We start from the raw sequence: 144,179 nt of genomic DNA on the forward strand, positions 1-144,179 counted from the left end.
GAATGGCTTGTTCACTGGGCATGTTCTTTCTCATGGTATATCTGGTTTTTTCCAACAATATTTTTAATGATTATTTGGGAATTTCACATAATGCAGCCTGATCATAATCACTTCTGAGTTTTCCTACATCTACACGCCTTCGTCCTTATGAACTCCTCACAAAAAGAGAAGAAGAAAAGAAAAAAAATGCCAAGTCCAGTTTGTGTTGCCCATATACTCACTGGAGTGTGATCAAACTCTCAGTGTCCAGCCCCTTAAAGAAACAGTCCTTCCCCATCCCACCCCTGCCAGAAGCCATCAACTGTGAAAAGCTACATATTAGCATCCTTATCCCAATTTAAGGGTTCTCTTCAATGGCTTCCTGTCTATATTGTTTCTTTGTGGGGGGGGGGCATGTGGGAGGAGAGGTTGTCACAGAGCCTTCTATGTCTCTCATTCTCAACTGTGAGTCTGCACTCATCAACACCACTGCAAAAGAAGCTACCTTGCCCTTTACAATTACAGGCAGCACAGATCATGGATTTCCACATGGTTTCTGGTGACATCATGGACCGTGGACATCCATAAGGCCTCCAGCAGCAGAACAGACTACAGACCTTAGCATGGTCTCCAGTGACATCACAGACCACAAACATCAACACAGCCCTCAGCTGAAGCACAGACCACCAACATTATCCTGGCCCCTGGCAACAACACAAGCCATGGAAACCAGCATGCCCTCCAGTGGCAGCATGGCTCATGGGCATCAACAAGACTTCAGGCCTCAGCACAGACCGTGGACATCAACATGGCCTTTGGTGGTACCGGGGACCATCAACATGGCCTCTAGCAGGAGCACAGACCACGGACATCCACCTGGCCTCTGGCTGCAATATGGATCACAGAACTCAACATGGCTTCCAGCACCATCAAAGACCATGGACATCAGCAGCCCTTGGCTGCAGCATGGACCACAGACACCATCATGGCCCTTGGTGGTAGTACATCTGATTTTAATCAAATGCAATCCCAATTTTACATAGGTGTAGGAGAGTAAATAGAGATTTCCCCTAAAATTTTACACAGAGAATACAGTTTACCTTACTGTGAACATTCTCAGAAATAGTCCAGGCTACAAATTGTCCCTTGCCCCCAGTTCCTGGATATGTTCCAGGATATATTTAACCACAAAGAGGAGTGACTAGGGTTCTAAGGAGTTTCAGGTTAGAGTGACCATAAGCCTTTAGTGATAGGAGAGGTGCTTTCACAGAGAGAGAAAGAGAGACAGAGAGAGAGAGAGAGAGAGAGAGAGAGAGAGAGAGAGAGAGAGAGAGAGAGAAAATGAAAATAAGGAAAGGAAGATGGTTCAATGGTTACAAGCCTTGCTGATCTTGCAGAGGACCTCACTTCAGTTTCCAGCACTCACTTGGCAGGTCACAACCATCCAAAACTTCAGTGCCAGGGGAACTGATGCCCTCTTCTGACTTGCAAATCATTGAGCACACACAGTACACATACATACATGCAGACAAAACAGTCAACACACACAAAAATAATTTAAGTCCTTAAAAAAAAAAACACCAAAACCCAGGGAAACATGGTTGAACAAGTTAGGTAGGTTCTCTGAAGCCTCACATAAAGCATGGAGCAATCAGGGCTCAGGCCTGTTTTGCAGTTTTTTGTTGGAGTTTTGTGCAAGTTTATTGGTTCTTCACTTCCCCCTCCAGTGGCCTCTTACACCTTGTTCATTTCTGTAGATAAGTCCATGCCTTTACAACAGAGCCTGAGGCTCAGGTCATGCCCCACAGTGTTAGGAGCTGTACGGAATCACCCTTTTCACAGAGAACAATTTCATTGTGGTGCTTGCTTTCTGTACTTAACACAATAACAAATGTTTGTTCACATCTTTGGAGATTTAAGCAGTCTTTCTTTCATGAGTATTACAAATAAATTGTGACTGCCATTTTTAAGATCAAATCAACATCTGCCTTGTTTTTTTTTCCAGCAGCTTTCCCCCCAACCCCCAAGGGAGATTGGGAATGGGTTTTCCTGTTTGTGTTCTCCACAGGACATCATTCGGCTGCGTGGTCTTCATCACATGAAGACTTGAATGAGTGATGGTTCTGAAGTGCCTTGAAGATTAGCATATGCATATTTTGCCTCATCAACATACCATGCATCACTGAGGAGTGCCAAACATCATGGGTAATGTGACGTGATGGACGTGGGATGTGATGGACACAGAAGCTGGGAGGAAGTCAACCAGTCAACACTGGTTCTTGAGGAGCCAATGTTAGTTCTTCAAGGATTTGATGCAGCCAAGTACTGTTCTCATGTAAAGAAAACACTGAGCCTTCCTTCAGCACACTGGTCAGTCTAAGTTCACCGAACCTACATCTTGCTCTACTTGCCCAAATCTTTGAGCTGCTGATGCAACTGTTTTATTGTAGACAACCTCTCTCCAGATTGTCACTGGACCATGCTTGGTCTAGCTACTGTTCATCACCAGAACCAGAGTGCTCATGGTATCCTTCAAAATATCATGTTTCCTAGTTCTCTCAGGGATCTGGTACCATCCGGATCTTCATAGCATTCTCACCAGAAATAACTTGACAAAGATTAGTGGCCAGAAAAAGATGTGCTTTTTACACCAAGAAAAACATAGGTTATCATTAAATAGTATACATTTTTATTCTCTTGATAGTGGCCACACAACCAGCATTGACCAGTTCACTTTGTTGTCAACCAATACTTGAATCTAGAAATGTTAATTTCTCTACCTTGAACTTGAATTCTTTCTGTGATTTAATAGCTTTCAAGATCTCAAAATTCATTATTTTAATCTCATCTATCAAATCAATAGCTGGAGCAAGCACATCATTTCAACCCAAGGCATCCTCCTAGAGACAAGGTTGTAAAGATACTCCATGACAATGATAAGCAGGCAGGAATGCAATCATATCTGAATTTCTGTGTATGTAGTAGAATATATCAAAATTTGGTGGGTAGGAAAAGAAAGAAGTGGGGTTTAAATTAAAGCAATGTTTTATATTTTTAAGCCTATCTTGAAAATAAGAGAAATTTGGAAGGAACTGTGGTGTTTAAGAATATGATTCCTGCTGTATTTATGCCCAATTTTTATTTTTAAATGTTTGGTTTTACAATATGTTCAATTATATATAGTTTTTTTTAAGCTTTGGAAGTATATGAAAAACTAAAATGCAAAATTCCAGCAAGGTCTAGAGACTTAAACAAGTGTGTATATTTATCACTGATTGAGATGAACCAGAGCAAACCTGATATCCTTACCTAAGTACTGTTCCCATGGAAACAGGGGACAGACCCTTCAACCCCAAGTAAGGACAAGTGACAAGTTATTCTGTATAGGTTTTGTTTCTTCTGTTCTCCATCTGAAGACAAAGTTGATGAAGGAGATTGATTTTTGGTTGTTTTGAGACAGGGTTTCTCTGTGTAGCCCTAACTGTTCTGAAACTCACTTTGTAGACCAGTCTGGCTTTGAACTCAATTCACCTGCCTGTGCCTCCTGAGTGCTGGGATTAAAGATGTGTACCAGCATGCCTGGATTAGAAACTTCTTTTAATAATGTGAAATAATGTTTATTTAGAATAATTGAAGTTGTTAAACCCATATTAAAAATGAATATGCATTAAATTTTTTACTATGGGATTTTTTACTGAGGAAAAAATAGATGGATTTTCCAATTTTGAAAAAAAAAAAAAGCTAAGTAAATTAGCCAAATTGAGAATCTGATCGCCAATCTCATTAATTCAAATTTATGCTTTTACTTAAGATTTTAATTTAGAACTTTTATAGATATTAATCTTCAAAGCACCCTGGAGATGTGAATGCAGGTTACTAATATTCGTCTTTAGACTCTCAGTCACAAATGTTCACTAAGGGTCTAGGGTGCAGAAGAAGGGAGAAAAATTTCCATTTCCTTAAAATGCTTTTAGAGTGCAAAGACCCAGAGATTCCACTAGTATGATGTTCTAAAATATGTGTTACAATGTGTGCTTAAAAATGTGTGTTAAAATATATACATGTATATGTGTGTATAAGGATCATTACAAACACATAAACTGTTTCAACTTATGGTACCACAATACTGCTCTCCTCTCAGCAGATGTCCTCAGAACACATGAATAAGTCACTTTAAAGGGCAAAAGGAATTTTGAAAATATAATCAAAGTTAGAAAAGGAGACATGGAGCTTCGGAGAAAGCTTAGTTGGTAAAATGAGTTTGAGCCTTGGAACACATAGAACAAAAGTTGGGCTTGGTGGTGCATGCTTGAAATCCCAGCACTGGGGACACGGAGACAGGTAGATGCCCAAAAGCAATGGCCAACCAACAGAGCCTTCTTGTGAATTCCAAGCAAGTGAGAGACCCTGCTGCATCAAACAAATAAACAAAGAAAGAAAAAAGGTAGGTGGCATCTGGCATCTGAGGAGCAACATCTGAAGTTATCTGGCCTACACACACACACACACACACACACACACACACACACACACACACACACACACATGTTCTTAGGTATACTGGGATGGTTCAATCTCAGTCTAGCAACATGAATCTTAGAAAGTAGAACAGTTTCTCTGGCCAAAGGCAGAGAATTGTGTGATAAGCAAGGAAAGCCAATGGAGCTGGAGATGCGATGTGGCTCAGCAGTGAACACACGTACTGCTGGTGAAGAGGGTCCCCATTCGGATCCCAGCACCCAAGTCAGGCAGCTCACTTCAGCCTCTAACTCCAACTTTAGAGATCTGAGGCCTGGCCTCCCTGGTCACTGCACTAATACACACACACACTGCATTAATAATTTTTAAAATTAAACAGTTAAGTAAATAATCTTTTTTAAAAGGAGAAAAGCAAAGACATATGTGGGAAAGGAACCTGGCTAGAGGAGGCAGAAGTGGGAGCTATCATCAGAGAGACTCAAGGTGTGAGAAGAATTCAGCTCACCAGTGTTAGTGCTGAAGATGGAGGAGAGGATCAGAGCAAAAACACAGAAACCCTCTAGAAACTGAGACTAATGCCTGGCCAATAGCCAACATGATAATGGAGAGTTAAGTGCAAACACACATAACTGAATGTGGCCACAACCTGAGTGAGTATGAATGCAGACTACACACAACCTCAGAAAAGCACCCAAGCCAGCCAACACCCTGATTCCTGCCTATAATAAGATTTGGAGCAAAGAACAAACACTACCATGCTTTGAAAAACAATCAGTTAAAGTAACAAATGACAGAACCCAGGGCCTTGCGCTTGCTAGGCAAATGCTCTACCACTGAGCTAAATCCCCAACCCAGCATTCTCTTTATAGTGAGAAGAACAGTGTTCCTACAAAATTCTTACTCATTTAAAACCTCAAAAAGAGACCTTATTAGGAAAGAGTCTCTCCCCCCCCCCTCACCCTCTGTGTGTATGTTTTTGTGTATATTTAACATGGGAACCCGATGAGGACATCAGGTGTCTTGCTCTCTTTTCTGCCTTATTCCTGTTGTATAATATTATTTTAAGGTGTGTTACTTTTGTTTATGTTGCATTTGTTTAATTCTGTGAACCTGTGTTACTGTGCCTGTCTAAAACATGGGATGGTCTAATAAAGAACTGAGTGGCCAACAGCAAGGCAGGAGAAAGGATAGATAGGGCTGGCAGGCAGAGAGAATAAGTAGAAGGAGAATTCTGGGAAGAGAGGAGGAAAAGAGATAGAGGAGTGAAAAGAGGAAGATCTAGGAGCCAGAAAAGGAGGAGGACTCCAGGGGCCAGCCACCCAGCTGCACAGCAAGCCATGGAGTAAGAAACAAAGAAAGGTATACTGGAATAGAAAAGGAAAAGCCCGGTAGCCAAAGATACACAGGATAATTTAAGATAAGAAAAGCTGTCAAGAAACTAAGCCAAGATAAGGCCGGGTATTCATAATTAAGAATAAGCCTCTGTGTGTGATTTATTTGGGAGCTGGGTGGTGGGTCCCCCAAAAGAGCAAAAACAACAACAATATTTTGGCATACCAACTTGGGGCTCATATATCAATCTAGAACCTGAGAAAGCTGAACAAAAGAAAGAGGAATATGGTTATGGTTCCTTTAAGAGTTTCTGCCAGACAGTTTCTGCCAGTGGGCAAGCTCCTGAGAAGCAAGTACATTAAGTAGGAACAAAAAGCTAATTAAAAAAAAAAAAAACACCTGCCACAGTGCAAGCATCAGCATTCTAGAGCTTTAGGAAGATTGAATGCAGTTCCTGGTCAGACAAACCTCTGACCAGCCATGAGTTTCAATGCTTGGCTTTCATGACCAGAGAAGCGGGCAGAGCCAGCCAAGAGCCATGCATGAAGGATCCAGGTGTACCTTATCAGTCTAAAGTTTGCTCATGCAGTTAAAAAAAGCTCTCAGGAGGCAGAGCCAGGGAGATCTCTATGAGTTCAAGGCCAGCTTGATCTACAGAGTGAGATTCAGGACAGGAACCAAAACTACACAGAGAAACCCTGTCTGAAAAAATAAAATAAAGACTAGATATATGCAGTAAAAGTAGAAGATATCCAGATTGGAAAAAAAAAAAAAAAAAAAAAAAAAACCTCTCAACAGGTTACAGTGTGTTTAGCAATGTGCATAGGCTTAAGAAATGAAAAAAGGTATAGTCATGGAAAAATGAAAATTGTTTATAAAATAAAGTCTTTAAAGAGAGGGTAAAAAGAATAAGCCATGTAGAAATGGGAAATTCACAGGGAGTCTAGATCCTGTATGTTATTGTATTGATTTTGAATTTTTTGAGTGTTGAAAAGCAAAGGACAGCTACAAAGAGACCTGGAATTGAAACAAGGACTGTTGAAATAAATCAGACTATATACTTTAGGAATGCCTTAACTTTTAAAAAGTCAAAAAATGTATTTGTCAAATGGAAATCAAAAATGCTTTAGAGTTTTGCTCCACAGGAGATGAGAGGCTATAGATTCCTTCAGTGTTAATATGGATCAGGTTTGATCAGGAGAGACCTCCTGAAACGTGACAGGTGATATCTATCAGCAAAGGTTACTCCTGGTCTTCCTAGTACTTGGTCATTATCTCAAACTTTTCTCCCTGGGACTCTAAAGATACTTCATCCACAGATAGCAGGAAGCAGTTTGGAGAACACAACATCCATATCCCAAGAGGGGTGTGGGAGGCTTTTGGTAATTTGGTGGGTTATGGATGCTTGTCATCATTAGTTGGAGTTGTTTATTAATTGTTTGGTATTGACAAGGGAGGAAATTATGCAAATGATATTATATTCAGGGATCTCTTTGAAAAAAAGGGGGGATATAGGAATGATAGGATAAAAGAGTGTATTGTTGAACCTACTATAAGGGACAATTATTGATCTCAAGTATTTTGTATTTGTAAGAACTTTTGTATATTGATATAAATTTAAGGTAATTTTTGTTACAACACACACTATATATATATATGTGTGTGTGTATATATATGTATATTTCCAATTTGTTACAGCACACTATATATATATATATGTATATCTATATATGTGTGTGTGTATATATAGTGTGTGTATATATGTATATTTCTAATTTTGTTTAAAGGATTTTTTGTATATTGATATAAATTTAAAGTTATTTTTGTTATGTTGTATATACTCTTGTCTAAAGGGTTTTGTATACTGAGGCAAATTTAAAGTTGTTTTGTTACCACATACTGTATATGTGTTTCTACTCTTGTTTAAGGTATTGTGTCTGTGCAATCTATGAAGTTCATTTTAAAATGTAAGGCAAAGTTCTAGTTTTTGAAAGTTATTATTATAAATTATATAGGACAATCAAGAAACATAGGTCAGTAGTTAGTCATTTATAACAATAAAATTTGTAGATATGTTAGATATGTTTTCTAGGTTAAATAGATATATTTTAGATAGATGGACTTCAAATACTTCCAAGTTCTATAGACTATGTCATTTAAAATGTTTTGTTAATTAAAGTTTTTCATGGCAATGAGACATATCTGCTCCTGGCAGCACCAATTTACTTCAGAGAAGATGATGGTCTAATGTAAGACAAATTGCTAAATAATGGTCTTATTAATTAAAAAAAAAAAAAAAAACCTGGAGCCACATATTGGGGTGAAAGCTGAAAGATCAGGGAAATAGAATGAGCCACAGCCAACCCACCTCGCCAACTCCTCAGTCAATCCTGTTTCCTCAGACTGGAAGCCTCTGAGTCCTTACCCCGAGGGTCTCAGTTGAACTGCTGCTAAAAGCCTTCTAGGAAATCCTTAGCCCAAGAGCCTCTGAGTCCTCACCTGAAAGGGCCTTAGTTGAACTGCTTTAAAGGCTCTAGTTCCTGGTTCTCATGCCTTATATACCTTTCTGCTTCCTGCCATCACTTCCTGGGATTAAAGGCATGTGTGCTTTCCAGTACTAGTATTAAAGGTGTATGCCAGTACTGCCTGGCTCTGTTTCCAATGTGGCCTTGAACTCACAGAAATCTGGATGGATCTCTGCCTCTGGAATGCTAGGATTAAAGGTATGTGCCACCACCGTTTGGCCTCTATGTCTAATCTAGTGGCTGCCTCTGTCCTCTGACCCCCAGGTAAGTTTATTAGGGTGCACAATATATTGGGGGACATGATATATTACCACAGTCTAATAAAGAACTGAACAGGCAATAGCAAGGCAGGAGAAAGGATAGGCAGGCTGGCAGGCAGAGAGAATATATAGGAGAAATCTGGGAGGAGGAAGAAGAAATGGAGGAGTGAAAAGAAGATCTAGGAGATAGAGAAGGAGGAGGACTCCAGGGGCCAGCCACCCAGCTACAAAGCAAGCCACAAAGTAAGAGTAAGATTTACAGAAGTGCCGGGCGGTGGTGGCACACGCCTTTAATCCCAGCACTCGGGAGGCAGAGCCAGGCGGATCTCTGTGAGTTCGAGGCCAGCCTGGGCTATCAAGTGAGTTCCAGGAAAGGCGCAAAGCTACACAGAGAAACCCTGTCTCAAAAAACCAAAAAAAAAAAAAAAAGATTTACAGAAGTAAGAGAACAGGAAATGCTAGATGGGATGATTTAAGTTAAGGAAAGCTGGATAGAAATAAACCAAGTTAAGGCTGGCATTCATAATTAAGAATAAGCCTTAGTGTGTGATTTACTTGGGAGCTGGTTGGCATCCCCCCCCCAAAAAAAAAACAGAAACAACACCATTCCCCCCTCTATCTCCCATCTACCCTCCTCCTGATCCACTTCTCCTCCATCTCCATTCAGAAAGGGGAAGGCCTCCCATGGGCTTGAACAAAGCATGGCACATCAAGTTGAGGTAGGACCAAGCTCCTCCCCATGCATCAAGATGTTTGAGGTAATTGAGCATGGGGAACAGGTTCCCAAAAGCCAACTAAGCACCAGGAACAGGTCCCAATCTCAGTGCTAGGAGCCTTACAAATAGACCAAGCTACACAACTGTCACACACATGCAAAGGGCCGGGTTGGCCCTATGCAGGCTCCCTAACTATTGGTCCAGAGTCCATGAGCTCCCATGAGCTCAGGTCAGCTGTCTCTGTGGGTATTCCAGTCATGACCTTGAGCCCCCTGACTCATACAATCTCCCCTCCCTTTTCTCAACAGGACTTCAAGAGCTCAGCCCAGTAATTAACTGTGGATCTCTGCATCTGCTTCCATTAGTTACTAGATGAAGGCTCTATGATGACAGTAGTCACCAATCTGATTACAATAGATGGCCAGTTGAGGCACCCTCTCCACTATTGCTAGGAATCTTAGCTGGGGTCATCCTTATAGATTCCTGGGGGCTTCCCTGGCACCAGGTTTCTCCCTAACCCCAAAATGGTCCCCTGTCAAAATGTCTCTTTACTCTTCCCCTCTGTCCTGCCCCCAACCCACCTCCTGCACCCAGCCTGCCCAACCTGCTCGCTCAAGTTCCCATCCTCCATCCCTCTCACCCCTACCCCCCAGTTTACCCAGGAGATCTCTTCTGTTTCCCCTTCCCAGGGAAATCCATGTGTCCTCCTTGTTATCTAGCCCCTCTGGGGCTGTGAAATGTAGGTCAGCTATAGTTTACTCCTAAAATCCACTTATGAGTAAATACATACCATGTTTGTCTTTCTGGGTCTGGGTTACCTCACTCAGGATGATATTTTCTAGTTCCATCCATTTGCCTGCAAATTTCATGAGGGCATTGTTCTTTACAGCTGAGTAGTACTCCATTGTGTAAATGCACCATGTTTTCCTTATCCATTCTTTAGCTGAGGGACATTTGTGTTATTTCCAAGTCCTAGTTATTATGAATAATGCTGCTATGAACATATTTCATAGTAAGTGTTCTTATAGTATGATTGAGCCTCCTTTGGGTATATGCCCAAGATTGGTATAGCTGGGTCTTGAGGTAGATTGATTCCCAATTTTCTGAGAAACTGCCATATTGATTTCCTAAGTAGTTGTACAAGTTTGCACTCCCATGAGCAGTGGAGGAGTGTTCCCCTTGCTCCACATCCTCTCCAACACAGGCTGTTACTTGAATTATTGATCTTAGCCATTCTGACAGGTGTAAGATGGTATCTCAGAGTCATCTTAATTTGCATTTCCCTGCAGGCTAAGGATGTTGATCAACTCTTTAAGTGTTATATAAGACTTTTAAGGAGGTTCCAGTGACCCAAACAGGCCCTCACGCTTGTATATCAAGTGTTCTTATTCACTGAGCCACCTCCCTTGTCCTAGGAAAGAGATCCTTACAGATCTAAAACCTCATACTGACTGCATGGTACATTAGCATGAGCCCTCAATTCAGAAAAGCTGTTTTTCCATGACACAGAAATGGCTTGCAGAGGCAAGCAAAAGAAAACAGAGACTGGAATTACACTTCAACAGGCCACATAAAACATAAAGTCAATAGAAGCTAGAAGAGTATAGATGTAATTCTAAATGGTCTTATTAAATAAGAAACACAGAGCCAAATAAAGAGCCAAAAGCCCAGAGATCAGAGCAGTAACCAAGAGCTAAGACCACCTTATCTTACCACTCACTGCCGTCCTTCCCCTGAGAAAGAGACCTTCTTCCTTTGTCCTGTCTTTTAATTGCCTTTCTGTTCTGCCTTCTCATTGGCTCTAAACCCAACCACATGACTTCCTCATCACTGCCTGTCTATACAGACCTCCAGGTCTTTATGGTTGGTACTGGAATTAAAGTTGTGTGTCACCATGCTGACTGTGTCCTTGAACACACAGAGACTCTGCCTGCCATATGATCAGATTAAGGGCATGTGCTACCACTGCCAGATTTCTGCTTAATGGCTATGACCTCTGATCTCCAGGCAACTTTATTTATTAACATACAAATAAAATCACATTTCAGCACAAATAAAATATCACCATAGAAGAGGCAGTAAGGGTTCTTTCTAAGAACTTTCAGAATGAATATGGACCCACAAGCAACCATCTTTATTATAAATTTCTGACCTCCAGAACAGTGAGAATAGACTTGTCCTGCTTAGTGCCACCAAGTAAAGCAGTCCTTTGATATAGAAACCTCAGAAAACAGCTACAGGAGGTCTTTGTGTTTGCCCATAGCTCTACCAGCTCTGGAGGATGTAAACATCCAATAAAATATCGAGAATTTTCTTGCTGTCACCTGGACTTCTGGAAGTACCATGGAGTTTTCTGTTTTGGTTTGGTTTGGGCTTTGAGTTTTCCTTTAATCTGTACCAAGCTATCATATATAATATGTCTTATAATATAATGTCTTATAATAACTAGGTCATTCTCCCCTGGCACGCCGCCCTTTCCTTCCCAATCAGGGAAAAACATGAGGAGCCCTTGTGCTTCTCTTTTTCTAAGTCACTATTGGAGGAAGAGGTCTCTAACCTAGTATTCTAATTATTCTCCCCCATAGATCTGCATGGAGCTCAGTTCTTATTATCCACCAAAGCAGGGATGTCAGGAAAAGGGAGTTAGACAGTTGAGTTAATACCTAAACCTGTCTTGGCATGCTCCTGCTGTGGTTGGTTGGTTGGTTGGTTGGTTTTTAAATATATATTATTTTTATAATATTTTATATATTATATAAAAATATAAGCTATGTGGTTGAGCTCCTATTTCAGTACTGGAAGCATATATATGGGTTTCATTATTTTTCTTTTCCTTTTATTATGTTCTTAGGGGTAGTGAAGTTTTGTGAGTATCTGGGCATGAATCTTTAACCTTGAGCCTTTCTTTACTCCCAGCTCCCATGGTGGCTTACTTCCCCCTGCAGATCCCATCACACATGATTGCAGTGTTCTAACAGACCCTGACTTCAGAAAAACTCCGAGAATGAACTTTCCAACTATTTTATCTATGTAATCATTGTCTGTCACTGTGGTAAAATACTGTCACCTTAAGGCTTAATGTCGTCAAAGTTGTAAGATATAGGTGACCACTGAATGTGACTCTGAGTTTCCTGGACCTGCCCAATGGCAAATGGTCAACCCTGGATTATGTCAGCATTCATCAAAGACAGACAACACAATTTCTTAGAACTAAGGTTTGATTTCTTTAGAATGTAAAATGGCCCATGGGTGAATAAAGAGCAGGAGGCATAGTCTGATAGCTGCTATGTATTAAACATGTGTTCTCCTTCTCCTTCTCCTTCTTCCGCTTCTCCTTCTTCTGTTTTTGTTATTTAGTTTTTTCTTTCTTGTTGTTTTTCGAGACAGGGTTTCTCTGTGTAGTAGTCCTGGGTTTCCTAAAACTTGCTTTGTAGCCAAGGCTGACCTTGAACTCACAGAGGTCCACCTGCCTCTGCCTCCTGAATATCAGGATTAAAGGAATGTGCCACCACCACTCAGTTAGCACTTCTTGATATGTGAAAAGTTGAAGAAAAAAAAAAAACCTGAATGAGGGAAGAGTTCTAAGATGGCTCTACAGAGCAAATCAATGAGATGAATACAGAACTACAAGCCCAAGAAAATGAATTAAGAATCCAAATACCCCTGTATAAATAAAGTATATACATCAAAACAAATCTAACTGAAACCAAAAAATCACATAGAAGAAAGGATTGAGTCAATGGCTTTGAAAAAATATAGAGAAAATTTAAAGAAATTAGAAGATCATTGTACTAGAATTTCATTAATATCTACATTACAAATATACATTTGTTGTGTGAGTCTCTATACAGAACGGAAATGCTACACTGTCTGGGTATGGGTGTCACAAAGTCAGTAGTCAAGGTGTCAGCTCTACTTGAACTCTTATCAAGAGACCAGGAAGAAGCCACTTGCATGCTTACTTAGGCTATTGACAAAATGCTTTCCATCAGTGCTTTAAGAATGAGGCCTCCATGCCTTGACCCACCTTCTGCTTGGAGTCACTGACCTCTGCTGCAGCAATTCTTACTCCAGTGAATGAAGTGATGAAGTGCTCTGCTTTTGAGTGCAAATGTGATTAGCATGGCTCATTTGGATAATTTGCTATTCTCCTGGTTTTAAGTTCTAAATATATCTAGGAATTCCCTTTTACCATTTTCTATTATATCATATAGTATACTATAGTAAAGAATTTTAAGGTCTAAGACTCACAAAACAAGCCAGGCGGTGGTGGCACACATCTTTAATCCCAGCACTCAGGAGGCACAGGCAGACAGTTCTCTGTGAGTTCAAGGCCAACCTTGGCTACAGAGTAAGTTCCAGGAAAAGCTCCAAAGCTACACAGAGAAACCCTGTCTTGAAAAACCAAAAAGAAAAAAAAGAAAAAAACTCACAAAGCCTGCCCCTAGGTCACATAAACAGTAAGTAACTGGTGGATGAGCAAAGACTTTACAATGAAATTGACCATAAAGTCATGAAATGGGCAGGGAGCTCTAGGGATGCTGCTCTTTGTGAGTTTCATGCATGCTAAGATGGACTTTTTTTGTAATATAGCAGTCTCTGAGTTATCCTTGCCCCTGCAAGTAAAACCCTTGGTTCATCAAGCTAGACTAGACTGTTCTTTGGTCTGTCACTGGGATTGACATTGTTTAATTCCCAGTTCTGGAGAACAGAACAGTGCCACCAGTTCAGCTCAGGGGAGGCTTCATGGCAGGTGCCAGCACAATGATTGGACTACATCTGGAAAGGAACTCAGGAAATGCCTAAGGGCTTAGAACACCCCATTCTAGTGTGACCTAAATTCACTCTTACAAAACTCAACCCACTCATGTAAGCAGCATTAATCTAACCATGAGAGTGAAGCCCCCATAAGCCTTCATTCTCAAACTCTTAAAGGCCCTATCATCTCCAAACTGCCACACTGGAGGTCAGGCTTCCAACACATAAACCTCTAGACAAGTGGTTCTAAACCTTCCTAATGCTACGACACTTTATAATACAGTTCCTCACGTTGTGGGGACCTCCAACCACAAAATTATTTTGTTGCTACTTCATAACTATAATTTTCCTGCTGTTATTAATTGTAATGCAAATATCTGATGTGTGAACCTAGAGGTCATGACCCACAGGTTGAGAACCACTGCTTTAGAAGGAAGATTGTATTTAAGCCAAAGCAGCAGCTAAGCTAAAAACCTTAATTCACACTGACACTATTAAAAGGTAGAAACCATCTTTTGTATGTTTGCCCATAAAACACACATAACATTTACTAAGCAGAAAATTACTTTCTATAAGTAGAATGAGAACAGAAGACATGCCCCTGTGACAATGCAGTAAACCAGGAATCACAAGAATGAACTTACAAAGAGCAAATAGGGGGACTGAATCTATTTGTTAAGCTCTTGGGTCAAGAAGAAAATCAAAGGCGCAAAGCTACACAAAGAAACCCTGTCTCGAAAAAAACCAAAAAAAAAAAAAAAAAAAAAAAAAAAAAAGAAGAAGAAAATCAAAATACAAATTAAACACACACGTGTTGTTGCTGGTTTTTATTCTTTTTACTCTTTTGGGGAGGCCTGCCACCCATCTCCCAAATAAACCACACACAGAGGCTTATTCTTAATTATAAATGCCAGCACTTAGCTTGGCTTGTTTCTTGCCAGCTTTCCTTAACTTAAATTATTCCATCTACCTTTTGCCTCTTGGCTTTTACCTTTCTCTTATTTCTACAAATCTTACTCTTACTCCATGTCTTGCTGTGTAGCTGGGTGGCTGGGTGGCTGGGTGGCTGGGTGGCTGGGTGGCTGGGTGGTTGGATAGCTGGGTGGCTAGCCTCTGGAGTCCTCCTCCTTTCTCTCTAGTTCATTGATCGTTCTTCCTCTCTTCCCAGATTTCTCCTTTTTCTCTCTGCCTGCCATCCCCACCTATCCTTTCTCCTGCCTCGCAATTGGCCATTCAGCTCTTTATTAGACCATCAGGTATTTTAGACAGGCACAGTAACACAGCTTCACAGTGTTGAACAAATGCAACTTAAACAAAAGTAATACACCTTGAAATAATATTCTAACACACACACACACATACACACACAATGACTATTACCTTTTTTTTCTTTAAGTAGACCTTCACACATTCCAGTCAAATAGGAGCTACCAATCAGCCATGAATAAAAGTGTGTCAAGTTAAGGGGATCACTTATCCTAAAGAAACTAAAAAGAATTCTCTTCCAAAAAGCCAGACATTTCAAGCCACAGGCCAATCAGACCTACACTGTGTTCAGTACTGAGGTCCTCTTGAGACCATGCCCAGGGTCTAGGACCCAGGCAGAAGACTCTTCCCTATGGTGATAATCACTCAGGCAAGAATACAAAGCCCCTGAGGAAAAGGCAGCACAATGAAAAACAATAGAATGAAATGCCAGGACACCAGCAAAAATCAAATAAGACTGTAAGAATTTTATCATTAGTGAGCGATGCCACCAAGAAAAAGAGGGGACCGTGAGTTCATGGCAAAGAACAGGCGATAATGAAAGAAGACCGGATGGCTGGCTATCATAAGCGACCAATTAAAAATTTTAGCAATGGCTGACATGACAGAAGCTTAAAGACCAATACAAGGATCTTGATTTGATATTACGCTAATGGCAAATTCATGAACTGATGGACCACATTGAAACACTTAACACCTAATATTATACAAAAAAAATAGGGATTCATTTTTTAATACAGCAATTAGTAACCAACAAGACAAAAGAAAAACAGAGGAAATGATCACATGTGACAAGAAGACATTCAGGAGAGAGCTAAGAATGGCAGCAATTAAAGAATAAGCTTGATAGCATCTCATAATTCAGACGTAAGTCCCTGCCTGCTCCCCCACGTGGGCATGGCTCCCTCCAAGGGGCCCTGCTCCTCCCTGTTTCCCTTTTCCTCCCCCTCCATATGCAAAGCCTGCCTCCAGCACCACCTTGCCTTTTGTTTTCTTTCTATAATTTTTTTATTTAAAAATGTTTTCATACTATGTATTTTAATCATTTCCCCTCCCCAATTCCTCCCAGATCCTCTCCATCTTCCTACCCACCATATTTCATGTTTTCTCTCTCTTTAAAAAAAAAAAATGGACTGGGCGGTGGAGGCACATACCTTTAATCCCAGCACTCGGGAGGCAGAGGCAGGCAGATCTCTGTGAGTCTGAGGCCAGCCTGGTCTACAGAGTGAGTTCCAGGAAAGGCACCAAAACTACATGGAGAAACCCTGTCTCGGAAAACCAAAAAAGAAAAAAAAAGATGGAAAAAGAAAATTAAAACAAACAAGCGAAAAAACAATATGATTTAAAAAAATGCCAAAACAAAATGAAGCAAAAAGCCTAGAAACAAACAAGCAAAACAAAAACAAAAAACGTGGAGTTCATTATGGGTTGACCAACTACTCCTATGCTTGGGCCTCCCCTGAACTCTAATTGATACAGTTGGTGACACTCCATTAGAGAAAACTGACTTTCCCTTTGCCAGCAGGTATCAGTTGCAAATAGCTTTTCTTAATGATAACCGTTTTTATTAGGGTGAGATAGAATCTCAAAGTACTTTTAATTTGCATTTTTCTAATGGCTAAGCATTTTGAATACTTTAAAAAATATTTATTGGTCTTTGTTGTGCTGCTTCTTTTGAGAACTGCCTGTTCAGTGCATTGGCCCATTTATTGATTAGTAGAGGTTTTGCAGGGTTTTTGTTTTGTTTTGTTTTGGTTTGGTTTGGTTTTTGTGTGTGTGTGTGTGTGTGTGTGTGTGTGTTTAACTTTTTTACTTACTTTTTATCTATTCTGCACATTAAACCACAGGCTGAATAGTTCGCAAACATTTTCTTCCATCCTGTAGAGTGTCACTCTGTGGATAGTTTCCTTTGCTATGAGGAAGGTTTTTTTTTTTTTTTTTTTTTTTTTTTTTTTTTTTTAGCTTCATTATAATCTTATTTATCAACTCTTAGGGTCATATCTAGTTTTAAATCAAGATCCTTAATCACTTTGAATTTGTTTTTGCAAGGTGAGAAATATGGTTCTAAAAGTCATTCTTGTGCTTGTACATACTCAGCTTTTTCAGGACTATTTGTTAAATAGTCTGTCTTTTCTCCAGTATATTTTTTTATATTTTTGTCAATAATTAGGCAACTATACCTAGATGGGTATATTTCTGGGTCCTCTATTGTGTCCCATTGGTATATGGGTCTGTTTTGGGGCCAGTACCCACTCTGTCTCTGTCGCTATGGCTGTGTAGTATAATTTAAGGTCAGGTATTGTAATACCTCCAGGAGTGTTCTTTTGCTTAGGATTGTTTTGGCTAGCTATTTTTGGTCTTTTGTGTTTCCATATGAATTTCATGGGTTTTTTTTTTTTTGGTCCTATGAAAAATGGCATTGAAAATTGAAATACCTTTATAATAAAAACTTAAAGACACTCAAAAGTAGAAATTGAAGAAAGGACAAGACTTTGAAAACACCATCCACAGGCCTGTACTAGCAGAATTAATATTGTGAAAGTGCGTATAAAACATAAAATAGTCTATGGATTCAACATAACCCCCATCAAAAGTATATTTTCTAAATACAGAAAATTAAATTACAAACAATGGGGGAGAGGGAGATTTTGGGAAATATTTGAAAACTAAACAGCATACTGATAAAGGATACCTGGGTAAAATGATTAGGGTACTTGAACAGATTTGAACTGAATTCACATGAATAGTTTGTAGAATAAACACAAACAAAGTTGGGGACATAGCACTTCACTGGCACGTGCAGTGCCTCCATGCAATTTCCAATACCAAAAAAACAAAAAAAAAAAAACAGTATGACAAAGGTAAGCTTATCTGTATGCCTGTATTAGAAAAGAGTGATCTCAAATCAATAACATACATTTTCACTTGGATGAATTCATTTTTCTGGTATTTTGTTTTGTTTTTGAGAGGTTCTCATATAGCCCAGTCTGGCTTTAAACTTGCTATAGGGCTGTAGATAGCCTTGAGTTTCTGATTCCCCTGACTCTAGAGAGCTGAGGTTATAGACATCTGTCACCATGACAATCTTACCAACATTACGGAGGATTGAATCCAAGGCTTTATGCGTGAGCCAAATGCCAAGGCCCTGCCTTAAAAAAATTGTCGAAGAACAACTAAACTCAAAGCAAGCAAAAGAAAATTAAAGAAAACAAACAAAAATTAGAATTAAATTAATTAGAGACCAAGAAAGCAATAGAGGGGAAAATAGAGAATTTTACTGCAAACAAAAATGATCTCTGAAAAAGCAAATTTTAATGAAAATCATTAACAAAAATGGGCAGGAGAAGAGGAAGACTCATTTTAAAAGTCAAAATTAGTATTGAAAGAGGGATGTTGCCCCCAAACCGCTTTCTAGATAAAGCATCCGTAGAAATGTCAGGAGATACTGTGCCAACCAGTCAGGCAGCTTAGCGAAGTAGATCCATAGCTTCAAATCAATGCCTATTAGGACTGCAACAGATTGCTTTCTTCACCCTGTTAATATAAGGAGTTGATTACATTGACTTCCAGATGCTGAAGCATCCTTGCAGTATGTTGATGCATTACGTTTGCTACATCTTATTAAGGATTTGATATCAGTGTTCATAAAGGACATTTATCTCTAGATTTCCCCTGATTTGACATCAGTGTTCAGAAAGGACATTTATCTCTAGATTTCCCCTGATTTGACATCAGTGTTCAGAAAGGACATTTATCTCTAGATTTCCCCTGATTTGACATCAGTGTTCATAAAGGACATTTATCTCTAGATTTCCCCTCTTTTAGTGCCTTTGACTTAGGTGTCATGTCAAAGCTGACCAAAAAAAAAAAAAAATGAGTTTCAAAGTGTTCTTTCCTGTTGAGTTTTTTGTTTGTTGGTTTTGTTGTTTTTGAAAGAATTGGGGAATTAAATATAGGGCACAGTCCCTCAGTTGAGCCATCTGGCTCTGGACTTTTCTATATTAGGAGGGCCTTTATCACTTTAATATTTTTAATATTAAATATTTATATATATTTATATATAATATAAAAATCTTTAATATTTATAAATCTGTCCAGATTTTCTATTAAAGATTCAGATTCAGCCTTGATGGATTATATTTCAAGAAGTTTTTCTAAAGTATCAAATCTGTTGGGAACAAATTGTTCATAGCATTGCCTTATAATCCTCTCAATTTTTACAAAATTGGTTCTGATCTGATGTAATGTTTCTCTTTTTAATCGGTTGAGTCATCTCATTTTAAAATATTGTGTAGTTAAATGCATGTCAGTTTTGCTGATCTTTTCTAAAAAGCTACTTTTGACTTTTCTGTTTTCTCTATTACTTTGTTAGGACACATCTCTACTATAATCCATTTCTTCTTTCCTTTCTCCACTTTTATGCTCAATTTATTCTTTTTTAAAGTGCCTTAGAATACAATTTACTATCAGATCTTTATTCTTTTAAATGTAAGCATTTACAACTACAATACTAAAGATACAAAAGATACAAAAGAATGTTCAGGGTGGTACTGAGAGAGAAAGCAATTGTTAAGGAGAACAGCATGACTCAAGAGAAAAATGCTTGTGCTTCATGGTACAACAGGAAAAAGTGTCCTGCGAGCAAAGAGCCTAAGCCTGGAAGATTCCATCTTGTGAAAATCTAAATTCATTTAAAGGAAGAAAGCCTAAGCTAAAGGAGTTGAAAGCAGCTGTCTAGGAGTATGTTTTCCCAGGGTCAGCACACACGAGCTGATCCAGGATCTGATCCAGGTCCAAGGGGTCCAGGCTCCATCTTGAACTGGAAGAACTTGGCAGTATCACTATGTAGTACTAGCTGCAGAGATACGAAAAGTACAAGATTGGAGGGGTCACTGAATCTTCTGCATGGTTCCAGAGGGCATCTGAAGGCAGGCACTATGTGGAAGGGTCAGAGAACTGAGCAACAGCATACATTCCTGACTACAGATGCAGGTGGCTGGCTGCTTCAAGCTCCTGTGGCCTTGACTTCCCTGCCATGATAGACTGCACCCTGGATGTGAGCCAGAATTAGCTCTGGCTTCCATTAGCTGCTAATGATTAATCTATCACAGCAACAGAAAAAATATTTAAACCATTGTTTATTCAAAAGTACCTATACACTACCTTTCCTAAAGAATTGTTTTTGTGGTCTGGAGAGATGGCTCAGAGGTTAACAGCACCGACTGTTCTTTCAGAGGTCCTGAGTTCAATATCCAGTAGCCACATGGTGGCTCACAACCATCTATAATGAGATCTGGTGTCTTCTATTGGTGTGCAGATATACATGCAGGCAGAACACTGTGTACATAATAAATAAATCTTTTTTAAAATAAGAATTGTTTTTTGCTGAACATAAATTCATGATTGACTTTTTTCTTTCATCACATTCAATAATACACTCTTCCCTCAGTATCCAAAAAGTATTGATCACAGAATACCCTGTGAATACTAAAAGTCCAGGGGTGCTCTTTCCTTAGCTAGCATGACAGTATGCAATACTCCTATATACTTTACTTATCTCTAGATTACTTACAAGGCTTTACTTATTTACTTATATAAATAGTTGTTATACAATATTCTTAGTGAATAATGATAATAGTAAAACTTTAATATCAGTACAAATACAGCATTAAGATACTTTTGAAAGTTTATGCTAATTATATATAATGTAGTGGTTTGAATGAAAATGGCCCCCATAGGCTCATAGGGAATGGCACTGTTGGAAAGTGTGGTCTTGTTGGAGTAGGTATAGCTTTGTTGGAGGAAATTTGTCACTGGGGATGACTTTGTGGTTTCAGATGCTCAAGACAGGCCCAGTGTCACTCTCTCTTCCTGTTGCCTGCTGATCGGGATGTAGAACTCTCAGCTATTCTCCAGCATCATGTCTGTCTGTACGCTGCCATGCTTCCCACTGTGATGACAGTGCACTAAACCATTGAACTGTAAGCCAGCTCCAATTAAAAGTTTTCCTCTATAAGAGTCGCCATGGTCAAGTTGCTGTAGTCAGGGTGTCTCTTCACAGAAATAGAAAGCCCAAGACAGGTAGTAATGGTTTCATTGTTGCATTTCATACCTGGGCAAGATGTATTTTAGTTGTATCCACTCCCAGTCACCCTCTCCTGTCCCCTCCTCCTGTTGCTGATCCCCTTCCTCTTCCCAACCCTCCCACTTTCTACTTTCAAGTTACTTCCTTTTTCTTTTTGTGACCCAGTGAGTTTCATTAGGATTGTTGACAAGAGCCTGGTTTGGGACTGTGTCCACCTTATCTTTGTCACACCACTGAAGAAAGTGCCTCTCCCCCTCTCCCATCACCCATTAACTAATGGGTAAACCAGGGAAAACAAAGATGGTAGAGGCTGTCTGTACCCTCTGCGAAGCTCCAAGGAGTGTGAGAGACCCATGAAGGCCCTGAGGGGTGGGGTGGTGGCAGAAAAAGAGTCTGCAGAGTCCGCAGTAGCCCCAGAACAACTGAAGTTGGGGGGAACAAGTGTTATGGGAAGATGCTTTTAAAAAGTGAACTCAGGAAATTGGAAAGAAATATGGCAGAACAGAGCTTTGAAGCCGAGAATGATGAATCTATACCCTTCACTACCGCATCTCAGCCCGCAGGCCTCAAGCACAAAGGTCCTGCCCAATGAGCCATGGGGCTGGCGGCACTGACCGCAGGGAAATGTGCGGAGGCTGGAGCTCCTGGAGAAAAAGATCATTACTGAATAGGACTGGCTCTAGGCCCACCAGCAGGTCAGCCCGCAGCATGGAGCCGCCTCAGCTGTAGCCTGTGCTGTTTGCCCTGCTGGAAGACAGACTACAAGCTCAACACTCATGCCTGGTAAACCTCAAGGAGGCCAGCACTAAGGACAGGGGGATGTGCAGCAGCCTGTAGCTCCCCCAGAAACATCCTTACTGAATAGTGCCAGTCCTAGGCCCACAAGCTGGCTTGCCCCCAACACAGAGCTTCGGCTGGAGCCCATGCTACTTGTTCTGCTTGGGGGAGAGCGCACGGGGGGGGGGGGGTATGCAGGCTACAAGCACAAAGGTTGAGCTTGGGAGCCTTGGGTGTCAGTCACTGAGGGCAGGGAGGTGTGTGGCAGCTAGGAGCTCACACAGAATCTCTCACCTAATGCTCTGTCTAGCCTCAGTATCACCCTGACTCTGGGCAACAGTAGGATGTCTGATAAGGCAGGTCTCAGCAATGGTCCAGTATTTATGGTGCTTCAGAAACCAGAAACCTTGAACCAGATCAGTGACCTGCTATAATGAATGCTTGCATGTAAAGCTATTTGAGCAATATATATATATATATATATATATATATATATATATATATATATATACTGTGTGACACACTGTAGTTTCCAGTGCCACTATGACAAAGGAATACGCAATGATGGAGAGGTGAGAAAGATGGAGGAATGGAGCGGTAGTGCGTGGTGGAGACACGTGGGACTAGAGATGCAAAGGTTGGCAGGGCCAACAGGGTGGTGTGCAGCAGCCCAGAGCTTGTGCTCGCCCTGGTTCTTAGCAATGACGGAATGTTCACCAAGATGAACAGTTTGTTTTCTGGGTTGGACCTCCTCAAAAAGACCTCTATTGTCCTTGCTGCCCCTGGAGGCCGTGTTGATGTCCTTAGCCTGTGCTGCTACCTAGGGCTGTGAAGGTCCATGGTGCACGCTGTGGCCGAAGGCTGTGTTGATGTCTGTGGTCTGTACTGCCACCCGAGACTGCCACCATGCTGAGGTCTGTGGTCCATGCTTGCACCAGAAACCATGTGGAAGAAAGCTACTTTGGCAGTGCTATCGATGACTGCAGATGCATAGTTGAGAAAGAGGGACATAGCAGGCTTCCATGACAACCCCTTCCCCTACCCCACCCCACCCAGTAACAGCCTAGAGAGAAAGCCATCGAGAAAACTCTTAAAAATAGTGATAAGGATGCTGATGTGTAACTCTCCACAACTGATGGCTTCTGGCAGGGGTGTGGGTAGAAAAGGACTCAAATTCCTTTAAGGGGCTGGTCACTGGGACTTTGACCATGCTCCAGTAAGTATATGGGCAGCACAAACTAGACTTGCTTTTTCATTCTCTTTTTTTTTGATTGGGGGGGCACAGGGGTGGGGAGGCATGGGAGGTAGGTTTGATCAGGTGCATGATATAAAATTCCTGAATGATTCATAAAAATATTACACTAACAGAAAAAGAATACAGTAACCATGCCATGCCTGGAAGTCAGTGTTCCATACCATTCCCCACTTGGCCTCTGCCTCTTGCATTCTGTCTGCCCCTTCTTCCATGATGTACCATGGACCTTGAATAGAGTGATGGACGTTCACAGTCATTTATTCTCAGCATGCTGACCAGTCATGCAGTCACTCCTGACCACTGCAGAGAGAGGCTCCTCTGACCAGAACTGACAGTGGCACTAATCTATAGGCATGGACATATATTTAGAAGGTGATTGATAGGCACATCATGTTTATTTAGCAAAACAACACACACCTCCGGGGGCTATGACCTCCCCAGGAATAGCTTTTGACCAGTTTACAGTACAGACATGAATTACTTCTTGTGGAACATGAATCAAATCCAGTCAGAAAGCAAAGGTTACTCAATGACAATCTTGCCACTATGACATCAGTGTTTGGTCAGTTAGTATTGTTGCATGCTGAGTTCTTAACTGAGTAAGACTATGGTGACAATTCTCCTTCAACAGACTGCCACAGATCTGCTAGCATTCTAAGAGCTCAACATTATCACATTGGGACTCAAGTGTCAACATGTTGACCTTGAGAGGAAATCAGCACTCAGAACACAGCAGCAAGTTAGTAAGGGTTTGGCTAGTTGGGCAGGCCAGTAGGGGGGTGGGGAGGAGCTGGGGGAAAGTGGGGGTGCGGAGGAGCTGGGGGAAAGTGGGGGTGCGGAGGAACTGGGGGAAAGTGGGGGATGGGGAGGAGCTGGGGGAAGTGGGGGATGGGGAGGAAGTGGAGGGAAGGGGGGATGGGGAAGAGCTGGGGGAAAGTGGGGGATGGGGAGGAACTGGGGGAAGTGGGGAATGGGGAGGAAGTGGAGGGAAAGTGGGGGGATGAGGAAGAACTGGAGGGAAAGTGGGGGATGAAGAGGAAGTGGAGGGAAAGTGGGGGGATGGAGAGGAACTGGAGGAAAGTGGGGGATGGGGAGGAACTGGAGCAAAGTGGGGGGTGGGGAGGAACTGGGGGAAAAGCAAGTGTGATTCTGTTCCTCTAGAGAATCTGATTAAAACAGACTTCTATCTGAAAGCATAGGCTTAAACAAACATTTTGCACCTCCCACACCCCAAACAGCCTGACTTGGCATGTCCTGAGACCCTGAAATTGAGACAAGAACATATGAAAAGATCTTGATACATCTGGGGACATTGAAACCCTAAGATGTTCTGAGTCAGCGGCTCCTTCATCCATTCCAGCCACACTGACCCCACGATTGGCCCCCTGAGGCGGCTTGTCTTGCAAGGCAGGGCTGGCTCTCCTCAGAGCCTGCACCTACTTCCTCTTTTTCCTGCTAAACCTCTATGCACATTCAAGGCCCATCAGTCCCTAAAGTGTGAGATAACGACCAAGCAGAAGATGAGTTACAAAAACTATGCTATTATATAAGAAGAAACTTGGGGCAAGCGTATGGAGAGGGAAATTAAGCGTGTGGGGGACTAGAAGAAGGAGCATACTGTTGAATCAGGTTAGGTTTATTCACACTAGTCCACTAAGCAGAAGTTCTAAACAGAGCTCTGCAGCTTGAAAGCAAAAAGGCACCATTTGTGTGTTCTGTGCATGCTTCCGAGTGTTTACTTCTTGTACTTGGATTCTTGAAGAGGTGTTTCCAATGCAGTGGTATACTAGTTCTGTGTCTAGTCTATGAGGTGCAAATACTTTCTACCAGTTTATAATCCTTACTTTTTGATAGAGGACCTTGGTTACAAAATAGTATTCCTGGAAGGTTGCCGATGACCAGCTCAGTCAGCCCAGAAGGGAATGCTTGCAGAGATAACCCATTTTCCAAGATAATCTGTCTTGATTGATGCAGACAATCCCAGGAAAGAGAAACTTTCTGCATGTAGCACACAGGGCTGCAACAATTTCCCCATTCTCAAGCCTCTCACCTCCCCCAAAAAGGGTCAACGCCAGCTTTTCCCCCTGGCAGACCCCTCAGTTTCTCACAGGAGAGAGGCTACCCTCTCTATGTAATAACATAATAAACACAGTCCTATCTGTTGAAGGAAGGTCAGACTCTAGTTTCTTTTCGCTGTCTCAGAAATCAAACATGTTTTGCCATGCATATGGTGTTTTGATATATAAAATTGTTCCTAGATTCTTTGTAAGTAAAAGTTGAAGGGTTTACAACATGCCCCCCACGGTCCCATTCACCAGGTGGACACTTCCGCCTAGCCAATTCCAGCCAGGAATAGCCATTTCCGGGTCAAAGCGTCTCTCGTAGCCAGGATACCCGGCGGACCCAGACACCTCCGCCTAGCAAGTTCCGGCCAAGGCATCTCGCGTGACCAGAATCCGTGATGTTACATGGCTACGTAAGCACGCAACGTGACCATGTGATCTACGCACACGCGTGGAGTAGTGACGTGACCTGGTCACGCCCCCAGCCGGTTTTAAAGTGGAGCGCCATGCTTCCCAGTCCCTCCTCTCTCCACGCACGTGTCTCTCCCACAGGCCTGCACACTCTATCCCTATCTCTAATAAACTCTTATAAGCGGATTCTGTCGTGTTTCATGACGTTTCCTTGCAGGGTAAGAACACAACGCAGCTAAATAACTAACAAAAGTGTGAGACCAAAATGAGCCATCTTAGAAATAAGACCAAAATGCTTTCACCCTAAAATTAAGGCCTAAGATTTCTCCTTTTGGGAATAGGCCATTAGTTACTGAAACCAGTCAGTTCAGATTCCAGAAACCAGGAAATGTAAAAGTACAGAGTCACAAGATAGTCACGAGGTAATGCCTGCTGGACTATGGAATGTCCTCTTCCTGGTTTCCAGGGTAACTGACCACAGAAATGCCCCACCTGAGGGCAGCCAATGAGAATGGTGGCGGGCAACCACTCCCTTAGAAGTAATTTCTAGAAGTCCCTAGAAGCGAGCCAATCAGAATTGTATCCATACTAGCACCCCTAAATGATGTAACCTTGTGACTTTTCCCTTTAAAAACTGAGCTTGCAGACAGGTGGGCACTTCCTCCAGCCTCCACTGCGTTGGATGTATTGGATGAAGTCCCTGCCTAGGCTTGTATTGCTTTTGGATATCCAGAATTAAACCTTGCTTTTGCATTCCGGCATGCTCGTCTTTGGTGGTCTCTCTGGGGGTCACGATCTGGGCACAACAAAAGTATTGTTTCTAAATGGTATCAGGATTTGAATCCTAATAAATTTTTTCTCACACTAATTTTGTGCGGATGAGCATTATGTTTAAAAGTTTAAAATCACTGTGTTTATTTAACTATTTAAAAAATGCCTCAAACCTGTAAGCCTCACTGCCCAAGGACAGATAATTTCCTTGAATGCTGGGGGCTGCTGTTCTTGTAATTGCATGGTTTTGTACAAACCACATGCTTTCACTTCTGTGAACAAGCTTGCTTGCCCCTGACTACATGTAGGCAGGATGTGTGCCTGATTACATGTAGGCAGGAAATATGTGAGGATGTATGCTTGCCCCTGATTTTACAAAGGCAGGAAGTATGCAGCCTTGTGAGTTTTGCCTTTATAAACCCCTAACTAGGAAATTAGGCACCGTGTCTTGAGAGTGCTCTTGAATGAGGTCCAGGCACTAGTATCTGAATAAAGCCTCTTCTTTGATAAAATTTATTCATGGTCAGACAGTGAACTTCTGAATAACCCCAGACCCATGACAGATTTATATAGGAATTTACCTGTGATTTGTTCTAAACATATATAGATACAGTTTGGCTCTTTAGTCCTTCAGCAGTTAAGAACATCAGTTAATCCTGTCCATCAGTTTCTACTTTTCTCAATAATGACACATTAAAGATCAACCCCATGACTGGGGATGTGCCTAGAATACTTGCCTAACAATACCAAAATCCTGGATTTAACCCCCAGAACTGCATAAACTGGGTGTAGTGGTGTATGCCTATAATCTCAGCACTCAAAAGGCAGAGGCAAGAAGATCAGAAGTTCAAGGTCATCCTCAGCCTGGGATACCAGAGATTCTATCTCAAAAAAATTAATGTGTCAATGGAATAGAGTAGTATTTATTGCTATAAACGCTTAGGACCATGAACACTTGGTAAAAAAAAAAAATCCTGCCTTCATCATAATGTCAGTCTTGGTCTTGAATAGTATCACCTTCACCTCTGGGCACCAGCTGACCTACCCTGGATTCCTACACAGTTCTAATTTGAGCTGTTACAGCTGTGTAGTTCTGCTCCACGTGTTAGTAATCTCCCAACAGGCTTCCATGGCACGTTCTCACAGCAGTGGCAGACCAGTAGAGCCACCTCTAAAGCAGGGCTCATTTCAAGCCTTTACCTGTGTAATATCTACTGACAATGAGAGAAGAAAGAAGAAAAAAGGGAAACGCCAGCTGCCACTGCAGAAGGAGCAACAAGATGCCAGGAGACTGGTAATGCCACGGCCACATGGCAACTTATAGATTAATAGAAATGGATTAAGTTATAAGAACTAGCTAGCAAGAAGCCTGCCATAGGCCATGCAATTGGTAATTAATATTAAGCCTCTGAATGATTATTTTATAAGTGACTGAGGGGGTCACAGGGCTGGGCAGGACAAAGAAACTTTCAACTACATTTGACTACCCAAAGTGTTGACTCAAGTTTCCACTTAAAATCTGAGAGAACTTAATAAGAGATTCCAAAACAGAGCCCCAGACAGCTTCCTACTTTATGTTTCATGCAGGCCATGAGATGCTGCAGCATTTGGGCTTGAGTGCAGCATGGCAGACTCTTGCTTCAGTACACAGAGGTGTCTCCAAGCTACAGAGCACACTGCATGGTGGATTTGGTCTTTACTCATACAGACAAAAAGGATTTATATGCCAGTTGCATGCTACCTGATGGCCAAATGGACCCCAGAGTTGGTGGGATAAGCGTGACTCTCCTGGGTACCTCCACCATGTTGTTTTTATGCGGCTCTCTTACCCTGCAAGGAAAAGTCACTATCAAGAGTTTTATTAAGAGGAAGAAAGGACAGGATGTGATCAGGCCTGCTGGAAAGACACGTGAGGAGGAAGGAGAGGTTATATGGGATCTGCCTTTTAAGGAATACCCCTCGAATGCACATGGATCACATGGTCATGCTGTGCACAATTTACAGGACTATGCAGACATGGATTACTTAGGATGTATGACCCGGAAATTATTAAGTGTCTCACCGGGCATATGTGACCATGGGAGCTTGACTGGAATTCCTATCACACCATGTTGAAAAGCTGAAGTGGGTGGAGTCAGCAGCCAGGGCTGCCATTTCAGTCTTAGCCATGCTGCACTGTGCAATGATCAGAAAAGGATTATAGATACACAAAATACAGATTCAGATGGAATAAACCTCTAAATGGTTTACATTATGTATAAAAAAATACATGGGCTTGGAAGAGAGAGGAAAAGGATAGACAGTTATATAAAGAAATAAATAATTTTTAAAAATAAAGTCTTTAAAGAGACAGTAAAAATAACATAAAAAATAAGCCATGTTGTAGTTGGAATTTTCTCCAGTCCTGCCCAGCACCATGGACCCCCCACATCCACTTATAAAATAATCACTCAGAAACTTATATTAATTAAACTGCTTGGCCATTAGCTCAGGCTTACCACTTACTAGCTCTTACATTTAACTCAGCCCATTTCTGTTAATCTATATGTCGCAACATGTTCTGTGGCTTTACCTATTGCCTTTACATGTTGCTCCCTGGATGGCAGGCCGGCGTCTCCTCCAGCTTCCACCTCCCAGCCCCTCTTCTCTGTTTGTCGCACCTATCCTATACTTCCTGCCTGGCTACTGTCCAATCAGTGTTTTATTTATCAATCAATCATAGCAACATATATTCATAACATACAGGACACTCCACAGCATCACATAAAAATGGAAATCACATAGAGAGTCTGGATTATATTGTCTTTGGGACTTTTTACTGCAGAAAGACATTTGACTGTAAAGGCTACTGAGTTAAACCAATATATATAAATTTTTAAGGTATCTTGACTTCAAAATTTATGTCTAAGGATACATTGCTTTGGGAAAGAGGTTCTGCTTTTGTTTCCACAGAAGATGAGAACCTGTGGATTGCTTTCAGGCTAATATAGTTTGATCAGCCAAGACCCCCTGAAAGGTCTCTGATGACACCATGGCCCAAATGATCCAACATCCAAAATCAGCTTCAAAGCAACTGGCTGAGATGATCCATCCTCACAGACTATTACAGTCAAAATTTAATTATAATTCTTAATTTTCTCAGGATCCCCATAAGATCATCAGCACCCTCAATCAGCAGGAAGTAATAGAAGAACCTATGCCCAAATTCCCAAAATATTGTTTATAAATGTTTATTTTTATTTAAAGGGGGTTTATTATAAATGTGATCTCTTTCTAGAGAAGAAAAGGGGATATTGTAGATATAATAGGATGAAAAAGTAGATTATTGAGTCTTTTAAAAAGCATCTTGTTCAAAATGTTTTACATTGCTATGGATTTTAGTTTATTGATACAAATTTAAAATTAATTTTGTTATACTACATGTATATTTCTACTCTTATTTAAGATATTATGTTTGTACAGCTCATTTGAAATTGTAATGTATAATTAAGAAATATAGATTAATAATCAGTCATCTATGATAATCACACTTATAGTCATGTTTGTTTTCTAGGTATACATAAATATATTTCAGTTAGGTAGGTAATCTTCAAACACTTCAAAGAGCTACAGAATATGGCATTTGAAACATTTTAAAAATTTAGACTTTCTGGACAATGAGACACATTTGTTCCTAGCAGCACTGATTTACTTCAAAGAAGATGATGGGCATTGAAGAAACTCCCTATGGAGTTTGCTTTCCTTATGGCAAAAGTTAGCCATTTGAGCAAGAAACTGTTCTTGCCTGGACTACTTGACAAAATGTTGTATCAACTGAACATGCAGGACCCATGGAAAAATGACCACTAACTTTTACCAAAACAAGACAAGATGATCCTTCAGGTTCCTGCTTCACAGAGGAGACTGCCAGACATTCTGCAGGACACAGGGAGAAGCAACTGAAAAACTCTAGGTCTGTAGGCTGAAGATGGATACTCCAACATTGCTGAAGAACTTTGGATGACTGTCCAGGCAGCCAGCTGTCTCTGACATTTCCAGAATTTTAGAAGTTGCTTACAAAGCACCTCCTGTTTGCTTAGGTAATATTATATCCTTCTGGGGTCTTGGATGTAATCGAAGACTAAATAGATATAATTTTTCTTGGTTATTATAAAAGATAAATTAGATATGAAACTTTAGACTCACAAATATAGAATAGATGATAAAATATTTTCTTTAATTTTGCCAAATACAAATAGACTAGATATTGTAACTGTAATTCTTGCTTGATAACTGTTTGTTATGTATAATTTTACTATATTAAAGCTAAAACCTTCCTTTTTGATTAGATAGAAAAGGGGAAGTGCTGAGGGATGTCTTTCTGTATGTTGTGAATATATGTTGTTCCCATTGGTTAATAAATAAGCTGCTTTGGCCTATGGCAAGGCAGCTTAGAGGCAGAAGGGAAAATCCAAGAGATAATGAAAGAAAAAAGGAGAGGAGAGAGAGATGCCAGCTGCCGCTGCAGAAGGAACAATAGGATGCCAGCAGACTGATGATGCCACAGCTACGAGGCAACTTACAGATTAATAAATATGGATTAAGTTTTAAGAGCTAGCTAGCAAGAAGCCTTCCATGGACCATGCAACTGGTAATTAATATTAAGCCTCTGGGTGATTATTTTATAAGTGGCTGAAAGACTGCAGGGCCAGGCAGGACTGGAGAAACCTTCTGGCTACACTCGTCCACCCTAGCAAAGCAGGAAGGCTCTAGGAAGCTATATAAGGGTTTGACTACACGAAAGAGTAAAGAATGGAAAGCACCTTTGTAATACCTCACAGCCTTCAACCTCCTATTATCCTTCTTTTATCTTAGACTTCTTTGAGAGTTTCATGACTATCTCTATTTCTTCATCTGCCCTCTTGCCCGGTTCTCAATAATTTGGCTTCCTTTCCTGGTTTTTCTACCCAGATCAATTTTCAACAAGGTTGTCATTGGTTCTAAACAAACACCCAACATACAGTATGCCACTTAAATCTTATGTCACTAGTATGTTAATGGAGAATAAAGCTAAGACAGATGTTCTGTTAAAAGGTCATGTTTATGCGGGCTACCTTCTTGTTGCCTCCCAAGACCAACTTCCCATTGTTTTCTCCCTGTTTTCTTCCACTACATGGGACACATCGCTGGAATCCTGAGCCTTGTGGCTTTTAGCAGGCTTCCACCTGCGGAAACCCTGGGCTCGAGGTTGGAAGGGGAAAGGGCAGTGAGATCAAAGTGTTTGTTCCATGTCTAAGAGGTCAACTGGGGCTCTCATGCATGTTATGCCTCCTTTAACTTCAACGTGCCCTGCAATATGGGACTTTTCTTTTCCGATTATGGTAGGTTCTTCTTCCCTTTTAACCTTCAAGCCTATGACAGTGCAATGTTATTATTGGTTATCAACCTGACTGAAGTTTTTCCCCTCTTATAATAGGGCCAGCTATTTTTTTGTTTGTTTGTTTGTTTGTTTTTTCCATGGGTCAGTTTGCTAAGACTTCAGCCCTATATTACCCCACCATCCTATGCTGACTCATGTCTGGCTTCAATCAGGAAGTATGTCCACTCTGGCAGCCAGTCAGGGTCCTATCTAGCCACAAGCAGGAACTGTTCTTGCTATTTTCAGTCAAACAGACCCCTGCCACAGCAAACAGACCCTGGCACTGCAACCACATAACCAGATCTTATGAGCCCATCATAAAATGATTCCTTTACCAATAAGGGTCTATACTCATCACTTCAAAGTACACATAACCATAGCTGAAATTCCCCTAGCTGTGCTTAAAAGGAGCCTGCAATCTTCTCTTGGGGTCTCCATTTTGCCACTTTGCCAGATAGTTTGACCTCTGCATGCTGGAATTTTTGCTCTTGAGAATTAATCACTCTTGTTGATTACATATGTATCTGGTGGTCTTTTATGGGACTTCTTGTGGACCCTAACAGTGACAGAATTAGAATCACTTGGGAAATGAGGTTCTGGGGATGCCTTTGAGGAATTATCTTGTTAGGTTAACTGGTTAAGAAAGCTCATCTTAACTGTGGGTGGGACCATTTCCTGGAAAAGGGATCCTGGGATGTATACAGAGGAGAAAGTAAACTGAACATCAAATTTGCATTTGTTGCTGATTCTTGACTTTCAATGCAATCCAACTGGCTGTCTTCAGCCTCTGCCACTGTTGATTTCTCTACAATGGTAGGCTGTAACCCTGAACAATAAGCTATAATAAATTCTTTCTCAATTAAGTTGCTTTTGTCAGGGTATTCTCTCACAGCAACAGGAAAAGATATTGAGAACAATGACAACGTCTAGGCACTAATTACCCTGGGTTTTTGCTCTAACAATACAGTCTTCCTACACCCTGCCACATCTATGAAAACAGCCTCTTTACAAATAACTCTTCTTGTGATTGTTTGTTTCCTATTAAAACCCCAAGTTACACAGTGTGATGTCATTCACTGACACCCCTCTAGTATATCCATTTGTATTCAAACTTGAATGTTATTCCTTTCAGACATCTAATCAAATCCAATAAGGTGCATGGAAGCAAAAATGCGGAAAATGGAGAGAGTCCCTAATCATGACTCTTAGAGGGACTAGAAATTGAATGTCCTGACAGTAAACAAACATAACCCCATCAAACAGCAAGTAGGACTCTGTGTAAGCAGTATATGGTTCTCTGAGGCCTGAGAATAACAGTGCTAGGATTTGCATCCATCCACATTTGGCTGCACTGATCGCTACTTCACTGGCAACAGCGTGAGCAAGAGGGATCCTGACATACACTATAGCCTTTGAGCTGGATAGGGCTCTTGAGCTTGCCTTCTCACCACCAGCCTCTCCAGGATTGCTTCTGTCCCTCAGGGAAACACTCCAATGACTCTGAGAAGTACAAGAATGAGGGACCTGAGAAAAACTGCCCCTTATACTTGGCAAACGAGACACAAGGACATTGAAACGTGAAAGTTCAATGGAATTTTTTTTCAAGGCAGGGTTTTCTCTTTGTAGCTTTGACTGTCCTGGTACTCACTCTGTAGACCAGGCTGGCCACAGACTCACAGAAATCCACCTGCCTCTGCCTCCCAAGTGCTGAGGTTAAAGGCATGTACCACCACCTCCCTACATGTTCAATGAAAATTTAATCAGTACCATCCCAGCTAAAGACACACAGATAGCATTTATGGGATTCTCATCAGATTTGACCCTGCTAATAACTCCCAGGTCTCCCTGATTCTCTCTCATCTTTCTGATTTGTCTTTCTCCTATACCATTTTTTTTTCTGCCTGTCCCTTAGACACCAGCATCTCCCAATATTCTAATCTTGGCCGTCATCCATCTCTTTCTCCACATTTTCATAAACAAATACCTCTTGGTTCATGGCTGAGCCTGAGGCTCCATCTGCTCTTTCTCTGTAGCATACTGAATTAGTAAAAAGAATTTGGAAAACCCCGGAGCCAAACAAGGAACACAGTGAATCCAGGATAAATTCTGGTGTGTAGAGATACTGAACCCCTGGAAAGACTATTACAGTCCACAGTGCTATGCCTGCTTTCTTTCTCATTACCCCAAGGAGCAGAGGAGAGCTGAGTGAGGGAGCTGGGTCTTCTTTCCCCTGGTGACAGGAGAGATGACCAAAAACCTGCTGCTACAACTAAAGTCCATGTCTCAGAAAATAACTGGATAGGGCACTGTACTCTCAAAAAATAAATCAAAATCACAGATTTTTAAGATGGATGAGAATGGAAAAGCAAACCATGAGTAATGAATACGTGGAGACTCATATATGTGTATTTGTACTCATAAAGACCATTTTACATACATTTAGCTACTATTGAGAATATGCATCTAAGAATGTGTAATATAAGAGTTAAGAATACCTGTGGGTGGAGAGATGATGCGGGAATTAAGAGTATTTGCTGAAGGAGAGCTGGTCCCACCCCCATGGGAGAGCTGGCCCCCACACTCCGGAGAGATGACCCCACCCCACACCATAGGTTGATTCCTATGGCCTGAGCCCGGGAGACCTGGCTCCACACCTTGCCTGAGGGGGGCAGTCCCAGTGGCCCTGACCAACCAACTCAGGTACCACCCAGAGTCACATCCTGGGCCTTGGGTTGGCCCACCCTAACATCTACCCCATCTATAACCTGCAGAAGTGCATGAAGGAACTAGTCTTGCAGAACGATAACTTCAGGATCTCTGTGACTCAGGGCAACAGCAGAATGTCCAAAAGGAATTTCGCTGAGGGTCCAGGGATGATGGTGTGCCAGAGGCTTTGAACCAGACCAAAGACTCATTGCAATGAACATTTTGTGGGTGGGGCTTATTGGACAAAAGGGTCCAATACTGTGTGGCACATTGCAGCTCCCAATGCCACTAGGATGAATGAAGAGGAGTTGGAAAGACAGGGGAGCAGGGTGGGTTTTTGTTGTTGCTGTTGTGTGTGTGTGTGTGTGTGTGTGTGTGTTTGTTTTGTTTTGTTTTGTTTTTAATTGTTTTTTTTGCAGTGTTTCTTTGGGAGCAGATGCTGCAGGAGTGAAGAAGGAATATAGAGGGATTGTGAGGTGAGCAGTATTGGGGTGCATGGTATGAAATTCCCAAAGAATCAATAAAGAATTATGTTTAAAAGAAAAAAGAGAGAGAGTACTTGCTACTCTTGCAGAGGAGGACCCAGGTTCAGTTCCCAGCACCCTATGGCAGCTCACAACCTCCTGTAACTCTAGTTCTAGGAGATCTGAAGCCTTCTCACCTCCACAGACATGAGGCACACACATGGTGTACTTACATACATACAGCCAAAACACTCAAGAACAGAAAATAAGAAATAAATAAATGGTTAAAAGAAAATAATTTTGAAATAAGAAATGCCCTCATACACAGGTTTCATTCTAATAATTGCTTAAAACAAATACACTACACTGTCACCAAAGCTGGGGTTGAGATGGAGAAGTAAAAACATGTCCAAAGGTATAATTCAGGTTAAGAAAGAGAAAAGAGCATCCTATCAAATTTTAGATAGAGGGAGCAGTCAGCCAGTAGGGTCCTGGTAGAGGAAGAGCTGGCGTCTATTGTCATCTAATAGTGGCAAAGGACATATGGTACTGACTGAGTGTTGGGAAATGAAACATAATCATTATTGGAATGAAAATAATAGTTAAGCTCCCAAATGTAATAAGGAAGTAAATAAGTGATAAATATCAGTTGAAAATAAACAGCACAAACCAGAAAAAATATACAAAGAGAAAAATCAAGAAACTTTAAAATAAAGGGAAATAAAAACACAAAGCAATATTAAGCACCATGTAAGGGATGATAATTTACCCAGGGTGAGCTAACTGAATCCCCCTCTGCAAAACAGACACTACCACACTGAGTTTCTTCATGTTAAGAAGGCAGGCAATGCTGGGCTTATAACCAACACCTGTATCTCAGTAGTAGAAACACTGTAGCATGGGAATCATGAGTTCCAAGACAGGCTGTACTACATAGCAAGATCCTATCTTTTAAAAACACAAAACAGGGCTAGAGAAATAGCTCTGCACTTAGGAACACTTGTTACTCTTGCAGAACACCCAGGTTCAGTTCCCAGTACCCACATGGCAGCTTACAACCATCTGTAACTGAAGATCCAGGAGATCTGATGCATTCCACAGGCTCCTGAGTACACATGGTGCATATATATACACTCAGGAACACACATGCATTAGATAGATGATAGATAGATAGATAGATAGATAAAATAGAGGAGAGATAGAGATCCATGATAGATATAAATAGATAGCCAGAGAGAGATCAAGAGATAGATAGATAGATAGATAGATAGATAGATAGATAGATAGATAGATAGATAGATAGATAGATGATAGATAGCCAGCAACATTATTTAAAAGCCTCCTGACTCTGAAGGCTAGGTGAGCTATGACAAACTTCTAAATGCAGAGCTAAGTTTATTAATTGCTGTTAACCAAAAATAAGGAGGGAGCTGATGCTGTTGAGATGAGCAGAGGGAGACAGCAGGAGAAGGAGGAAGGTCTGAGCTTGTAAAGAAAGAACTTTGGTTTTGCTACCTGGAGCAAGGTGTTAAACACACAGGCTTGTACAAGGCAGACTATTGGTCCTGATAGACCCCTAATAGGATCACATCCTCATCAAAGGAGCAACACAGGGAGGCAGGGATGCTCCATTGGCTTAGCTTTGATCACACCTGCAAGCTTATGTCTTTTCTTACATTTCTCTCTTAAATTCTACCAATTATCTATTTTTTCAGTGTTTGTTGTCTTCACTATTACAAAGTTACCTTGTGTGTGTGTGTGTGTTGTTGTTGTTGTTGTGTTAGTTTTTGAGATAGCATCTTACTCTGTAGCCCAGGCTGGCCCTTAGCCTCCCAAGTGATGGAATCTGAGGCATGTACCACCATTCTCAGCTAAATTTACCTTTTAAAATACCATTTTTAAAGCTGGACATGGTGACACATGCTTGTAATCCAAGCAATGGAGAGATAGAGTCAGGTTGATCTCTGGGGTTTGCTAGTCATCCAGGCTACTCTGCGTTGAGAGTCTCGGGCTAGTGGGAACCCCTGAGGAGTGATACCAGGGTTGTCCTCTGACCTCAACATGCTTGCTCACACACATACACCTGTATACACATGAGTACAAACAAACATACATACATACACAGAAAACAAATTAAGAAATCAATCTAGTCTGTTGCTAATATATACACTACCTGTCTTGGGCTCAGCAAACTTTCTTTGGTCTTTTACTATTTCTAGTAGCTCATTATAGATTCTGTCCTTATTAGTGTTAACTGTCCATTTGATCCAGCCTAGAGTCATCTGAGAGCAGAACCTCAACTGAGGAATTGCTCAGATCAAATTGGCCAGTGGGTATGTCTATGGGAGGTTATCTTGATTGCAAATTAATGTAGGAGAGCTCAGCCCACTATGGGCAGCACTGCTCCTGGTCAAGTGGTCCTGGGAAGTACAAGAAAGTTAGCTAAGCATGGGTCAATGAGTGAGCCAGTGAGCATTGTTCTTCCATGGTTCCTGCTGGACTTCCTAGCTATGAAGTGAGTGCCTTGGCCAGAGATTGTTGTGGTTTGAATGAGAAATGCCTCCCTTCCACAGTCTCAGGCATTTAAACATGTGGTCCCCAACTGATGACACTATTTGGGGAGGTTTAGGAAGTATCGCTTTCTCAGAAGGAGTATGTCACTGGGGGGAGGGGTGGGCTTTGAGCACTAAAGCCTCATGCTCTTCCAGTTCATTCTCTGTTCTTCACACCTGCTGTTCAGTATGTGAACTCTCAGGCTCCTGTTCCAGCCACCTTGCCTGCTGTTTTTTGTAATGCCTCCCTGTGTGGTGGACTCTTATCCCTCTAGGACCATAAGCTCTAACAAACTCTTCCTGCTATAATTTGCTTCAGATCATGGTGTTTTATCACAGCAACAGAAAAGTAACTAATACAGAGGTGATTCTGTTTGGATAGTACACATGCCTGCCTTCAGTTCCTATCTTGATGTCCCTTGATGGTGGACTTGACCTGGAAGTGTAACACAAACAATCCTTCCCTCCCATAAATTGCTTTTGGTCATGGTGTTTCTCACAGCAACAAAAAGTTAATTAGAGAAGATCTTGGAGATTTTTTTATGTTGATATTCATGTTATTTGAAGATAATGAAAGTTTTGTTTAATTTGCCAAAGTTCAACCCTTCCTTTGGTGAATGTTAACTGTGAACATTAACTATACTCATTAGATTTTCAGTACAATATTTCATGATGGAGCTGATGTCTTTTTTTTTCCTAGCTTTGAACTTTAGAGGAAATGCTGCTCATTTCACCACTGACAACGATATCCTTCCTGCAAGGTTCAATAGGCATCCAGATTTGAAACAGCGTGTTAATCTATCAACCCCCATCTCTGGAAGATAGTCACTGCTAAGCTTCTCATCCAGGCTGGGGTCATCTTCCTAATTCATCTCTTTCTTGGTGAATGGATGTTCCACTATCCCAACTAGAAAACCTAGTAAGCCGTTGAGTTTTCTGGACTGATTTTAGAACAGATCCATTTTATTATGCCTACTCTCTATGCCTTTCGAAACCCCTAGTCACAGAACGCAGTGGAGTCCTAACATCTGTTTTGGGTGGGCCATCCCTCTCATTGAGCTTCACAGAACCTTCTAGAAGCCATTAGAACTGCCTTCCAGAGCCAAGATTGATAAACCCTGCCCTCAAATGTGCAAAATCTCCCCGTTGGAGCTCTGCAGTCTGGTCCCTTGATCCAGCAGTCTCAGCACTTACCTGCTGCTCCCATCAGTCACAACTGACCCGCTCTTCTTCTCAGGAGTACTCTTTCTCAGTATCTCTAAAATACATACCTTCGCCTGCACCCTGCCTGAGCTCCACAGAGGCGACAGTCTCAACAATTGCATTGTTAAGGCATGTTAGGGACCACTGCAACTGTATGTAGCATTGTGACAGTGTCCTCTTGGCATCTGGCTTCTGTGGAACCCACCCTCAGAATTCCATCCTTAAGGTCGTCTGGCCAGAATATCTTAGAATGTGTTTCTTATATGCAAAGACTGAGTCAGGCAGTTGGGGGTGTGCTACATTGCAGGAACGCTCTTTGCAAGGAAACTTAAATGGATAAAGGAATGCTAGATAGGATATAGAGAAGCGAATCACAATGTCATTTCAGATAAATTTCAGCCTTGGCCTGATCCAGAAGATCATGATAGAGGTGGCCTTTGTCTCTGACCCAGCCACAATGGGACACAGTATATAACCTCTTAACTGAGGAGACTTGTGTCAACAGAGCAAGACCTGTCAGCAATGAAACCTGTGACACATTAGCCACCAGGATCCAAAGGAGTTGGAGACCCGGCATGCCCGCCTAAGGAAGAGGGTCTGGTGGGCGGCTGCTGTACCTACGGTGCCTCTAAACCCTAAAGCGGTGTCCTGAGAAATGCCTGCTCTGGTCAGCAAGTTCTCTCATCTGCCTCCTAGCCCTGGATTAGTTCATAGCTGTTGTCTCAACTTTCTCCTCAACCCGCTCCAGCTGGGATGGCTGTCCCCACTATTCCACTGAGACGGCTCTTGTCAACGGCAACTACCTCCTCTGTTCAGCCCACACCAGGTGGCCACTTCTCTGTCCTTCACTGAGGGCTTTACCATCCTCCGCCCTTCTGTATCCTGCCTCTCTGCCTAGGTTGTTTTCTTATTAAATTTTTTAATTTATTTTATATATCAACCACAGTTTCCCTCCTCTCCTCCCGTGTCCCCCCCCGCCCCCGCCTTCTACGGCTCCCCATCCCTTCCTCCTCCATCCATTCTCTAGGTTTTTAATACCACCTCCAGGCTCCCACTAGAATTCCAGGCTCATATCCAGTGGCATCTCCCCTGGATGTCTAGCAATCATTTCAAACTCCATGACTCTGGATTACCTTCCTCTTTCACCTCTCCTCTCCTCCCTTGTCCTCCACCAGGCTGGCAGATAATACCTGTTTTGTTTGTTTGTTTTTCTCCCATTCTCCTTCCAGTACCTCTGATGGCAAGTCTCTCAACAAGTGTGGCAACACTCCCCTGTCAGCACATCTTCACTGGCTTGACCTCTCTTCATCCCCGCTACAGCATCATCTTTTAAAAGCAACGTTCTTAACTTAGGAGGGTCTTAGTGATCTTTTCACTGGCCTCCTAAGCAGATAATCTACCCCCACAACAAAATGGTCTTGATTTGTAAAGCTCATGAAGTTTGCTGCCCTGTGAGCTCCACCTAGCCCTATCTTTATCGTGGTAACTAGTCTGAATTTTCACGATTAGAAGTATCACATTGCTCATTACTGTTGGGTTCCCAGGAGCTATGTGACCAAGTCTGGGGGGGGAGCGCAGGTGTCCTTGGACTGTGTCATGTCCATAGAAGGGGGTTCTTGCTAGGATCTCATTTCTGTTCTGCAGACATCAAAGCTGATGTGAACAAGGAGGAAAGGAAGAGGTAAAGGGATGGGCAGAAAGAGGGAAAAGGGAAAGAGAAGCCACTGAGTGGATCCTTCACTGGTCCATAGGGATGAGGAAGATACATTTTCCTTAGCACATGAGGTTACTGTGAGCACAAAAATGAAATCTGAAATATTTTTGTGAAGCATGGAGTTAGGGGAATGTTTAAAAAGGAATAGGTTAAGGAGCAGGAGAGACGGCTCGGCCATTAAGAGCACTTGCTGCTCTTACAGAGGACCCAGGTTTGGTCCCCAGCACCCACGTGAAAGCTCACAGCTGCCTGTAACTCCAGTTCCAATGCATCTGACACCATCTCGTGACCTCTGTGGACTCCTGCATGCACATGGTACATATAAAAACATGTAGGCAAGCATTCATACACAAATTTTTAAGGGTTAAAAAATTATATAAACACTATTGAACATAGAAAAGGTCCTTGGCTATGTTCACTTATTTTTTTTAAAAGGCAGAAAATAACTGTATCTGCTTTTAAAAATTAAAACCAATGCATATAAAAATATCAAAACATTTTCCACAAGCCCTGCCAACAAAAATAAAGAGAGGGCAGAAGACATGGAAACCAAGTAGGAAGGAGAATTGCAGCAGATTGTTGAGGCAAAGGACAGCTATATGTGTGTTGATTCCTACTCATCACTTACATGTAAACTTTTTAAACTATAGCACAAGTTTTTGAATTTGTATGTGTGAGGGATTGGTTGACTGGTGCTATGACTTATAGCATGGGCTACATGCTAACAGCTTTGTCTGAAGCCTGAATATTATTGGAAGATCAGGGATCCTTTGGGTGGTAGGACTTAAGAGAGTACTGGAACTTTTCCCCAGTCATAGACTTCTAATTTTATCTTCTTGGGTGTTTTGTCACTGTGCTGGAATGGTGACTGGCATAGTTAGTTAGTTGTTTTCTTCACCCAGAACCATAGGCTTATATTTTTTAAAGCCCATGTTTGGTGTTTGTCCTCTACCAAGTCCCAAATAAAGTTTAGAAGGCAGAAAAATAGTGAGTTCAAGACCAACCTAGGCTACAGAGCAAGTGTCTGTCTCAAGAAAAGACAAAAACAAAACTTCCTATGCATAGAGTTGACAAGATAAGGAAGGCAGTTGCCTAACAACAGAGAAGAAGGGATGTCAAGGACTGAGGGCAGTGTGGTCAGAGAAGAAACCTGTGCCAGTGGTGGCAGCCACACCCACCAAATAACCCTGGCGCTGAGTGTAAGAGTGCAGACCTGCTGATCCCTTCCTGTGGAAGGGAAGTCAGTCCCTGAGCCCTTGACACTCATCAGTGAGACTATCACAACGGGTTGAGACTCAGCTGGTTAGGTCTGTAGACTCACAAAGGTGGAGTCAAACTAGAAAGTGACCCTTGGCACACACAATGCCAGGCAGAAGTAAAAGACTGCACGGGCCTTTGGTAGAGACAAAGCTCCTTTCTCGCTCTTTCTCAAATGTCATCTTCCTTGGGAAGCCTCTGAATATCTTTTCAGCCCGCAATTGCCTCTTTCCTTCTACACTTGAGTTGTACCTTTCCCCACTTTTCCCGCTCATGTTTACCCCATTTTTTCCAGTCACCAACCACTTTATAACATCCCATGCAGTTCTTACCGCAATCATTGCTGACTGCCCGGGCACCACTACAACGGAAGTTCCTAGTGGATAAGGAGGCGTATCTATTTTTACCCCTGGTGGATCCCAGGTGCAGACTACAGGGACTCATGCAGAACAACCCCTCAGAACACACCTAACCAGTAAATGAAGAACAACTAGTTCAGAATCACGTTGAGCCGTGAGCTAAAATGAGCTGATGCGGGAGATCTGGGGCCAGTATGAAAACTATGATACCATTAGCAAATACTCTAGATAATTAGAAAAAAAATAGAAAGCAAACTTTTTAAGCAAATTTTTATTTATATCAAAATACAAAACATTTCTGAAGCAGAGTAATGTTACATGAGGAGCAATTAAATACTAAACGTTTTATAATCAGCTTCGCTTGCAATGTCCCCAAGGGTGCCTTCACTGGCTACACATCTGGCTACTAGATGTGCCTTCTTTCTCTCACGGTTGCCGTGTTTGCTTATGTACTGTTGTCTGTTTGCAGAAATGAGCATGCAGTGTTATGGGTGATGAGTTGGTTAGTTTCAGCAAGCCTGAAAGAGCCAGCAGGTGAAGCAAGCCTGGAAGAACAGTCCAGGCCAAGGCAGACTGCACATCTCCTTCCGGGTGAATCTTGGGTGGGTGCTCAGCTTTTACACTGACAAGTCTGAGGCCAGTGGAATCACTGTCCTCAGCAGCCAGGGCAGGCATTACTGATTGGGACCACGGAGCAGGTACAGCTATGGGTCACCCACAGTGAGGCCTTCTCAATGGGCTAGGGAGCCCATCCAGGCCGAGGAACCGGAGATGCGGAGATCCCTGGAGGAAACTTTGTCCCCAAGAAACTAGGCAAGGGCTAGAGAAGAAAGAGCTTCCTCCCAGCCTTAGGCGGTGAGGATTTGGTAGCTGAGGTACCTGCCCCATGGACAGGCCCTTCACAGATAATTTGGAGATTTTGAGGGGGAAAGCACCTGTTTGAGAGGGTAGCTGTTTCTGATACACCTCAACTACTAACCTAGAAGAAAGGGGAAATGGGAAACAGGAAGGAGCATGCCCCTCACTCCCATGGCCACCCCACACCCAGGCCTACCTGGGTCTCTCTTTCAATCCCCAGGTAGTGCATTCACTTTGGCACTATGCACTGGTGAGCTCATGTACACATGCATGCACGCACACACACATGCATGCCACACACACCAACACCTGGTTCCCCTTCAGTATCGGCTCAGGCAAAAGATGGGTACCCCACTTCCACCATCATCTTCTGCTCCCAAGAGTCCCCTCGACCCACAGGTCTCCAGGCCACACGCAGCCCCAGGCTTGACACACACTGGCATGCCCAGGCTTTTGAGAAGAGTGGTAAAGCAGGGGACTCCCCAGAGACAGAAGACACAGAGTGTAGAATACGTCATAAGGCTTTGGTACAGCACCAATTCAATGTTCGTATAGTTTGATTTTTAAGTTATCTTTTAGAAGAAAAAAAAAAAGCTTACTGAAAAAATAGTGTTTTTATTTACTTTTCAGTTACATACCTGAAGTTCAAAAAGTATGCCTCTAGTTGCCATCCAAATTCACACTCAAAGGTGTTCTGTGTGCAGCTGTACAATGTGTGGTTGAACTGTAATTTGGAACCAAAGTCAGCTGCCCATGATAACTGACTTTAATCAATCCATACATACATACAGAGAGGAAGAGGAAAGAAGGAGAGGAGGAGGAGGAGGAGGGAGGAGGGAAAGAGAGAGAGAGAGAGAGAGAGAGAGAGCGCACAAAAGCTACCCCTAAATCTCCCACCCCAATCCCCTAGGGAAAACATCTAATAGAGACAAAATACAGCAAGATCTAGGGAAGCAGAGGAACGAAGGTGGCTGATTTCGTCCCGCTGGCCTCTTCCAGAGCAGCACCATGAAGCACCCTAGCGCAGTGATGTAATAATACTCAACATTCAAGAGATGGAAATGAGGTCTGAATGGTCTCCATAGGAAGACCGGGCATGAGTCGGGAAGAGCCCCAAAGGAAGTCAAAGGAAGAGTAAAGGTTTGAAATGAGAGCAAGGAATCTCATGACAAAACTGGTAGTCATGTCCAGATATGTTAAAACTAACAGCCAAGAGGTTGCCAGGTGCAAGAGGTGCGCAGCCTGTGAGGGACCCTGGCAGGGAGCTCCAGGATCCTTCACCTCCCCATTTCTGTGTCTACAGACTATGGGGGGGGGGGGGAAGTAACGGGAGGAAAGGAATTCATACAAAAATTGCCTTTAGGTGAGTGAGGGAAGAAATATGTCCACGATGATATAGTCCCTCCTCGTGAAAGAGAAACAGGCGGTGATAAAGGGAGCCCCAGAGTGGCTGACCAAAACAGGCCAGCATCTGCTCAGTCGGGGATCACACAAGGACAGGGAACTTGGGAAAGCATGCCCCACCCCTGCCCTCATTCTCCGGCCCCACAAATGTCAGTTAAGAAGTTAAATTTGAATGGAGCTTTAAGACTTTCTGAGAGTGATAAACAGGACGCCGTGAACAGAGCATTGGTCTACCCTGTGTGACACCTCAGCCTCAAATTCCGACATCAAGATCGTTCCACAGAGCAACTCCTTTCAGTCCTTGAAGGTGGCACTCGTCACTTCCTCAACAACAGGACAGAAACTCCTACTCCAACATCACAATCCACCCCTCGCCCTCACCCACAGGAGGGGTGCTGTGTCCTGCCCCCCACCTCATGCTTTTATATTGCCCAAAATGGTTCCACATGAGTACCTTACACAAGGTGAGGCCCAGGCAAAAACTGAGGAGTGGTGGGTGTGCTCCTTTCCCCCGGGCTCCTGGTTGAGGACAGTAGAGAAAGGACAGAGCTAGAGCAACCCTTGGGAGAGCAAATCCCAGATCGGTTTCCACACTCATTCCAAAGAGCAGAGATAACCAAACTCAATCTCTTTAGACTCCCCCTGTCTCCTACCAATAGGGAAGAACTTCACAGTTCAAAAACCTTCCCATGACCTAGGGACCAAGATGAATCACAAGTATACAAAACAGTTCAGGGTCCTGGCAGCAGCTTTATCAAAGCGCCCCTCCCATTAACAGAGAGATTCAAAGATAAGACAACTGGCCTTTTCCATATATAATCAGACCCTGACCTTCTTTGCTCTGTGTTCCCTTGTGGAAAGCTGGCTCTTTTGCAGATTAGGTGACTGATGTTGGGCCACCAGACCTTTCTCCTCTAGTGCTCACCTTATACCATCTTCCTGAGGTCATAGAAAGGGCAAAGGTAACATATTGCCCAAACCCTAAAACTTCAGGGTAAGGGACATGTCCATCTTCCCATTTCCACAGAAGGGTCCAGTTAGACATCATGAAATAGCATGGCGATTTCATGTATCTCAGTGCTGCTGAGGTTTCTAAGGACCAAGCCTTTGGCTCAATGTGGAAAGAGTAGAGTCAGAGCAAACCTGGGCTTCATGGAGTATGAGCCCTAAGATGCTAAAATGATGAACTCTGCTGGTCTCTAGGACCAGAAGTGAGACAGAGTCTACATACAAAGAGAACCAAAAAAATTGTAATGGAAACCCCTCTTCGGTAAGTAAGGAGGGGACACAAGCTAGGAAGGGACAAAGAATTTGCTGTTCTTCCTCTTGTTCAATCTCTCAGAAAATTTACAAAAAAACACCTAGCCTTATCCTCCTTTGGTCTCCTGAGGAGGCTGCAGGTAGGGCCTGCACCTAACACTTCCAGTTAGACCCAGTGCTGGAGTCCATCCAGTACTACATGGACAGAGCCCATTTTCCCACAATATCCTTGGAAAAATTCGAGCATTTTGAGCAGATCATGAAGGGAATCACAAGGTCTCCATAAAGCTCAGGAACTCGACTCAAGTTCCACTCCACCCTACTCTGCCTATCACCCCTAGTCCCCAAAAAGCCCATCCCATGGTTGAGGCATCTGGGGTAGGAGCTCTTGACTAGCATTGTGTTCTGCTTGGGAAGAGGGGTTCTTCAGCTTCTTCTTGAGTGAGAAGCAGGAAGCCTGGACTACAGCCTTGAGTCTCTCCTAGCTTCTGCAGCTGTTTCAAGCATATCACTCTGATCACTTGGCACATGAGAAGAAAGAGCTAGCACCAGAAGATGCCAGCTAAGGCTGCAAAGTGTGGCCCTTACAGCATATGTGAGGTCTCGAATTCTCAGAGAGGTATTCCTCAGAGTACACAACTTCCTGGCCAAACACAAAGGAACTCCTCCCATCCACACCACATTCTTCCAATACATTACTTAGTTCCAGAGTCCTGGGCTGAGTAGGAGGAAGAAAGCAGTGGGATTCATCCTTCAAGTCCTGCCCAGCATCGGTCTCTCATTCCTGCTCTTCCATTCAGTGTTCCAGGACTAGACCACCCACCCCATTTCCGATAACAATTTATTTTCCAATTAAAAATAAGTGAAAAAGCACAGATGCTATATTTATACTAGATATCACATTCACACTGGTTCCAAGAATCTGCAGCAATAATTACCGGGGTGTATCTTCTCCAAAACTGAGCCCACGCAGTCAGCCTCAAAAATCTCTCCACCTTCTACAGGGGACTACTTGAGCCCAGGCGTTACAAACCAGAACAGGTATTGCTGTAAGACCCAGACAACCTGACCTCCCTCTGTCCAAGATGCTGAGCTAGATTTTTTCCAAGGAACTGAGTACCAACCCTTAGCCATAGGGGCATGGATTCATGCTTAGCTCTCCATCATCCTTTCTATACTGAGCACCTCTACCAAATAGTATGAGTTAGGGAACCCTCCAGACAGAGACATAGCAGGACCTCCCTGCCTTCAGCGCTCTTGCCCTTCCTGCAGATGACTTGAGTTTTTTCATATATACACATTTCTATTGGAAAGACTCGAGAAGCTCCAAACAGACAGCATGTCTCAGGAAGGATGGAAAGTAGGTGGCGTCAAGGCATGAGCTAGCACCCCGGACCACCTGGGGGAGGTGATACTGCTCAAAGTGTCTCTAAGCACAGGTACAAAAATAAAGCAAACTATGACTTCATATAGATATAGAGATATATAGATATGCTAGATAGAGAGCTTTATATAGGTTTTCTTTATATTTATATATGAGTGCCGAGGGCACGAGCCTCCACTCCTGCCTGGCTAACATTGCTTCCCCACCCCCTCCTCCCACTCCCCGTGTGGACAACTTACCTGAAGCTCCCACTGTTAGTCAGCACTATTGCATCTGATTCTCCCCCTCCCCCCAATAAGTCTCATCTCACCTTAAAATAGAACAAGTTATATATATTTATATAATTTTATATACAATCTCCATAAAAAATACACTCAAGATGGTATATTACGAGTATGACCCTCCTACCAAAACAGAAATTTGTCTAGCAAAGAAAGAATCAGCCATAACTAGACCTGATGCTACCCAGGCAAAGCGGTGTCTCTACAGTTCCCTCATACCCACACTCATATCAAATACACATACAAACCATACCCATACAACACACACACACCACACACACACACACACCATACTGCACACACATACTGCACACACAAATACCTTGCATATACCACATCCATCCCAGATACTCACACCCATCTAACACACTTACTTCTGAACACTGGAATAAACAGTTGGCCAGGGGTTCATGACCAGGCAGATAACCTGACGCCTACAGAGAAACACGTGTGATCATTCCATTTCTCCAACCCAGCCAGGGCAAGGTCAACCTGTGACAGACTGTTAAATTGTTCTCAGTAGGCAATATACTCAGGGACAGAATGAGTTTCCCTTCTAAGGTTTGCAGGGTGATTGTGAGGAGGTTTATTCTCCTCTACCAAATAAAATAGATCCCTAAGCCAAAAAGACGCCAAATGCCCCCTAAGTCCCCACCTCCCATAGGAGGAGCATCAGGCATTTTCCCTAACCATAGTTTATGTGAAAATCCCGGGTCACCCCAAAACATGCTTACAGTATTTTTAAGGTTGAAAATGCAAATTCCCTTCCCCAGTCCAACCCCTACACCCTCCCCAATTCTCTCCCCGACCCAACCACCTCCCTATTGCAGACCATGCACAAGCCAGAGGTGGAGAGAAGGAGGAAACAGAGCTGGAAGGGTAGAATGTGGGTGGAGGGAGAGCTTGCTCTCCTTCCTGAAACAGATCCAGGAAATCCAACACCAGTGGGAGATGGGATTGGTGGGATCCATTTCCTTGGGACTCAGAAGAACAAGCCCTGTCAATCACTTGCCATCTAGATAAGGTGGGTGGGAAAGGTACAGTCATGGCCCTGGCTGCGAGCTGAGTTTCTTGTGATGCTTTGGTTGAATTCCCTAACCAGGGGTCCAAAGCTGATCACTGTTCATCAGTGCTCTTCAGAATCCCTAACTGCTGCAACCAGCCCACTGCAGAAGAGAATGTCCAAGTGATTCAATGGCTGGCTGCTGATCTACCCAACTACTTAGCAGTTAGGACACCCCAACTCTCCCCTCCTAAGGCACGGCCAGCCACTAAAAAGGTTTGCACTAATACATTTATTTTTTAATCTACACAGAAATCCCTATGATCTGGGAGTGTCTTTGGATCAGACTCAATTGATTAGGGATTTTTTATTCTTCTTATTATTTTAAATGAGGTCATGAAAAAGAATTCTACCCTCTTGGCAATCCAAGACACCAAACATCTGGTGTAGACAGTGTATTTGTTCCTGAAAGGCTTATTTGGAAATATAGACAGGGGCCCAGATATAAGGCTCTGGACTCATGCTGATTCAGCATCAAAAGGTAAAATAGTTACAAGCCAGCTCCATGCAAATACCAAGTTGAATGAGTTGATAAGAGTTACTAGAGTCCAACCAGAGCTTTGATTCTCGTTTATCGACTTCTCTTAAAGAAATTTTCTGTTATTCCTCTTGATCCAAGAGGAAGTTGGATACATTAAGGAGTAGAGAATAGATGGTCTCTGATTTCAGAGGAAATTACTTCACTCTCTTAGCTACAGTGCAGTAAATGTAACCTATCAAAGGAAGAGAAATGGAAGGCAAAACCTCTAGACACCAGGCCACTGTGTAGCCTCCAGGATGAAGAAATTCTCTACCGCTCAAGAAAGACTGACAGGTCCGGAGGCCCCGCCTCCTGTCCACCATCAGCACCAGTGTCCAATGGGCATTTTCAGACACAGACGAGAAGAAGCACAGTGTGACACAGCTGCCAGGAGAATGGGCACCAAGCTCCTAAACCCAGCCTTCCCTCCCCACTGGAAAGCAGTTACCGGTGGCATGTGAACGCCAGTCTCCCAGTGTTCACCAGAGAAGCTCCACAAACAAAAAAAAAAAAAAAAAAAAACTGAGGAAGTCTCTATTCTGCACTCAGCATTAGAAGCCAGTTCTACAAGCAGAAAAGCCCTGCCTTAAGCAAGAGTTCTTCCAAGATCCAGTCTGGGCCTGCTTACCAGGCCCTGCCCACAACCTGGTCTCCGTGGCTACATCCTTCCTCACATCAGGGGTACCTGCTCCTCATGACCCTCCCTGGCAGTAACTCATTTCCTTGTGAGGACCCGCCCCCAGCCATCTACACTGTCATCTGGGCTAGCAGAGTGGCCATAAAGAGAACTGGAAGCTTGGCACATTATTTGGGCTTTAACCTCGTCATCCCAGGATTCCTGTACTCTCTACAATGGATTTAATACTCTCTCCCTCTCAGCCTCACATACCTGATCACAATCAAGCCTTCTCTCCATGGTCCAACCCTCTAACTTCTCTTCCTGAATCACACCTGCCCTATCAACTATTGTATCCAATGCAGAATAGCTACTTAGGCTCTTCCCAAGGCCCTTCCCAAAGAGACAGAAGTAATCCACAAGACTCGGAGCCTCCATTGTCTTGGAGACTGCAGAGAGGGTAGGGCCAAGACAGTGAGCACTAGCGGAAATACTCAGGATCCCAGAGAAAACATTAATGGTACCTCCCTATACCCCCCATCTCTGCCCTTGACTCTATCCTCCTACCCCCATGTCCTGCAGTGCCCCCCAAAGCACTTTTACATGCAAGCAAAGCAAGTCCAAGCCATTAGCTTTTCAATTCCTAGAGTTCTCTACATACTAATAAAATGTCCTTACCTACAATTCTCCCAGCCCACCCCAAGCCCTCTAAAGGATTTTGCTATCAAGATCAGAACTGGCTCAAGCTACGCACACATCAGCCTCAAATACAGATCCTAGGGAGCAACTAAGATGCTCTAACATTCTGGGATGCCTCCCCTGAAACTAGCATGTACTAATCTCACCAGGAGGGGAAAAGAAAGGAATCCCACATCTCAACCTTACCCAGTTCTCTCTGTATAAAAAGCGCAGAAGAATGAACAATTAAAATCTGTTCAACCTCACATAGTTTAGATCACTGTGCAGAAACCAAGAAAGAACACACTGGAAAAAAAATGTCAATAAGTAACTATTCTACTCCACCCTGCTGAAATCTCCCCCAAATGCATAACCCAAGCCCGTGGAGATGGAGTACAGCTCCTGCTCATGCTGTGTGATCCAACACCCTTTCCACTGAGAAAGGATCTCTAAGGACCTCTTCTCTCCTATCCTAGTCCCTCTAAGAAAACTGGGGAGAAGATAGGCTGGCCATTAGGGAGGGACCAGCATCACATGCTGGACCAACAGCCACCAGTGACCATGGATGCACAGAATTCCACCCAGAGTCTTGAAGCGAAGCTCTGTATGGTCAGCCACCAAATAAAGAAGTTCACTTGTTAGTTTTCATCTTCTCTCCCCCAAATTGCAGTCTTTCTGGCCCCTTAGAGAACCAGTTTACTCTCTTTCTGGATTGTGGTTTAAACACTGAGATAGCATTTCCAGTCAAGGTGCAGAAGGAAAAGATAGGAAAAATATTGAGTACAGGAATAGATTTTGAACTGGGTTACTTCTGCACGGCTACCAGATGCAAAGGGAGGTTTTGGAAGACATGATCTCCCACAGCAAGGAGGGTGAAAGCCCCAGGAAGCTCATAGTGGTCACTACCAAGTTCAAAGGCAGAGTATAAAGGTCATTGGTCCCTAGAAGTGGATACCCCCCAACATCACACACCTCTAACCGGACTGTCAAACATGTGCCCAGATCCAGCACTTGAGAGTGTGTGCCTATGACACCCCGATAATCACATCGACCATGGGGACTGTAGCCTGCCAATTTGCTCTGCAGCCACCAAAGGGCGGGCTGAAACAGTTTCCCAGAGTGCAGGAATGCTGCTGGCCTCCAGGAAAAGTCACAAGAAGAATGTATCAGAGGCCACTCTGGAATGGATAGATTTTGTGCCCCTTCTGGTCCAGGGGACAAATAGCACAGCTGCTACCCAGCGGCCCGTCACAAGCAGTTTCTACCATTTGGTCAGCTAGGCAGAGGTAAGGGGCACTGCCAGAGGCAAGAAGAGGAAGAAGTCAGCACCTTTGTTTGCCCAGCCTGCAAGCCCAGCCTGCAAGCCTAGCCATGGACTGCGGCATCTCAGCACACAAGGTTTGGCTCTTGACCCTACAACATCCAAAAGAAGTAGTCTTCCACCTCAACTTCCCCTCCATTCTAACCTCAAGGCCCAGACAGTATCAGGGCCAGAATTCCCAGGAGGGCCCTCTGAATACTTAGTCAAATTCAGTACAAAGTCTACCAGCCCCAACAACCTACTTTTATACTCCATGGTTCAGGAAACACATGCTGTGAGAGAACAGGCAAAGACCACAGACTAGGCCACTGTGAGCCTCCAAATACTACTCCAGTATTTCAAGTAGATTTGTTCCCAACAGCCCCAGGAGATACTTGAGTGAGCAGCCCGTTGTGGCACAGTGGCAGAAGCAGTGGCCCACTTCTGAACAAGGACGTGAGTCTTCCAACTCAACTCTTCTATTTTGATGGAGTTGAGGTCTAGAGGTCAAGTGCTCTCCAACACCTCTGAGAATCACATCAGTTGGACGGTCTGAGGTACATGGCCTAATCTCAGAGCAAAAGAAACTCTGCCCTCAGCACCTCTTTTCCCCATATGTCTGGAAGAATGCTGCACTAGTGTGGCTTGTGTGGTGAAGCCTCAAGTATGGAGTCCGTCTCTAGCTCACTGGGAGAGAGAAGGAAGCACCAAGGCCTGGCTGCAGGGATGCAGTTGATCCCCCAAGATGGAAGCGCTAAGAAAGGTCAGTTTCCTAGCCCCTGGGACCTCATCAAAGTCACTAGGCCAAGTGACTGGCAGCTTCTGTGGGACCAGCAGAAGCCTTCCAGTAGACATGGCTAATGCCCGAGGAGGTCACTGGGGAGAGACAGATACAGCAGCACCAAGAAGGAATACTTCCAGGAAGCTGACAGTTACCACTTCTTTAGGCAAAGCAGGAGGGAAGGAGAGGGCGGGCCCACTCTCCGCCTTTTCTACTCTTGAGCAACGCCATAACATTTTAAGGAGAGAGAGAAGTGTCTGAATTGACAAATGGCATCAGGAAAACTTCCAAGTACTAACAGTTTGAACCAGGGATCTGTACAGAGAAAGGATTAGGGCCCTGGTGCCTGCCCACCGCTCCTCCCAACATCATTCCTGTGCCTCAGCCAGCGCCACACAGGAGCAGTGAGCAAAGAGCAGCCCGGAACTCAGCGATCTGAGGTACCCTCACTTCTTCATCCATGCACTGGAGATTGGATCCAGGGGGTGGAGAAGGACCCCGGAGCAAAGCAGAGTGGGCAGGCGGCGCACGGCGGGTATGCCAAGGAGCCGCAGGCAGCCCCCACAAACGGCAATTAATCAATCTGGAGAATTAGCAGACACAAAAGGAAAGGAGGAGCCAATGGGCCGCGGGGGAGCAGTGCTCTGAGTTCAGAGCCAAGCTGGATATAAATAGGGCTGTGGCAGCTTGCTGCTCAGCACAGGTGGCTACTGAACAGGAGGGCCTTTGGCTGCAGGGCTCCTAGCCCTGGCTGGACCAGAAGAGACCGACGCATGACCACATGAACGGGGCTGTACACCAGGCCTGCCTGTCAGCCCCGCGGCTAAACCATCACCACTTGTATGGTGAGTGCCAAACTGCAGAAGAAAGGAAGATGCCCGTCTGGCCTTGAGCCTGACCCAGCAAGCAGGCAATAAAGGCTTGGATTTAGTTCAGGGGTAACTTGGTGCTAACCCCTGCAAGCAGGGAGCTAGGAATCACGGCAAGGCCCCATTTCTGCTCTAGATGGTAAAGGTCAGAACAATGGTGGAGTCAGCTGAGAGGCATGAATCCTGCTTCAGCTGGAATGATCTCCTCCCAAGACAGACATGAGGGCACCCACCAGCCCACAGCCCGCCCTGCTCACCAAGCCCAGCTGATCAGTACCTTCCTCAGTCCTTCACCAAGCACAGGGAGAAACAGTACTTTGCTTCAATGTACATATATATACACATAGAGAAACCCACCAACTACACACAAGTGTATTTGTATCTATATCTATATATATGTGGAGTTTGGAGGACAGGATGTAATTCTAACCCCCTCCCAGGACTTGGAAAACTGAAACAAACGCAGAGTAGGAAAAGCCATTGATTTTTCTCTTCTTCACGTCCTAAGACATTTGAAGAGGTGAGAAGAATCTAGTAAAGTGGGAGAGGCAGTGTTGAGATAGATGTTGCCTGTCCTCACACACTCCCAACTGACCCACAGGTAAAAAGCTCTTCCCCCAGTCCTCTGTCCTGTGGGCAAGGCTAGCCAGCGAGATCGTGAGGGAGAGGCCCACTGGCAGGAAGGAACACACATAGGACAAGGGCCTGAGCCATCCCATGATGGGCAAAGGAGGACAAGGCCCTGTACAGTGGTCCCTCTCTGCCCCCTTAGCCTAGCACCCCTCCCTGGGGACACTTAGAGAGACGTCAAGTCATAGCAGAGTAGCGTGGCCTGGGTCATCATGATCCACGCTGTTGAGGATCGCCGTCTGGTCTTCTGGAAGCTGACGGTGGTACAAGTCCGAAAGCCGAGCAAAGGGGTCAGGACGAGAGTGTCTCTTCTTCTTTCGGAGGCAGACAGCTTCGTCGGGCCACAGAACCTGAGAGTTGGGAAGCTGCTGAGCCTGGGAGGCAGAACCGTCTACAGAGAAGGAGACAGACACACAGAAGGAGAGGCGTGAAAAGGTGGGTCAGATCCTCACACACTCCATGCATCTCCCAGGGCTGAAGTCCAAGTTACCACTGAAACCAAGGGAGCACCTGTGTGTATGGCTCTGAGACCAAACTGCCACAGAGAACCTTCTCTTTACCCACTGGAGCAACCAGCAACCCAGCCTTGAGTCAACGAAGTAAGGTAGGTATTTTCCCTCCTATGAATTCTTGGATCTCAACGATCAAGCTGTTTCCGCCATCAGTCTACAAATGTGTACTGTGCTGTGCTGTGCTGTGCCTCTTGGATACCAGTTATCCTCCGAGGTGGCAGGAAGCAGGGCTTCAATATATCTTTATCATCTATGCCAAACAATGACAGACATTACACGAGACTTGAGACTTCAATCATGACAGTCAGGCCCGCACACCTCTACCACAGCCAGGGCCATTCCTCTGCCTCACGGCCCTTCTGAGGATACAGTAGGAAGGTTTTGTTTTCTAGATGCTACTTCAGCAGGGCAGTAGGGAGGAAGAGGCAAACCGTTAAGACTTGAAAGACACAGAAACTGGATCCTTAGGTGTTGCAAGCACCATAGCAAGGGAAGACGTAATAGGAATGTGCCAGCGGCCAGGGCCCTGCTTCTGTTTCCCCAAGTGTTAATATCTGGCTGGAGTCTTGAACCAGGAGTCTTCCCCAGAGAGCAATGAAAATGGCTACCATCATAAGAACAGCCAGTGCAGAAACCCGAAGTTAAGAGCGGATGTAAGCCAGTATAGCGGTACAAGCTCATAATCCCCATACTTGGGAGACTGAGACAATAGGATTAGGAGTTCGAGGCTGCTGAACTATATAGTGGGACCCTGCCTTTTAAAAAGGAAAAGGAGGAGGAGGAACAAGGAAGAACAAGAAGGAGGAGGAAGAGAAGAAGAAGAAGAGGAGGGGGAGGAGGAGGAAGAGGAGGAAGAGGAAGAGGAAAAGAAGCAGAAGAAGAGGAGGAGGAAGAAGAAGAACAAACAGTATGCTCTAGAGAGAGAAAGATGGCAGTTATGCCAACAGAGTTTAAAACTTCTACTTGATGCAAGGAAAAGCTTCTAGAAGATTTTTGTGTGAGAGTGTGTGTGCATACAAGTGTGTCTATAAACACACATGTTAAAAAAAAAAAAAGAGAGAGCTAGAGCTCACTCGGGTGAAAGCCAGAGTATTGGAAGTTCAAGGCCAGACCTCCATAGTTTCAGGATAGCCTGAACTGTACAGTAAAATCTTGTCTCAAAACAATAACAAAAATAATTTTCTTTTTCACTGCTTCAGTATTCCCATTCGCAGACTGATAGGAAACCAGCCAACCCCAAAGGCAAAGTGATCAATGAGTGATGGCTGTCTCCCTAGGTAAGGTTCAGCGTGTCACCTCTATAGGATACTGTAAGAACGTAGATGGAGCAGGAGGGCAACTGCCAGGTACTGCACCAGTCTAAAAAGGAGAGGAAGGGACTGGAGTTTCCATTTTTGCAGTGAGAACAACCAAAGAAGAGCAGATACATTGCAAAGGTTGACCCAACACACCTCACCAAAAGGATCAGATGTGAGCCATGAGGGCGAAAAAGTCCGGGGAGAAGCTGAGCATCAATGCAGCATTTACACACTGAAGAGAAGTAGAAGAGGTTCAATGGCCAACCGGAAATATAAGGTGTCCAGAGAAGACACCTGGGCTAAAGGCAGACACCAGAGAGGGATTAACACAAAGCAGGCACAAGAGAGAACATGTGCAGCTGATGTGGCCTATTTTACAATAATTAGGTGACATTTATTTATTGAAATGGACAGTTGTGCACTTCACAACAATGTTTTAATGGAGAACGGGTCACATATTCAATGACAGTCCCATAGACTGTATTACATAGTGACTGTCTGTTTAATATAGGCATAGTCTGTGAGGGTCACACAGTACCCAAATCATTAACAGTTCATTTCTCAGCATGTAGTACTATCATTAAATGACGAGCATGCCCACACACAAAAGGAATATATATGTATGTATGTATGTTGTGTATATGTTTAAATTGAATGAGTTTAAATTCAGCTTTCAGTCAATCCTGACCCAAGCCCCAGAAAATACATTTTTGCTGAACATGGCAGCACACACCTGTAATCCTAGCTATCAAAGGGTTGCAAGAAGACCAAAAGTTCAGGGCCAGGCTAGGCTACACAGCTAGTTTCAGGCCAGCCTGAGCTATCTAACCAGACTCCGTCTCAAGACGACAGGATAATTTTCTTTTTTTCTGCCTTTGTATTGTCATCAACAAACTGATAGGAAACTGGCCACATTCAAAGGCTAAGTCATCGATGACTTCTTGGCCTCTGTGGGATACTTTCCCACACCTGGCTTATTAAGACAGTTACTCCACAGTAGTCATCAAAGATCTGCAAAGAAACTGCGGAACATTCTTCCTGGACAGGCTGTCATAACATTCTTATAAGCATTGATACAACGAGAATATCTAATAAACATCAACTGCTTTTCTAAATGAATGATCAATTCTTTTTGCACTATTTCACAAGCTACCCATCACTGCTGGATATACATCAACTGTATTTCAGTGGAAGTGCCCTTTAGGAGACAATGGGATTTCACTCTCTCTCCTTAGAAAAGGTTAGTCAACACAGAGACTGGCCCATGCCACATGACCCTAAGCTCCATCACGCCTGCCCTGTGTTCAACTAGAGGGCTTGAAACGGTGACGGAGAACCGTACAAGGAGACAGGGATAACAGCAAGGTGTGCTGCAGAATGGGAAAGACTAGGACACTACTTACGTTGCTCAATAACACACTGAAGCAATATGGTGCACTTTCTAAAGCTGTGAATACAGAAAAGTCTCTACAGGCACACATACTCTCAGAGCAATGGCTCCCCAGGGGGGAGGAAATGAACGGGGAAGGGAAGGCAATCATATCTTTCTTGTGTTTTTATATGGAAATCACGTGTGCATTATTGAAAACGAACGTTTAAAAGGAAATCAAGAACAAGAGAAGCTGGCTTCACTTCTAGAGAACACCCAAGGTTGGGATCCTGGGCCCACAATCCTCGTCAAATGGGACAAGCACGGTGGAAAGAGGAGCGGAACTTCCCACCATTTACCGGATCGTTTCTTTGACTTCGAAGAGCCCTTGGATGACTTTTTGGGCTTCTTTATCCGTTGGTATCTCAGAGCCTCCAGCCTCTCAGGCACAGCAGCGTTCCCGGATGCAGGTGGAAGTATTCTGCAAGGAACAATTAGAGAGGCACAGGTCAGCTCCCAGAAAGGAGCCTTTGAAGAGGGCTGGAAGAAAGCCAAAAGGCTGCCCATTGAAGGATGGAGCCCAGGGATGGAGTCCGGGCTGTCCACAATCATTCCCGGACACTTGCCTTCCTACTGCTCCTGGAAAGGAGAAAACCCGATAGAAAGCTCCAGCAGCAGGGGACCTAGCTCAGGTGGAAAGCAACCTGTGGAGCAATCGGAAGACCCTAGGAAAGGAGAGAGAGACTTTAATGTAAGCCCACCATACATCACTTAGGCTGGGAAAAGCAAGTGCCAGAGGAAGAGTCGCTTCCTAGAACTCACCATCATCAAGACCTTTAAGTAAAAAGTGAAGAGCAGATTAAAGCAGCAGGAGGTGAGCAAATCCAGTCCCAGCAAGCTGCCTCCCATCTGTAGAGACAGGAAGGAGCAAGTAGCCAGTGAGGTGTGGGCTCTGCAGAACCCAACTTCACAGAGCTACTCCCTCCATCTGCAAGATTCATCTAGAACCTCACAGCTAACTGCTGTGGCACACCAACATCTTCAGCAGGCATGTCTGCATGACACTCCGCAGACTAGGCTCAGACTTCCTCAGTCTCATAAGAAAATAGAAGAGAGTAGATGTAGATTATGACAGGGCCGAGTGTTCAAATCTTACGGCCTCACAAAGTCCTCGCTGTGTGTCACTGGTCTCCAGCGAGTTCTGTGTCTTAAGATTCAACCTAAACGTTGAGATTGTTGAGAGAGGAGACTCCAGCGAGCTCTGTGTCTTAAGATTCAACCTACATGTTGAGATTGTTGAGAGAGGAGACTCCTACATATTGACCCTTCTTTCTCCACCCCAGTTATGGGATGGATCAAGTCAGCCATTTAACCAGAACCTGTGCAACCTAGGTCACAAAGAGAACCAAAGCAAGCAGAAAGGAGAATAGTATTGAGACACTGTGCCTATAGAAAGAGCTTTTCCGAAGAGTCATAAAAGACAAAAATAGAGAAGACGTTATCCATCTCAGTTTTTCTCAAAGTAAGACAACTTGGAGCCTGAGGAACAAGGAGGGCAAGAGAAGGGCAGGGCATGCTTTCTTCCCACAAACACTGGTATTGGAATGAGACCAGCAAAGGCAGGGACTCTTTTGTCTCCAAGCACCACATCTCCCTTCCCCACGTCCATCACAGTGAGGTTTTAGCAAATCCTGATTTAAAAAAAAAAAAAAAAAAGACACCCTGATAGTCCTGTGAGAGCCAAAGAAGTCATCAAGGGTCCGCAAGCTATCTGAGGTAGCAGGGGAGAGTGAGGGGGCGGCAAAGAGAAAGGGATGAAAAAACAGCGTTTCTCCAACATGGAAGGCCTCTACAAGCACTGGGAAGAAGAAACTTACAGACTTGTGGTAGGTAAGCCTCTGGTCTCTGGAAGTAACTGGCAGTAAAGGAACCTCCATCTTCCTTGATGGATGCCATTTGTTCCCAAGTCTTTTAGTGCATTGAGGATCAAGAAACACTCTCAAGTTCAAGTCAGAGGCAACTCCTTAACATTCCACAGCCCCCCCCCCCACTGCATCACTATACATCACACAGGTACCCACACCCCATGGAAAAGGGATCTAGTTCACAGTGTAAGCAAGGCCCCTCAAAGACCCAATACGCCAGTGCCCAATCCCTCTCCCTTCTCCCAACCCAGTTCTACCCAGAGATCTTCCCCAAAAGCTGCAGCTGGAAGGGATTTTGGAGGAAGCCTGCATTACCCCTTCTCAGCTTGGACAATGTTCTTTGTGTTGCCTGAAAGGAAAATCAAAGACATGAATCCTCCACCATTTGCCATCTCTAATCCAGATCCTGGCCAGTATTCAGAAAGGCCATGTGAGGTGAGATACATAGTCAGAGGAGACAGGTGACAGGCAGGAACAGTGCTCCCCGACACAATTCTTGATGACCCACAGTTGCAGCACAGTTCTCCCTTATTCCCTAGCCAATAGGCAGAAGCAGCATGGGAGCTGCGTCTCCCTACTGTGTGGACGGTAGGATGGGAAAAACAATCTACTAACACATGATAGCCAAGCAAAAGGTGAAACCACTTTCCATGTGCTCCATAGATAGCCATGAGTTCAAAAGCCAGTGCCAACCCAGCCAACCACAGAGAGATCCCTTGGTGGTGGGGTCAGGACACAGGCTATACAAGAAGCTGGTACAGAGTCCCCCTGAAAATTCCCAATGATTCTTCAAGGTAGAAATTTTCAGAGGGTGGGATACCAATAGCAGAATTAACATATTATTACTATTATCATCTGTATTATATAATGGGTGCTTACCACTTACCATGTCTGTAATTAGTTTAAGAGGTGAAGACTACATTAGCCATATTCTAGATGAAGGAGGTCAACTTTAGAAAAGAGAGCAACTTAGCCAGATATAATCCATCAGACAGACTCTTCAGTATTAGGCTAAACCGCTCTTTAAATTTCTTCCAGTAAAGTGGGTACAGAGGCTACAATAGACATAACAGAGCTTCCCTCCTCCCGCCTGCTCTGCAGTCTACTGACCGATGCCACCCTCTGCTTCAGTGTGACAGAATAAGACAGACCAGGGACAGGGCAAACTGCTAAAGTTTCATCTTCAGGCACAAACTCCCAAACAACAATGGCACTTGGAGAAAAGAAACCAATTTTCACTTGAGAAGCAGCCAAGCTCCAGACCTTCCAAGATACCTGCTGCCCACCTGTGTGAGCTCCTGGCTCAGGACGCAGACACGGCAACACAGCAGACAATGTCTCCTGGAGGCACCAGGATATACTTGCGTAATGCCAGGCAAAAATAAAAGCAAGTCTTTAGCAGGACAGGTGGGAAGAGAAGGACAGACACAATGCATCTGTTTTGAGTGAGCTATACAGAAAAGACTTGAAACATTTCCCAGTACACTTTAAGAACAGCACCGAGAGTCCTCTGGTTATCAACCTGCCTCCCGGTTTTAGGAAAGATAACTGTGTCTCATGTCAATACCAAGTCTACCTGGCAACCCTCCCCGACCTTTGAAACTTTTGGTGTTGGTGTCTGGGATAGGAATCAGGATGAAGGACGCGTAACTCTGTAATAAACCTGACTTGACCTGTCGGTGAGGTGGTTACGACAGACTCCAACCCTGGTCTCCCAAGGTAAGGCTCTCTTCTCCTTCTGGCCAGTCTTGACTTTCCTCCACATAGAGGAATTCTGCACACTTCAGGTCCCCTTCTCCCAGGAGATGATCTGATATACTACTGACAGACAAAGGCCTCCAAGCCTATGAGCTTTTCTGGTCTCACATTTCATGTAAGTCCCGGTTCTGCGATCTGGTGGTGGTCCTTGCAGCTCAGGATTACCAAAAATTGCCAACACGTACTTTAAAATCCACCCTCATGCCAGTTGACGCAAAATTCCCATCCCACCCATTCAACCCAAGAAGTCTTATCTGCCTACCAAACTGCTCCCTAGAACCACTAAGAAAAGATGTAGCAGATTTACAACATAGGAAAACCTTAGGCCAGGAAAGTCAAAACCCAGCTGGCCATTTCCTTGCTTTAATGCCCTAAGAACCGGCCATTAAGACACATAAGACAGCAATTCTTGACACGCCTGGGAGCCTCAGCTAAAGTACTGCTTCCATTAGACTGGCCTGTCAGCATGTATGTGGAGCATTTTCTTGATTGCTACGTGCAGGAGGGTGTAGCCACTGTGGGCGGTACCATTCCTAGGCAGGTAGGCCTGGCCTTTATAAGAAAGGTCATTGAACATAAGCCTGGGAGCAAGCCAGTAAGCAGTGTCCCGCCACGGTCTCTGCTTCTCTTCCTGACTCCAGGTTCCTCCCTTGAGCTTTTGACCTGACTTCCCTGAATGATGCATCCGTAAGTCAAATAAACCCTTTCCTCCCCAAAGTTGCTTTTGGTTATGGTGTTTATCATAGTAACAGAAAAGGAAATTAGAGCAACACAGTTCTCCATGACTCGCCCAGATAGTAGGCAGAAAGAAGTAGCTTGGAGGCTGCCTCCTGTCATCATGGGTCAAGAGGCAGGGAAATCTATTCAAGCACATATAGTAGCCAGGGAAAAGGTGAAAGCATTCTCTGTGTACCCCACAGAGAGCCAGCAACACTCAAGCCAGCACCATGCCAGCCCAATCACAAAGGGATCTCTCTCTGGTGGGGGTCAGGGTGCAGACCCAGTGTTCTGCCTCAGGACTCCGGAAACACTTGTATCCAAATGGGGACTCCTTCTTAGAATACACCTAAATAAAAGGGGATCAGGTTAGGCTTTCCAGGTCCCTGACAGAGGGCACAGTAGGTCATAAGGGGAAATGGAACTCGACAGAGATGGAACATCTGAGTCTCAGCAGCATCAGAGGGACACTGAGTAAGTGGCTGGGCCCCCAGTGACCCACGGAAGAATAGACCCGCATACTGAGATGGGAGCTGGGAAGAGGATAGAGAGGGCAGGGTGGGGGAACAGCAACAGGGATGAACAGGAGGAAAGGACGGAAACTGAGGGGAGAGAAACAAAGCAAGGACAAACGCAGACAAGAAGCATCACAACTTCTCCAAGCAAGACCAGGGGACACATGCAAAGGCGCAGCATGAAGACAGCCTCCAGGGAGGAGCCACCGCTTCCCCATGGCCCAGCAGCTCCTGTGCCCCAGGGACTCTTTCAGCAAGCAGGAGGATGAGCAGAGGTTCCTGTTGCCTAGCACCACAAAGGCCTAACTCGGATCATGTCCAGGACTTCATTCTTCTGGGCTAGGGATGCTAGCCAGGCCCGGGAGAGGAGCAACCGGCCCTCACTGCTGCCCCTGGATTCTGGGTTTTGCCACAGTGATAATGTGGCTGGGTTCTCTCAGATCTGACATGATGAAGACATTGGGGAAGACAGGGTCAGTGGAGTTGTCGGGGGAAGGGGGTCAGGGCGGGGGGGTGAGGGGATGGGACTGGAAATCACAGATGAGAGGAAAAGTCTGTCTAATTTCCAGGAACTGGGTAAGAGCTGCCGTAGGGCTACCAAACCTCAGGGGCCACAAAGGAGCTCTGCCAGGGAATAGTGGGGAGGCCAGGCATGGGGCAGGGAAGCTAATCAATCTCCCCACTCTGTAGCATCCATCCAGGAGGCCCTGGAAGCAGGTGAGCTCCCAAGCGCTATATGATCCTGCCAACAGAGGTGGCTACAGGCTGACATTTAGGGCCTCTGGGATACTGACTGACAGTTTTATAGCTGCGGGTCATAAAGAAACGTCCCTGCAGTCTCTTTATGGGAGGCCTCTCTGATGACACAATGAGATTTATAGTCCTAAGTTGTGAAGAGCAGCCCGCCATGGCGTGTGTGAGGAGGGAATCATGCGGCTTCTTCTCACTTGGAAGCCAAAGCACCAAGACAAAAGCTCCCTCCCTCCCTCCCACCCAGGAGCCTGGTGCAGTCTGCCATTCCTACAGCATGGGCAATGGAGCATGGGTAAAAAACAAGCATCTCTTTAGGTTGCCTTGACAGAGAGGGAGCTCTGAGTGTCCCGAGCATCTTGAAGAGATACCTGTCTCCTTCACTGGGAGCCCCTTCTTTTGGATTCCACCTGGAAGGATGCTAGAGGAGCCAGCCGCAGCAGGGGAGGGCACCGTGCTGATCACTTGCGTTTTCAGCTTTTTGCCAGCTCAACTCCCTTTTTCCTGGCATGAGTTCTCCCCAGGCCTTTTCCCAAGAACAGGACCCAAGGAGGCCAGCAGAGCCACTACAGGGGCCCTGAAAGCAATGTGGCTCTAAGGACGAGGTCACATTTCAGTCCGGCCACAACCGCGAAAGGGTTGCAATATGCAAGGAGCATAGGAGTGGTTACACTTCCCCGCTTCCGAAGACCTGGAAGCCACCTGACCCTGAGGACCCAGATGGATGTGGAAGAGGGATCTCTATCATTAAGAGCCCCAGGAAGGAGGGGGGGGGAATCCCAGGGAAAGCTCCGAGTTTAGGGGGAGGGATTGGCAGGAGGACGCTATCCCTGAGTCTGCTGGGGAAACTGAGCAGTGGGGTAGAGAGGATGAGAGGACCCTGGATCCCTTGATGGACCCAAACAGGTCCCCAAGGGTAGAGATGCAAAGCTGATCGTGGAAATTCCAGGTCCTTTGGGGTTCATGCAGGGTCCTGCAGCTGCCGTGAGGGGTCTATGTGGGTGTTGGCAGCACGATGGCAAGGGTCTGAGTGAGAACAGCCTGCGTCCCGTTCTGGAAAGGTGGGTGTAGGCTTGGAAGTCAAAAGCTACAGCTAGGCAGTGCCCCGGCATGGCCGGCTGGACAGCTGGAGCAGCAGAGCAGTGCGATGTGGGGAACCCAGAAGCCATGGGAACCCAGGAGCAGCAGCTGCCCAGGTAGGGCAATGAGGGGATGTGTTTCTGGATCCCCTCTTACAGAAGCAATGGCCCTGCTGAAGCCCCATCCACCTGCCCGCCCCGCCCCGCCCCGCCGATGAGCTCCCTTACCTATTGAGCTGAGGAGAGGCTTGTCTCGACAACACTGCCCAGATAGCTGAGATAATCAGAAACAAAGCAGTTACCAACACCGGCCAGGTGAACCACCCACGCACACCCAGAGGGGAGGAAGGGGGCACAGCGAGCAGAGACCCACAGGCGAGGCCGGAGAATGGGTGAGGGAGAAGAGAGAGCCAGAGAACCAAAGGCATGATGGAACAGAGACGGTGTGAGCGGGCTGTACGAGGCACAGACAGGGAATGACGACAGCGACTCCTGCAGACAGAGGCGGGCACCCTAGCTAGCCTCTCCGATCCCCACACAGCCTGCCCACCAGGAGCGCCCACCTTGGCGCCGAGGTAAGCTTGCAGTTTCCAGCGACCAGAATGGTGGGAGGGGGAGGGCTGGGCTCCCTCCTCTTCCAGCTACCTCCCATCCCCCCACCAGCAGGACAGCCTTCTCTACATCAAGAAGAGAGACGGAAGTATTGAACCCAAGAGAAAGAGCAAGAAAGAGAGGGGAGAAAGGATGAGGGTAAAGGCAAAGGAAGAGGGGTAGGGTGGGCACAGCAGAGGCATGGCAGGCTCTTCAGAGCAAATCGGGTCAACCTCAAGGCAACGGAGAAGGAAAAGAGGAAGACAGACTGACTTGAAAAGGAACAAAGGCCAGGAGGAAGGGAGGAGGGCAGGTGGACAGATGAAGAGGTACAGACAGGCGTCCAGGCCGACTGGTACCTGGAATACCAGCTGCTACAGTACAGAGTGTGCTCTCTCAGATGGGCAGATCTCGGGAGCTTGTCTGTCTGTCTGTCCCTCTGTAGCTTCCTGTGAGGCACACAGGTGGGTGGGGATATGACTCTCCCCCCCACACACACACACACAGGTCTGAGCTTGCTTTCAGCCTCCAGGGGTACCTTCCTGGAGAGACTATGGATGACCTGGAGTTCAGCACTTTACTGGGCATGCTAAGGGGCCCCTGAGCAGCGGCCCTGTTTGGTGCAGAGTGAAGAGAAGACTCAGACATGAGATCTGTAGGCAACTGCAGAGAACCACCACTACCCAACACCAAGATCGCAGGGATGTGGTCCACCTCCACCTCAAGGGCAGCATTCACAGACATCACTGCCTGCTATCCTGTTCCCTTTCCCTCCCCCACATTCCTGATACACCGAGAGCCTTCACCAAACTCTGGGCTGGGTGAGGCCACTCATGAAGCTCCTGGCAGGGTACCAGCAGGTGAGCCCATCAGTCCCAAGCGAAGACACTGCCAATGTGTGGCCAGAGCTCCTCTCCCAGGGCTGGCGCAGTGTGTCCCAAACAAAGTCTGTTGTTGGGATGTTGGGGAGGTAGGGGACAGAGTAAGGCCTGGGGAGCTTGGCCTGAAGTAGGCCAGAGACAGTGGTTTACACTCACCCTGAACTAGGTAAGGTTGTTGGGGGCTCTGGCCGGAGTGGCTCCTCCCCCATTCTGCGAGGGGAAGGCGTCTGTCCAAACACATCCAAGTTGTCCCCTGGTGCAGGAGGGGCAGGGCCCGGTGGAGGAGAAGGGTAGCCTGTGGCCAGAGTAGTGAAGCCCATGGTGGACCTGTAGCTGGGGCTCCCACTGCGGCTGCTCTGTGAAGGAGATCCAGTGGACGGCGTGGACTTGCGAGAGAAGCTGACGCGGCTGGCGGCTGTAGGGTGATCTCTGACATCTCAGCCTGCTGCAGTAGGCCTGGTCGAGGTCGGGCACGAGCAGCGAGCTCAGGGGAGCCAGTACGGGAACTGAGGGGGCTTTGGGTCAGAGGTGAGAGCCGGGAGGGCTGTAGCACCACTTGATGTAAACTGGGCTCGGCTCGCCGGGCCTGCCGGGGGCTGGGCCGGGGCCGGGGCTGGGGCTCATACCACCGGGTGTCCAGGCCAAATGTGCTGGGGCCACCGTGCCCCCCGGGCTCGGTTGGCTCGGGGTAAGGCAACACCGGTATCCCCATACCTTGGCTGGTATGTCTTAGCTGCCCTTGGCTGACCAGAGGTTGCATAGGTCTGTCCTGCCACTTGGTCGCAGGGGGCGCCGGAATGGGGCCCCTGCCGGGTGACTTGCCTACCCAGCCCTTTGGCGCCTCCAGGGATAGCATGCCTGGATAGGCTGCAGGCACCTGGAGCGGGGTTGGGGGCAGTCCTCGGGGCAGGCAGGCCTTGGGCTGCAAACTCTCAGACACATCACAGGGGTGCAGCTGATGGGGGAACATCATGGCTGGGGTCTCCAGTCCCCCAAAGGGAAATTCTGGCCGGCCCCAGGGCTCAGGAGAGCGCCCTCCTGTAGGTGTCTGAGTCAAGGGCAAAGTGCTGTTGGAAGCATTCTCTCCATTTTCCTCGGGGATGGTGGGGTGGCCGAAAGGCCCCTCGGTGTGCAGGGGTGGGGAAGACATGACTGAGCTCAAGGGGCTGCCCACTTCTGGCATATAGAAGGGTGGAGGCTCCACCTCCCCAGGGCTGCTGCTGCTCAGGTACCCATAATACTGGCCGTGGTGGAAGGGCCGAGGGGCAGGCGGCCTCGCTTGGCCAGTAGCCTGAAGTCGTCCTCCCAGTCCACTGGGGCCCTCAAGCCCACGAGGCTGGAACCGAGGGCTGTATGCTGGTGGTGGCAGGTAAGATTCCTGGCTGGAAGACATAGGGGTCAGTTGGGGCTTCAGAGCAGCCACAGATGTGGGCACCAGTGTGTCTTCATTCTCCTCATCCGACTGCCGGAACTCAGGGTACATGTCCGTCTCCTCGGCGAAGGGAAAGCCCTCGATCCGCCGGCCCTTCACCGAGGGCTCCATCTCAGAGGGGCCCATGACAAAGCGGCCATCGGGGCCTCTGCTGATCAGCTCAATGGGCGTGGTGGCCTCAGCCTCGGCCTCAGCCTTGGCCACACTATACTTTCTGCTGCTGATTGCCCTCTTGGTCTTTTTGTACAAGGACAGCTCTTTCTCCCTCGTGGGGCTCAGCATCCTCTTGGCTGCGGGCTGGCCCTGGTCGTCAGAGGATTCAGATGGGGCACGGAGTGTGCGGATGCTCTCAGGACTCACCTTGCCAGAGGACAAGCTGTAAGTGAAAAAAAGGCACAGAAGGCGATAAGGGGTGCTGTACACAGCCTGCGGCTTCTTTTCATTAACACTGACTCTAAAGGGAACAGGCGTGGATGGGCGGGATATTTTGGTCAGAAACTCTGGCCAGCTCTCTCAATTGTCTAGACACGTATCATCCATTTTTGGAATGAACACCCACACTGCCACTTTTCTTCTGGCCAGCCCCTAAATTTGGTACACCCTGCCTAGGAACGACTCCAGTTTCGTCCCCTAGTTGTTCAAGAAATGCAAGCTAATATTAACACCGACTCTAGGCAGGCAAAGGACGGAAACACTGAAAGGCTAAACAAATAAGTTACCAGCTTGGATCATCTAGACTACACTCCCTCAATCCACGTGGACAACTTAAACATGACATGCCAATCCACAAACACGAAACATCTTAGGGAAATGGGGCCAACTGTAACTCATAGTTTACCTACCTATGTCCAGCCTCCCCCGTCTACCTACAGTAGACCCCCAACAGGCAGAGATACTCACGGAGATTCAAGACTCTTCCTACAGTGAGTGATGGACAGCGGAGGATCTGGAAAGAAAACAAAAGGAAGAGAGCTGAGCCCACAAAACAAAAACCAAAACTGGTACCCGCTCCCCCAGGATCCACAGAGAGGCCCGATGTATAGTCACAGAGGGAAAGCCTTTCCTTGCCTGGTAGCTCTATGCCCAGCTCAGAGGCCCTCTCTCCCTGTAGCCCTGGCCCATCCTCTTCTCTCCAATACCCTTGCTCTCCTCTTCCCCCTTCCAAATCAAGTCCCACTGAGCGTGGAGGCACATGCCTATAATCTAAGTACTTGGGAGGCCGAGGCAAGAGAATCTCGAGTTTGAAGTCAGCCTGGGCTCTCTGTCAAAATAATAATAATAATAATAATAATAATAATAATAATAATAAAAGAGGACATGAAGTGGGGATGGAGCTGGTTGGTGGGTCCTGGAGGGAGTTGGAGGTAGGTGTGTGTGTGGGGAGGAGATAATAGGTATATGGAATTTTCCAGAAATGAACAAAAATATTTTAAAACTGCAACCCCTCCGTCAGCTCTGCCTGCAAGCTCCCGTGCCCCTTTTTCCAGAGGAGAAGCCACTACAGGTGGTTTGCCTGCCTCCCTCTAGAGAACGTCCGACCTCAGCCAGGCCCGGACACGGGCAGAAGGACAAACACCTACCTTTCTTCCGCTTGAGTTTGCGCTTGCGCTGCTTGTTGACAAAGCAGGCGGCCAGCGTGCTGAAGAGGATGGCAGCCGCCAGGAAGCAGATGGTGGCCACTATCCCAGCCAACACTGGCCGGGCCAGCCCATCGTCGGTCAGGTCCGGCTGTGGGAAGATGTCTGCAAGGAAGGCCAGGAGCACTCATGGGTCTCATGCCTGCCCGAGTTTTCCCACCCTACTCTGACGCTTGATCCCTAGGGACTTTTCCCTAAGGCAGACAAGGCTGGGGCCTGACCTCCACACCGGTTCTAACGTGAGCCTCCAAAGGGGTGTAATGAGGGTGGTGTGCAGTGTGAAGAGAGTTAGAAAGGGACAGTCTATGACAGTCAAGCAACTTCCTTGTAGCTTACAAAGAAGAAACGATCCGGGCGTCTTCCCTCATGAGGATAATCCCGAATCATCCTCTGTAGCTGTCTATCACTGTGAGTGCAGCAAAGTACTACCATGCATGCTATTGGGGCTCCCGGAGTAACCCTGTGAGCTACACAGACTCCCCTTCTCTAAGCGAAGACACCGACTGGCAAAGCTTGAGTGACTGGCTCACTCTGCTATTGGTACCCTAGCAGGAGCACAGTTGTTCCGATTTCCAGTCAGGATTTCCTGCCTTCTCCCATGCCATCTGTAGAATGAAGATACCTTGGGGATACAACTCTAAATCGGGGAGAGGAACTGTTACGACAGAACATAGGCCCATCCATCTTCTAACTCCTGATAGGACAGGCTGGCAGCTTCCTACAGCAAGGACTAGTGTATCTTGATCATTCAGGCTCCAGAAGCAGACTGGAGCTGTAGAGAGGAGGAGATGGACTCAGTTCTCCCTCTCACAGTTAAAGAACAAGCTTTATGCAGGATTCACAGGCCAGCTAGTGACAGAGCCGGGACCAGACCCCAAACCACTGCCCTGGACACACAGGCTGTGAGATCAGTAAGTACCACTCTCAAAGAATGCCAAAGGGAAGTCCAAAACATTGTGATATGGCTGGCCAGAGTTTACTTCCACATCAACAATGATAACGGACAGAAAGTATCCATGTCACACTGATGGACCATCATCTTGAAAAATAGGGGCATTAACTACAGGGAATGCTGTTGTTGCTGCAGCCTCGTTCACCCAGATGGGCATGCTTCCTTAACTTTTGGGGGTCAGCCACAAGGCTACTGAGTAAGAACAGTTCACAGAACTGAGCGCGCAAAACACTCAAGTCCTCTACATTGGCTCTGGCTGGAAGCTATTTTTCTAGGTTCTTCCATCTCTCTGCGTCTCTATCCTGGAGGGAAGCCAGAACAGAAGCAGCTAAGTTTTGCTGCCTATGGGAGATAACTTGAGTTTACACAGCACCCCAGGGTGCCTAATATGGGAGAGAGAGAAAAAAATCACACTCTCCTCTTCCCCACAGTGCCCTTGGCTCCACGTCTCTCCTCCCATCTGCCCTTGCCAATGCTGTCATAACTCTGAGAGGCTCCCTACTAGAGCTCTCTGGCCAAGACCCTCGCCTGCCCCCTGGCCCCAAAGGTCTCAGAACACGCTGCTCCCAAGGAAGTAGTGCCTGGGCTGGCTTACTAAGCCAGAGCCTCTCCCGCACCAAGGGCACCACTTCCCTGGGGAGGGTCTCTGCTGTGTTTCGGGAACTGTGGAATGCAGAGAAGACATGTGGAAATGGGATCGGTGCCAAGAAAAAAAAAAAAGATAAATGGAGAAAATGCTAGGGAGTTGGCTTTATTTAGTCTGAGGAAACACACACACACACACACACACACACACACACACACACACACAACTCTAGGGAGAGGAAGCAAGGAAGGGAAAACAACACCAAACAACAATTTTCCAAATAAAACCCACATAATTATAAGGAAGCCTATAATAGGCATCCAACAAACACTTGTTGACCTGCGGGATCTTCCCTCTAATTCAGGGGGCCCGCCCCAGTACACAGCAGTGCTCGAGAGCCAAGCGACAGTGTAGAGCAGGCAGCACCCACTGACAAGATGCAATGGGTTTCCCTCCCTGGCGATCCTGCGGAAGGTATCAGAAGCCCAGCTCCATGGTGGGATAAAACAGTGTGTCAGGAATCACGGGTCGGATGGACTTCATAAATGCTAGGACTCACGAGGTTTCAACTTGACTCCTGCTTCAGTCTCTAACCCAGCCTGTCCTCCCTGATGAGCTGTTCCACAAAAGGACACTCATGTGGCTCTAAGGCTTATGTCCTGGCTGTTGTTAGACAACTGGGGGACCCAAAGTACCTGTGCTGGAGACACCGGCGATGTTGCTGGGTTCGCTGATCAGATCCTGCATGACAGCCAAAACCCGGAACTCATACCATGTATCCTACAATCCAGGGACAATACCCAGTCAGCTGCAGGGCTTAGGACCACAGTCACTGACCCTGTGCCTGACTTCCATAGAACAGGCTGCCCAGAGCACTGGTCCCAAGAAGTGTTCAATGGTGACTGCTTGCATTGGCCAACATTACAGTGTACATATTCCCACCATTCAAGCTATGGACTTCAAGCTATGCCCATGAGTCCACTGAAAGACTGCAGAGAAAGATACACAATGATCTCTCAAACAGCATCATCAATCAATTCCAGCAGCCATAGAGAGCATCTAGGAAAGGGGAAATGGTAGGATATGTGAGATCTCTTCTATCTATGAAGCAAGTTGCTTTCTCTCTCAAGAAAAAGATGTTCCTGCTTAAAAGATGTCCACCAAAATAAAGAGGGAATGTGTTTTCTCCCAGGACTCTGAATTATTAAAAGAAGAGCCCTTCTCTTGGCCAGCCTAGAAGACAACCTTTACAGGGCCTCTTTAGTCCACTCTAGCTGGAACCCAGGAAACTGAGGTCTGGGGTCTGATGATCCCTACTGGCCTCACCCCGCTTTACCCTAGTTAGTGTCTGTATTTGAGGAAAACCATCTGTGTAGCATTGGTCCCCAATGCCACTAAGATAGCTCTGGTCCGGGGACCAATCCAACCCTTGGTAGCAAACGAGGGAGAATCTAAGACCACAGATAAAAAGGGCCTGTGCTGGGCTTGACCTGATGCTCTGGAGGTGGGTCACTCAATGCTCAGTGGCTTTACAAATAGTTATGACCATTCCAGAAACTAAGAAAAAAGAGGCATGGAAATTAAAGTCCCCACCTGTGACAGATCCTTGGCAAAAAAGTCTCCATCGGTGCCTGGAATGGCATCGTCCAGCATTTCCCAGCGTTCCCCGACTCGGAACTCCATGATGTATCGGTCAATGGGGAAGCTGTGGTTGGCAGGTGGGAGCCAGGACAGGAGCACACCCTGCTGGGTCCGGTTGGCTGTGAGGCACCTTGGTGGGGTCACCAGCACCAGAGGTTCTGGAGTTGTAACAGGGAATGCTGTCGCAGGAAGAGGAAGAAGAGAGATGAGGGCCACAAAGCCCCAACCCAGTGTGGGAGGCAGAGCCCGCCGAAGGACGAATTTGTCTCAGAGAGATAGATGAGAGGGTGTCACCTACAGTAGCCCTCCTGCTTCTAGGAAAGTAAGTCAGGGCTGCTGACCCAGAGCTCTGTGACTCTTTTCAGGACAGGGCAACTGCAAGACGACCAAAAACCTCCTCAAAAGGGAAGAAGCAGCGGGCACCATAGAGAAGAGAGAAAAGTCTAGTGCCGAGCACAGCCATGTGCCACATAACATCGACATCAGCACCATCCCTGATGGCGGCCCCATGAAATCACGGAGCTGAAAAATTCCTATCAGCTAGTAGGAGAGTACCAGTGTAACAGAGAACAACAGGTTCCTCACACGTGTGAGGTACATTGGTATGAATCTCTGGCACTGAGGGTAACATGGCATGCAGCTGTGTGCAGTGCAGAACATGTGACAAGAGTAGCTCCCAGCCATGCTCCAGGATATGGTTTCACTATGCTCTGTTTCTCATGGCTAGCGTGTATTCCAATAACAGAAAAGGTTTCCAATGAAAACAGCCCACGCTGTTCTCCCTGCCTCAGCTCCACTGATCTAAAGTTCCCTGTCTTTCTTGGTGGCATTGTTTCCTCGGGTGCCGTACCATCTACACAACGACCTCGCTGCTTAATGACAGGTTTCTCAGCTGTGATTTTCGCGGATGCTTCCCCCACTATTAAGAGGTACATGATTGTATCTTCTGTTCCCATCCCAGGAACTGGTAAGTTCTTCTCACGACACATGAGTCATACTTTTGATTCCATTTGGAGCCTTTGAGCTCAAAACGGGGCCCAGGACAGGCTTGGTGGTGTACACTTTTAATCCCAACACTTGGGAGGCAAAGACAGGCAGATCTCTGTGAGTTCAAGGCCAGCTTGGTACAAAGTGAGTTCCAGGCCAGGTAGGGCTACACAGTGAGACCCTATTCAAAAACAAACTAAAAATGAGGCTCAGCAGAGGAACTTCAGAGTTTGGGGTGAGCATTTTACACCTGCCATCCACGGGGCAGAAAGGGAGCTGGAGTCAAGACCTCTAGTCCATGTGAAAAGAGTCTGCTTGCCAAGGCCTGTTCTTGGAACCCCAGAAGACACACCACTGCAGTCAGATAATGCAGAAGGACTCCTGTTCCCTTGTAGAATGGCCAAACATGTATACATATCATTGAACCCCTCTGTTCCGTCTGAGGGTTCAACAGGAAAATAGCCAAAATGCCATGATATGGGACCAGGCAAACCCTTCAGAATGTCAAGTCCTTACTGGGAAATCAAAAGAAACCATTACAGAGAACACTTACTAAGGTACTGGCACACTCAGCCCTAACGTTAGTTCTGTGACCATCTTTGTCTAGCCCAGATCTGCTAAGAATTAGCCCCAATACACCCAGCCCAGGGCCTCACCTAAAGTGTTCACAGTGACCACCTCACTGAAGGCGCTGGTTCCCAGCCTGTTCTGGGCCAAGACACTGAACTGGTATGCAGTCTCAGGCTCCAGGCTGTCTACCAGCAACCAGCTGGGCCCCGGTGGTACTGACAAGGACAGCCAGTCGTGGGGCCCAAACTGAGCCCGCTTCATCCTGGCCAAGAGAGAGAGAGAGAGGATGGGGGAGAAGGGGTGGGGTGGGTCACACTGGAGAGAAGAGCATGCACACAGGGTCCCCAAGGAAAAGGCAGTGAAAGGTCAAGCATTCCCAGGTTCAAGGGCAGGAAGAGGGATAACCAAGGTGGGGTTACCTGCCTGGCTCTGGCTATGCCAACTTTCATGGCACCAGGGCACACCCCACTGTGGTACCTCCCCAGTGAAAAGAGGTCCTCGGGTATAAGTCATGCTGAAGACACTGGTCAGAGTACCAATTGCACTGTGAGAGAATCCCACTCCAAGCGCTGCTTTATAAATGGGTTCTGCTTGATAGAATAGGGACACTGGATTTGAGAATGAGCAGCTAGGCAATGACGTGGCTAGAAAAGGGACCTAGACAAACTTGACCGTCTACCCTACCAGGGAGAGACAAAAGTGTGGCCCAAAGTCATCCAGGATGCTGAGTTCAATCCAGTCCAACTTGGGTCATCTGAGGATATCCAAGGCATGTAACAAAAAATGATCGGCGTTTGCTTCGTAGCAGGACCAGGACTCCTAAGGCCTTGAAGGCTAGAAATCTCAATCAAGGGGAAAGCTACAGTGATGGAGAGTAAAGAGACTAGGGGTGAGGCTTTCCTCTCTAAAGCTGCCCTGCTCCTCAACTCCCGATAGGCAAGGAAGCCACTTGCTACAGATGCAGTCCCAGATGACACCACAGGGGGGAGACATTGTCCTGGGTAAGTGATATCCACAGGTTCCTCTCTAGGTTTTAAGACTCACTATGGCTACCAGGTATGCCCAATAATGTGAGCTGAGGCAAAAAGAAAGCATGGATGAAAAGGTGGGGGAGGGACAGCAGGAGCCAATGAGCCAATGTACCATATCAGTACAATGAGCCAGGGCCTGTCAGAAAGAAGGGAAAACCTCCTCTACCTTGGCAACTGACCTTCCCAACCAAAGCAAGTGAACAGAGTGTGATAAAAGAGATACAGATGGGCAGCAGTATAGAGCAGCACCACAGGCAACCAGGGAGCCCTTCTCTGCCCAAATGTCTGTCCATCCCGGCAGACAGCTCTGCCATACCAGATGCCACCCTTCCCCAGCTCCGAGGGACACAGACAATGCAGGTACAGTTCATCCACGGGGCTCTCAAAACTCCCAAGGTATGCAATCAGGCTGAGAACTGCTGGGGAAACAGAAGCCCCCCTCAGCCTCATGCTGTTGAAGGCTCTCCCTGAGTTTACATCTGCTTCTTCCTCCTCCCCAGATTCAGGCTGAAGGAGAAGGAAGTAAGTGGGTCGTCTTCCCCGCTTGAGGAGGTTGTCCGTGAAGCTGGAGGCTGTAGTTCCCAGCTCAGGATGGGAATGTTAGGAACAAGAGGCCCTGGGGACCTGGGAAGGGAGGGAGTGCCCCTCAGCTTCTCTTCACGCCATCCCAGGCCTTGGGTCCTCATCCTGGTCCAGGCGTTTGTGAGACCTATCCACCCCGAGGTTTGGGCAAGGATCTTAAGTCCCTGATCTGGTTAATAACAGACATGAAAATGACATGCACGAAGTCCTAGGGAGAGAATACAGACAGTGGAGGCAAGGGCAGGCATTGGAGCACCTGTTCTCCTAACGGGTACCTAGGACCTCTGGGCAAGGAACAGAATAAAAACCAGACCCTACCCTTCACATGCTATTTTATAACACCATCAAGGTCAGGAACCTAGAGAAAGACTGTGGTAAGACATAAAGTGAGGGGGCACTGAGAGATGCCAAAGAGAGAGCAGAGGGGGGACGATTTAAGCCCAAATCAACATTCTAACCTCCAGGGTGGTGATGCAAGGATGCACGGAGTCCCTTAGAGACATCCCTAGCATCCTTGAGAACTCAACCACTGCCTGGCCCACTTTGTTGTCTGCAGACCTGGCAAGTACAGATCCTAGCCTCCTTGGGCCCACCACCCACCCCAGGATGGGATGGGATGGGGTGGGATGGGGCAGACTGGATGCCCTAAGTGGGGCAAAGGAGGGAGAAGCAGAGAGCAAAGCATGCGGGACTGACTCACAGAGGTCCGTACCAAACTGAGAATGTCTGCTCGTAGCCTCCATCATAGCCTGGCTCCCAGGACACATTGGCAGTTGTCATGGAGACCTGGACCCGGACACTGCCTGGGGCGTGAGGACTGGTGCCTGGAGACCAAGGAAGACAGCTCAGACCAAAAGAAGCCGAGCCTATATGCTAGGTCCCCATCACCTTCTTGTAGGAGACAGGACAGAGCATGTAGTACCAAGATGCGTCATAGGAAGCGGTGGCGGCGACAGCAGCGAGGGCAGGATCCCAAGCCCACCCTGGCTCTGCTGGAGTCAGGGGGGATAAAGCCCACCCGCTACATAGGCATCACCAGCAAGAACACAGGCCAGAGGAAAAACAGAACCCTCCCTCATCCTGACCAAATTCCCATGCATCTTGTGAGCTAAGAAAAACATTCCCTTGACATCCTAGGAAAAACCAAAAGTCACATCCCCCAAATCTCTAGCTCCAAGAGACAGCCACATTGCACACAGCAGAAAACAGTGAGCCAGGCCTAAGGCCAGCACCTACTGCGGATGAAGGATGTGACTCTGAGCAGGAGCTCCCCTGCTAGGCTGTGAACGACAAGATGCCGACCACTTTATCCACAGCCTAAACTGGCAAGAAAATACTGGGTTGGCTTAGGGTACAACTGTGGCTGTCAAGCCCCAAAGAGACAGGCTACACTACACTCCGGCTGATAGGTCCTGAGTCATCGGAACAAGGAGTACTAGTCGCTTCCTCATGCCCCAGGCTATGGACACCAGCCCTACCCTCAGGCAGCTCAGTGTCTGCCTGGCCAAGGTGCCACATCTGAGTCTCACTCTTCCTACTCCCGTCTCCACGTACCTGTCCTCCCCAAGACGGGACCAACATGGACGCTGAGCCCCGCTGCCGGAGTCCCCTGAGGTCAAGGGTTTCAGGGTGTAGCCTTAGCCTAACTTAGGAAAGCCACCTGCAGAGTGAGAAAAGTCCCCCCAGCTGGCCCGAGCAAGCACGTACCGACGACAGTGAGGTGGGTGCTGGCAGTGATGCTTGTGACCACGTTGGTGGCAACACATTCCCACTCCCCGTGGTCCTCCTTACTCAGGGCACGGAACTGGAGACTCCCGCTGGGCAGGGCGTTGTGCTTGCTTCTGCTGGGCTTCCCTACCTTAGCCAAACAAGGAGCAGGGAAGAGGATGGGAGCGGGGATTCAGGTTAAGGGATGCTGGGCTCACAACTCAGGAGTCTCAGCGATCCCTGAGTCCGTTGCCAACACGCCACCACTGTCCACTCACGTGGCCTCCCCACTCCACCCCCCAAACATCTATCCTGTCCCCACAGGTCCAAACAGAACCACCACTGCATCCTCCCTGCCTCCCCCACGGCGCAAGAGCTCCAAAGCCCAGGTACCTTCCTCCAGGTGATGACAGGGAAGGGGTCCCCTGCCGCTGCACAGGGGATGAGCAGCTCCCGGCCGGCCTCCTGCCTGTACTCCCAGCCTGGTAGCACCGTGAAATACGGGGGGTCCTAATGGACGCACAGAGACAGGTGTGAAAGGTTGGCCATAGGAAGACTGCCCACCACCGGGGGGGGGGGAGGGGAGGTGGGCAGAGGGGAGCATGCACAGTCCTGTCCAGACGCACCTTCAGGACAAGCCGTGCGGGGGCAGACTGGCCCATGGTCCCCAAAGTGTTGTAAGGCACACACGTGTAAGTGCCAAGAGCCTCCTCTGTGGCCTCCTCAATGCGAATAGAGCCATCGTCCATCAAGGTCCAACCCAAGTTCTGCCAGACACAGATAAGAGAGCAGGGAGCCAGGGTCAGGACACAGGCACTGCACCCCAGCCACTTCCAGGCAGGGTCTGAGCTGGGCTAGACCGAGTACAGGCTGGCACTGGCATCCCCTGTGGGCCTGGAACACAGCCAAACTCCTGCCCGATCATGGCTTTTTGTTTGTCTAGGCTTTTTAGGAGTGGGGCTGGCAGAGAACCAGAGCCCAGAGGCAGCATCTTTACTGTCAGAAGGATGCTCCTCGTCCTGAGTCCCAACACTGCATCTCACTCATACCTTCTCTACCTGCAGTGGCCGGCCATCCTTATTCCACTTCACCACAGTAGCAGGTGGCTCTGCATCCACAGGACAACGGATATAGCCATGGATTCCCACGGGCACATAAATTACAGGGGGCATGTTGAGGACACGGGCTGGGTCTGTGAGAGGGGTGGTGTGGAAAAACATGAGAAGCCACGTGATCACTCAAAGCAGAAGGTAAGCCAGTGCACACTCCCCGTTCCTTTGCAAAAGAACCTTTACATCTGCTACTTCAGATTCTCAACATTCAGCACAGGGCTAGGAGCCCGGGCCACCAACAATCAATCCCACTCTCCAGCACTTACAGCCTAGGGGCCACACACGGCAGGCTGGGGCAGGCTGCACACTTCTTTCACCTGCCCAACTTGCTATGCTTTTAAGAACCTTGGGATGTGCAAGAATGCATGGAGGCACTCAAAGGCACATCTCAAATGGCCCTGGTCTTCAGAACTCGGAAATGGCTCTCACTGCAGACATTACTCCAGCCCTGCCAAGCCAACAATGACCATGCACTTCTCCAACTACTTTGTATCCTGAAGTTTCTCAGGAGTAAGCAGTTAATTACTTCACATCCTACACCAAAAGAGCAATGTCAGGTCTATGTACAATGCTGTCCCAAGCATAAGGATTGATATTCCTTCCGCTGGATGTCTGGCCTCCCTTGGCCACAGTATTCCACTTGACTCTGCAGTTGAAGGTAAACTCCACCACGGCCCCAGGACAGAGAGCAAGAGGCTCAGCAGCCCTTGTGCTGAAAGTTAAGTCACATTTTCTCATTTCTCCCCAGGACCCCTAGGGCTACAAAGGAGAAAGATCCGGAGCTAGGAAGGCTGTGATAAATGAGCTGGTACCTTTAAAGCATTCTGAGCTCTTCAGAGAACAGCCTTACATAAATACCAGGCCGGGTTATATATTTAGATGTAGCTTCCTACTTTTGTATGATAGTCTTTTTTTTTTTTTTTAATTCCTCCAAGGTTTTCAAAGGGTTTATGAATGGGAAATACTCTGAGCACCGCTCTTTAGCAGAAATAAAGATCCTTGTCTCACCCACCTATAAATCTCAACTCCCTGGATTCTCTTTGAAGGGAGGAAGGGGGTAAAAAGGGACAAGAGGGAGTGGGCGGTAATGCTGGTGCTGAGGAGAGCCAGGGAACCCAACACGCCTCTGCAAGAGAATAGTGGCCCACAGCTCCCAGGATGGAGCCGTCACCGTGGCTGGCTTGGCATCCTTCTGAAGGCTGATCCCTGTTGGCTTGCTCACGCCTGCAACACTGCCACCCTCGGGCTCCTGTGGCACTGCCCGCATCCAGCCCAGAGGGACAGACACGCCTGCCAGGTGAAGCAGCCCCTTCCTGGAGTCCCCAGGATTGCAGGAGCACATCCCGTCTCCTGCTTTCCCCACTACAGGTCTAGAGGGACACACCCAGTGCCCTGGGCTTCCCGACTCATAAAAGTCTGGAACTGGTACCACAGCGTGCTACAAATCCTCGTGAGTCATCAGCAGTGCCAGAGAACTGAGGCCTCTGCTTCCACCAGCAAAGTCACCCCACAGAAATGAGAAAACACACAGCATGAGGAGTGAGGTGGGACATCGTACGCCCAATGGAGATTCACCTCTGTGACCTTGCCTGTCCAACAGCAGAGCCATGCAAACACTGGGACCTGTGCGGCCATCAAGGGGAGCTCCCAAGACCACCAACTGTTCCTCTAGTTGTCCTCAGCTCAGAGGCTGACTTAGGCCACCATGTTACATTGTTCATCCCTGCCACTCCATGTCCTCGGGTGTCCATAACTCTCCCACACCAGCATTCCAATAATGGAGGCCTGTCACCTATAGCAACAACCTGCGGCCTTGGTTACCTGAGTGACAGGGCCATCCATGAGTCAAAAGGAAGACATTGATCTTCATTACCCATCTTCCCATCTCACTTTGTCATGATGTCCAGCTTGTCACAGGGTAGGAAGCAACCCAAGGTGCCCAAGTATTAATGCTAGGTGGGATCTAGGGCTCACACAGAAGCCCTCTATGGGTCTGGTGGAACAGCAGTCAATGAAATCGAGTCTCACAGCCCCTGAGGAGAGGGACTGGGGAGCCAGAGGGAGCCAGGTACGGAAGCAGACCAAGTCACCCTGAAAGGTCCTGCTCCACTCAGTACACAATGTCCACGTGTGGAAAGATAGAGGGCAACTGGCAGAGAAACTAACCCTTCTCCCTCAGACACCTAGGAAAATTAATTCAAGGCCCAGGTAGAAGCCAGTATAATAACACAAGGATTACCATTCTGAATGACAAATGTCTAAAGAGAAGGTCTGTTTATCCTTGAACATGACCTAAACTTGAACCAATGAATTGGCTGACACGCAGTGATGACCAGTCCACAGAAGGCATCTGCCAGTATCAGTTCACTCTATTGACCAGACTGGTCATGGCCTCCTCTAGAGGAGGACTATTCCTCCCTCGGATGTCCTCTAGTCCTCAGAAACATGCTCGGTCCTCAATTTCCAATCTAGCTAGTGCAGCTTGCACCTACTAGAATGCCCAGAACCTTCTCCCTCACCCCTACTCACACTGCACAGTCAGGTAAGCTGAGGCAGAGGGGGAGCGCCCCAGGCTGTTGCTGGGGACACAGGTATACTTTCCAGCATCCTCTGGCTTCACTCGGAAGATGATCAGTGTCCCATCAATCAGGATTCGCACCCTTAGCTTCAGGTCACTGCAAAAGAGTGACAAGCAGGCAAGGAGAAGAGGGATGTTGGCAGGGATACAAGCAAGGTAGCAATGAGTCCCTTCACCTCCCCTAGAGACAGCAAGGAGACTTCGGGTTCCCAGGCACTGCCAGGGTCCCTCTCTCAAGTTAGGGGCCTGTGGGGACCCATGTGAGAGGGTTGGAGCAGGGTGCTGCTCACTTCTGGAAGTAGACGTTCTCATCCTGCCAGTACCAGGTGTAGGTGAGGTTGCCGGGATACGCCTCTGCCCTGCAGGTAAGCAGAGCATCCTGGGAGATGTTGACGGTGATGTTCTCAGGAGGGGAAACAATGAAGGGAGGCCCTGGGGAGAACAGGGAATAAACATCACCTCTCCTGATTGGGAGGGCTACCATGCCAAGCCTCCCAGGCAGCTCTGGGATGCTCAAGATGGGGTGTCCCAGCAGCAGAGCCCAGGCAGTTATCAGGGAGATGCTGCCGGCTGCTGTGAGGTTCGGGGCCCCCTATTGTACCACATCTGCAATGGCTTCATGATTTCCAGACCAGCCATTTATAACCCCCATACAACTTTCCTGCCCATCTCTCTCCAACAGAGCTCAGGTTGGAAGGTACAAGGCCTGATCTTGTCTCTGAAGTAGACAGACTCTTACACTGTTCTCTCGTTGGAGGTTCTGGCCACTCAGGAGAGGAGTCTGGGGAGCAATGAGGCAAAGCGCAGCCAGCCTTGGGACTGGTAAGCCAGACCTCAGCAGAGCTGGGCTTCGGCCCTCCCTTAGGGGGTATGCTGCTTCCCACCCTCCGCCTCAGCTCCCGCTCAGCCCTCAGAGGCCAAAGGAGAGAACGTCACCACGGTTGCCCTGCCAACTAGACATAAGCACCCTAACTCCCACCATTACTCCGGCATGCAGAGACCCCCTACCTGACACCCTTCCCATCCTGGGCAGTGGATGCTCAGCCCCTTTCAGGGCACTCTGGGGCCAGTCAGGCCAACATCTCGCAGCTCACTACAGAAACCAGCTTTACTCAAAGTCCCTGACGTTATTTAAATGTCAGGGGCTTGGATCATTGTCCTGTCCTTATATATTGATGCTGCCCCTAATGGATAGATGCCCTCTCAACAGGGAATCAGAAACGGCTCAGCACACTTCCTGTCCTGCCACGCCATTTCTCAGCTGACCAGGGTGGGAGACAGGGTAAGTGATATATGTAAGATAGGCCCCACCCAGCTCCTCTAGCACCCCTAGTTGGGCAGGCTGTGCCCTGAGAAAATGTTCTCCATGGGTCAGCAGGCCTGGAAGCCTCCTGCAGAGTTCCAGAGATATAGAGGCTAAAAAAAGTCTCCCTACCTTGAACAAGCAGATGGGTTGTATGCACAGCCTCACCCTGGATGCTATATGCTCGGCAGGTATAGGCGCCTCTGTCTTCCCGACTGACTGATGTCACTGTCAGGCTACCGTCACTCACCTAGAGGCCCAGAAAGAACTCAACATCAACCTGTGGGCCGCACCAGCGTGTCTCTTAAGAAAAAGATGAGTTCTGAGAAGCTGTAAGTGGCCTCAGAGACTCATACACAGGGGCAGAGAGAGGACAAGGGCCTCCTTCTTCACCTTCCTACAAAAGGCAGCAGAATGCTTGCCGTCAAGACAGGCCATTGGTTTGTCTGCCGCCACCCTGGGCCCGCGCACATAACATCAGCGGCCAGCTGCCTTAGACGGGAGATGGGTAGGGAGAGAGGATGAGGAAGAGTGGTTGCGGTACCCGGATGACAGCTGCACTCACCTGGTACTTTCCACTAGCACCGAGGAGGGTCCCTTCCTTGAGCCAGGTGACGATGGGCTTAGGGTTCCCAAAAGCAGTGCAAGTCATGGTAATACTTCCACCTTCCTTGGCCTCGATGTACTGGGGGGGTGTTTCTGTAAAGGTGGGAGGGGCTGCAAAGAACACCAGGAAAGTGAGAGACAGACTCCATCCCCACCTGTGCAGAACTCTGGAATATGCAGGAACCAAGGAACAAAAGCAGAGCGCAGAGACTTCTACCCTGTATCTACCAATGTATCACAGCGGGTTGGTGTGTGTGGGGGGACAACACATAATAGACCTACTGATTATGTGAGGTTATCCTCTCCCATGCTCTGAAAGGATGAGTAACACTCCATCCTGTTTGGATTATCGGCTCTTACGAGACTCAGCACCCTTTGCCTGAGCTGCTTGAAGAGACAATCTGGTCAACTTTGACCTACTCTCAGCCTGGCTGTCTGCAAATCCTATACTCATCCAACGGAACTTAGCTACTACCCAGTAAGGTATTTAAGAACACCTACTATTGGGAAGCTGCTGTGCTCAGTGCTAGGAACAGGACAAACAGAACTGAAGAATCTCCCACCTCCCTTCAGGATTATCACGCCGAACAGGGGCTCCTACTTCCTGTGTCCCAAGCCCATTCATTTACAGGAGATTTCTTGACTGAGTCCCAGCAAGGCCTACTACAGGTCCCAGGCTAAGGATGCTCAATCCTGCTTTTACCTCAGTCCACAGACAGGGAAAATTCTCCCACCTGCCTGCCTCCTCGTCTTTGGGTCCTGTGGATAAAGGCGAGCAGTGAATTCCACAGGCCACTACCTTCTTAATTCTCCCCTGATTACATGAGGTTATCCTCTCCCAGGCACTGAAGGTGGGAGTAACACTCCATCCTGTTTGGATTATCGGCTTTTAAGAGACTCAGCATCCTTTGCCTGAGCTGCTTGCAGAGACAATCTGGTCAACTTTGACCTCTCGGACTACTGGCTTCCATGCTCTTCCAAAATGACTGTTCTGAATCCTAGCACCAAAGCCAACAACACTAGGATAGGCCATCCTGGCTTCCTCTCAAGGGCCCAAGTTCAAGTACTAAACTGCCATATCATCTCAGGCAGGTTCTTCAGGCTCTCAGGGCTTTTGCCTCTAGAAAATCCTCCTCCCTCTAGAATTGAGGTAGGTAATGAAAGGGACAAGGGCTTATGAAAGATCTTGTGTAACACGCAGACAAATGCTTACAGCAAACTCTGATTGCTCTGCCATTATCACCCCTGGGAGCTTTGGTCTGAAGACTAAGGAAGAGCTTCAGAAAGGCTCTTTCCATCTCCGTAGAGCCATGCCCCAAGAGTCAGTCAGAGGGCACCAGAATTGAATCCAGCCTACACCAGCTGCACCTCCCGGACACGCCCTCCTGCTGACTCTAACAACATGGGCTTTCTGTGTCTCCTCTGCAGCAAGAACTTCCAACCTCAAGACTGTCCATTTGCAGAGCTCTCGCTCGGCCTGGAACTCTATATCCAGATCCCATTTCGTTGATGCCCGTGAGCAGGTGCCTTTCCCTGGTGCCACTGAATACTCAAATTTCCTGTCGCTCCTGGATGTAGAGTGCTCAACAGACATTTCTTGAATGGAAGAATGAATGAAATAAATGAATGAAGACCTGCAATGTACACGTCTATAGCCCAATACAAATGCAAGTACCTCAATCCTCGAGGAAGCAAGACCAAGCAGGGCCATGTTGGCCTCAAATCTCCAACACCTATAGCTGGGCGAGTACACAGGACATTTGGAAGTACAGGGTGAATAAAGAAGTACATTCTGTCACATGAAATGCACATCCTCAAAAAAAGCAGTGCTCAGCCCACATTCAGAAAGACTAAAAGCAATGGTAGCAAGCCTTCCCAAGTCCTTGGAAAGGTGTCCTGGGACTCCGGCCTCCAAGCACTGAAAATGTGTACTCATACGAGAGCCTACATTCACCCGCCCTGCCCCTGAAATTCAGTTAACTTAACCACAGCCTCTATTACCTCTGGTGTCAAGCTTAAAAGAAAAGATAATAAATTAAATTATGTCCTGAAGTGACAAATTAATTACTAATTACATAATTACTTTATTATTTAGGTGCTAATCAGGAAAGTACTTTGAACAATTTCAAGTTTTCAGGAAAATAATGGTTTGACTCTCAATTATTTACTGAATTAGGTGTTAGCTTGCCAGCTGCATTTCCAGGCTTAATTCCTCTTGCAAGTGCCCTATAATTAATAGCGCAGGTTGAAAATAAGCTGGCCTCTCCTACAAGCCATACACCAGACCCAAAGTAAGACTCGGCTTGGGCTTCAGAGGTATTTTACGTGTGACAGAGGAATAATTGGGATTGTTTCCACCCCACCAGTCTTCAGAGAAAACACAGGAGGCGAATGAGACACTTGTAGCTTATTTTTGTCCTGGGCTTTCTGGCTCCAAAGGTATCCCTGTCACAAAACGCCTGGCACTATACATTCTGCTCTGGGTGTGGCACAAGGCTGGCACCCGCTCCTTTCTGTCCAGAATGGAAATATTTACACAGGAAGAAATTTTGGAAGAGAGGAAATGGGGACCTGGGTGGGAGCCCTCTTTCCTGAAGGCTGCTGCTTTGTTCTACTTCTTACTGGCTGGCTCCTGGGTGGTAGTGAACTGCACTCGAAGGCCTGGAGCTCAAGCACAGAGCAGATGGTAGCTCCACCTCAGGACTCTGCCCGGAAGTTGCAAGTCCACAGACTGCCTGCACTCCCCAACTGAGGTGCTCTCCTCCAGGTTCCCAAAGGCCCAAAAGTCCCCACAGGGAAGGAGCCTTCCCACCTCACTCCCTGCTATTGCCTAAGTTCCTCCCTGGCCAGGTTTCTGGACAGAGGCCATGTCCTCAGAGAGGCTCTCCTCTGTGCTCTCGAAGGCACAAGGCAATCGTTTCTTGACATGACTGGAAGCCTTAAACACCAGGATTGGGTCATGTCCCCTGCCTGACTCCCAGAGCCTGCCAGAGATAGGACATTGGGAAATACATCTTGAATGGATAATTTTTGGTAGATTCACAAGGACCTCAGTGCCTTCTAGCCTGTTATCCCGGCCACCCACATTTTGATCAGCTTGTTTCTTCCCCACTGTGAAAATGTGGTTGCTATCTTGCCCATAACTGCCCTCTGATAATTAGTGCTCAAGACACAATCTCACAGAGCAGTCCCCTGAATCTTGCAACATCCTGCAAACAGGTTATTTCCGAGAAAGCTGAAACTTAAAGAGGTGATTTAACTGGCCCCAAGGACTTACTATGCAATGGGTTCAAGAAATAAGCCACATCTTTGACAGGTCCTGGTCCATGTCTATTCCACTCTGAGAAACTAGAAATGCCTGAGTAATCAACTCATGCAAATGAAGACAATATCCAGTAGAAAGTAAGTTCCCAACAACTCTACCTTCCTGAACATGAATCTTGGCTGCACAGCTGGAGTCTGGGTTCCCAGAATAGACACCATCAATCAGGATGATGGGAGAGCTAGGCCACACCTCGAGGCAGTTTCAGGCAGTAGGAAAAGGCACAGGAAAAGAAGAAGAAAAAAAAAAAAGAAAACGATGATGATGATGATGATGATGATGATGATGATGCAGGATCTCCTCACTTGTTGCTCAACCATAGAAGCCCTGAGCAGCAAATCTACCTTCTGAGTTATGATCTGCTTGGGTTCCTGAAGAGAGGAGATTTCCCTGCACACACAACAACTGGTTCAAATGGTCACAGGAAAGCCAGCTGCTGCTGGAGAAAATCCACACAAGGTTTAAAAATCCGCCTTCAACAGCAGGAGCCAACAGCAGCTAGTGACGAGCCTGCCTCTCACCTTGGGTACACCAGCTTTAAAGTGTCCCACACTATAGGCCAACACGCTTGCTAAAACAATCTCTTCCGGGGCTAAGAACATAACTTTGGCAAAAGCATGTGCCTGGCCTGCACAAGGCCTGGCTTTGATTTCCAACACTGAAAAAGAAATATTTATCTCTTAAGACAAAAACTAAAATCCTCTGTTCTCCCAGACTTTGGACAGGCTCCCAAATACAGGGAGAGCATAAGTCTACCCAACCCCACTAGAAAGGGGAGAGAAAACCATTCTTCAAAGCAGAATCATCTCGAGAAAAAATTCTAATTTAGGAGCATCAATTCTCAGGGCCACAGCATCTATATAATCCCAGATACAGTACATCTCAGCATGGATGCTATTAAAACCTCATCCTATATGGAGACCTTAAGACTCAGCCCCTAAGACCATCGCCACTGTGGACTCAGGACACTCCAGCCTAGATCAACCCTGGAGCTCAGCGAGCTCACCCAGGCCTCCTTGCCCTAGTCAGACACATGAAAAGCGTCTGTGCACAGCACAATCCATTTAACATGAGCTATAAATAACTGACAGCCATTAAAACAGTTCTTCTTCCCAGGATTCTCACATTTTATTAGCTGGTAAACCCTGTTCAAGCAGGAAGTGGGTCTGGATTTACTCAACGTTATTTACCCATCACCTGGTGCAGGGCTAGAAACATAATAGACCCTTGGTACTTATTATCCAAATAAATGCTCTTAACAAGGACTAAGTGAGCAACCTGGAAGAGTCGTGCTGAGACTCAAGGAACTCCACCTGAGAAAAGACATTCCCAGGACTAGCAGAGTCATCCGAGGCCGAGAAATGATACAACACTGGCCAATTCAAACCCCCTGGTGCCCAGAAGCAGATTCAAGCCTTCCTGAGAGGAACTCTGATCTCACCCCACACACAGGGTATCTGCTGCTTCCATGCATGCTTCTGACCCATGAATTCCAGGAACCCATCTAGAGGTGTAAATAAGACTCGAATCAAGATCTTAAGGGGCCAGAGCTTACTGGGGCTCCTCTTAGTAGAGGCACTTCCTCCAGTGTAGGTCCCAGAGGCCATCTTCCTTGGTCACTCCCAAGAAACATTTACGCACCATTAATGGTGAGATGGACCCAGCTGCCGTTGTGGAATGTGTCATACTGCTGGTCCAGCATGAGGACTTTGCATTCGTACCAGCCCTGGTCCTCCGAGCGCACCTGCTCCAGCCGCAGAGATGCTTTATCGTGAAGACTGGCCCGGCCTGGAGGGGGGGGGGAGGACATAGGGAACAAAGCCCAGTGAGCCATCAGGCCTAGCCATCAGCTCTCCCACTCCCCCAGCAAAAGACAAAGGGACCCATCATAACCTTTAGACCATTTCCCATGGCAGTGTCCCCAAACGGCAGTCGGCACCCACCGTGGGTCACAGGGACAAAAACCAGGGCAAACTGCCTTGACCATGGGCCACTGCCCCTCCCCAGATGGCCCTACACCAGCCTACAAGGGCAACTTGCTGTGAGTGGCACTGACAAAAGCCCCCGCTCCTTAAAAATGCACCCATTCTTCTGGAGATCTGGGCAAAAGAAAGGCATGATAGATGCAGACATGAGAAGACACCCATCGGGACCCACAATATCTTGGTCCCAGCTGGGTGCTGAGGACTTATCTGAATCAGCTTCCTTCTGTCTGCCTTCCCTCAACAGGCAGAGGGAAGGCAGGCCAGGGCAAGATGCTTGGGTCCCTCCCACCCCTGCTACCAGTACCAAGATGACATATACCCCCAAAGACCACCCTAGAAGGGCCAGGCAAGGCAAGGGTTGGCAGTTCTTCTTTAGCCCCCTCTGTGACACGAAGGGCAGAGCAGAGAGCCTGCCCACACTCCGATGGACAAAGCAGCCCTCTTGCCCTACCTTCCGCCCCAGCCCACATTCACCCAAACCAAAACCACTGTTTCCTGCACTTGTCTCCCCCGCCTCAGAGTCAAGCCTTCCTTGCAGGAACTCTGATGCCACCCTGCCTAAAAAGACTACCAGAGGTAATCCTGGCCAAATGGAGGGTAGGGGACATAGGCTCAACAGAAAGCCAATCAGCAAAGGGCCTGGCGCCGTGGTACAGGCCTTTCATCCCTGACACTCAAGAGGCTAAGATGGGAAGACTTCTGCGAGGTAGAAGCCGGGACGGGCAACTTAGAGAGACGCTGACTCACAGAGACTCGGGTGGGGTTCAAAGGAAAGTGTAATGCTTTGAGTTCCACAGTCAGCACCAAAGGAAGACATGAAGGCAGCAAAGGAGGGAGAGAAAAGAAAAAGAATGGATGCATCCTCAGAGAAAGTTAATTCAGAGCTCGGAAGCCATAGGAAAAAGCAAGGCAAAGGCAGGACCCTGCCTATCTCCTCGCTTTCTCTCAGCTCCAGCACATGTTCACACTCACAGACATACACATGCACACACACACACACCCTGCACCCTCCTCACCGGCAGGCTGGCGGGGTGGCAGCAGTGAGTCACAGGGAGACCACGCTGGCACAATAATTACAGAGCAACACACGAATGGGGCCAGGGAAAGCGGGGGGTAGTGGCAGAGGAGGTGAGATTGGGTATCTGCCAGGGCCACAGACAGTAAACAGGGGAGGTGCACACCAGACTCGGCATAGGACACCCAACTTCAGAGCCAGGACAGTGGGGGGCACAGAGACAGCCAATCCTGCAGCCTTGTACCATACCTGGGGAGGGGTGGAGCTGACTGACTCCCTTCTTCCCTCTACTCCTTGCGTCCTCCCACGGGGCCCCCTTTCTAGCTTGCCCTGGACTCCTCCTGGCCTCTCATCACATCCCCAGACTGAACAGACAGGTCTGCCTCACCTCCCACTTCCTCTCCTACCTATGATGAAAACCGGGTAGAGGGCAGAGAGAGAGAAGGCAAAGGGCAAAGACCATGAGAAACCGAGATAATAGGACCGACCAGTCAGGAAAAGGGCCAGAAGTGACAGAGATAGAAATGAAGAGTACCTGGGACTTTGTGGATACCACTGAGTCCTGGCAGGAAGGTGCCACACAGCCACAACCTACAGGAGGGTGGAGAGAAAGCGGGGTACGCCCTCATCACTCATACCTTACCTGCATACTCAGGGTCCACATGTGGGGGATAGTAGCCAAACTTGATGAAGATAGGGATGGGGACCCCAAACTTGAACCACTCTACAACATAGGGTGGGGGCTGTCCCGTCACTGGATGGATTACGTCGCATCTCAGGACAACGCCCTCACCGGCTCGAGCAGTCACAAACTCGGGTTCCTCTCGCAGGCCGTGGGCACCTAACAAGGACAGCCAAGGTGACACATGAGGAATTGGCAAAAAGATCCCGCTCCTACAGTTTATGCTGATGTCCAAACCTCCCTCCCCACTTCTGGACCTGCCCCTTGCCCCACCAAGTGTCCGTGGACACCCATCTCTTATGCATACCTCCCTGTGCCCTGAGAACCTTCAAGCTTTTCCTGTATAGCTTTGGAAGAGGAGAAGAAAGGAGGGGGCATCCCAATTTCTCTAGTCTTGCAAGCAAGACTTCTCATCCCAGACCCAAAAAGCAGCAGGCATAATCATGCCTGGCCTGCCTTCCTCGGGTATCCCCTGCCCTTCGGAGAAGCATCCGGAGCTACAGACACAGGAGATGCAGAGCCACATCCCCTTCAGCCCTGGGGGCCCTGCCCAGCTGTAGCCCTTACAAACATTCAGCGTTTCTTTCTAAAGCAAGGCACACTCCCCAGTGAAGCCTGGTGGGCGAAGGCAGAGCCAGCCTCCTCCTCTGCCTGCCCCCCAGCTCAGCCTGGTGTTACTGCACTGAACAAGAGGGCTCCTACAGGAGCGGGGGAATCCCTAACAAGCTAAGGAGGCTGCTTGGCAACACCAGAGGGAAAGCCCCACGGGCCTGAGCGGCCGCTCCAGCCCCTCCTCCAACCCACTGCGCCAGCTTTTGCTGCAGAGGGGAGCAGGAGGCTCTGCAGCCCTCTGATTTCCAGACCTTGAATCTATTAGACTCCCACAGTAGCCCCAGACATCACCATTAAGGGAGAGAGATGACGGCAGCCAAGGAGGGGGCACTGGAGCAATCCCCCTACCTTCCACAGACATCAGAATCAGGGAGCCAGAGAGGGCACACCCACATGGGGAAGAGCACAAGGGACGGAAGCAGGCAAGAGAGGCCTCCACCCTGCCCAAACTGCAAGCTTGAGGAGCCAGGAAAGAGGCTGACTCTGGGGACGCTGTCCACATATCAGAGCAAACAAACCCTGAAGTCCACCTCCAGCCAGACACCCTTCTCACACCAGGAAGGGAGAGAGAGATGACAAGGTCACCTTGATCACTTCTTCCAATGAGAAGGACAGCCTCACCTCACCCCTGCCTGCCTTCAACAGCTCAGGACTCCCAAGCTAACTACACATGTTCCTCTGTACCCTCCTCCAAGCCCAGCTCTCCAGGGCAGTACCAAGGACAGCAGCCGCCAACTGGAGCCTTCAAGCCTGATGCCTGTTGGGCCCTCTCACCCAAAGATGCCTGCAGGAGAGCAAGTGAGCATTGTGTGACCACTTCTGCTTTCTGCACCTCTGACCCCATGAGCTCATGCCTCTTTCTCCCCTTCACATCTCTGTGTCTAGCTGTGTTTTTCCTGGCCACTGTCTACCTCTCTGTCCTCTGCACCAGCTTTCTCCTTTCTCTGGGTCTTGTTTTTCTCTTGCTGACTCCTCTGGGTATCTGTCTTTGTCTCTTTCTGGCATTCACGTGTATGTGTGTTTGTGTGTTGTGTACCTGTGTCTGTCTGCTTGTGTGTTGTGTACCTGTGTCTGTCTCTCTCTCCTGCTCCTTCCTCATGTCTCTTTGTCAATGCCTCCATCTCTGTTTCTTTCTTACTCCCACTCTGTGTGGGTGATTCTGTCTACCTGCCTCTCTCTCTCTCTCTCTCTCTCTCTCTCTCTCTCTCTCTCTCTCTCTCTCTCTCTCTCTTGTGCATGTGTGCATGCATGTGTGTGTGTGTGTGTGTGTGTGTGTGTGTGTGTTGTGCACGTGTCCTGTGGATTTCTGCTGGCCTATGACATAAGGGATTTTGCCTGCTTTTCAGAAATGTGGAGCTTGCTATATGCATGTGTGCTTCTTGTCTGTGCCTCTCCAAGGAGTCAGTGTGTGTCGCCTGTGTCTCCCTCTCCCCCCCCCTTCCTCCCTCTTCTCTGCAACTTGCGGAAGGAGGAGGCAGAGAGGGAGGCAAGCCCTTCCAGAAGCCTATTGGCTCCTGGTGACATCACTGTTTTCTAGAGAAAGAGCTAAGATCACTGAGTATTTTTGGAGCAAAGCAGAGTGTTGCACTCACCTGCCAGAGGCCCAGGCAGGTTTCCCAGCCTCCCCTCCTCCAATCTGGCTGCAGGCTGTTTGCAGCCCAGGCCCTCCAGGAAAGGAGAGGGCCCAGCTGCAGGGAGTGTCTCCCAGCATCCCCCACATCCCACAGGATACCTGGGCAAAAAAGCCTACTGAATCCAGGCGTACAAAGACCAGCAATGGACCAAAAGGAATGAATGGCCAGCAGGATCCATGAGCCAGAATTGGGGTGGGGGTTGGGGGCAGTAATGCAGGTGCATGTGTGTGCACACATGCAAAAACTACCTGCAGCACAGTCTATGAGGAGATTAGGAGACAAACTACAGGAGAGAAGTGATGATTTTCCCCAGGTCCAGGTTACCTGAAGGTGGGCAAAGTGGCCCACTAAAGGTAGCTTGTTTCTCCCTAAAGTCTGGGCAGAAAGAAGAGGGCTGGAGGACACCATGGAGCTCTAATAGTCAACTTCTGCTCTGGACAACAGACTGCCAAGTCCAGAGCTCTGGAGAGCAATACCCAGAGGTAGGTCCACTTTGGCATGGGTCCCCACAGGGCCAGCTGCTCATTGCCACCCAGCACTGCCTGGTTCTCACCGCATCTCAATCAGCCAGCTTCTTCACACCTTCCTTCCCAGCCCTGAAAGGAAGGGCTTCAGGCTCACACTCCTGGCTTCAGCCAGCCAGCTGCTGGGCTGAGCCTGGAGCCCCAAGCATGAACACCTCCCCCCAGGTAGCAGCAGCAGGGCAGGCACTCTCTCACCAGCATCTCTTCTCCAGAGCATCCCAACCACAGACAAGTGACTGCAAAGTGGATGCCTCCCTCCCCAAGCTGACAGACGAGACAAAATGAGACAAGTTTCTCCACAAAGAAGGCGAGGGGGAAGCCATGTCTCAGCCTCCACACTCAGCCCAAGCTCTCCTGGGTTTCAGGATCTCAAAATAGTCGTCTTCTCTTCCTCTTACACATACACACACACACACACACACACACACACACACACACACACACACAGTGTGTTCCCTCACTCTATCACCCACAAATACCTCTCTCTAGGCCTGATTTTTCTCTGAGCCAAAATATGTCTAATAAACATCTCTCCAGAAAAACCCAGTGAGGGGAAAGAAAGAAGTCATCAGCCTGGCATACGGTGGGAAGAGGCCTTTAAAAAAGGAGAGATTGAGAAATCAAACACAGGAGAAGCAAACCCCAGTCCAGGAATGAAAAAGACTCGGGGCATGAACTTAGTGGGGGGGGGGGGGGGGGGGGGCACAAATGGATCTATCTAATGCAAGCTGGGTGCATACCCAACCCAACTGGGGAGACACTCAGGTCAGTTACCAGAACAAAGAGACACTGGAATTGAAAGAACCCAAGAGTCAGAGCAGAGCCTAGGTAAGGCAGACATACTTGTCCCCAGCAGGGCCACAGGGAATAGCTGGAAGGCAGGGGATGAGGAAGGAGGAGGGCCAGAGAGATAATGCTCAGGAATAGCGACCACACATCCATCCCTCCCTTAGACTGGCTTTGGCAGCGGATGGGCATTAGAAGGAGGCTAGCAAATGCCCTTGGCCCCACACAGCCCTTTTAAGAGGGCAGAATATGGTTTTGTATGCCTAGTGAATCCTAATCCTGAGTGTCTTCCCAGCCCACTTTAGGACTATGCCAGCCTAGCAGGAAAGAGGAAGCAAGAGGGCAGGTGGATGGAGTGGGGCCCCTACAGGTTGGCTGACCTTTTGGGACGCCCATAGGATATAAATCTCCCATTCTCTGGGCAGGTGGTACCCAGTGGGTAGCTGAGTCCAGCGCTGCCAGCAGACACCCTGTGTGCACAGAACCACAAGGCATCCAAGACTTGGCACAGCCCCACACCCAACAGTCACAACCTGGAGCCAGGAAAAGGCTGGCGAAGAAGGGTCCTCAGGATGGAAAACCACTTTAAAGTACCCAGAGAAGAGGCAAGAGGCAGGTGTCGAACCTTCAGCTGCAGCTGGAAGCCAAACAGAAGACACTGGCCAGCTCCACCATATACAGGGTCTGTACCAGGAGTGTGATGCTATGTGCCTATAGTGTGACCCCTGACACGGTGCTGCTATCTCAACCTCACAGATGGGGGCAGTATGTGGCTCCCCCAAAGGTACATCGGTGAGTCAGGATTCCTTCCAGAACCCAGGTGGCCAAGGTCCCCTGTACCCCTTTCTTTCCCTAAATAGAGTCATAGCTTCCACCCCCATTCTGCATAGGTTCTAAGAGTTCAGACCCTACATTCCAAGACCACAGAAGGCTTACAGGACAGGCCTGCCTCCCAAAAGCAGTTGGGTCAGATGGAGCGACACGGGCTGACCCTGGTGAAGGCAGTTCTACCTGGACCTGGAAGCCCTGCTGGGTCTGATAATGGCTAAGAGGAGGGAAGTGGCTGAACACCAGCCTCCATGGCTCCTTGTTGCAGCCTCTTCTTCCTCCTCCTCTGGGCACCAGACTCTCAAACCACAGGCCTGTTGTCTAATAATACCAGCGACAGCCACCGCCACCTCCATCTGCCAGCCTAAAAATAATCCCTGCTGAGTCCAAAAAAGACACAGCCCCCAATAGTCCCCCAATCCCTCCTCCTCGACAGGCCAGGAGGCTCCAGGAGATTCCAGGAAGCCGGCAGACTTGGGCTCTCACCGCGTGGGAGGCACATACCCAGAGGAGGGCCTGAGGACAGCAGAAAGTTGGCTCCTGTCACCCAGTACCAGGTGAGGAGTATACAGAGAGCTGGGCCTGGAGAGGAGGCCGAACCCAGGACAAGAGGGTGTTCCATTCTCGGCACACACAGGGAGGATGGATTTGAGGTCATCCATGGCGTCTATCCTCCCTCTGCCTAGAAAGGACCCTCACATGCTAGAGAAGCCCTACCTTGTCGAGCCTCCCATCAGTATCCTCACAACCTTTCTGGACCCCTCCCCAAGGAAGCCAAGGGACAGTGGGCCATGCCAGGTAAGCCCCAACTTTAGGAACAGCAAGGTACTAGGTGGACTGAGGCTCCACCTTCTAACCCCTTCTGGCTGGACTGCCCCCCCCCCAGCCACTGTGAGGTGGCAATGTTATTAGCGACCTTAATTTGCCAGGCTAGATTATATTTCCCAGAGCCCTTTCCCCAGGAGCCACAGACAGGAAGGAAGTCTGTAATTCAATCTCAGTTCGGAGCGCCTCGGCAGAAAAGCAAAGCCACACCCCCTACACCCACCACCTGAGTTCCACCACCTGGATGGGAGCCTGTCCTCACAGAGTCTGTGTAGCCCACCGGGCAATCTGGTATGCACACAGCAAGGCTGGCCAGTGAGGGCGCCACAGCCAGGCAGGCGCAGTAGTAACTAGTGAGAGATTACTCCAGGTAGAGCCACAGCAGCATCCTTGCTCCAAGCCAGGGGGAGGACAATGAATGATTCATGGGTACAACATGTGCCCACGTAGAAGTTTTATGCCGCAGCCCCCTATCTATGGGCACGGTTAACCAGGAAGAAGATGAAGGGAGAGCAGAGAGGGCAGAAGGCCAAGTTATCAGTCTCCTCTTTGTCAGAAGTTCAGGCAGGTCGGCCGAGACCTCTGTCACAGCCCTGACCCCCACTGAACCTACAAAACCCTCACTGAGGCCCCGTCTCTACTCACCACGCTCCTGCTTACTCATGCAAGAGCGAACAGGAAAGCAGGAAGATTTCTAAGAAAAATAGGTCAGTTGCCTCAGGCAGGCCAGGCCACACCCATGGGCAGTGCCCCTGGGGCCGAGCCTGACTGCAAGCTGCTTCTCCAACCCCAACCCTCTCCCATCTCCCCAGGCACCCAGAGCTTTGTCTACGCTCTGAACTGTACCAGGCTGATGGCAACTAATGCCTCTTAGCAAGAAAGGCAGTCAGCCTCCCCATGAGCCAAGCCTCTGCCCTGACACTAACTAAGGCTTTCTCTATTGGACCTCAGGCAGTCTTTGGTCCCTGCCTTGGGCTGGAGCCTTTAACTCTAAGAACATCTGGGCTGCCTGGATGCAGGTGCAGAGCAACGAACAGTGAAGCTAGCAGTTTGCTGAGCAGTCTCCCTGCATCCCATAGTACTAGAAAGAGGGGCTCCCACCTCAAACTTATACATAAGTGCTCTTGTCCTGACGTAATCCATTGTATGTGCACATAAATACACAAGTGCTTGTAAGTGCATGTATATACAGATCTAACTAAGTGTGAACACCATTACAGAAGCATGTATGCATACAGGAGTGTGTGTGTGTGTGTGTGTGTGTGTGTGTGTGTGTGTGTGTGTGTGAATACATTTAAAATACGCACATTCACACATGCATATAGGAATACACATGACACACACTGAGATGCATACGTATATGCACACATGCACATGCACAAGCACATACATGCACACTCTTCTAAAAAAGCTGAAAGTTCTTACCAACCACAGCTCATTCAGACCCTCTCTTCACACAAACTGCTCAACCCATTCGTGGAAGCAGAGGGAAGGGGATCACTACCTGGGGGCCCCAGCTGAGAAGCCCACAGAAGGGAGCAGCTCTCGTGGAGAAGAGAACCAGTTAAATCTCACTCACTGCTCATAGCGCTCTCCTGACTGGGTCTCACCTCCCACCCCCACATTTTCAGTGCAAACTGGGGGGGGGGCTGCAGGGAGACCTAATGAGCACCCAGCAGAACTGAGAGAAAGCCAAAGCAGAGGCACACATGCGAGCTAGGGGCTGCCCTGCCGGGGAGAGGGCAGAGAGGGGACCTAGACACTGGAAAGGGCAAGGCATGGCAAAGAAGCCAGGGCTACCAGCTAGCTTCCAGTATCTCCTAGCCCGGCAACCTTCGCTCCTTGAGAAACCAGATCCCAGGTTTCTGTTTCAGACATATAAACATGAAACCACCTGCACCTAGGACCTGACAACTCCACAGACTGACGTACGCCGGGCCACAGGCCCACAGCTATGAGCTAACTCCAGCACCCAGCATCATGCCTCCTCCCACTCTGGTTTCTTGCATGGGGGCCTCCTACCAGACACACCTCCGCCTCCATGTAAATGTCCTGAGACACACTCATACCAGCACTCACTACCCACTTCCTGAGCCAAGTCCTCAGCTTTAGGCTGTCCAGGGGTTTAAACACACTCCTTTCCATCTCTATCAACAAAGGGAAGCAGGGTGGGTCAAAGCCAGTTAGAGGGCACTGCTCCAACTGCAAGCAGAGTCTGAGTCAGACCCTAATTTACCTGGGCACTCAGGAGCCAGGGCGTCCACCAACAGACTGTGGCAGACAGGGGAGGTAGCACTGGGAATACGGAACAGACTTCTCTTCCTTACAGGAAGTTGAAAGTCAATTATACCCAGCTCAGGACTTCCACATACTGTGGAAACTCCCCCAGATTGAAGGGCCGATGTCTGGGGTGCAGAGACCGCATCAATAGCCTTCCTCTTTTCTTTACTCTCCTAACCTGAACATCAATCTTGGTTACTTCCAAAATGCCTGACCAGAGTCAAAAGAAAGGGTCCATACCCACCTCTGTCCCAGACTTGCAAATTGACAGTCCCAACCTGGCAGTCTGATGGACCTGACCCTTTTCACCCAGAGTGGACCCTGCTTTAGACAGTTCTAGAAGAAGCATCCTACAGTCCCTGGGATTGGAGGATTTCTCCAGAAGTCACCTCTGCCACTCACAGAACTACTGGACCCCCTAAGACCTCTCAGCAGCACTCCAGCCCTGGCCTCTCAGGCAAGCAGCTGCCCTTCCCCCACTCCCCACCCTCCACCCCCCGTAGGCTGGACTCTGCATCCTTCCTGTAGCATCTGGCAGCCAGCAATACTTCAGCTTTGCAGACCTTGTAAAGGACTTCCAAGCAATTGTACATGCCCCACCCACACTTCACTGGGATGCAGGGAACAAGAGGTTCTACCAGGCAAGGTCAGCCCATGAAGGGGGTCTAGCCTCCTCACAGGCAGACCTTTGAATGTCCCCCAACACACGCCTGACTCCCAGCTCCCTGAAGAGCCCAAAGGAAAGAAACTGGTTAGGAGGCAGGAATCCTACAGATACTGAAATACTGATAATGACGTCTGGTGAGCACACACTTCACAACAGGCAGGCAGTCACTTCTTCGTCACAGTACTGTTCACACACCCCCAAGTCTCGACAAGTTCACACAGCTAACCCATTTTCCCACTGAGGTTTAAGTGACATTTAGAAAAGCTGAGAGATTTGTCCAAGGTCACAGGGTCAGCAAATGGAATAGCCAGGCTTTGAATCCTGTCACTTTATTGGTAAATCTAGGTCTGTGATGGCCTCGTAGAACCATTTTAGACTAAAGAAGACCCCAAGACCAATTGGGTCACACTTGCTCCTAGACAGAAGCGGGGGTTCCAGATAGAAGGGCTAATAACCTTCATGTCCAGCAACCTTCAACACTGGAAAGTTCCTCCTTCTGTCTAGCCACTTGGCGAATCGCTGCAATAGGAAACCAGTTTCCTTTTTCTATGTTTAATTTTACCATGCCTACACCCTCGCTGAGGCTGGGAGTCTAGTTCAGAGCCTTCCTTCAGTGTCTCTCCGATTCTGATCCCAGCACAGCCTTTTGTGCTTGCAGAGACAGTCCCACAGCAGAACATACCAAAACCTGGAGGGGAGGAGGAGGAGGTCACTGAAAGACTGCATGGGAGGAGGGAAGGGAGGGGCACAGCAAGATCCACCCTTTTTCCATAGACTTCTGAGGTCACCCTGTCTCAGTTTTCCCACCTGACAAACGGAAAGCTTTAGAACCGTCCCGACCATCACGGTTTTTGATGGTCTCTTGTTCAGAGTCCCCTCTCAAGTAGCAGAGGAGACACATTCCAATCCGGAAACTTTCTCAAACCACTCCCCCCCACACGCCCCCAGGCAAGGTGCAAAGAAGCCGCCCGGATCCCGCACCTCCAGCAGAGCCCTTCCAAGAGGCTCCCTGGTCCGCAGGTCCTCGCCACCCTGCCGGCCACCCTGCCTCCTTCCACTCACAGACCGTTCCTCCCCCGCCGCCATCTCTCCCCTGCTCTGCGAACTTGCCCGCAGCCGGGTCCGTTCGGCGCGCAGGGGAAATCTTGAGCTCAGAGTCCTGGCAGTTCAGGCTCGGTTCTGACTTCCATACAAGGGACGAGAGCCGGGTGCCACCCAGAGCTCTGCCATCTCCAAAGCCCTCGCGCTCAAGTACGCACCCCGCGCCCTGACTTCTCCCTAGCTTCTTCTTGGGCTCAGATTCGAGAAGGCAGGAAGAAAAATCCCGCTCGACTCTGAGACGCAGCGGAGCAGACCCCTCCCTCGCGGCCCTAGTCCCCAGGCCACTGGGCCTGGCAGCTCCGAGCGTGGCGCGGTGATGGCGCCTCCCCGGGAACTTTTGCCTGGCCGGGCCCAGGTGAGGCTAGGGTGGGCGCGGGCGGCCGCCAGGGCCAGGAAGAGCAGATGCTGCTCGGAGTCGCTAGGTCAATTCTGCTTGTCACCTGCCAACGGGATCCGACCTCCGCTGCCAAGATACACGGAAAGGAAGGGCGCAGGGCGGAGAACCGGGTCCCTTAGAGAGCCGGTACCAAGCTCTTGGTCGCGCGCCTCCCTGCAAGGGCTCCTCCATCCAGCGGTGCTGTGCAAGGAGGGCTGGAACGCGCGGAATCCTGCCGGAAGACCGTCAAAGTCTCCCGCAGCCAGAGTTAGAGCACCAGGGGTTCCCCAAAGCTCGGGTTCGACGTGCGGTTGTGGACCATGGGACCCACAGTGGGCCAAGTCCACCTCGATTCCAAGACGCTCGTCCCCGCAGCCTAAGGGCTCCCGCACCTTCTCGCCGAGTTCCTCCCGCCCTCAACTCCCTGGCCCTCGAGCCAGTGCCCCGAGGTGCGCCTGGACGGAGCCGGAGGCTCGCCCTCTGGGTTCGAGAGCCAGATCCCTGAGGGGAAGATCTGAGAAAGCCAGGAGACTTGGAGGAGGGACGCTGCTGCACTTCAACTCACCTTGAGCCGCAAGACCTCGGGTGCTGATCACACTTGCTATCAAAGTGGCCACATACCAAATCATAGTACTACCGCGCGCCAGCCAAGAGCCTCATCCTATCGCAAAGTGCTCCTGCGTCTGCACTCTTATCGTGCCCCAGCGCCTGCTTCTCGCCCGCCTACACCCCTTGCCGGTGCTCCTGCAGCCCGGGCGGCCCGCTCTCCATCCCTCCCTGGCTCCGCTCGGCTCGGCGCGCAGCCTCCCGGGCCCCGGCGCAGCGGCACCTGCACTGCCAGCGGAGGCAGAGCGCAGCCAGGTCCACGGTGAAGCCTAGCCAGGCCTGGCCTGGTGGCCCGCCTCTGCCGCCTATCTATTGGACGTTGCCCACGAATCTAGGAGCTGATTGGTTTAACTCTCTGTCCGTCGCTGCGCGAAGGAGGCGAGCCCATTTCAAGGTGCGTTGAAGTGTAGCGAGCAAAGAGCCGCAGAATCATGCGCATTGCCTGGGAAAAAGGCGTTGTAGCGTCTTTGCTCTATTCTGTTCTCAGCTCAGATTGCATGGCAAGTTTCTGATGAAATAAATGGTAGATTCTCGTACTGGCTAATGGGATCCTAGGAGTCTCAATAACCCTTGACAGGTCCGAGGGGGATGGAGCCCCCGCCCACCTTGAGAATCCAACATCCGGTTTCTATCAAGAAAAAAAAAAAAAGGCAGTTCCCGGGAGGATCATGCTGATACAAGGATGGGGAAACCCAAGCATCCTGGGGAAACTAGGGAACGTCCTTTGCTGGAGATCGGTTCAAAGGGGTCACGTGATGCCTCCCCACCCCCACTCCCTTGCACTCCCTTCTCTCGGAGCACACTATCTCCATCAAACGCGATATTAAGTTAGGCTCCATGCAGCCCAAAGGCAGGAGGATGACTAAAATGACCTCTAAAAGTCGCTAAATTTGGAATGAGTCATTGGCTCAGCTGCGGCGAATCACAGACCCCTCTGGAACACATGTGCACACGTACTGCCACCCCCACTGCTGGTCATCGTTGCTCATGATTACTGAATCCCAACTCTGAGCAATTAAACTTTTTCCTCCTCCTTCTAAATAAACGCTGCTTCTGCACACGATTGCTGCTTCCCTCCTACCTTACTCAGAGTCCAGCCCCATTTCAGCAGCATAAAGCCAAAGCGGAGTTGGTGAGCGATTAGGGGGTGGGGCAGAGAACCAAGGGAAAGGGAAAGGTCCTTCTCATTCCGGTAGAAGATAGACAAGGAAGCTGAAATAGCTGCCTGTATCCCAGGCTCCCTACTCCAGCATCTCTTTATCTCCTCCCTCAGTACAGTTGTATTTACACCAGGAAAAAGTGAGTGTCATGGAGACGTCTACAATCATCTCACGCCAGCATTCTGAGGCTGTGGGGAAAATGTTTATTCTTTCAAGGACTGGAAGCAGTGGTGAGAGCCACAGCTCCCTAGGAGGGGCTGTTGGCCAGGGAAGGAAATGGAGGGGCAATGAAGGAGAGCTCTAAAAAAGCATAGAGCCCTGCTCTAGGACATGAAGCACCACACAAAACAACAAACGGACTTGTTGCTGCTGGAAAAGCCCACCTGTGCACATGGGCTCGTGTATCTCACATCAAAAGTGGCCTTGAATGGTGGAGGGCCAGCCTTTTCAGAGAAGTCCACTCTCATTGCCATCCAGAAGGTGAAAAGCTGGTGACCCTACGCAGAGAAGCAAGCATGTTGATAAGCTTCTATTATCTGAAAATAATCTGGAGAACTGGACTTCTGAACACCTCCAGCTTGCCCACTCACTCTGTTCCTGCAACACACACTCATGATGTATCACTCTGACCTCCAGCTTGCCCACTCACTCTGTTCCTGCAAACACGCTTAAGATATATCACTCTGAGGATGCGGACCTCCGCTTTATGGTCTCTTTCTGGGCCAAGATGCCTTTCCTGGGGCTTTGATGAAAGCTGCAAGCTCTAGACCTCATTGATGCACTAATTCTCGGGCAGCATGCCACAGAATAGCAATTCTACCTCCAACACATACATATACATGTGTACCCATAAACATGTTTGCACGCATCCACATACACCCATACATACTTTCTCTGGGTCTTAGATCTATCAAGACTTTCTGGGATCCATTTGCAGAACAGGTGATATGGCTAGGATATGGTTTAATTGTGACCTCACAAAGGTTCGTGTTGGAAACCTGATCTCCAAGGTGCTAGTACCAAGAGAATGGAACCTTTAAGAGGTTGAGTCCTAGGGGCTGCAGAGATGGCTCAGCAGTTAAAAACATCAGCTACTCTTGCAGAGGGCTTGAGTTTGGTTCACAGCATCCTTACCAGGTTGCTCACCACTACCTGCAACTCCTGCTCCAGAGGATCTAACACCCTTTCACAGGCAGTGCACTCCTGTGCACAAACCCTCACAGAGACTCACATATGCATATAATTTAAAATAAATAAAGAGGTGAGTTCTACTGAGAAGTTCTTAAGTCGATGGGAAGCAAGCTATTGCAAGGTAATTCTCCTGGGATCCCCTTGGTATTCTCATCAGAAGGTTATCATGAACAGAGCTGGATAAGGTGGCTCGCATCAATCCATCCTAGCCTTTGGAAGATCAGGAGTACAAGATCATCCTCAGCTACACAGGAAATTTAAGGTCACCCTGAGCTACAAGAGACCCTATCTCAAAAAAAAGAAAGAGAAAGCCAAAGGAAGAGCTGTTACAAAGGGGGAAAGACTGGCCCCTCCCCCTCTCTACATGCTACCCTGACTTGAAATCCAGCCAGTTGCCAGGACACACTATTGCCTTTGCCATCCCCCATCTATCATCAGATATAAACCTTCATCAGAAATAAACCAATGCAGATACCACACCCATGAACCTACAGAATTGTGTGCTAAGTAAATCTATTTTTCTCCATGGAGTCTACTTCCTTGGATGTTTCATGATGTCAACAAAAATAATGGGTGATACACCTGATGACCACAGGATTCCTCCCCTTCATAAGTTCTACACAGCCTTTTGATACCTGTGAAGTGATGTTCTGTGTCTCCTGATGCTGGGGTACAGGCAATGTTGACTCCCTAGGCTATCCCCTGTTCCTTGAATCCTTGAGGTAGACGAGACATACCTGCTTAACATCTATGGAGCATCTACTCTGAGGAACTTTCTTCTAGTGTCCCAAAGCTGAGGAAAAGATGGAGTAACTCCTGAAATCCACCCCCACCATACTTGCTTGGCCACCCAGGTTGTCCTCTGGAAGATGGTGATTTCTGCTAGGAAGTTAAAACTATCTCAAATCAGAAAGGAAAGAAAGAACATTAGAGCTTCAAAGAATAGAGTGGACTGTGGACTGGGGAGATATTCAAAGAAAACTATCTAAAGAGAATAAATTTCATCTGGAGAACTCTACTGGAAATAGAATAGAACACAAGAGTGATGGCAGAGAGGAAAGGGGAGAAAATTGATTTGAAAAGGGAAAAATTAGCATTGTGACCATTATCATACAACATATGTCAGTTCATTTCAGATCAGCTCAAGAGAGACATGTTGGAGCAACTGGCAGAGAGGAATGAGGCCAGTCGGATCTTCTCCTCTTGACATATGGCTGAGCATTTGATTCAGGAAGGATGGCAATCCCTCCCTCCCTAGCAGAGACATCAAGCTGAATACTCAGGGGCAGCATGGACCTCAGCTTCCAAGAGGCATATGAAGAAGGAACACAAGCCAAGCCCTATGAATAGGTGTACATGGTTCACTGCCCTGCCCACTGGGTATGAGAATGTCTGTCATCTTTCAGCCTCGTGGAAAAGTTCACTTCCAGAAATACATAATTCTCCTCTGATCCATTATTCCAAGGAAAACACACTGGCTACCCCTCTCACATTCCCACAAGCCCTCAGAGGACACATAAAAAGGCAGCCAGTGGAAGCCTAGGTTCCCTCTTTACACCCACTAAGTAATCAAGCTATAAGCAGCAGCTTGTGCTTACCTTCTTTGGAGCTCTTGGTAGGATCTTGGATAGGACAGTGGTTGAGGCAGCTCCTTTAGAAGGAAGAGGAGATGGTATAAACCAAAGGAATTTACCCAAAATAAATTTAAAAATGTTTGGTGTTTATACAATTTGAAAATTGTACTAATAGTCTCACCATATAAAAAAACCCATCCCAAAATTATAGTGACTTAAATTTATTTGAGCAATGCTTAGTGGGAACACCAAACATTAGCTTCAGTGGAGCATGGGCATTCTACTCTCAAGATGGCCCAAGCACCTGGCTGTTAGCTGGTTGTTAGCCAGGCTTGTTGGTGAAGGTTCAAATCTCATTCTCTCGCCAACTTCTCTATAGGCTACCTGGGCTTCCTCACAGCTTGGTGGCTAGGTTCCAAGAGGAGTGTCCCAACAGAACCAAGTAGGAAGAGCCTTTATATTCTCCTATCCTGGATAACACTGCCTCATGCCTATAGGTGTGGACTACCTACCAGGCTAAAAAAGGAAACCACGTAGATCTCTGCCTCTCCATGCAATGATGTCTGCGTCACACTCTGAGATGAGCTTGTGGAATGGAGGGAGTGTTGCAGGCATTTTTGGAATGGTACAATTTGCTGTGAAAACACTCTTCAAAATAAAAGCAAAAAGTGAACTCTAGAAGAAATCTCTGGGAAAAATTATATTATGGAAATTGCCTCATGCAATTATGGAAGCTGAGAAGTCTAACAATATGTTGTCTAAAGGCTAGAGAACCAGAGAGACTGGTAGTGTGATTCAGCATTGAGTCCAAAAGCCCGAAAGCAGGTGTGAGTTATGGAATCTGAAGACCTAACAGCCTAGAATCCCAGTGTCGGAAGGGCAGGAGGTGGGTGTCCAGCTCTAGAAGAACGCAATTCACCCTTTCTCTTCAGTCTCGCTCTCAACAGGCTGAATGATGCCCACTCGTGGTAGCAGGTGACACCCACTCAGCCTACTGCTCCAAGGCTGACTTCTTCAGGAAATATCTTCACAGCACACCACAAAGTCATCTTTTGCCCATAAAAGGTAGCATGGGGTACCTTTAGTCCAATAGAGCTGACACCTAAAGTTACCCATCACAAAAACGTTTGACATACAATATCTGGGTCTAAGACTGTTCTCATGTTAATTCAAGCTGCTGCTATGTTCCTTAGACACAGGGATGTACCCTTGACACTTTCAAAAGACTAGCCAATTTGAGAAGCCAATTCTACTACCTTGTTTTCTCTAAGTACAACATAGAGCTGGTCCGTATGATGTGGAAGAACTTAGTGACAAGCCTGGTGGAGCATGCCTTTAATTCCAGAATTGGGATTAATTGGGAGCCAGAGACAGGTAGCGTTCTGTCAGTTGGAAGCCAGCCAGGGCTGTACAGTGACACTTGTCTCAAAAAGAAAGGAAGGGAGGGAGGGAAGAAAGAAGGCAAGGAGGGAGGAGGGAATGAGGGAGAGTTGGGGGAGAGAGGGAAGGAGGGAAAAGGGACAGAGGAAAAGAGGGAGGGAGGGAGAGAGGGAAGGAAGGAAAGGGAAGGATAGGGCTGGGGGAGGAAGGAGGAACTGAACACAAAGAAAATTGGACTTCCAATAGCCAAACTTAAGGTATTTGATGCAGGCCATTGGAGGAGAGTTTTGAAAGTTTCTCGGACTCTCAAGTTATAACACTTGTTCTTTCTACTGAAGTGCAAACACTGATCTGTCTGTGTTGCCCATTGCTTGGCTTCCCTCTCTCCCATCCCACTTGTCTCTTGGCCTGTGGACTCTTGTTTCTACAGACTCTAGTAGCTCCTAGACCCTACCAGTTCACCTTTGACTCTTCAAAAATAAGTTCCTGACAACTTTTTCCTCTATTAAAATTTGATTATGACTCGAGTTTCTCTGGCTATCCAGAGTTATGCTTCGCAGCTGCAATTACCCCTAAAGGTCATAGCCTAGTTAGGCGGTGCTAACGGATCCAGGTAAAACATGCCTGGACTACTCTGTACTGTGCCATCCAGATGAGCCCAAAGTCCAAGAGGAGGGTCTGCCAGAAGCCCATCCATTTCAGGAGCAGCTTCCCATTGCTTCACTGTTGTTTTGCCATCTTGGACGGATGCGATAAGAGTTGCATGTGCTGAAGATGCAAAGGACACTGTTACCTACCTCACATGTGCACAACAGGTGTGACCAGGTGTATAAAGAATTCTTGTATGTTGAACCTAAAAGTCACGGTTCCTAAACACGTACTTATATCACTACAATAGAAGCTAATTCCTGGAATTTAGATAAACTATATTCATTTCTTGCCTGGTTAAAAAAAAAAAAAAAAGGATCAAGGCATCTATAACTTAGGTTTCTCTATTTGAAAACCATGCTCACTCTTCTTTTTTCTCTTGGTGTTACAAGCCAGCTTTGAACACCCTCCAAGAAGACACATGCCATATTTGTATGGCTTCATTCAGGGGCACAAAAGGGAGAGTTGGTGCTCTGCATGGTTTGTCTCACAGAACTCAGGATCTGAGTAATAGCCTTCTTTGTGGACTGTCCCCCAGCATATGCCACCATCACCCCTCAATAATTTCTCACCTTGTCAAAGGCTGCACTATGGAGAGTGTGGTTCTAGGCTTCCTGGGACAACTCTGTTACGCCTGGGTATACCTGTGCCTGCCCGGGGCTAAAGGATTCAGTGGTAAGGTTCTGGCACAGATAGGTGGAAATGGTCCTTACTTCCACACCCTATCATGTAGAAGTCTAACAGCTAAAAATCTGCTCTCTACTGGATTACTCAAGCCATGGCCACAACAGATTACAGGTTTGGATCACTCCCTTTCATTTAAGTTATTATTCTTCCAACTACAGAAGAGACAGTAGAAGCTGGCAGGAACTGAAGTCTGCAGGAGAAGACTTAAGCATTGTTACAATCTAGCTCTTTCATAGGTTCTCCCAATAACCCAATTTCATTCCTCTGTGATACTGTATAGGAGGCAAATGGAATCTGGAGTTTTTCCCAAAGCATTGCAGGGCCAGGGTCATAGACTCAAGAATCTGGTACCTTGAAACCAACAACAGGTTGTTAGAAGCCAAGGGTCAGAAAGGTATACAAAATCATCAGGTCATGGTTAGTGCCAGCAATAGGGAGATCAAGGACTTGGGCTCAGGAAGCGACAGCAGAAATAGCTTCCCAGTGGCTAAGTAGACCTTGAACACAAATCTCCAATTGAGGAGACAGCAGAGACAAGGCACTTGGCACCCAGATACACACTTGAGTCTGACCATGTGAACAATTCTTATGCATGTCTGTCAATACTAGACCACAGAAAGATACTGGCCTGGTCCATTTTTATAGATGTAACCAACCGTCTTATTAAATAAGAAACACAGAAACAATGCAAAAGAGAAAGCCGAGAGGTCAGAGCTCAGAGCTAAAATCTCACCCTTCCGCCTGCGGTGTCCCAGCTTCCCGAAAGAGAGCCCTATTTCCTGTCTGTTCGTCTATTTAAAGTATTTTGTTCTGCCTTCTCATTGGTTGTAAACCCAAACACGTGACTGCCTCGTCACTGTCTGAATGTACAGCCCCCTAGGTCTTAAAGGCATATGTCTCCAATGCTGGCTATATCCCTGAACACACAGATATCTATGGGATTAAAGGCGTGTACCACCACCGCCACACTCTTGCTATGGCTCTAATAGCTCTGACCCCCGGGCAACTTTATTTATTAACATACAATCAAAATCACATTTCAGTACAATTAGATTACCACCACACATTTTGGTTACTATGACAGAATATTCAAATAGGGTAACAATTTTGCTTTACATTATTTATTGTTGTTTTTGTAGGGGTGCATATGTGTGGTGTATGTGAGTATGAGCACACATGCCACAGCTTTTGTGTGGAAGTTAGAGGACAACCTTCAAGAGCCAATTCTCTCCCACCATCATGGAATCTAAATGTTGAACTCAATTCATCAGCTTGTTGGCAATCACTTTGTACCCACTGCTCAATCTCACCTGTTCTGGTAACTTCCCTGGTAAAAATAAAATAAAAATAAAGAGGTTTGGGAGCTGGAGAGATGGCTCAGTAGTTAACAGCACTGAATTCTCTTCTAGAGGACTAAACTCAACTCCCACCACCCTTGTCAGATGATTCACAGGCAGCTGTAACTCCAGTTCTGGGGGAGCTGCCTCTCTTCTCCCATCTTCTGGCACAGGCTTGCACGTGACGTATACACACACATACACATAAATAAAAATAAAATTGTTTGAAAACAATGTTTATTTAGCTCCAATTTAGAGATAAAAATCTAAGACTCAGTGGCTTTTTTTGGTGAAGGTTTGCAGGATCTAATTGTGGCTAGTGTCACTGTAGATGTGAAAGGTCACATGGCAAGACAAGAAGCCAGAGGACAAGTCAAAGCTTGGGCTCACTCTCACAACTCAATATCGTAGAAACCCAGGGTCTTACCTACAAGAACTACCTTTGCCCCTTGCAGGGTCAGCCCACTCAATGATCTGGCTCCTCTCACTGTGTGTTACCTTAAAATCCCACCACCTCTCTGCCCAGTCAGTAGTGGCCAAGTTTCAACACATGACCCTTTCAAGGACAAAGCCACATCCACACTACAGTGCCCAAGCTTGCACAGCCATAAGCCTGCGAGAAGGCGGCAGGATGGGTAGGTAAGGTCTGAGCTCAGTCTTCGGTAAAGAGTGAAAGAGAACAAAGAGACTGCTGGGGAGTAAGTTGTGGGTCTGTGGCCTGTTGAGGGCAAGAGCAAGCCCGTATGGTGAGCATCCCTCCTGTCCATCTCGGAGTGGACATTCAGCAAGTGATCATGGCAAGTAAATATGCAGAGGTGATGATAAATTTATCTGTCTAGCCAGTGTGTACCACAAAGATGCTTCCATGTTAGGAAAAGAGAGATCAAGCGTGGTGGCGCATGCCTTTTATCCCAGCACTCAGGAGGCAGAGGCAGGCAGATCTCAGTGAGTACGAGGCCAGCCTGGTCTACAAAGTGAGTTCCAGGGCAACCAGGGTTACAAGAGAAACCCTGTCTCCGGGGGAGGGGAGAGAGAGAGAGAGAGAGAGAGAGAGAGAGAGAGAGAGAGAGAGAGAGAGAGAGAATGGTGTGTTAAGAAAATGAGGAAACTGGCCAACTGGTGAAGCTAAGACCAAGGAGTAGGCAAACCAGAGTAACACAAATAAGTACTAAGTACTTAGTACTTAGTACAGTGTTAATAGAGAGATGACAAGTAAGGTCTGGTCCTATGGACGGGCAGAGAAGAAAGCATCACTTTTGGTTCCAATGAAACCAAAGGCACTGAAGCTGGGAGTCAAAGAAGCCCCTACAATGATGTGAGGAGGAGGCTGTGATTCTGCTGTGGACCCACAGATGGTCGGGCTGGGGATGGGGGAGGAGAGCAGGCCCTGAAGCCACAGCTGGAGACTGCAGGGGTCTATTTTTGGCACCCATTCGACCCCAGACCTCTCATTCCCGGACCCCTCCACGCTTAGCTCTCAACTCTTCACAAAAAGGGCCTTGTGTGGGAGTGCCAGGAGATGCAATGCATCTTTATATCATTGCCTCCCCTCCCCAGAGCCTTGGCATGAACAGCACTCCACCAGGTGCGGGAGGCAGGAAGGGAGGGGCTGGGCACCAGACAGGAGCCAGAGGGCAGAGGGAAGCACCAGCCTGTCCCCACTGCTACCTTCTCACCAGCCCACCCCTCAGCACCCTCCTGCTGGCTCCTTCCCCTGCACCCCTGTTCCACTCCCATGGCCCTTGTACCACAAGTCCCTCTTCTCAGTTTCTTCCTTCTCTCCCTCTCTGTCCTCCTCTTGCTGGGCTGCAGAGTCAGGGGAACCTAGAGACAGAGCCCGATTTACTCTTGGCAAACATCCAGGACAAAACATACCACAGCAACAAGTTTCCATGGTGCTTGGACACGGGCAAATGAGGTCCAGGGAGAGATTTCTGGCCACAGAGTTTTCAGCCCTGAGTCCCATCCGCACTTCACTCCATCAGTGATGCATCCTTAAATAAGACATTTAGCCTCCCAAAGCCATGCTGGGGATCCTGCCAATGATCAATCACTCAGTCACCACCATCAGGATTTTGTAATGCCCGCTCAGCAGCTTGCACACAAAGAGTACACAGAGTACTTGTGGTGTACTACCCCTGCACATGTGGTGTACTACCCGTCCACATGTGGTGTACTACCCCTCCACATGTGGTGTACTAACCCTCCACATGTGGTGTACTACCCCTGCACATGTGGTGTACTAACCCTCACATGTGGTGTACTACCCGTCCACATGTGGTGTACTACCCCTCCACATGGTCCCTGAATTCACACAACTGGCAGTTAATAGCAATAGGGTTGCATGGAAGAACCGTGCAAACAGAAGGCCAGTCCAACGTCAGGGTTCAAGGACTGGCATGCCCACAAGGTATACCAGATCCTGAGACCTCCAATCGCTCCATGGAATGTAAGTGTTGTGACTCCCGGTGGAAGTATGAGTTAGTGCTGAATCCCAAGGCTTGCCTACAGCCAATGTCTACTCTAAGTAATTAGAAACAACAGACAAAAGGAGAGTGAAAACTCATCCACATAGGAAACCGTTTGCTGGACCCAAGAAAGCCTAGCTATAGAGACATTTGTGTGTATGAGGTGTGTTCCTGGGGGTGCGATGAAGTGAAAGATAAATTGTGGTACAATATGTTTGGAAAAGGGAAAAGAATTTTATCCAGAGCCCCAATTCCTGAGAGATCAGAAGGTAGGTGCCTGCGTATAGAGGGAGAGACAGAAAGACAAAGACAGAGAGACAGAGATAGAAAGGCACAGAGACAGGGAGAGACAGAGATAGAGAGAAAGACACAACGAGAGATAGGCAGAGAGAGACTCAATCCCTTTCTAGGAAACCAAGTTAGAGAAGGAAAAGCCTGTGGACTTGGGGGCAGGCGCAGCTGCCCGTAGGAGGTTCGGGGAGGCCGTTGGAGTCTCTCAAAAGAGAGTTTCATGGGAAACCAGCACAATGAGCCGATAGAAGGAGGAATGCGGAGAGAAAAGGACAGAGGGGCAGGCTGCCACGAGCGCTGCTTGCCTGGCAACATCCCAAGGTTAATCGAGGGGCACCAAGCAGACTCTGCAACATTCCAACACTAGGGAGGCGGGTTGAGCCGTTACCGTGGGGAGAAGGGGCCCTTCTCTGCCCTCCGCTGATGTTCCTTCTGGAACATGAGTCCTACAAAACTCATGGTGGGTTTCAGGGTGGGGTGTCCATTCATCCTCCAAGCAGACAGTCCTTTGCTGGCAGACAGGAAGGACATCAGGACCTAGTTCAATCGTTCTTAAACCCTGAAATGACAGCAGTTAGGGAAACTCTGCACACAGAACTCCACGAAGTCAATCTCCACCACAGAAGTGATGGACATTTTTTAAAGTGCGTGAAGCGAACAGGAAGAGAAGAGGAAGCAAGTGTCAGAGGCATGGAAATGGGGCGTCTACACTGTAGGAGAAAATGGAGACATTCTCAGGCTCGTTTTCTAGGATGAGAGGGTTGGCATGAACAGAAATACCAGGATCTTTTTATATGGTGTTACTACAACCCAAACCCACATCTCCACGTGAACACACAAAGCAATGAACTGCACAAACACTAGTTCAGAAGACATACATGTGTGTGCCAGAGAGTACATGTATGGAAACCCTCACATCAAGGCAGGACACTCTGCATATAGATTGGTACCCAAAATCCCATTAGCTCAGCGCATATGCATAACCTACAAAGCTCACTCACTCTACAGCCACTCTGTGGGCAGGTGTGGCACTCCCCCGGGTATTGTCGGGCTCATAGACACTGAACCACAGTTCAGGTGCACTTGGGTTGTCTGTGGTCTGCCACAACAGAACTCTCAGCATGGGTGTCCCTAGAATACACTTCCTTTCTTGTCTGTCTGAATCCTGTCTCAAGAGCATGTGTCCCCACAAAATAAACCTTTTTCATTCTCGCATAGTACCCAACATCTAGGTTGACATGTACAAACTCATCTTCATCCTGGTTTGTAGGGTACCCAGCTCCCCCAGCTACAAATGCTAAGGAATAGCCACCAGCAGGTGGCACCATCAGGAGCCTCTTGGAACCAGGAGTGGGATTAATGAGAACAAATTACATTTCTAGAAGGAAACCTGGTCATGCCGGTGGGTGAAAAACCCTCTTTGCTGTGCCAGAGCCAAGCCTGGAAATGAATTTGTCAGGCATTCAAGCTAACGATGACCACTCCCAGGAGGAAAAGAGAGAGCACGAATAACAGCACAGAGGGAGGGATCAGAAGAACCATTTCTGTGTGAGCCGTTGGGATTGGACACGTGCACACATGGGTTAGGTCTCCACCAACACATGAGTGCTGCACTATGATGTTAGGCAGTTATCTGTGTGTCAGTGGATGTGGGTAAAATAGGTGCGTATAAGCTCGAGAATGGAGGGAAAGCGTGTATACATTCTGCAGGTGCTGCTACATAAGATGAAACCAAGCAAGCTAGAATCTCTCCAGCCACACCAACAGCACTGTGCAGACCACAGTTGTTAGCCTCCTCCCACATATACCCCACCTCACACACTGGAGTCACACACACACACACACACACACACACACACACACACACACACGATCATAACACCCACACAGACAGGTGCTATGCTGCCACATACAGACCTGCTCGCCCACACACTTTCACACATATATACAGGCCCAGAGAGAACCTTAGGAATACATATAATTGCCACAAAGACACACACTGCTCTGCATGAGCAAGCACAGGTGTGTACTCTCACACATTTGGTGCTGGATCTGTAAATTCCCATGACCTCACACCCGGGAAATTGAAGAAGAAGAGGCCTCCTATTTTGCACAGCATCCTAATTTCTGAGCCTCTGGGGACATGAGATATATGTACAGACAATGAGCCTCCTGATCTCAGGAAAGGGAGAAGGGGAGACAGAAAGGGGCAGTCTCTATGTACCTGGCCTCCGAGTCCTGCCAGCTTCCTCAGCGTGGTAGCCAGACCTCTACATCAGCAGGAAATCCCCTAGCATGTCTTCAGAAGTGAACTCTGGAACCCTTACTGCAACCAGAAGGGGATGTGCAGTCAGGACTGATCCAACCTCTGTGGTTAGGGAGGCTTACACACAAGTCAAAAAAGTGTATACCTTCCACAGCTGTTGTGAGCCACAGGGTACCCAGACTAATGCCTGGCACGTGATGGGGAGGTGCCAGAGGTGGTAACACCTCATATTCCTGTCACCGTTAGCTCCTAGACCAGAAGGGGAGCAGTCTGTACAAAGCATACTAAATAATTTGGTGACACAGCATATTATGTTTCAGGGCTGTAAGCCAGGAGACTTGGCTTGCCAACCCTGTGATCCAGAAAAACCACCTTCCCCATCTGAGTCTCAGTTTCCCCTTTAAGGACCCAGATGGTCACAATAACAGCACTTACTCAAATGGAGCTTTCCACATGCCAGGCCATGTCATAAATACCTCACACAAAATTAGTCTCTGAATTCTCATGACATTCAGTGGAATGGCCTATTATTCTCTCCACTTTACAGAAGAAGAAATGAAAGCCCCTGTCCATGACCAGGTACATGGTTGGAGATGAACCCACACATCCATCAACAAAATCCGTGTTCTTAATAACGACACTGCACTACCTCCTTGGTGGCATGCCCTGTGCGTCAAATGACATCATGGGTATAGAAGTTCTTTGAAGACTGCAAAGCATTATACAAATGTGAAGATAATATTGTTATGCATCTCAGCCGAGCTCATGGATGAGTAACCGCATAAAGAGTGAGAACCACACAGAATACAGGAAGCAGGATGGAGATGAGTACCATCTGTGACTGGCACACCGTACAGAGAAGAGAGAAATGGGTAAAAAATGGGCCAAAGGGGGCCCATGAAGCCTTGTGTGGCTTCTACCTCTTTAGTCAACCTATCTCTGCAAGGGAGTCAAACTATTTTTCTATTAAAAAGAAAACTTTCAAGTCACCCTAAAATCCTGATCTTCATTATGACCATTTCCTCAGCAGTCTCTTTTCCCTTCTGCATTTCCTGCCACCACTTTTCAACCAAATTACCTAGAACTCAATAGTCCCAGGACAGCTCTCAGAAGTACGGTCAAGAGGCTTTGAAGAGCTGGAAACGGTGTCTCTAATGCTCCAAAGACCAGGGCAAGGAGCCCAGGAAGGTTGTTGTTAATTTCATGAGAGAAATGAAAGCCTTGGCTTCCGTTCTTGGTTCTCAAGCTGATTCATTCCAGTATGACCTACAGGTTCTAAGAAGCGACTCACTTGCTGGACACAAGGGCAGACTCCATCTCTTTAGAGACACATTTCCCATCCTACAGTGGCTTACACACAGGACAGAAAGGCCATGACAGGGAGGGTAGATGAAATACTGCCCCCACTTCCTGTGTTCCTCACCCCCCTTTACGGCCCAGAATCCCTGGCAACCTTCCCGTGGGTGCTGCCCCTCTTCCCTCCCCTCCTTGCTGATGAATGCATTAGCACAGAGTCCTTTGCTTGTGATCCTCGAGCTGGCAAAGCTATCTCAGACATTTAGTGGCAATGGCTGTGAATCTGTCACCATTAGCAGAGCAGTGAAAGCACCAACCATACAACGTAGCTCTTGCTCCTCTTCCAGCTCCTCTCACACTGCTCTCCAATATAGTGTAGGGGGTTGGGGAGTCCCGACTGTACTGGAGAGGAGTGTGTGTGTCAGAAGATCCTGTTAGCACACTGAAGTGATGCAATGATACAGGAGGCAAGGAGCATGGCCTTCAGTCCCCAGCACTCCCTGGGGGAATCTTCTCTGAGCTTTGTCCTGAGACTAGTAAAGGAAAGCGAGCAGGGTAGATGTCATGTACTAAGAGAAGGAGCCCTTGGACTTCCTGGTACTAGCTTCCCCTATGTCCATGCCTTTCTCTGCCCTGGGGGCCAGCAGCCCCCATCGAAGGCGGTGGTCCCAGTCCTTTGCATCAGCTCCTCTCCCTCTAATTACTCTTTACACACTCTGGCGCCAGGCCCTCCAACCAAATTACAATTGATTCTTCACTCCTCCTAGATCAATGCCATCGACCTGGAGCAGAGAGGACAAATCCAAATTCAGCTTCTGGGAAACTAACAGCCCAAAGCAAAGCCCAGCAGAGAGAAAGGCATGCCCCAACACAGTGCACACACACACACATGCATGTGCACTCACTTGCCTAAGAAGTACAAGGATGAATATGTGCACCAACAGCTCTGGACCTCCATGTACATGTTATCCACATGCAAACAAATACATGGTTCAATATACACCCTAAGCACTCTCATGTCTACCTACATATATATCCAAAAAGCACACATACACATGTTGTTAACTGGGAGAAGTGGCACTTTGGGGCCACAGGAAGCATGCTCTCGCCAAGTGATGCACCGAATTCGATCACATCCTAGCCTTCTTCTTCATGCTCAGGAGCACACACTATTTGTGGGTCATAGGTAGGATGAGCCCAGCATTCCAGGCCTACCTCTGAGCAGAAGCTTTTCTGCAAGTTGTGGTAGACTCTGGTCTTCCTCTTCTGCAATGTACCTTGCCTGTTCATCTCTCTGTGGGCATTGGAGCAGTGATATTTTGGGTATGCTCTAATAAATAAAGCTTGCCTAAAGATCAGAGTGCAAAGCCAGCCACTAGTTAGCCATCGAGGCCAGGCATCGGTGGCACACGCCTTTAATCCCAGCACTTGGGATCTCTCGTGCATTTGCTCCCAGTACTTGGGAGTCACACACACCTTTAATCCCAATGCTAGGGAAGTTGAGACAGGAAGTGATATGGCTGGGTGGAGAAAGGAATATAAGGTGGGAGGAGACAGGAGCTCAGTCTTTTTGACTGAGGAGTTGGCAAGGTGAGAGGTGGCTATGGCTTGTTCCTTTGTCTTTCTGATCTTTCAACATTTATCCCAATATTACCTGCTCCAGGTTTTTATTATAAGACCAATTAAGATTTGAGGTACAGTGGGACACATGCCCAGCCATTCTCCACCAGGCAGAAACGTTATAAATTCCAAGATAAGAGATCTTGAAAAATACCCCAAATAGTTATAAATGAGTAGCAAACCTTACGGTACCAATCTGGGTCAACAACCACCAGCCCACTCCTACCCAGCACAGATATGGAACTCAAGTATAAAGAGAAAGCAGGCTGGAAACCCACTCAATAGTGCGCAGGTGATTGCCTGTGACCTCTGACTAAATTGCTCTGGCCCTGTGGTCAGTTTTGTTACTCTTATAGATGCACACCCCAATGGCTTCCTTTAGTCCATGATCAGAAGCGTAGAACATCATAAATGGAAAATCCCTTGGAGATTATCAAGTCCTTTCTACTCACACACTCTCAATGTCTAAGTTTTCTTAATGACACTCTCCAAAAACAATTGTCTATCTTAATGAACACAGACACCATGGAGAACGGTGATTTTTTTGAGTTTTAAAATTTGTCTGTATGTGTGTGAGCCTGCATGAGTTTATAGTCACTGTATGAATGAAGAAGCTCACAGGTCCAGAAGAGGGCATCAAATCCCCTGGAACTGGATATATAAAAAGTTCTGAACTATCATGTGGATGCTGGGGACTGAACCCCTTCTTCTGCAAGAACAGTAAGCACTCTTAACCACTGAGCCATCTCTCCAGCACCAGGACTGGAGATGTTTGTCAAGCAGTTAGTCTTCAGGATGAGCAGGTTCAGAAATCTCTCAAAACAGAGTCAGTTTCCTTTGCCTGGGGTATACCAGTTGTCATTAATAGAGAGTCACTGTAAATCTAAATGGTGGGTGATCTTATTGAAACTGCCTAAAGAAAAGGCCTTTTTTATTTTTTTTAACGCTACTCTATTTTCCAAATGTGACTGCATCAAGGTATGTGTGTTGGGGGAGGGGAAGCATGCTGTTATGTAGGTGATTGTAACCTCCTGTACATATAAGAAAGATATTGAAAAAGTCTGAGATGTCTTTCAGGCTACAAAAGAGCCCCATGTTTCATGTCCAATTTTCCCTCTTGATTTGTCTGAGTAGCAGTAAGAAAATGCATAGTTCTCACTAGGCCTCACCTCCCCCCACAATAAAATAAGTTAATAGGATTCCAGAAGACAATATGTTTGCAGAGAACATTCTCAGTGCTGGATAGGCCCTAGGACAGTGGTTCTCAACCTGTGATTCATGACGCCTTTGGGGATTGCATATTAGATATCTGCATGTCAGATATTTACATTACAGTTCACAACAGTAGCAAAATTATAGTTATGAAGTAGCAACAAAATGATTTCAGGTTGAGGGTCACCACAACAGGAGGAACTCTATTAGAGGGTCACAGCCTTTGAGAGGTTGAGAACCACTGCCCCAGGAACATCCCTAAATCTTGGTACCCACATAGAAAGTGAAGATCTCTGGCCTTGTAATCTCACCCCTCATTCACACAGAATTTTGCAACCCATCCTTGAAAGCTGAGGACCATCAGACAGCCTAATGGAAATTCTCATACCCTGCTAGGTGTAAGTGCTTAGAATTAGGTTTCTTGCCATTCATCAGTTCTTCGAGAACCAAAGCGATTGAGAGTTCTCATGGAGAAGAGACACCGGGCTCTGTCATCACCACTACCCCATCACCTGTACAGAAAGGCTAGAAAGCATTCCCAAACCACCTAATTCAACTAATTGCATACACTCCCGCAAGATCTAAAAGTCAAGTGGGAGGTGGAGAAATGTTTCCTGCAGCTTGGGCAGCTGATGACGGCTTTCGGGGTTGGAACGGTCTTTTAGGACAATGCGGTGCTCACTGTGTATTTTCTAAGTTTCAAAACAAGCTTATAGCAGCCTCTGGATCTAATGGGCTAACCCTTGAATTCTACTGTCTCTTCTCCTACCTCCACGGCTCCAGGAAAGGCTTCTCAATGGCCAGTAGCAGCACTGATCCAAATGGACATACCCCAGTGGCATGCTGAGTTACAGTTTCCCCAATCCTCTGCTGTTTTGGAAGGCATCCTTGTCATCTCAACCCTTGACCTACTTCTGTCCCGGCGATGATGGCTTAAGTCTGACAATTCTGTATTAAACCCCTTTTTGCCATAGCTACCTAGAGAAGAGTCTTCTCCTTCACTGCACCTTGACATACAAGGTGCAAACTGAGCTAAGAACAGTTTATGGTGTCAGCCCCACTCAGCAGATATTTAGTGAGTGCTAAACATTTCACTGGGCGTTGTAGCTATAGTGACAGCACAGAGAAGCCATCTCTGTTACAGACAATTGATGTCTTCACATGGTTTGGAGAGGAAGACAAAGAGGGGGCAGGGAGAGAGAGAGAGAGAGAGAGAGAGAGAGAGAGAGAGAGAGAGAGAGAGAGAGAGAGAGAGAGAAGCACAAATACCAGAATAAACTGCAGATAGTCCCCCATTTACCATAGTTACATTTCAAAAAATAGTAATAATATTGTAAGTCAAAATTGTATCTATCCCAGTGTGGCAGTGCATTGCTACAATTCTGGAACTCAGGAGGCTGAGTAGGAAGATCCTGAGTTCAAGGCCAGTCTGGGCCATATAACAAGACTGTCTCCAAAAAAAATTGCATTTAATACATGGAGCTTACCAAGTTGTATAGCTTAGCAACACATTGCAAACAGGGGTTTATACCCTTGTCATCAATGTCACTCCCAGCATCTCTAAACATTATCACACTGTATACTGCTATCCTGGGAAAAGATCAAAGTCCCAAATGCAAAATACCATTGCTACCCAAAGCATATAGCTTTTGCATCATCAGAAGATCAAGAAAAAATCATCCATTGAGCCTCTGCTGCTGGGGACTATCTGCATTTGTCTCTGGTCACTTTTCACAAATGCAGAATCCAAAGTCGGGGTTCATGTTGTGGCATGTGGGCTGATCTCAGGAAGCACTTACAGAAGTAAGGAAAGCAGAGTGGAAAGGGGAAAGGCAAGGGATGTCTCCGTTCTGCTCTCCTTCGGAGTTCTGAAGCATGTACAGCCCCACAGACATGGCACAAGATGAAGAAAGGGTCTTTAGTAAGCTCAGCATTCAGTCACGGCTGTGCTATGGGTCACTTGGGTGGGCGTCCGTTCCTAGGCATTTCCCTCAGGGAAGACCACAGCTGTGAACAGTAGCACTGTACTCTCAGAGCCACTGGGGGAGGGGAAGGGGACCCAATAAAGAAGCCTGGGGGGAGCCTGACTGCCAGAAGTATAAAATAGCAAATGCACTACAGGATTGCTGGGCAATGAGAACTGGACAGAATGGGGTCAAGGGAAAGAGCAGGTTCCTAATGTGGCTGCCTTTCTCCTCCATTAGCTGAGCCAGAGCTGAGGGTGAGCAGATTCCCATCAGCATGCCACATGGCCACAACAGCATTTGTTATGTGTGCAGGTATTTGGGGATTAATAATAAGCTTATTAATTAAGCAACATATAGCTGCAGGGTGTGTGTGTGTTTTTTTAGTCGTGTGCCACAGAGATGCTATTTAGGCAGCCATGAATTCTGAACCGTGCACGGGACCTATGAGCCGCTCACAGGCCCGTTATTGTCACACAAGGGAGCGTGGCAGAGAGAAGACATCTGGAGTTACGTTCACAACGTATGATCACGGCATCCAAAAGGCCCCGGGTTGTGTCTATTTAGCATCTCCCAGGAGCCAGCAAGTGCCTGGAACCTTTTCTTTTCTTTCTTTCTCTTCCTTTCTGTTCATTTGTTTGTTTATTGGTGAGGGGAATTGAACTTAGGTCCTTGTATATGCTAGGCAAGAGCTATACCTCTGCACTACATTTCCAGCCTCCATGGATTCCCTCTTTTTGACCTCTAAGGAGGCCTTATGAATCCCATTCTGGGAGGTAGCACTCTCTTCCCCTCAGAAGAAAAGCTTTGTACAGGGCAGCCTAAGAAGACCCAGGGCCAGAAGCAAAAGAACAGGCTGACCACCTTCAGGGAGACCTGGGTACCTGGCACTCCAGCCAGGGAGAACAACACCACAGAGACCTGCTGCCCTGGATTGTCTTTCCAGGGAAATGACGTCACAGTCATGTGCTGCCTCCCTGGTTACGAAGCACCAATCTTGTCTCTTTGAAAATCATCTCTGAGGCAGAAATCCTGCATCCCAGCTCTCCAGTCCCAGCATACCTCTGAGACACTGGAGCTGTCGCACCAAGAAAGCAGACATTTGGGCCACTCTGCAGAAGTCTTAGTTTCCCTCTCCTCAGTTTGCTATCCCTGCATTTTCTACCATGTCAGAAATGAGCAGGTGAGGATTCTCCTCGGAGTGGAATTCGGCCCACAAGAGCATCTCCTCTGGCCAAGAAGAGTAGGGACAGTAATAGGGCCCAGAGAATCTGTCTGGTTTTGGATACATTGGACCAGATCAGTGAAACAAATGTCTGATGCAATTGTCCCCAGACCTGGCAGGTGTTCCGCTCCTGTCCTGAGAAGACAAGACACTGGTGGCTCCCTGTTCACCTAGCTGGCATTATACACTGTCTTAATTTGCTGCATAAACCATGGCTAAATTGGCTGTTCTTTACATGGTGACTGCTGAGCTGGATCAGTAAGAAAGGGTTATAAAAGAATGAGTAGACTCCCAGAGTAGCCACTAAAAAGTGAAGACTCAAAGTCAGGAGAAAAGGGGAAGAGAGAATCCAGGGCAGCGGGTCACTGTGGTATTGTTCCTTCTTGCTGGGAAAATGGGTCTTGGGTGCCAGGGACCAGAGACGTGGATGGCAGGAAGGTTGCCAAGAAGAAGGGAAGTGGATGAAGCAGATACAAGCAGGCAGTCTGCCTGGCTCAGGTGATTGTCCCTGATAAAGCTCAGGGTAAAACTCTGCCTTGATTCCCTCTCACGTTCCTCATGTGTTCCAGGAAGTTCCTTTAGGACATTGCTCCTCTCACAACAGACACTTCTTTGGCCCTACTCTGAAGACTTCAGAAGGGTTGTTTTAAAACCTTGGTTACATCTGGGGTTTTATAGAAATCAAGATGTCTATCCCCTTATCTCCAGAGACTTACACATCCAGGCTGCAAGATGCCTCCTTTTCCCATGCTTTAGTCATGTTAGCACAGAAGATACTGCTGGCCAAAGACCAAAAGCCCTGTATGCCTAAATCATTGCTCCATGACCGCTCTCAAGCTGCATTCAGCCCTTGTATTGTTCCTGCAGACATATATTCAGGCTTACAATGCCAGGCCATGACATACTCGAAACGTTTGTGTTGCCAACCCACAATGGTCCCTGATGAGCAGGGTTTTTTTCTGCTAGGACTGACTAGACACGGGTGTCTTTCCATCCTCCTCTCAAGTTCTACACCCATTTGAGCCAAGAGCAGAGGAAATCCATACCGAAGTACCACAGGGAAACAGAACCATTTCTTTTTCAAGCCCAGAGCCTAGAGCCCCTGTTATGAATCCATAGGTCAGGGCAACTTACCGATAGGCAAGAAAAATATTCTAGGCCACCAAATTCTCAAGGACAGATGCCATGCTTTAGTTTAAATCCTCCTTGCCATTGTCCCACAGAAACTCATCTATGTTCCACACATTTGTGAAATGAGGGGAAGAATAAGGGAGCGGTGAGATCTTGAGGCTCCCTTGCATTACAGAGCTGGGTCCAGCTGGGTCTAAATGTGGTAGAGTGCCTGGATTCTCATCCTCAGGGTCCCCTTACTCTCACCTGAGCAAACAATAAAAGAGGGCCAAATTGCTGCCGCCGTGGGAGGCTGAAAATGGTGTTTCCTGTGGGTATTATTCTCAGACTAATGTTGTATGAACATAGCTCTGCCTGGTGATTACTATATTATTATATATTAATCATAGGCTAATGATACACACTCATCCTCTTTCTCTTCTTAGTCTGAGCAAGTTTCCACCTAGATCTACTATACTTACTTATTCTCCTTATACCTGTACCCAATCCCACTCTTGGGTGACCAGCCCAGTCTTCAGCAGCCCTTTTATATAAGAGGGTCATTGTCTTGTGTCCAAGAATAGGATATAGAGTTCCCCAGGCTTGTGAGTACAGATCCTTCATATTCCTTAGTCATCTTCCTCGTCTTCAGATGGCAAGGTCTAGGAGGTAAAATGAAGTCCAGAAGGGGTGGGGGCACATCCCTTTTATCCTAGTACTTGAGAAGAGAGGGTAGGATGATCATAATACTGAGTCCTCCATAGCAAGTTCCAGACTAACTTGGGCTCTATAATGAGATCCTATATCAAAAAAGGAGGTGGGGCAAAAACATCCAGAATGAGTGGGAAATAATTTTGATGGTATGTGGAAGAGGAAAGTGAAGTTTGCACAAGCTGGTCATCTTGGGCTTGTTAAACCACATATTCTGGTTTAGTGTGACTTGGGGTTAGGTATTTATTCACTTAATCAATATTTGTTAAGACTTTACTTAGTAAATACTATGTTGGATAACATGAACAAAGCAAAGTCTCTAACTTAATGTCAGGCTTCAGAGTCACAAAACTGGAGGAAAGATCTGAGACCCTGATGGGGAATTACTTCAAAGGAAAAAACAGCAGCCTTGAAAGAGAAAGCTCCTCCCTGATCCTAAAGAAGGTAAGGTCTCATAGGAAAGGCATAGAGATGAACTCAGCCCAACTGACCAGCAAAGAGTGTGCATTGCAGAGAGACTCACAGAGACAGGGGAGAGTCTCTGGGTGTGCCTGCATCTTTCCAAGGGGTCAAACACTCATCTGTGATTTGTTTTGTCTTTGAAGGCCTGGACATTTTTTCAAGAGCCCTTCTATGCCACAAATTCACAGTCCAACCAGGCCATAGAAGTGCCCCTATATGTGGTATATATAATGTCCTGGGCTTCTGTGACCAGAAGAAGCAGACGCTGGTGATGAAGATGCTGGAGATAAGAAGCTTCAAGGTAGGAGAATGGGTCACTGGTTATATACCGAGCTCAGGCCGTGCCAGTTGATTTGCAAGGTATGAGCACATCAGGATTTTGTTTGCCCTGCTCATCTTTGTGCCCCCAGCCAAGCAGTCTACAATGTGGTTACTGGTGTACATGGCTTTTAAAGAGTCCCCTTCTCCAGGGCTAAAAAACAGCAAAGCAATGGAGTATCGCTCACAGAACTAGATCACAGAGGCATCATGGCTTCTGCCTTAGTCTCCTGGATTGCTCATGTGAGGAAAAGCCATTGCCATGTCATGAAGACACTAGAGTAGAACTCTAGAAGGGTCTGTGCACTTGGGGACTGAGACCTACCACCAAGATTCAGAACCAACTCATCAGGGTATAAGTGGCTGGTACTGAAAGCTATGCCTCCAGCCATATGAGCACATAATGCTGGAAACAGCATCCCTAGACCCAGTCAGGCCAGGATGGTGGTTCAGGCTGAGATCTGATTATAGTATCATGAGGCGCCCCCAGACCAGGACTGTCTGCAGTCACCACTCTTGGATTTCTGATCCATAGGTACTAGGAAGTAATAAATGGTATGGTTGTTTTAAAGGAGAGCAATGGTATGATAGTTTAAAACTACTAGGTTTGAGATAATATGTTATACAGCAGAAATAACTAATACATATACCTAGCAATAACAGTTTCTGGAACACAGGATATATTCAGAAAATGTTGGATGAATGGTGAATGGATAGGATTTCCAGCAGGAATATGAATCAAATGTTCTGACTACTGATGAGAGAGTGAGCATGGCCATAGCTAGAGAAACCAACACTCAAAATCTAGAAGAAACCAAACCTAACCTAAAAACTTCAGTATACAAGAAATTTCATTTGTTCCTTTAGTAGATGTATATAAAGTATTAGGGCTCACTAGACAAACTAAGTAATGTGTGTGTGTGTGTGTGTGTGTGTGTGTGTGTGTGTGTTTATGTGGGGGGGGATGAAAAAAGGGAGGAAGGAGAGATTGATTGGCTGGTTGACTGACTGACTTTTATGGAACTGGCTCATGCAATCAAAACAGCAAGTCCAAAATCTGCAGCATGGCCCAACTGACTAGAAACCCAGGGAAGACACCATGCTGCACTTCAGGGCTCACAGAAGATTGCCTCTCCATTGGGACAAAAATGTCTTCATTTCTAGTTAGTTAGTTAGTTAGTTTTGACAGGGTCTCTCTACATAGCCCTGGTTGTCCTAGAACTCACTTTGTAGACCAGGCTGACCTTGAACTCACACTGATCTACTTATCTCTACCTCCAGAGTAAAGTGCTATGATTGAAGGAATGGGTCACCATGCCTGCCTGTCTCTTTTTTCTCTTAAAATATCCGCTTGATTAAATGAGACCCACATCATGGGTACTACAGTTTAGGTCTTGAATGTCCCCCCAAAGCCCATGTAGTAAAAGGCTCTGGCATCAGCTTGTGGTGTTATTGAAATATGGTAGAACCTTTAGGAGTTCTGGTCTTAATGTTCTGGAAGGTCTTAAGGGGTCTGGAGAGAAGTTAAGTCATTGAGAGCACACCCTCGGAGAGGCTATCTGGATCCTATCTGCTCTGACCCTCTCTCCTTCCTAGTTGCCATGAGATGGGCCACCTCCCACTCAATGCCTTCCTGTCATGAAATACTGTATTGTCACAGGCCCAAAGCAACAAAACCAAATGACCACAGTCTGAAGGTGATTTCAGAGACAATGGAAATATTTCCTATTTTGAAGTTGATTATCTCAGGTATTTTGTTACAGTACTGGAAAGCTGAGTAACAAAGGAGTAACAGCTTTACCCAAAGTCTACTCATTCAAATATTGATCTTGTCTAAAAAATAGCTCGTAAGTAACATCTATTTTAGTTTTTTATCAAAATCTATGCACTGTGGCCTATCCAAGTTGTTACATAAAATCAGCTATTTTAAATGTCATTGATCAATCCCAGACATTGAGATTCAAGAGTAAACAAAGATGCATGAAAGCCTTTGATCTACTGGAGCTTCTACAGTCTAGGTGAGGGGAAACAATTACACACAACCAAATGCATGCATAGTATGTTGCTAGTACTAAGAAGGAGCTAAAATATAAATCAGACAAAATGAAAGAAAGTAATGAAGCCTGGAAAGGTGCTTTAGGAGGGTAAAGCACTCATCATACAAAGGCAACAACCTGAGTTCAAATCTCTAGAACCCACGTTAATCCAACAGTGGTACACATCCGTAATACCAGGTCTCTGTAGGAGAGATGAGAGGCAGAGACAAGAGAATGCCTGGAAATCACAGGTCAGCTATCCTGGTGATGCAATAGCAAACAAGGAGAGATCCTGCTTCAAAGAAGGTAGGAGGTGAAGACTGGTACCCAAGATTGTCCTGTAACTTTTACATGCAAGGCATGGCACACATGTTCCTTTTGGGGACACTCAAGATCCAAACTGTTATGCCTTCCTTAATGAAAGCTGGTCTCATACTTCCTCCAAAGAAGAGGGAATTCTGCTGACAGACTCGATTTGTAGCATCGTATCTTCCCTAGGTCTCTGGTCTGTGCTAAAGACTTTGAACTTGCTGTTTCAACAGCATGAGCCAGTGTGTGTATGAACACACAACACACACACACACACACACACACACACACACACACACACACACACACACAAAGCAGTCCCAGGCTTTGACTCACTTTAATCCTCTTGATCATGGACTCACCCTCTAAAACTGTAAGCCAGTCCCCAATTAAATGTTATATTTTATAAGTCTCCTTGGTCATGGTATCTCTTCACAGCAATACAAAGTAACTAATACAGAGCTGTGGATGGTGCACAGGAGAGCAGGCACAGTAAGGATACACAATGTGTGTTCCAAGGACGGTTCCTGGTGCTGGCCATAGGGTAGGCCATGGTGAGGAAACTGGCTTCAAATGAGGGTAGGAATTGGGCTCATGCTTCCATTCTGAAGACTGTATAGAGAAGCTTGCATCTCATTCCATGAGTAATTTTTAAACTTGAAAGGTTTTTTCCCCCCTTTGAGGCAAGCTCTCAAGTAGCCCAGACTGACCTCAAACTCTTGATCCCCCTGCCTCTCCTTCTCAAGTGCTGAGATTATGGGTGTGTAGCACCATACTGTTGGAAACAGAAAGTTATGAGGGTCAGTTGATGTTTTGACAACATGTGCTGATATGAACATCCAGTATGAGTCAGCTAAAACATGACGACCCCAGACATCCAGAGGTGCTGAGTCAGCACAAAATGGCTGACACCAGAAGTCCAGGAATGCCGAAACTAAACAGTAATGTGATCTGTTACATAACTATTCCTAGAAGAACACCACTTTTGTGTGAGGTTTGTATAGATATGACTTTGAGGTCAGCAGGCAGAGTCCTTTGACTTCACCAGCCTGCTTATATGTGTTTGCCTGTAGGTCTGTGTGTTCACCTCTGTGTGGTCCGTGTGCTGATCTGCATGAGTGCCTGTGCCTTGAGTCCATGTGTGCTGGTGTGTGCCGTGATGCCTGCCAGCGGCTTCCTGCTTAATGGCCTCTGCCCAAGGAGAATAAAGTATTTCTCATCTGCCTGAGACTCCTTGAAACCTCTTCCACCCCCGGCTTCTCACGTTCCTCCTTTTTTCCTGGCCCCAGAGCTTAGACCTCACACGTGCCCTTCTTTAAAAATTCATAAGCAGGGTCATATACCTATGAATTCTGAGAAAAACAACACTGGCATCGGCAGGTGGAACAGCCAGTCTTCATTATAGATTTAGAATCACCATGGAAACACACCTTTGAATTCTACTGAGAAGGGAAGATCCGCCATGCATATGCACCATCTCATGGGGTGGGTTCTGGGAGTAAATAAAAGGGATACAATAAAAAGGGGGAAGCAATCTCAGCACCATGGTCCTCTCTTTCAGTTTCCCGGATGGCTGCAATGCCAGCAGCTGCCTCACACTCTTGCCGCTGTGGCTTCCCCACCATGATGTACTGTCCCTTCTAACTGGGACCCAAACTACACCATTCCTTCCTTAGGCTGTTTTTGTCTGGTATTTTTTTATATATATATATAACAACAAGAAAACTAAGCAACTAAGACAGCAGAGTATGGGGTGAGGGGAGATTCTAGCAGAGAACGACTAGGAAGAGGGAACTCAGATATTTGGAGTCCAGATCAAGGGTGCAGGCTGCAAAGTGTTGCCAGTCCCCCCCCCCCCCACCACACACACACACAGAGGCCATGCAGCAAGGCTTGGGGATGAGCGTGCAGACAGGAACAAAGTTTCTGATGGAATACCAACAACTGAGGGTAACCAGACAGGGTGGGCGTGGAGGTAGACAGCTCAGGCATCCGTCTGACTTGGAGGGTGGAAGAAGCACGTTTGGAGGAGAAAGCTCAGAACATTACTCATGGGAAGGCAGTGGCTATGTCCATCTCATCCTCACCTTTCACAGTGGGCCGCACAGAAGATGCTCGGTATCATCTCTGAACCACATGATCAGAGTAAGAAATGCGAAGTGTTTATTATTATGGTTTGGATATGAAGTAGGCATCATGCATTATTCCTTTCATGTGTGAAAGCTTTGGTTCCTCCACCTATTGGATCAATTTTTGAGAAGTGACTGGGTCATGAGGGCTCTGTCTTCACCAATGGGCCAATCTGTTGATGAGTTTATGGCCTAGTAGCAGTATTAGGAGGCAGCAGGGATTGGCACTTGCCCAAAGGAAGTAGGTCAATGGATATGTGCCTTTGAAGGGTATCTTATTCCTGGACCCTTCTCATCTCACTCCTCCTACCTCTGGATTGCCATGAGGTCAGCAGCTGTGCTTCACCGGGCCATCTTACCATGATCTTCTGTCCCACCACAGACCCAGAAACAATACAGTCAAATAACCATGATCCAAGACCATGGACAAAAGCAATTTTTCTTTCTTAATGGCGATGGTGTCTGGGATTGTCACAGTCTCCCAAAGCTTACTAACACAATAGCAGAGAAGGAAAAGGAATAGGGCCGAATGTGTTGCCCTGCTGCAGGTGACAGCACCGGCCCTGTGGTTTACCCTGCTAGCAGCAGCAGCATCTCACCGAACACACAGGAAGACCCGGCCGCTGACGAGGTGCCTGGAAAACGTTTCGTTGTGGGGTCTTGCCATTGACGCCTGCTCTGTCTTGCTTTCCAGCTAAATGGGAGGCGGGGCCCCGTGATGAGAGGGTGAGTGAGAAGGGCAGACCCTACAATGGAATGAGGGCCGTCAGGAGGCAGCAGCTGAGCACCAAGGGGGGACAGTGGACGGGCTGAAATCTATTAACAGCAGGAAATCCATAACTGGGTATGAGGCCAAGAAAAGGGATTTGCAAGAAAAAATTTTATTCAGAGCATATTTCCTTCTTATCACAATAAATGGTCTGCAGAGGAGTGACGCCGTGGTAGAAACCCGCTGTCCTTTCACAATTGAGCAGACCCCACGAGTCGCATCTGCCGTGTGTAATACAGAGGAACATATCCATCCCTCCCATCCAGAATGTAGGGCCTCCCACTCTCAGGTGTGGGGTAGTGAGTCCCAGGGATAGCCTCTCTTTTAAGGGAGGCCAATTTCCCACTTAAAGGCCATCCTGGGATGTTTGATTCTTGACAAACTCAGCCTCTTTCTTTTTAAAAGATTTATTCTTATTTTTAATTTTCTTATTAGTGTATATTCATTCTACAAGATGATAGATTTTACCATGACAACATTACTAAGGCTTTGATCACATTCACCCCTCCTCACTATCCTTTCTTGTATTCTCCCCACTGGTCCTCATCTCCTTCCTTTTATTTTCATTTATGTTTTTAAATATAGATTCTTCATGTGATAGAAAACATGTGATATTTATCTGAATCTGGCTTTTCTCAATCTTCATGAGCATCTCCAGTCCCATCCATTTTCCTACAAGTGATATAATTTCATCCTTCTTTGGAAGGAGTAAAGTTCTATTGCAATATATATATATATATATATATATATATATATATATACACACACACACACACACACACACACACACACACACACATATATGCTGTGGGATGTTCTGTATGGCAAATGTGTTGCTCTGATTGGCCAATAAATAAAACACTGATTGGCCAGTGGCTAGGCAGGAAGTATAGGCGGGACTAACAGAGAGGAGAATTGAGAGAACAGGAAAGCAGAAAGAGTCACTGCCAGCTGCTGCCAGGACAAGCAGCATGTGAAGACGCTGGTAAGCCACGAGCCATGTGGCAAGGTATAGATTTATGGAATGGATTAATTTTTTTTTTTTTTTTTTTTTTTTTCGAGACAGGTTTCTCTGTGTAGCTTTGCACCTTCCTGGAGCTCACTTGTAGCCCAGGCTGGCTGAACTCACAGAGATCGCCTGCCTCTGCCTCCCGAGTGCTGGATTAAAGGCGTGCGCCACCAACGCCCGGCGGAAATGGATTAATTTAAGCTATAAGAACAGTTAGCAAGAAGTCTGCCACGGCCATACAGTTTGTAAGCAATATAAGTCTCTGTGTTTACTTGGTTGGGTCTGAGCGGCTGTGGGACTGGCGGGTGAGAGAGATTTGTCCTGACTGTGGGCAAGGCAGGAAAACTATTTATATATCTATCATTGTGTGTGTGTGTGTATTATATGTGTGTTGTGTGTGAGTGTTCAGTTATACACATGCACACCTGCAGAGGCCAGAAGAGGGTATCTAGTTCTCCTCTGTCACTCTCTTGTTCCTTTGAGGCAAGGTTTCTAGCTTAACCTGAAACTCGTTTATTTTCGGCTAGGCTGGCATCCAGCAAGCCCCAGCAACCTTCCTGTCTTCGCTTCCATCAGCACTGGGATTGCAGGTGCACACAGGACCAGGAGCAGCCTTCACCTGGGTGCTGGGATCCCCAGCCTCAAGCTTGGAGAGCAAGCATTCCTAGCCACGGAGCCATCTCTCCAGTCCTCACCTTTTTGCATCCGTTTGTCTGTTGAAGGTTATCTAGGTTGAGTCTATATTTTGGCCATTGTGAACAGTGTCACAATAAACATGGTGTACAGTGTCTCTGTGGCACCCTGAGCTCTATTCCTTGTGGCACATACCCGTGAATGGTGTATTTGGATCATATGGTAGATCTATTTTTAGTGTTTTGAGATGTTTTCATAGTGGTTGTACTAATTTACATTCCTACCAATACTGTAGAAGGATTTTTTTTCCTCTCCCTCATCCTTCAGCATTGAATTTCTTGATAACAGCCATTTTTTCTGGGGTGAGAGGAATTTTAATTAAAAGATTTTTATTAATTTTGAAGGTACATTTTTACACTGGATTTTAAAATTATACAGCACAATTAACTATCTTTTTCTCTCTAGTTCTATGGATTTTACACCTCCACAGGGTCATGAAAGTACCCCTAAGATCAGAATATGCAACAGTTGCACAAAAAAAAAACCTCCTTCTAATGTAGTCTAAAAAACTACTACTACTGCATCCTCAAGCCCTCACACAATCCATACTTCCCACAGCTGCTGACTTGCTTGTCATCTGAATAATTCTGTCTTTTTTAGAATAGAAAATAAGTAGAATTCTGCAGTCTATGATCTTTTGAAGCTGGCTTCATTCCCCGCAAGCAGTTCCCTTTATCATCAGTGCCCCGCCACAGCTTCATAGCTCAGCAGTATCCTGTGATACAGATGGACCTCAGTTTTCTCTCCTGCCCTTTGGCCCATTTCACACGGCCTAAGGATTCTTGCACTGACACCCCTGTGCTGTGGGATGGTCTGTATGTCAGATTGCTCTGATTGGTCAATAAATAAAACACTGATTGGCCAGTGGCCAGGCAGGAAGTATAGGCGGGACTAACAAAGAGGAGAATTGAGAGAACAGGAAGGCGGAGGGAGTCACTGCCAGCCGCCACCATGACAAGCAGCATGCGAAGATGCCGGTAAGCCACAGGCCATGTGGCAAGGTATAGATTTATGGAAAATGTATTAATTTAATCTATAAGAACAGTTATCAAGAAGCCTGCCACGGCCATATAGTTTGTAAGCAATATGAGTCTCTGTGTTTACTTGGTTGGGTCTGAGCAGCTGTGGGACTGGCGGGTGACAGAGATTTGTCCTGACTGTGGGCAAGGCAGGAAAACTCTAGTTATGCCCCTCTTCTCTGCACTTTGGCTTTTCCCCTTCTTGCATTAAATTAGTGTTTATGGAGCACCTTCCTTACACTGGACACGAATTTCATGACTGAAAGATGCACATGTGAACCAAAGCGGGCAACAGTCATTTGTGTCACTTGTGAAGCTTCAGGTCTAGTGGGAAAAGCCAGGCATTCTATAATATGCAAGTAGCATGTCATATTTGGAGGCCATGGAGGAGATAGAGAAGGGTATGAGACAGGTCTGTGGTTTAGAAATGGAACAGCAGGTTAAGGTCTCATAGAGAAGGGGACATTAGAGAAAACCCTTATAGAAGAGCAAGTGAACATGGTTGGTATTCAAAGGAAGAACAGCCCACCTGGCAGAAGGGCAAAGCTACAACTTCTGCTGGAGACGAATGGACAAAATGAAGTATTCAGCACCTGTCACTAAGTGTGCCAGCCACCAGGTCACGGTGCCTCTCCCAATCTCTCCAGCTGCTGCAAAGAATTCAGGATCATTGTCTCTTCCTTGACTCTCAGTGGAGGGCCAGAAGAGGATGCAGGCTGGGATGTACAGGCTGAAGAGACAGGTCCACCAAGTCCTCCAGGAGCACTCTCCTAAAGCCTTCCTAGAGCCAGGCAGAAGGCGCTAAGCCTCTCCTGTCCCACAGGCAAGGCTTCCAAATCTCATTAGCATTTACAAAAGTGGAATTAATCTTCTCTTGGTAATCTGGTGGTTATTGATTTTTATTTTTAACTCTTGTTTCATGAAGACAAATAAAGTGTCTGGAGCAGCATAGATGTCCCCAGGGGTGGAGAGGAAGCAGGGGGCAGGGCGTTCAGACAGGATCAAGAACCTCCCCTGTCATCAGCAGGTTCCAGAAACAGAATAGGAAGTGAGACATATCCAATATATTCATCCAATCATGAGCAGGGAGAACCCCTAAAAAATGACACAGAAACCTGAACCCCAACACCCCAATTAGACCCATCTGCAGCTGGTGGAAAGAACTCTGATTCATCTTAATCACATGCAAGTTAAAAATAAACATCAATAACCAGCAGCATGGAGGAAGGACTGACATTTTGAAATGCAAATGAACTAGGAAGTCCCAAAGCCAGACAGGAAGACTCACTAATCCCAGTGCCCCACAGCATGCATGTCCTGCAGATAATTTTTAGATCACACCCAGATCCCACACCTCTTGGGACCGGGTATGTAATGGCAGCTGTTCATTTTCCAGGCCAGGAGCTGCAATGACTTATTACACCTGGGACCTCTACAGTTAGCAATGGTTACAAGGACAAATATGGACATCGGGAATAGAAGACAGGAGTTTAAATCTACACTCTTCCACTTCTCGCCTCCTGAACCTCAACGAGGTGGCATGATGAAGTCACATCAACGCCGGGTGACACCTGGCACATACGTAGTATTGCTCAGCAAGTCGTTTTCTGGTATCCACTTTCTATTTTCCTCAGAACACAAACTCCAATATTGACATCAATTAATTCAAATCACAGAAGGTGCAATTCTAGACTAAACATCAAGTAGGATAAGTTTAGCATACTATATAATAGGCATATTGTCTGGTTATTTCTTCCAAATCAAAACATTCCCTCCTGGAGGGAAGGGTTTGGAAGCACATGGGATTCAGGAAAGATGATGAAATTTACATGATTCAGGGACTTAGAAAGTTGATTCCCACTGCTCACCCACCCCAAATTACAAAAGCAGTAAACCGTTGCTGGGGAGGCTTTGCAGTGGAGCTGGGAGCAGGAGTGCAGATTTTATGAGTCATCACCATTTTGAGGTTGGTCCCTTTCCACGATGTAGCCACCTATGGAACACTGAGGTTCCTAAAAGTAACCCCAATAAGTTCATTAGTTCAGCAGCTACACTTGGGCAGGAAAACTTCTTTGGACTGTCATGAGTCCCCTTTCTGGGGTGCCTAGATGTTTGTTCACGCCATCCCAGGAAAAGGTACCCTGCAGGCATCAAGGATTCTACAGGTGTATATAAAAGCCTCAACATACACAGCTGCATTTTAGTTCATCTCAGGCTGTGTAATACAATGTTGAACCCATACAATTATGATAGGGTAAAAAAAAAAATCTCCCCTTGCCTAGTAATGTAGCTGTTGTAATGTCGTGTACAGGATGTCCCTCACACATTTATGATATTAGTGCATGTCCAGCTGTTTAAAATCAAAGCATGAGGCTGAAAAGGGTGGCATATACCTATAATCCCAGCACACAGGTAGTTGAGTCAGGAGGATCAGGAGTTCAAGGCCAGCCTGGGCTACATTGTAGGACGTTATCCAAGAAAACAGAATAAAACAAAACCATATAACATGTACAATTATGTACAGCACATAATGCTTGACAATGATAAGAAACAACATGTTGCTGGCTTATGTATTTACATACTTTGTGCATTTTTTGGTGGGAGGGTATGTGTGTACAAACATATTGATTGTGTGTGTGTGTATGTGTGTGTGTGTGTGTGTGTGTGTGTGTGTGTGTGCAAGTGCATAGATCAAAGGTTGATATCAGGTGTTCTCTTCTATCTCTTTCCACCCCTTTATTTCTGGGTTTTGTTGTTGCTGTTTTTCAGAGTCTCTCACTGAACTGGGAGCTGGTTAACTTGACAAGACTACCTGACCAGCAAGCTGTTGTCTCTGCTTCCAAAGCACTGATAACACAGGCATGCACCACCATGCCTGACTTTTTACATGGGTGCTAGGGATTCAAACTCAGGTCTTCATGCTTGTCTAACAAGCACTTTACCAACTGAGCCATCTCCCCAGCTCCCCTGTGTTATACTTTCCAGTGTCATTTTTCAAAAGTTCACAGTAAACTATGATAGACCAGCATGGTCCCCATGAACCTCGGGTTTACTGTGTCTTGTGATCGCACCGGGAGACCATGCAGTAACCTATGCCATCTGCTTGTGTCAGTGTCCCCAGGTTTGCAAAGTGACAGAATTACTGGACAGCACAGCCGTCCCCAGCAGTAAGTCATACATGGCTGCATATGAAATAATGAACTTCAACTCCTGTCTACACAGAAAATCTAGTAGGGGTGTTTACAAATGATCCATTGAGCATGAGGGAAGTAAGTGCCCCCTGGAGACTGCATGGACCACTTCCTGGTAGATATTGCTGTCTTGCTTATATCCTGTCCTGCTTGGAAGCCACCACAAATGGGAGAGAAAGAAGCAGCTGCCAGAGACTAGGCATCTCCATCTAGGATGTTGTGTTTAATCCTTACAGCTACCTCCAAGGATTAGTGTTCTCATTGTCAGATGGACCAATCAGAACTCGGATAAGGTAACTTGACCAGGCCAGGGAATTCTCAAGGGTTCTAAGGAGGCATCAGCTCAGAACTTTCACTCCTGCCAACTCATTGCACTCTGGAGTTCCCAAAGCCTCTTCTGACTGAACTCAATCTTGCCAAGTTCTTCTGAGATCACAACACTTCCTTGTTAGCATAAAACCCCTGAGTTGTTTTGTTGTTGTTGTTGTATTTTTTTAAGTGTGTGTCTTCTCCACTTTAGGCTTGCCTTTCTCTGCTCAGCTCCTGAGCCTGGACCTGACCATCTGCCCAGCATTGTCACTGTCACAGCTAGCCAAGGACAGGAAGGCCACTGGCCTACCAATGGGCTGGGTCACCCTTGGTCCAGAGGAGACCAGGCCAGACTGAACCACAGAGAAACTTTATCCTCTGGTTGCTGGTGTGGAGGGCTCAGATGCAGCAATTGGCTGATTAAGAAGGCCACATTAACACCAGTCAAAACAACTCCTTAAAACAAGCTTTGACAAAATTGTCACATTAGATGTATCTGAATGAAGTCAGCCGGGCAGCTGGCAGAGCACAATTCTGCATCATTTTGACAGCCTGCATTACGAGCTGCAGGCACTACTGGGAAATCCTCCAAACGAAGCCTAAATTACAGCCGGTACCACATATTCCAGCCTCGATCGGGTGAGAGGCAGCCAGGGGAAGCTTGGAGGGCAAATAATGGCTATTTTCCTTCTTCTCTTCCTTCACTCAGAGTGGAGCAAGGTACTACTGCCTGGTGGGAACATAAAAATGGATGTTCATACAATTAGAGAGCCTTCCTGTTCCAACCTGAGGCTAGCTTTTCTCTAGGGCTGGAAGTCTAGCGGCTTGGAAAATGTCTCAGACAGGGGCAATAAGTCTGAATTCAAATCCCTCCTTCTGGCTCTAATGAGGTCTTCCATCTCGGGCAACTTCTCCCCCATCCCAGGCTCTCTACTTTCTTTCCTAAGGAACAAAGAACAAGAGTCAATGTTGTACAAGCTGTGTGCCTAGGTTTGCAGATGCCATCCCAGGGATGACATGTTGAGGGGTGGGAGGCATCACGTGTCAAGCCCAGAGACACCGGAGCTGTGCTGTTTTCGTGTTACATGACCAAGGCTGTAGGGAAAGGTCTTTGCAGGAAGGATACTTCTGCTCAAAGAAGAAGAAGGTTGTGGAGACAGCTCAGCGGGTCAAGTGTTTGTCTTCGTTAGAGTTGCTGTGAAGAGACACCATGACCATGGCAACTCTTACAAAGAAAAACATTCAGTTGGGGTAGTTTACAGTTTCAGAGGTTTAGTCCATTATCATCATAGCAGCATGCAGGCAGATATGGTGCTGGAGAAGGAGCTGAGAGTTCGACATCTTGATCTGCAGGCAACAGGAAGTGAACTGTGTCACTGCATGTAACTTGAGCATAGGAGACCTCAAAGCCCACCCCTACAGTGACACACTTCCTCCAACAAGGCCACACCTCCTCGTAGTGCCACTCCCTGTGGAGACCATTTTCTTTCAAACTACCAGTGTTTGGCAGGCAAGTGTGAAGACCTGAGTGCAGATCTCCAAAACTGGTGCAAGGTCAGAAGCAGTGGTAGCATATGCCTGTAGTCCATCCCAGCACTCTCTTTGGGGTCAGGGGAGATACAGGTAGGAGAATCCCCAGAAGCTCAGGGGCCAGTTAGCAGGAAAACAAGAGATTCCACCTCACACAAAGTAAAAGGAAAGAAGCTACACCCGAGCTTGTCCTTGACCTCCATACGCATGCATGTTTGCATTCACACACGCGCACATACACACACACACACACACACACACACACACACACAGAGGCATGTGCATGTCTGCATCTCTCTCTCTCTCTCTCTCTCTCTCTCTCTCTCTCTCTCTCTCTCTCTCTCTTCACACACACACACACACACACACACACACACACACCAAAGACTTTTTTTTCTTCTCAAGGAGAAGGAGAATGAGAAGGGAGGAAGCATGAAGGAGGAAGAAGAGAGGAGAGAGAAAAAAAAGGACAAAGGGAGGAGGGATCAGATGACAGAAGTTAGAAAGGAGTGAGGAAGCCACCAGACTTCTAATTGCCCTTATAGTCTCTACTGAGAGAACCCCATCCTGCACTGCTCAGGACGAGTCCTTTCCAGAGTGATCATTCTCATAGACTCATGGCAATAGGGAGCCAGTGTGTCTTGCATTTTTGATGATGGGAAAACCTCACAGCCTGAGCCTCTTGCTCCAAGAAGGAGAGGGGAAGCAGGGAGAGATACCTTGGTTCCTCTGCACACGGAGGCCTCCATGTCCCCACTCCTGAGGAGTGTCACTGACTTGGTCTGATGTAGCAGCCAGTGTGAGGAGAGACTGAAGAGGAAAGATGCAAAAAGGGTGTAAGAACTTTGAATATTCATGATGCTAATTAAGCAAAAGCTAATTGGAAAATGTTGGATTTTATTAAGACCTCAGACTTATATCATTTGTAACAGGCATCAACATAATAACAATCACCTAATGGACACTTTGGGCTCCTTCCAGAGCATCTTTCCTCTCCCCCTAGTTACTAATGCTCAGGGAAAAGCAAGCCAGTGAGTAGAGGGGCCAAGGGGAGCTAGCACTGTAAGCTGGTGTGTGCAGCCTAGAAGTATAGTCTGTCCACTTCCCTGTGAGAACTGGAGAGCCCTGTTAGCCTCTTTGTGCTTGAGGATTTCTAAGACTAGGGACTTCTTCTTCTTCTTCTTCTTCTTCTTCTTCTTCTTCTTCTTCTTCTTCTTCTTCTTCTTCTTCTTCTTCTTCTTCTCTTTCTTCTCCTTCTCCTTGCTCTTCTTCTTTCTTCTCCTTCCTCCTCTTCCTTTCTTCTCCTTCTTTTTCTCCCTCAATCCTTCCTTTATTCCTTTTCTCTTTTTCTGGTGTGTGTGCACATGTGTGTGTTGGGGGAGGAGATTCTGGAGCCTGAAATCAGCTTGTCAGGCTTGTTAGCACATGCTTTTACTTACTGAGCTATTTGTTGTCCCTAAAGATGAGAGAGAGAAGAGAGAGAGAGACACACACAGAGAGAGACACACAGAGAGGAGAGAGAGACAGAGAGAGAGACACACACACAGAGAGAGAATGCTAGGCCATTGGGAAGGGATTGGGAATTTCTTTGTACTTTTGGATTTTGGAGGAGGCCAGGGAGTTCATATATAAGTGTGTGTGTGTGTGTGTGTGTGTGTGTGTGGTGGAGGTCTTGCAGGGTTCTGGGGATCTCAGATCTTCACACTTGACAACAAACACCTGTACCAGTCGAACCTTTGTGCCAACTCAGAGGCTGGGCAGCTCCATAGAAGTCTGTTTCCAGTCCCAAAGGAGCAAGGACTCACAGAGCTCAAACAAAGAGGAGATGTCAGGGACAGAGAGGAGTGAGAACAGGGTCACTGCAGGGGCTGCAGCCTCCTGGAGTGTTCTCCCGGGGAGCTGAGAACCAGTTGGCTCCTCTCCAGTTCTTAGGACTCTCCAGGCCCTTGACAGCCTGAAGCACTGAATGGCTTCAGGACCTGGGAAAACCCCAATCTACTGCTTTGATTTTTGCCACTCTCCAAAGAGAGACATTGCTGATCCCTGTACACATTAGTTCAATGCTCCAGCACCAAGCTATGCCCAAGCCTGGAAGCCCCTTTTTAGGAACTGTCTCTGACTACTTCTGAAGGTATCAGAGTTCAGACGTGCTCCAAGTCAGCGTTTATCAAACAAATGATAGAGAAAGGGGGAAGATAAATGCTTATTTAGAAAACAGAAACTGCACCTAATAGCTTGGTGTGGTGGTACCTTTAATCCTAGTACTTGGGAGGCAGAGACAGGAGGATCTCTGTTAGTTTAAGGCCAAGATGGTCTACATAGCAAGTTCCAGGCCACCCAAGGCTACATAAAGACACTCAGTCTCTAAACCACAGAAAAACAAAAAAGCTGAATAGGAGAATCAAAGGAAATAGCCTTAAGTACCCCCTGATGAGTGGTGTATACAATTAATCCACCTACTTTTCAGAACAGGCTGTGTCGCCAGCAATAGGCATCTGCTTCCCCAGGGAAGCCCATCTGCAAGCCTGAGGTTTCCTTAAGAGGAGCAGGATGAAGGCAGTGGGGCTCCAGCTCTCCAGGCCCAGCACCGGCCCTCTGAACAGTTGAGGTCTTGCAAGGACCGCTTGCAAGGATGGATCTCCCTCAGGTGACAAGGGGACTGAGACCCTCCACCCTGGCCTGGGGAGAAGGAGGGTGTTTCTGGGTGAGACTAGCACTGAGTGGATTCGGGAATGTAGATGCCTCTCCAATATGAGCAGGCCTCCTCTAGGTCACTGAAGACGTGAACAGAATACAAAGTAGAGAAAAGTAAATGTGGACTCTTCTGTCTGCCTGCTTGCCCGGGTTGGGCCCTTGCATCTCATCTCCTGCCCTAGGGCTGGGATTCACTCCCTGGTTTCCCAGATGGTCCTGTTTAGAGGAGAACTACACCATGGACTTTCCTGAGTCTCCAGATAAGAGTGGACATTACTGGGACTCCCGGTGAGTCAAGTCCTCCTAATACATCTCTTCTCACACATTTCTCATACATGGCTTATGTTTCCTGAGACCTCTAATAAACTGACTCACCTCCAAGACTCAGGAAGTAAGAATCAACTGACAAGAAGGCCTGCACTGACCCACAGGCTTTCCGCCAGTCTGAGTCACAGTTTCCATCCATAGGACACACAGTGAGCAGGGACTGGAATCTATGGAGGGAAAAACAATCTGAACACATTTCATCTGGTTTCATTGTCAGAAACCCAAAGGATGTATCATGCCCATCAGTTTGGTTGTGGCCAACACTTCACGATTAATAAGTGAATTTCCCATCATGGGGCAAAAATTAAATATATACGTTTCTATTTACCAGTTATACTACAATGAATCTGAAAACAAAAGAAGATTTTGCTTTTTAAAAATCTGAATATGTTTTTGTCCTTTTAAAATTCTATTCTTGTGCCAGGTGGTGGTAGCACACACCTTTAATACCAGCACTTGGGAGGCAGAGGCAGGCAGAGCTCGAGATAAGCCTGATCTACTATGAAGGCCTAGACTTAACTTTACAGGTTCTATTTTAGGGAAAGGGCCACCATCTCAGACTACCTGCTGTACTCAGTTCCAGGAAGGACCAGAACAGTATCCTCCTGGAGACATCCTGTCTGCCGTTTAGGCCCTTGAACATATCTAGATAATCCTGCTGAGCAGTCCAGAAAATTCTGTTCAGCAGGTTGTGGTTCCCTGCCAAAAATCTAACCCAATGGTTTCAAATGTGGTTTAGCGCCCAAAGTCTGGACCAATAGTTTCAAAAAATCACCTTGCCCCTTCTACCCAATCCCAGGTTGCCAATTCCTGGCTTGTGGTTTTTCCCTGTAAAAATCCTCTACACCTGGGCTCGTAGCCACTGCCACATTTCCTTCCATCTGCTGTGCAGTGGCCCAGGTTAAACCTGATAAAAGGACCCTTATGTGCTTGCCTCGGAAACCAGCTCCTTGGTGGTCTCTGGGGGTTTTGTCGAAACGGGTACAACACTACAAAGCAAGTTACAGGACAGACAGGCTCTGCAAAGAAACCCTGTCTATAATAATTACAGTAAAACAACAACAACAACAATAATAATAATAATAATAATAATAATTTTATTCTTGCTTTAAAAGGGGAATATTTAATTTATTGCTGGAAGTTACTCAAAATTTAATGTTGAAGCCCATGTAGAACCCTCTATAAACTGTATGTGTATATACATATATGCACACAGTATGCACATACAAATATGTATACACACATGTATTTCCCCCTCTTCCTGCTCTACATTTCTTTCAGAGGCATGGTAAGCCTTCCATTTTTAACCATGAGCTTTCACAAAATGGACTGTCACATAACTCAGATATTATATACTCGAGATTTTCTGCAAGCTTATCCTTCTAAGTATTTAAAAGTGAAGCATTTATCCAACAGTAAACACTCTCCCGCAACCCCCAAGAGTCTGAAGTCAGTCACAACCCAATTGTGAGTGCTTTTGAGATGAGTAGGAGGAAGGCAGGCCAAGGCTATTGGAGCAGCCAGAGTGGACAGAAGAGTAAACGCCCAGGACATGGCGGCAGGGAGACTAGAAGACCAGGATGGTCGTCTGTGAACAGAAAACCAGGAATACATGAGGGGTCAATGCAGAGGCTTAGACAAGAGAGTGAGAGAGACCCCAGGGTAGGAATACGAGGGACAGAGCGAGAAACAACTAACTACCCTGCTGGCACACTATTCCCAGGAAGCCCATCGGTTCCTATGGTGGGAACAGATCCAAACAGAATCCTGGCTCCCGTCTAGGTTTGACTCCGAAGCCCCCAGAACATTGGACCACTTGAAAGCATCTACAAAGAAAAAATGCGCTGTTATTTCCATCATTTTCAGATCCCCTGAGGGTTTTTTTGTGGGGTGGGGGGGGGGCACGGTCTTGCTATGTTGCCCAGGCTGGCCTCAATCTCACAAGCCTCCTGCCTCAACCTCCCCCATCCTGATATTACTAGCATGTGCTACCACACCTAATTTGACTATGTTTTCTTGAGAGAAGGCAGACTATATGCAAAGCTGCTGCCCTCAGCTCTGTGGCCTTTGTATCTCACCTCACCATATCCACAGGTTGCACCCAGCTGCCCATTTCTCTGGCCTTGAGAGCAGCCCTGTCCATACCACATGTGTCTTCCTGTCTTTGTGCCCTTATTTTCCAATAACCTGTGTCTCCCCCAGGCCTTATCTTCCTTCTCCTGGGAATCCTAAATCCCCTTATTCCACACACAGTGAAAATCACCAGTCCCAGGGAAACACTAGTTTGTCCTCAAGGTGCTATTGTTCCCTCCACAGAGAAGCACCCCAGGGGTCTCCATTGCCTAGGCATAAAAATAGGTTCTAGGAATTCCAGAGTGAACTATGCCTATCCTAGCTAACGGATTGCTTCAGCAAGAGATGCACGGACTGTAGCCCACATGACTGCTCTGCTCCTTCTCTCTCAATAGCAGACGGCCCAGGCAACCGAGCAGGAGAGCGGGTGCAGGCAGAAGCCCGCGGGGTCTCTAGGCTGAAGAGACAGAGATATCAGCCTGTGTGTCACTTCAGCCTCCCCACCGAGTCAAAGCCTGCCGCTGACTTGGTGACAGATTGGACTACTCCCAACCCACCGTCTGGCTGTCTCCCTGCCAGCACTGGGTCTTGGCTCCCTCTGAGTCACCCTGACCCCAGCTGCCACGCGCAGCAGGCTCTGTCAGCCGCACCATCTCCTCGCTAAGTGACAGCTCTGCTATGACCCTGTAGCCAGGCAGCAGCAACCAGCGTCCTTGAGCTTCACCTGCCTGCCGTGCAGGCTGTACTGTCGTACCGGCTGCAGCTCTGTTCACCCGCAGTGGTCTGGTGTTCTCTGCTGCAAGATCCCCACCACCTCGGAAACCCAGTTCGCTCGAGCCCCTCTTTTCCCACAGACATGAGGATAACCTCGGTGGCTCTCTTGCCCATTCCAAGCAGCTTCTCTCTTCTCTTAGAAGAGTCATCGACGTGGCTACCTGCAAGACAGCCATGGAGGTGAAACTGGTCCTTGGGCGTGACAACTGTCAGCTTTGCAAACAGAACAGTACTATAGATTCTAAGGTAATGTTACCATTGCCATTACTCAGATTGTAACGTACCCCTAAAGTGACCACAATAAACTTGAGGTGGAAGGAGTTTTGATAGCCAAGGACTGTCTTCTACCTTCAGCCATGAGATTCAACTGAGTCACTCCCAGCTTACCCCAAAGCTCAACCCCACAGGAGTGACATTAAGGCCTCCTGTAATCATGATAGTTAAATTTATGCTTAAACTTTATTGGCTTGGGGCTAGTAATGTGGCTTACAGGTAAGATCACTTGTAGCACAAGCAGGATGTCCCTGGACCCCACATGGTGGAAGGAGAGAACCTGCTTCTGTAAGTTGTCCTCTGATCTCCACTATGGAGTACACACACACACACACACACACACACACACACACACACACACACTAAATCAATAAGTGTAATGATTTTTTTAAAACCTTGCATTTGGTCAAGTATTGTTCTTCATGAGTCTTGAACTGACTCTGGCTAAGCTTACAGTGTGAACTGGCAGGCTGGGTATAGGAGGTTGCAATCCCCAGTGGGGCTTACAGTGTGAACTGGCAGGCTGGGTATAGGAGGTTGCATTCCCTGGTGTGGTTAGCCTCCTCCAGGCTGGACAAAGCAACGAGACTGACTCTCACTAAATAGGAAAGAATTCCTCTGCCTGATTTTCTTCAAATCAAGACACAGGCTTTTTCCTGGGTTCACACTTGAAATGAAACAGCAGCCATTTCTGAGTCTCCGGTCTGCCCACTGTTGACCTTCAGAATGGGAACTAATCCATTGGCTCTCCAGCTCACTGACTGCAAATCTTTGGATGTCTCACCCTGCAGAACTGTGCTAACTCATTCTGCTAATAAATCTGTACACACACACACACACACACACACACACACACACACACACACGGTATGTGGGGTTTCTCAACTTAAAATAGGCTTAGGTCTCATAAATTTATTGTGAGGTAAAAAGCAATATGTTGAAAATATATTTAGCACACCTAACCTGCTCCACACTGTAGCTCGGCAACAGTGCCCTCACAACTGTGTAGCTGACTAGGAGTTATCTCAAGAGAGCATTCTACTGCATATCACTAGCCCTGAAGAAGATTAAAATTCAGAATTCTAGCACAGTCCTACTAAATGCATATGGCTTTTGCACCATTATAAAGTCAGACTATGGAAGCTGTGACTGTGAAGTGTGTGTGTGTGTGTGTGTGTGTGTGTGTGTGTGTGTGTGTGTGTTTGGTCTGTAAGTATATACACACACTGTTGGCTCTATTTCTCTAGAGAGCCGTGACTAATACAGTGATTTTCCAGGGGTCCTCGTGAGGCAGTGTGTGGGAATGGAAATGGTTCTGGGGATTTTTCTTGGTTGTCAGAATGAATTGGGAGAGGAGGTGCTAGTAACATTTAGTAGGCGAGGGCTAAAGATGCTTAAATGTTACCTAATATCCATGCCTGCCTCACCCAAAATGCCAGCAGGGCTCCATGAAAACAATGTGCCTGGCACCTCCGCTATTTTCTCCAAGTGCAGCCCTCTACTCGTGCCGTGGCATACTCCACCAGAGCCACACAGCAATCCTGATCCCTTCTCTTCTTCTAAACGCTCCTGGGTAGTTGCTGCCTAGGGTTTTGCACTTACTGCTTGGGGCAGGGCGGTCTTTCCCATCCCTCTACCCCTGATAGCTAAGTACAGCAGTTGGTTCTCTCTTATCAATCACATCTCAGGTCCAATAGCACCACCTGACCTACTCGATTCAAAGTGGTCCTCCATCACAGAATCAATTCATCCATCTCTTTTTACCTTTCACAGAACATTTGATGATTCAAAAAAAAAATGAGTGTTCTCTGGTTTCTACCTCATTATTATCTGCTACCCTAGAATGTAAATCTTGTGAGGATGGGCATCATGTCATCATTTCTGTATTCCCAGAGGAAACCCTCCAATTGTGCATGAAACGTAAATCAAGGAGCTATAATGTATCTTGTGCTGTTCTGGGCATCAAAATATGCAAAGCTGAATAATACCCAACCCCACTTTAGGGGAGAGGAAGGATCTAGGATGCATTTATCAGTCTATCTCGGGCCTAGCATTCCTAGGAAAGAGCACTGGGTCCCTACACCGTCTCTGAGGAGCACTCTGTGACAGGCCCTGCCTCTGTTCAGAGCAGTACCGAAGGCCGCTCTCCACCCCCAGCCTTCACAGCAGAAACATAGTCTCCATCTGCTCTTGTGTCACCAGCTCATTCCCATGGGGCTGCATCCTGTCCCCCTTGCACCCCGCTTATCTCCAGAACTGTGATGAATGCTGTGCTGGTGACCACAGCAGGCACCTGTCTCCCGACAGGTGCCACCAGCCCAAGTCTGCCATTCCAGAGCAACTTGGGTCTGTTCTACCTCTCAGTTGCACTAAACAGAGCATATTTTCTAGCTCTTTCTCTCTCTCTCTCTCTCTCTCTCTCTCTCTCTCTCTCTCTCTCTCTCTCTCTCTCTCCCCACCCCTGCTCTGTCTGTCTGTCTCTCCTCCCACAAGTGAGGTCTCCAGTACCAGCCTGCCTGGTGCTCAGACTCTGTCTGTCTATCTGTCCCTCTCCTCCCACAAATGAGGTGTCCAGAACCAGACTCTTAGCTGCGGATGGGCTGACTAGCCTCGCCCCAGGATTTGACATAGGAAAAGTGTCTCCCAAATGGACTGATGTTCACCTTGACCCCAGATGCCATCTCCTTACTGGCTGTTCTAGTTAGCTTCCCTCTTGCTGTGAATAAAACACTAACCAAATGCAACTCAGGGAGGAAAAGGTACTTATAGGTTACAGTTCATCACAGAG

General features: G+C 47.0%; 1 protein-coding gene and 1 long non-coding RNA gene across 2 annotated transcripts; one reads left to right on the plus strand and one right to left on the minus strand.

The window, feature by feature from the left end:
- Positions 1 to 42,601: 42,601 nt before the first annotated feature.
- Igsf9b (immunoglobulin superfamily member 9B) lies at positions 42,602 to 99,618 on the minus strand. Its single transcript, XM_028883051.2, is given in 21 exon segments — positions 42,602 to 54,365; positions 57,513 to 57,634; positions 65,526 to 65,775; positions 65,778 to 67,177; positions 67,702 to 67,747; positions 68,382 to 68,543; positions 70,672 to 70,756; positions 71,570 to 71,796; positions 73,261 to 73,436; positions 75,500 to 75,611; positions 76,495 to 76,645; positions 76,888 to 77,004; positions 77,121 to 77,261; positions 77,544 to 77,686; positions 80,136 to 80,281; positions 80,475 to 80,616; positions 81,620 to 81,737; positions 82,053 to 82,204; positions 87,057 to 87,203; positions 89,059 to 89,256; positions 99,296 to 99,618. Coding segments are annotated over 21 exon segments (4,308 nt in total). The 5' UTR covers positions 99,360 to 99,618; the 3' UTR covers positions 42,602 to 54,156.
- Positions 99,619 to 119,452: 19,834 nt separating this feature from the next.
- LOC119088425 lies at positions 119,453 to 129,251 on the plus strand. The gene is made up of 3 exons (XR_005092095.1): positions 119,453 to 119,613; positions 122,082 to 122,239; positions 129,036 to 129,251. It is a non-coding gene; the product is annotated as an uncharacterized LOC119088425 (long non-coding RNA).
- Positions 129,252 to 144,179: the final 14,928 nt, after the last annotated feature.

This window comes from Peromyscus leucopus, chromosome 7 (genome assembly GCF_004664715.2).
Source record: "Peromyscus leucopus breed LL Stock chromosome 7, UCI_PerLeu_2.1, whole genome shotgun sequence".
NCBI lineage: Eukaryota > Metazoa > Chordata > Mammalia > Rodentia > Cricetidae > Peromyscus > Peromyscus leucopus.